The 121,896-nt window shown below is 33.0% G+C and overlaps 4 protein-coding genes across 4 annotated transcripts in view; 2 read left to right on the top strand and 2 right to left on the bottom strand.

Moving 5' to 3' along the window:
- The first annotated feature begins 23,313 nt into the window (after positions 1–23,313).
- LOC134683184 (uncharacterized) lies at positions 23,314–54,615 on the top strand. The gene is made up of 19 exons (XM_063542356.1): positions 23,314–23,384; positions 28,637–28,846; positions 30,831–31,055; positions 33,225–33,425; positions 35,191–35,364; positions 36,329–36,529; positions 39,045–39,179; positions 39,646–39,783; positions 40,864–40,975; positions 41,608–41,675; positions 43,787–44,025; positions 44,813–44,900; positions 45,929–45,996; positions 46,430–46,466; positions 46,803–46,900; positions 48,184–48,321; positions 50,278–50,423; positions 50,743–50,878; positions 54,427–54,615. The coding sequence occupies exons 1-19, from the start codon at positions 23,330–23,332 to the stop codon at positions 54,613–54,615; spliced, it is 2,658 nt and encodes an 885-aa protein (XP_063398426.1). The 5' UTR covers positions 23,314–23,329.
- Positions 54,616–55,582: 967 nt separating this feature from the next.
- Positions 55,583–63,390, top strand: LOC134680886 (receptor-type tyrosine-protein phosphatase epsilon-like). Its single transcript, XM_063540168.1, has 7 exons — positions 55,583–55,691; positions 57,046–57,119; positions 57,464–57,589; positions 58,798–58,908; positions 60,956–61,104; positions 61,712–61,847; positions 62,174–63,390. The coding sequence occupies exons 1-7, from the start codon at positions 55,604–55,606 to the stop codon at positions 62,243–62,245; spliced, it is 756 nt and encodes a 251-aa protein (XP_063396238.1). The 5' UTR covers positions 55,583–55,603; the 3' UTR covers positions 62,246–63,390.
- Positions 63,391–68,886: 5,496 nt separating this feature from the next.
- Positions 68,887–86,664, bottom strand: LOC134683109 (cell death abnormality protein 1-like). Its single transcript, XM_063542242.1, has 9 exons — positions 86,499–86,664; positions 81,137–81,367; positions 79,769–79,969; positions 76,000–76,173; positions 73,799–73,996; positions 72,346–72,480; positions 70,980–71,117; positions 70,428–70,571; positions 68,887–69,056 (listed from the first exon to the last, which is right to left on the bottom strand). The coding sequence occupies exons 1-9, from the start codon at positions 86,662–86,664 to the stop codon at positions 68,887–68,889; spliced, it is 1,557 nt and encodes a 518-aa protein (XP_063398312.1).
- A 34,517-nt stretch (positions 86,665–121,181) lies between these two features.
- LOC134683043 (uncharacterized) overlaps positions 121,182–121,896 on the bottom strand; it is a 17,211-nt gene continuing 16,496 nt past the window's right edge. The window contains exon 5 of the mRNA XM_063542108.1: positions 121,182–121,347. The gene's annotated coding sequence lies outside the window, so the exon portion shown is untranslated. The remainder of the gene's footprint in view (positions 121,348–121,896) is intronic.

Raw genomic sequence — 121,896 nt, 5'->3', positions numbered from 1 at the left:
ACTTTCAAAAACATGTTTTCTTGCTTCGTAAACCCCATCTGATAAGTTTGTTCGATCTTACTACAAAACCACGTATCGTTTTATCAATGGCATTATCAAATCCATATCTGGTGATGTTGGCTGATCAATCATCATTCTAAATCATTAAGTCAAATCCTCAAACGCCATCCATGTCAACAACGAAGTTCCCTTTCAAGTAAACGTGCACTTGAAAGGTCACGGATAGATTATATCTAAGGCTTTTTCCACTTCCAAATACAAGCCAAAGTTCATCTGCCCCCATGTCACGGAATAATGACACAGCAATGACAGCAGCATCAGTATCGACTGTTCAAGTCATGAGTCAGTTAAGTCTGTGAATCACTGCATCAGACACATGTTTTTTTTGTATATTGATTCTATAGTATAAGCCTATTCATTTTAACATGGGGCTAAACTTGAAACACCATCATGTGGTGAATAACACAAAACATCCTGAGCATTTGTTGCTACAACTAACTCTTCCTCAAAATCTATTGAGCAAGCGCCTGTGAATAAAAACTAAAAAGTTCTTTCTTAATGTCGTCATCTCTCAGAAAACTTTACCAATTTTGAGATTTGTTTCGACTCTGGATTCGTCTTTGTATTCTCTTACCCCTAAGTGTATTACTTTTTTCTTGTGGCAGCATTCAAACTACCGGTATTGTCTATATATGCATTCATCTACTGTTACAGTTTCAAGTTGTTTCATAACGAGTATGCTGATAGGGTATTATGCCCTTATCTTAAAAAGCATGAAACTATTATGATAAAGTCTTGGATGCATATGACAGTTGTAGCAACACATGTTCAGGATATTCTATCTTTACCGCCGTGATGCGTTTCAAGTTAAACACCATATTAATACATATGTATCAAAAGACTGACAATAGAATCTTGGTGCATGTGTCTGATGCAGTGAAACACGAAATTAAACAAGACTTAGTCATTATTCGAACAGTCGTTACTGATGATGCTGTCATTACTGTTTCGCTATTCCGTGACATAGGGGTAGACAAACTATGGATTGTGTTTAAGAGGAGGAAAAGCTTTGGATAAATATATATAAATGACCTTCCAAATGCACTCGCGATTAGGGATCACACACAAATATTGTGATCCATTTTCCGGTTGTGATACGGTTCTCTGCTTTCTTGAAAAGGGGGAAAAAGACTGTTTAGGAGACATTGATAGCATTTGAAGATGTGACTTTAACTTAAAGAATGATAATTGATCCGCCTAAATCACCGGTGTTTACTGTAAGATAGCAAAAAATAATCATATGGGGTTAGCATGGTTAACAAAGCAAGAAATATCTATTTACGCAAAAGGGTAGGCTAATTGAGGTTATCAACTTAGTCTAGTCTTTTCCAGCATGCAAAATGTACAATATACTAAGACACGTGTTTAGGGGACGAGCCTGAAATTGGCTCGTATGCTACCAAGTCCAGGCGCTAATGGATGACGACGGGACAAAGAGGATCACTTTTAAAAAACTCTTTCTGAGGGCTCATCGTGTTGTCAGAAGCTTGCACATTGTTGATGTAAGAAAGGTTGTCGCGGTTGTTTTTATGAGGAAATTCAAGTCTCCCGTGCCCTGCGTCGTGTGCATGTGGTGGTAACTGGGAATTTACAAGTTTTTTTTGCCAAATAGTGGTAATTTTTAAAAGGTTTAGTACTTAAGTGATTTTATTTTGATTAAATCAATCTATCCAAAGCTCTACATCGAACATATGGAGTGAGGACTCATCTTTGACATTTACGCCACATTGTTTTTTTTTTTACCGGAAGTGTTAACTTTGTATTTAAATATTAACTCCAGAATATGATAAGTGGTTTAGAGGATAAATTAAAGCCTAAAGTTGATGACCACCACAAAAAAAAAACCCCACTTTCCTCACATTTTGAAAAAAAGATAAATATCAAAATAAAAAAAATTACATATTTATGTCCTCCATTTTGAATATTACCGGAAGAAAGGATTTTTAAGATATATATCTTATACATCGTATCCCTTGGAAGCATCAAAGAAATGTTCCTGTACAATTTAATGATAGTAACAATACGTTAAAACATATTTCAATCCCCCTCCCTAAAAAATAAGCTTATTTTAGTCAATGTCCGCTATTATTGGATTCTACCGAAAGTAGGGTTTTTAGAGACATTTTATCTATATAATATATTCAAAAGTATTACATAACACAGGTTTGTACCAAATATTATTATAGCAGCATGCTGATAGATCCTTTTCACATACTGTGGATTCATTATTATTCGTGGGATACCAATTTTTCGTGGATTTCGTTGGTACAGGCAAACCACGAAATTTGATGTTCAACGAATGACAAATTTTACAAAGGCTTGTACTAGTATGCAGACTTCGGTAAAACCACGAAATTAAATATCCACGAATATGTAAGTTTCCCTGAATCCACGAAAATTGGTACCCACGAAAATAAATGAATCCACAGTACTAGCCTTCTATATTGGGCCGATTAAAGTATGATGTCCGCCATTTTTTATTTAACCGGCAGTGAGACATTTATTTCAAATGCCTTCTTATCTGAAATAAAAGAGTAATATTTCAGGAAGGTCTATGCCAATGTTCATGCTTATATCAGGATGTGCACAACTCGTCTGAAATATACTTGTGGCCGCCGGACTAAATGTGATATTCCAATACTAGACATTGTAACAAAAAGTGAGATTTAGAAAATTCTTCGAAAAAAATACGATCCACTTAGAATACTTAGCCCGGTCACAATACGAACAAAGAAGCTCATACAGGATCTATGGAAAAGTGGATTGAATTGGGATAAACACGTTTCGGAAAACTCTAAGGATTACTGTAGCAAGCGACTTTGAGAAAGCGACACACAACGTATTTCCGAGATATTATTTCTCCGGTAATTCTATTTCGGAATAGTCTGGTAACAGCGCTTCTGTCTTCTCTTCTCCTATCTGACTGATTTCATTTTTTCGAGATCCGGGTCACGGTATCATAAATAAAGATGATAGTTAAGGCAATATGTACTACAACAACTGTTCAGCCAGTACATTAAATATACATATTCGTATTCCAAGGCGAAGTCACTGACAGTACGACGTCGACAATGGACAAGTACAATAAATCGGACGTTATGCTCCCGCGATAGGTTAACCAATAATGGCTAACGTGGAGAATCTCTTAGTATGGCCAGTCAACAATAGTTAATTTCCATTTTTAACCCTCTTCTGAAAAATCTTACGGGTCTAAGGCATCAGTGCTTTTATCCATTTTAAAGGTAATAACTACCTTTGTCCCTGTTATCGTGGCCCTAGTGGAGAATCTTTTAGTTTTGTTAGTCGGCAACAGTTCAATAAACCCCTTTCCCTTTGCTGACTGACTCGTACGGGTCTAGGGCATAAGTGTTATGGGTCATTTTAGAGTCAATATCAACTTCTACCTCTGGTATAATTGTCGATGTGGAGAATCTCTTAGCTTGGCCAGCCGGCAATAGTTCAGTTCGAATTTGTTGTAAACCGGTATCCCATATCCCAACTTTTAACCCTCTACTTACTTACTCATAAGGGTCTAAGGTATAAGTGCTATGGGTCATTTTAAAGTCAATAAGAACTCTTCCTCTGGTATCATTGCCTACGGGGACAATCTCTTCGTTTGGCCAGCCGGCAATAATTCATTTCGAAATTGTGATATACTTGGGTACCCCCTTCTTATCCTTTCCTGACTAACTCGTACGGGTCTCGTACCAACCTCTACCTCTGGTATAATGGTCGATGTGGAGAATCTTTTAGTTTGGCCAGCCGGCAATAGTTCAGTTCGAATTCGTTGTTAACCGGAATACCATATCCCCCCTTTTAACCTTCTACTGACAAACTCGTACAGGTCTAGGGTACAAGTGCTATGGGCCATTTTAAAGGCAATAAGTACCTCTTCCTCTGGTATCATTGCCAACGTGGAGAATCTCTTCGTTTGGCCAGCCGGCAATAGTTCATTTTCGAATTTGTGATATACCAGGTTACCCCCCTTATCCTTTCCTGACTAACTCGTACGCGTCTAGGGCATAAGTGCTATGAGCCATGTTATAGGCAATACCAACCTCTACCTCTGGTATGATGGTCGATGTGGAGAATCTCTTAGTTTGGGCAGCCGGCAATAGTTCAGTTCGAATTCGTTGTAAACCGGAATACCATATCCCCCATTTTAACCCTCTACTGACAAACTCGTACGGGTCTAGGGTACAAGTGCTATGGGCCATTTTAAAGGCAATAAGTACCTCTTCCTCTGGTATCATTGCCCTCGTGGAGAATCTCTTCGTTTGGCCAGCCGGCAATAGTTCAGTTCGAATTTGTTGTAAACCGGTATCCGATATCCCCACTTTTAACCCTGTACTTACTTACTCGTACAGGTCTAGGGTTCAAGTGCTATGGGTCATTTTAAAGTCAATAAGTACCTCTTCCTCTGGTATCATTGCCTACGGGGATAATCTCTTTGTTTGGCCAGCGGGCAATTCATTTCGAATTTGTGATATACCAGGGTACCCCCTCCTTATCCTTTCCTGACTAACTCATACGGGTCTAGGGCATAAGTGCTATCGGCCATTTTCGAGGCAGTACCAATCTCTACCTCTGGTATAATGGTCGATGTGGAGAACCTTTTAGTTTGGCCAGCCGGCAATAGTTCAGTTCGAATTCGTTGTTAACCGGAATACCATATCCCCCCTTTTAACCTTCTTCTGACAAACTCGTACGGGTCTAAGGTACAAGTGCTATGGGCCATTTTAAAGGCAATAAGTACCTCTATCTCTGGTATCATTGCCCACGTGGAGAATCTCTTCGTTTGGCCAGCCGGCAATACTTCATTTTAGAATTTGTGATATACCAGGGTACCCCCCTTTATCCTTTCCTGACAAACTCGTACGGGTCTAGGGCATAAGTGCTCTGGACCATTTTATAGGCAATACTAACCTCTACCTCTAGTATGATGGTTGATGTGGAGAATCTCTTAGTTTGGCCAGCCGACAATAGTTCAGTTCGAATTCGTTGTAAACCGGAATACCATATCCCCTCTTTTAACCCTCTACTGACAAACTCGTACGGGTCTAGGGTACAAGTGCTATGGGCCATTTTAAAGGCAATAAGTACCTCTTCCTCTGGTATCATAGCCAACGTGGAGAATCTCTTCGTTTGGCCAGCCGGCAATACTTCATTTTAGAATTTGTGATATACCAGGGTACCCCCTTATCCCTCCAGACTTACTCGTACGGGTCTAGGGCATAAGTGCTCTGAGCCATTTTATAGGCAATACCAACCTCTACTTCTGGTATGATGGTCGATGTGGAGAATATCTTAGTTTGGTCAGCTGGCAATAGTTCATTTTAGAATTTGTGATATACCAGGGTACCCCCCTTATCCTTTCCAGACTAACTAGTACGGGTTTAGGGCATAAGTGCTCTGGGCCATTTTTAAGGCAATAAGTACCTCTTCCTCTGGTATCATTGCCCACGTGGAGAATCTCTTAGTTTGGCCAGCCGGCAATAGTTCAGTTCGAATTCGTTGTAAACCAGAATACCATATCCCCCCTTTTAACCTTCTACTGACAAACTCGTACAGGTCTAGGGTACAAGTGATCTGGGCCATTTTAAAGGCAATAAGTACTTCTTCCTCTGGTATCATTGCCCACGTGGAGAATCTCTTCGTTTGGCCAGCCGGCAATAGTTCATTTTCGAAATTGTGTATACCAGGGTACCCCCCTTATCCTTTCCTGACTAACTCGTACGGGTCTAGGGCATAAGTGCTATGAGTCATTTTATAGGCAATACCAACCTCTACCTCTGGTATGATGGTTGATGTGGAGAATCTCTTAGTTTGGCCAGCCGGCAATAGTTCAGTTCCAATTCGTTGTAAACCGGAATACCATATCCCCCCTTTTAACCCTCTACTGACAAACTCGTACGTGTCTAGGGTACAAGTGCTATGGACCATTTTAAAGGCAATAAGTACCTCTTCCTCTGGTATTATTGCCCACGTGGAGAATCTCTTCGTTTGGCCAGCCGGCAATAGTTCATTTTAGAATTGGTGATATACCAGGGTACCCCCCTTATCCTTTCCAGACTAACTCGTACGGGTCTAGGGCATAAGTGCTATGGGCCATTTTATAGGCCATAAAAACCTCTACCTCTGGTATGATGGTCGATGTGGAGAATCTCTTAGTTTGGCCAGCCGGCAATAATTCAGTTCGAATTCGTTGTAATCCGGAATACCATATCTCCCCTTTTAACCTTCTACTGACAAACTCGTACGGGTCTAGGGTACAAGTGCTATGAGCCATTTTGAAGGCAATAAGTACCTCTTCCTCTGGTATAATTGCCCACGTGGAAAATCTCTTCGTTTGGCCGGCCGGCAATAGTTCATTTTTGAATTTGTGATATACCAGGGTACCCCCTTATCCTTTCCTGACTAACTCGTACGGGTCTAGGGCATAAGTGCTATGAGCCATTTTATAGGCAATACCAACCTCTACCTTTGGTATGATGGTTGATGTGGAGAATCTCTTAGTTTGGCCAGCCGGCAATAGTTCAGTTCGAATTCGTTGTAAACCGGAATACCATATCCCCCTTCTAACCCTCTACTGACAAACTCGTACGGGTCTAGGGTACAAGTGTTATGGGCCATTTTCAAGGCAATAAGTACCTCTTCCTCTGGTATCATTGCCCACGTGGAGAATCTCTTCGTTTGGCCAGCCGGCAATAGTTCATTTTAGTATTTGTGATATACCAGGGTACCCCCCTTATCCTTTCCTGACTAACTCGTACGGGTCTAGGGCATAAGTGCTATGAGCCATTTTATAGACAATACCAGCCTCTACCTCTGGTATGATGGTCGATGTGGAGAATCTCTTAGTTTGGACAGCCGGCAATAGTTCAGTTCGAATTCTTTGTAAACCGGAATACCATATCCCCCCTTTTAACCCTCTACTGACAAACTCGTACGTGTCTAGGGTACAAGTGCTATGGACCATTTTAAAGGCAATAAGTACCTCTTCCTCTGGTATTATTGCCCACGTGGAGAATCTCTTCGTTTGGCCAGCCGGCAATAGTTCATTTTAGAATTGGTGATATACCAGGGTACCCCCCTTATCCTTTCCAGACTAACTCGTACGGGTCTAGGGCATAAGTGCTATGGGCCATTTTATAGGCCATACCAACCTCTACCTCTGGAATGATGGTCGATGTGGAGAATCTCTTAGTTTGGCCAGCCGGCAATAATTCAGTTCGAATTCGTTGTAATCCGGAATACCATATCTCCCCTTTTAACCTTCTACTGACAAACTCGTACGGGTCTAGGGTACAAGTGCTATGAGCCATTTTGAAGGCAATAAGTACCTCTTCCTCTGGTATAATTGCCCACGTGGAAAATCTCTTCGTTTGGCCGGCCGGCAATAGTTCATTTTTGAATTTGTGATATACCAGGGTACCCCCCTTATCCTTTCCTGACTAACTCGTACGGGTCTAGGGCATAAGTGCTATGAGTCATTTTATAGGCAATACCAACCTCTACCTCTGGTATGATGGTTGATGTGGAGAATCTCTTAGTTTGGCCAGCCGGCAATAGTTCAGTTCGAATTCGTTGTAAACCGGAATACCATATCCCCCCTTTTAACCCTCTACTGACAAACTCGTACGGGTCTAGGGTACAAGTGCTATGGATCATTTTAAAGGCAATAAGTACCTCTTCCTCTGGTATTATTGCCCACGTGGAGAATCTCTTCGTTTGGCCAGCCGGCAATAGTTCATTTTAGAATTGGTGATATACCAGGGTACCCCCCTTATCCTTTCCAGACTAACTCATACTGGTCTAGGGCATAAGTGCTCTGGGCCATTTTATAGGCAATACCAACCTCTAACCCTGGTATGATGGTCGTTGTGGAGAATCTCTTAGTTTGGCCAGCCGGCAATAGTTCAGTTCGAATTCGTTGTAAACCGGAATACCATATCCCCCCTTTTAACCCTCTACTGACAAACTCGTACGAGTCTAGGGTACAAGTGCTAGACCCATTTTAAAGGAAATAAGTACCTCTTCCTGTGGTATCATTGCCCACGTGGAGAATCTCTTCGTTTGGCCAGCCGGCAATAGTTCATTTTCGAATTTGTGTATACCAGGGTACCCCCCTTATCCTTTCCTGACTAACTCGTACGGGTCTAGGGCATAAGTGCTATGAGTCATTTTATAGGCAATACCAACCTCTACCTCTGGTATGATGGTTGATGTTGAGAATCTCTTAGTTTGGCCAGCCGGCAATAGTTCAGTTCGAATTTGTTGTAAACCGGAATACCATATCCCCCCTTTTAACCCTCTACTGACAAACTCGTACGGGTCTAGGGTACAAGTGCTCAGAGCCATTTTAAAGGCAATAAGTACCTCTTCCTGTGGTATCATTGCCCACGTGGAGAATCTCTTCGTTTGGTCAGCCGGCAATAGTTCATTTTCGAATTTGTGATATACCAGGGTACCCCCCTTATCCTTTCAAGACTATATCGTACGGGTCTAGGGCATAAGTGCTATGGGCCATTTTGTAGGCCATACCAACCTCTACCTCTGGTATGATGGTCGATGTGGAGAATCTCTTAGTTTGGCCAGCCGGCAATAGTTCAGTTCGAATTCGTTGTAAACCGGAATACCATATCTCCCCTTTTAACCTTCTACTGACAAACTCGTACGGGTCTAGGGTACAAGTGCTATGAGCCATTTTAAAGGCAATAAGTACCTCTTCCTCTGGTATAATTGCCCACGTGGAAAATCTTTTTGTTTGGCCGGCCGGCAATAGTTCATTTTTGAATTTGTAATATACCAGGGTACCCCCCTTATCCTTTCCTGACTAACTCGTACGGGTCTAGGGCATAAGTGCTATGAGCCATTTTATAGGCAATACCAACCTCTACCTCTGGTATGATGGTTGATGTGGAGAATCTCTTAGTTTGGCCAGCCGGCAATAGTTCAGTTCGAATTCGTTGTAAACCGGAATACCATATCCCCCTTCTAACCCTCTACTGACAAACTTGTACGGGTCTAGGGTACAAGTGTTATGGGCCATTTTAAAGGCAATAAGTACCTTTTCCTCTGGTATCATTGCCCACGTGGAGAATCTCTTCGTTTGGCCAGCCGGCAATAGTTCATTTTAGAATTTGTGATATACCAGGGTACCCCCCTTATCCTTTCCTGACTAACTCGTACGGGTCTAGGGCATAAGTGCTATGAGCTATTTTATAAGCAATACCAGCCTCTACCTCTTGTATGATGGTCGATGTGGAGAATCTCTTAGTTTGGCCAGCCGGCAATAGTTCAGTTCGAATTCGTTGTAAACCGGAATACCATATCCCCCCTTTTAACCCTCTACTGACAAACTCGTACGGGTCTAGGGTACAAGTTCTAAGAGCCATTTTTAAGGCAATAAGTACCTCTTCCTCTGGTATCATTGCCCACGTGGAGAATTTCTTCATTTGGCCAGCCGGCAATAGTTCATTTTCGAATTTGTGATATACCAGGGTACCCCCCTTATCCTTTCAAGACTAACTCGTACGGGTCTAGGGCATAAGTGCTCTGGGCCATTTTATAAGCCATACAAGCCTCTACCTCTGGTATGATGGTCGATGTGGTGAATCTCTTATTTTGGCCAGCCGACAATAGTTCAGTTCGAATTCGTTATAAACCGGATTACCATATCCCCCCTTTTAACCCTCTACTGACAAACTCGTACGGGTCTAGGGTACCAGTGCTATGAGCCATCTTAAAGGCAATAAGTACGTCTTCCTCTGGTATCATTGCCCACGTGGAGAATCTCTTCGTTTGGCCAGCCGGCAATAGGTCATTTTAGAATTTGTGATATACCAGGGTACCCCCCTTATCCTTTCCTGACTAACTCGTACGGGTCTAGGGCATAAGTGCTATGAGCTATTTTATAAGCAATACCAGCCTCTACCTCTTGTATGATGGTCGATGTGGAGAATCTCTTAGTTTGGCCAGCCGGCAATAGTTCAGTTCGAATTCGTTGTAAACCGGAATACCATATCCCCCCTTTTAACCCTCTACTGACAAACCCGTACGGGTCTAGGGTACAAGTTCTAAGAGCCATTTTTAAGGCAATAAGTACCTCTTCCTTTGGTATCATTGCCCACGTGGAGAATTTCTTCATTTGGCCAGCCGGCAATAGTTCATTTTCGAATTTGTGATATACCAGGGTACCCCCCTTATCCTTTCAAGACTAACTCTTACGGGTCTAGGGCATAAGTGCTCTGGGCCATTTTATAGGCCATACCACCCTCTACCTCTGGTATGATGGTCGATGTGGTGAATCTCTCATTTTGGCCAGCCGACAATAGTTCAGTTCGAATTCGTTATAAACCGGATTACCATATCCCCCCTTTTAACCCTCTACTGACAAACTCGTACGGGTCTAGGGTACCAGTGCTATGAGCCATCTTAAAGGCAATAAGTACCTCTTCCTCTGGTATCATTGCCCACGTGGAGAATCTCTTCGTTTGGCCAGCCGGCAATAGTTCATTTCGAATTTGTGATAAACCAGGGTACCCCCTTATCCTTTCCTGACTAACTCGTACGGGTCTAGGGCATAAGTGCTATGAACTATTTAATATGCATCACCAACCTCTACCTCTTGTATGATGCTTGATGTGGAGAATCTCTTAGTTTGGCCAGCCGGCAATAGTTCAGTTCGAATTCGTTGTAAACCGGAATACCATATCCCCCCTTTTAACCCTCTACTGACAAACTCGTACGGGTCTAGGGTACAAGTGCTATGGGCCATTTTAAAGGCAATAAGTACATCTTCCTCTGGTATAATTGCCCACGTGGAGAATCTCTTCGTTTGGCCAGCTGGCAATAGTTCATTTTAGAATTTGTGATATACCAGGGTACCCCCGTTATTCTTTCCTGACTAACTCGTACGGGTCTAGGACATAAGTGCTATAAGCCATTTTATAGGCAATACCAACCTCTACCTCTGGTATGATGGTCGATGTGGAGAATCTCTTAGTTTGGCCAGCCGGCAATAGTTCAGTTCGAATTCGTTGTAAACCGGAATACCATATCCCCCCTTTTAACCTTCTACTGACAAACTCGTATGGGTCTAGGGCACAAGTGCCATGGGCCATTTTAAAGACAATAAGTACCTCTTCCTCTGGTATCATTGCCCACGTGGAGAATCTCTTCGTTTGGCCAGCCGGCAATAGTTCATTTCGAATTTGTGATAAACCAGGGTACCCCCTTATCCTTTCCTGACTAACTCGTACGGGTCTAGGGCATAAGTGCTATGAGCTATTTAATATGCATCACCAACCTCTACCTCTGGTATGATGGTTGATGTGGAGAATCTCTTAGTTTGGCCAGCCGGCAATAGTTCAGTTCGAATTCGTTGTAAACCGGAATACCATATCCCCCCTTTTAACCCTCTACTGACAAACTCGTACGGGTCTAGGGTACAAGTGCTATGGGCCATTTTAAAGGCAATAAGTACATCTTACTCTGGTATCATTGCCCACGTGGAGAATCTCTTCGTTTGGCCAGCCGGCAATAGTTCATTTTAGAATTGGTGATATACCAGGGTACCCCCCTTATTCTTTCCAGACTAACTCGTACGGGTCTAGGGCATAAGTGTTCTGGGCCATTTTATAGGCAATACCAATCTCTACCTCTGGCATGATGGTCGATGTGGAGAATCTCTTAGTTTGGCCAGCCGGCAATAGTTCAGTTCGAATTCGTTGTAAACCGGAATACCATATCCCCCCTTTTAACCTTCTACTGACAAACTAGTACGGGTCTAGGGTACAAGTGCTATGGGCCATTTTAAAGGCGATAAGTACATCTTCCTCTGGTATCATTGCCCACGTGGAGAATCTCTTCGTTTGGCCAGCTGGCAATAGTTCATTTTAGAATTTGTGATATACCAGGGTACCCCCGTTATTCTTTCCTGACTAACTCGTACGGGTCTAGGGCATAAGTGTTCTGGGCCATTTTATAGGCAATACCAACCTCTACCTCTGGTATGATGGTCGATGTGGAGAATCTCTTAGTTTGGCCAGCCGGCAATAGTTCAGTTCGAATTCGTTGTAAACCGGAATACCATATCCCCCCTTTTAACCTTCTACTGACAAACTCGTACGGGTCTAGGGTACAAGTGCTATGGGCCATTTTAAAGACAAGTAGTACATCTTCTTCTGGTATCATTGCCCACGTGGAGAATCTCTTCGTTTGGCCAGCCGGCAATAGTTCATTTTAGAATTTGTGATATACCAGGGTACCCCCTTATCCTTTCCCGACTAACTTGTACGGGTCTAGGGCATAAGTGATATGAGCCATTTTATAGGCAATACCAACCTCTACCTCTGGTATGATGGTTGATGTGGAGAATCTCTTAGTTTGACCAGCAGAACTATTGCCGGGTGGCCAAACGAAGACATTCTCCACGTGGGCAATGATTCCAGAGTAAGATGTACTTATTGCCTTTAAAATGGCCCATAGCACTTGTACCCTAGACCCGTACGAGTTTGTCAGTAGAGGGTTAAAAGGGGGGATATGGTATTCCGGTTTACAACGAATTCGAACTGAACTATTGCCGGCTGGTCAAACTAAGAGATTCTAGGGTACAAGTGCTATGGGCCATTTTAAAGGCAATAAGTACATCTTCCTCTGGTATAATTGCCCACGTGGAGAATCTCTTCGTTTGGCCAGCCGGCAATAGTTCCTTTCCTGACTAACTCGTACGGGTCTAGGGCATAAGTGCTATAAGCCATTTTATAGGCAATACCAACCTCTACCTCTGGTATGATGGTTGATGTGGAGAATCTCTTAGTTTGACCAGCCGGCAATAGTTCAGTTCGAATTCGTTGTAAAACGGAATACCATATCCCCCCTTTTAACCCTCTACTGACAAACTCGTACGGGTCTAGGGTACAAGTGCTATGGGCCATTTTAAAGGCAATAAGTACATCTTACTCTGGAATCATTGCCCACGTGGAGAAAGTCTTCGTTTGGCCACCCGGCAATAGTTCATTTTAGAATTTGTGATATACCAGGGTACCCCCTTATTCTTTCCAGACTAACTCGTACGGGTCTAGGGCATACGTGTTCTGGGCCATTTTATAGGCAATACCAACCTCTACCTCTGGTATGATGGTCGATGTGGAGAATCTCTTAGTTTGGCCAGTCGGCAATAGTTCAGTTCGAATTTGTTGTAAACCGGAATACCATATCCCCCCTTTTAACCTTCTACTGACAAACTCGTACGGGTATAGGGTACAAGTGCTATGGGTCATTTTAAAGGCAATAAGTACATCTTCCTCTGGTATCATTGCCCACGTGGAGAATCTCTTCGTTTGGCCAGCCGGCAATAGTTCATTTTAGAATTTGTGATATACCAGGGTACCCCCTTATCCTTTCCTGACTAACTCGTACGGGTCTAGGGCATAAGTGCTATGAGCCATTTTATAGGCAAAACCTCTACCTCTGGTATGATGGTTGATGTGGAGAATCTCTTAGTTTGACCAGCCGGCAATAGTTCAGTTCGAATTCGTTTTAAACCGGAATACCATATCCCCCCTTTTAACCCTCTACTGACAAACTCGTACGGGTCTAGGGTACAAGTGCTATGGGCCATTTTAAAGGCAATAAGTACCTCTTCCTCTGGTATCATTGCCCATGTGGAGAATCTCTTTATTTGGCCAGCCGGCAATAGTTCATTTTAGAATTTGTGATATACCAGGGTACCCCCCTTATCCTTTCCAGACTAACTCGTACGGGTCTAGGGCATAAGTGCTCTAGGCCATTTTATAGGCAATACCAACCTCTACCTCTGGTATGATGGTCGATATGGAGAATCTCTTAGTTTGGCCATCCGGCAATAGTTCAGTTCGAATTCGTTGTAAACCGGAATACCATATCCCCCCTTTTAACCCTCTACTGACAAACTCGTACGGGTCTAGGGTACAAGTGCTAAGAGCCATCTTAAAGGAAATAAGTACCTCTTCCACAGGTAGTATTGCCCACGTGGAGAATCTCTTCGTTTGGCCAGCCGGCAATAGTTCATTTTAGAATTTGTGATATACCAGGGTACCCCCCCCCTCTCCTTATCCTTTCCTGACTAACTCGTACGGGTTTAGGGCATAAGTGCTATGGGACATTTTAAAGGCAATGATATAAATTGTTAATGTTAAGATTAATGACTGAGATTGGTCTCCGTAATTTTGAAGAATTATATGTCATTGAAATAGTACTTGACAGTTTTTATTTTTCTGTTGTTTTTATTTCTGCAATTAACTATGTTTCTATTTTTTCTGATCTGTTTAAATAGAAAATACTGTCTGTATTGTATGTTTTAGTTTCATGATTGGACTATATTTGTAGACAACGAACAACGAACAAATTATGGAATGCCCATATGACCATCAATTCTCTGTAATTCCTAAATTTCTATACTAGTATTCAATCAATTTTTTTATTTATTGTAGCTTACATTAATTCAATAATCACAAAATTTTAATAAGAACTGTTCTTTACTTTAATTGTTTGTTGTAATGTCCCATTAAATTTCTATATTTAATTATTTTTATTTCAACTTGTTATTGCTTCAGTTTACATTATTTCTCTTATCACAGAATGTTAAAAGACCATTACTTTGTTTTATATTTATGGAAGCATTTGCATTGTTTTTATTACATTTACAATGTTATTTAAAGACGCAGACCTAGAAGTCCTTGAAGAAGACCAAAAGTTAATTAAGTAAACGCGGACCTCGAAGAAGATATCCATTGACATGCCTGTGTGAAGTAATATCACATATAAATAGGAACGTTATTTAATCATAGTTATCGTTCATATTTTCTAACAACACTTCTTCGAACGCAAGTCATCTCATGAATATTATTGCCGGCTCATGAATATTATTGAAGGCTGGCCTCATGAATATTAACGCCGGCTGCTATCGACGGCTAGATCCACACTAGTCTATTATAACGTAGATGGAATGCACGCTACGAAGGAAAACAGTTTCTTGAACGTATTAAAGACGCGTCGTGGTCGTATCTTGGATGTTCTATAATGGGGTGGTTGTTGCAAACACAACCTTATGCGTTTAAGCTAAACTCGAGCGATCTTGAAGCGCATTCAACGTGCCATAAACGTGTCTCTAACTTATCTGCGCTTGTAGCATATGCATGACGCGCTTGTAGCATACTAGTATGCATGACGTGAGTGTGACGTACATGTATACGCTAGACACACGCTTGAGCTGGATGAAAGTTTTATGCTGCATAAAAATTTCCTCGAGTTGTAGCGTTCACTAAGCGTATACTTTTGTATTTCGACGTACTTAAAACTTAAGCAACGCGCGTTTAACGATTGCTAAAGCGATTCTCCGGCTTGCAACTAACGTATATTATATCGACTTTGTCAATTTTTTCGGTACGTTTGGTGCACGCCGGTATAATAATAAACCTCCGACACACGCCGAAAGCACGGATTTTCGTCCCAGATACGAACGTGGCGCGTCTTCGATACGTTCAAGAGACTTTTTTTCCTTCGTAGCGTGCATTCAATATACGTTAGACAAACACCTGACATACGCCAACATACGTTACTTAAACGCCTGATAAACGCTTAGGTATGCTTCTCGTATGCCCAATTCACACTTAAAGCTCGTTGTGTACACGATACAGACAGGTTAAATGCATCCCAAACTACTAGCGTATTGAAAGCGTTCATGCTTTTTTACCACACCCGGCGTCATTCGGAGCTGTACGTTGATGTGTGACTCCGGTATAACACACTATACACATACTCGTAATCATATTAGAAAGGATACCCTCCTATGTTCAGAAAGTATACTTTTATGGTATTTGATTTAAGATTAGATGAAAGTAACTTGCAAGACTACATCACGTAGAACATCATTCCACATGATAGCAACAGAAAAAGTTATATATCAACTTGATTGTGTCTCAAAATGTAAGTGATAAACATGTTCGAGTTTTCCTTCAATTCTTATCAACAATGTTTAGTTGTTTTTCGATCGTGTCAATACATTATATATATATTTATGTATAAATTTGATACACTTGATTAAGTCCTCCTTGGTATTCTTAAATATACTTCCTTGTGCGACTTTTATGATTTGTGATGTTACATTATCTATTGAGTATTTTTCATCCAACGTAAGTCAATCCTTATTCTTATCAAGCATCTTTAATTCATTTAAAACTATACTTAGCAATTTTACCTAAATTAAATTAACTATTCCAAATTGTAGATATTTTACTTACTAGGTAGTCAGATTGCTTCCTTATAACACTTTAAGTGAACTTTGTAGTCAACTAACTTTGAATCGAATATATATGTAGCTATTTTCGTGATATGTATAAGACCATATACAATTGCATATAAGTTAAATTACAATAATAAGAATAAGAAGATATCGTACATGAATAACTGAAATCAGAAAAATGAGAGATCAAATGATAATAGAAGTTAAGGTAACTCATAAGTATATATACATGTATATAAAAAAGAAGCTATGGTATGATTCCCAATGAGACAACTCTCCACATGAGACCAAAATGAAATTTTTAACACTTGGCAAAAATAAACAAACAAAAATGGTATTTGTTTAAATATTTTGATAAAACAATAAATCACATATTTATCTTATATAGATAAACAGTCTAACCATGTCTCAAAATTTGCAAATTTGGGCAAATAACTAGACCGATTTTGTACATGTGATTGTACAATCCAAGATGGCGGTATACCATGAATCTACCTTTTTGCAAACTGTTGTTAGTCTTTAAACCGTTCTATGTTTTTTTCATGGCGTTGTGAGTTAATCTTCGCCTAATGAGTTTGAACATACCGTTGGTATCTTTCGCCTTCATTTTGAATTCTGTTTTACTACTGTAAAATTGTTTCAAAAGTATTAACTGTTATCTATTTTTGAAACAATGAGACAACTCTCCACATGAGACCAAAATGAAACTTTTAACACTTGGCAAAAATGATTAAATAAACAAACAAAAATGATATTTGTTTAAATATTTTGATAAAAACAATAAATCACCTATTTATCTTATATAGATAAACAGTCTAACCATGTCTTCAAATTTGCAAATTTGGGCAAATAACTAGACCGATTTTGTACATGTGATTGTACAATCCAAGATGGCGGTATACCATGAATCTACCTTTTTGCAAACTGTTGTTAGTCTTTAAACCGTTCTATGTTTTTTTCATGGCGTTGTCTTCTATATTACATATTACTTTACATTGACAATTTTCCAAAATTTCAGTTTAATTACTAACATTCATAAATTATTTACAATTTTTTCAAAACTTAAAATTTTTCCAGTATCGAAAAATAAAATCTATTCAACGAGGGAAATAATGCGTGTTTTCTTAATTTCTTAATCAGGACAAACATGAAAAGGAAAATAAACACTTTTTTTTAAAGAATTTAAAAACAGGGAAATGTTTTTTTAAAAGACGTCAACATTGAATTTCTCGTGGGAATATCAATGTCTCTGTGCAGATTATTTGAATTGACGGGTATAAAGTCTATCATAAATGATCATGATGTGTTTTTTTTATAAATCATAAATCAATACAAAAGGATAGCAACAATTTTAGTAGATTTTACAAAGACAAGTAATTGTTTACATATAAAACACTTCAAATAGTCCTAATAATGGTTATCATTGTGTAATCATACGTTTTTTGATTGAGTTAAGTCTGCCAATTGATATTTTATCGTATGTTTTTCTATGTTGTGATGTTATGCTATTGTTTCAGAAAAAGGGAGAAGGTTTGGATCCATTTAAACGTTTAATCCCGCTGCAAATGTTTGCACCTGTCCTAAGTCAGGAATCTGATGTACAGTAGTTGTCGTTTGTTTATGTAATATATACGTGTTTCTCGTTTCTCGTTTTGTTTATATAGATTAGACCGTTGGTTTTCCCGTTTGAATGGTTTTACACTAGTAATTTTGGGGCCCTTTATAGCTTGTTGTTCGGTGTGAGCCAATGCTCCGTGTTGAAGGCCGTACTTTAACCTATAATGGTTTACTTTTTAAATTTTTATTTGGATGGAGAGTTGTCTCATTGACACTCACACCACATCTTCCTATATCTATGTCACAATATTCACTTTAATCAGTTGTATCACGAATACAGGTTGAGGAGCATCGTGCCAAAAATGTCACATTGTGGCCAAAGAGATACTCTATAAGGTTTCAATTTACTAATCGCTTATGTAGCAACTAAAGAATTGAGCTAAAATGTTGTCGTATGCATAGAGTAAGACACTATAAATATAATAATCTTTGAAGATGAGAGGTACTAACCTACCGTTTGTTTTTAATTTAAATTTTTTTCCGTATCTGTTTTTTTTTAATCGTTTGCTGATCTTTTTGCTATTTGGAGATAACCTCTATCTGTTATTGTTTTCAAGATAATAGGGAAAATGAATCAAATGAGTAAAATTCCTTACATAAGGGCAATAACTACTACTCATAATAGAGGTCGTCTGAAGGTTTTGAAAGAATAAAAATGTTTTTTTTCAACAATCTCAACAATGTCTTCTGTAGGTTTTCCATATTTATATGAAATATCATTGTTAGAGATTATTTACAAAACTGGTCTTTTACTATCGTGTTATATTTTAGTCATATTTTCCATGTTAGTAAGCAAGTTTTTTTCATCTGAAACATTTAAACATAATTGTTTAGGGAACAGCTGAAGGATTCATCCGGGAGCGGGAGTTTCACGCTGCATTGGAGACCAATTGGCGGCTTTCGGTTGCATTCACCATTTCCATTTTCAATTTTGTTAAAACTAGATACCCCAGTAGTTTGGATTTTGGCTTAGAAGTTTCAGAGAATTACATACTTGTTAAAATAAACGGTTTTGGCCAGACGAAAAGGTCAGGAAGGCCCAGGTGAGCTGAAGCAAATTTTCTCTTTAAAACGTAAACGCGTGATAGTCTTTTGTAAATTGCAACTTATACAGTGATTTCATTTTGCCAACGGGCAAGCGAACAAGTTGCTCCTTGTTTCATTGTATGTACTAGCACACACATAATTATATTGGCGGACCGCCACTCAGTGACAGTATGTCTATCTATGCGTTTCAGTAAAAGGTAGTGTACCCGACCTTTTTTGTGTGATTTATGTAAAACTTATCTGATTAGCAAATCTAAGTAACTTCTTTCACAAGATACCGACAGGCCTAGGGGAATTTAGAAAGCGCATCATGTGTTTATGATATTTTAAGTGGGTCTCGTAATAAATCGATAAGAAACGTTGACTCCGTCTTCAAGTCTTATCAAACTCTGAAGTTGTTTGTCGGTAAAAAAGATGGATAAAGTAAACGTAAAAATTTATACAAATGATAAAGTACTATTTTTATTATGACAATACTTCCTTTTATTAGTTAAGGTACATTATTTATTGCAGAATAACCATTTTGCAGCAAGATACATTTGTAATTGTTGATATTTAGATACTCCATCATTTTCAAATATCTAAATTTATAATATTTGGAAATATAGGGTTTATTTTACAATTTCAGATATCAATCACATAAATATGACAGACTATTTCTTTAGAATGAATCGTCAATAGGTATAGTTCTATAAAATTAACGGTACCAATTTTCTAGCACCAGATGCGCATTTTGACAATACATGTCTCTTCAGTGATGCTCGCTGCCAAAATATTTGAAATCCAAAGCTTATATAAAAGATGAAGAGCTATAATCCAAAAGGTCCAAAAAGTATAACCAAATCCATAAAAGGAATCAGAGCTTTGCACGAGGGAGATACATTCCTTAATTTGTAATAATTTCTAGTATTTTATAACAGCAAATTTAATAACACAAAAAATCCGTATGTTCATGCCAGTACCGAAGTACTGGCTACTGGGCTGGTGATACCCTCGGGGACTAAGAGTCCACCAGCGGAGGCATCGACCCAGTGGTAGTAATAAAATTAACGGTACCAATTTTCTATACTTGATATTGATGATTGTTTATTGTTTTATTGTCACATTTATACAAAGTTCAGTGGCGGATCAAGAACATGTCATAAGGGAAGTCCGCTGACTTCCTGAGAGGGGATCCACTTAGCCATGCTTCAGTGATTCCCTAAATATTCCCCACAAAATAGGGAACTGGCCCCTGAAAAGCCCTCCAAATCCGTCTCTATAATATTTATGATACAAGAAAATAAATAAAATAGAGACCAGTTGTGATATCAACATTTGCTTATGATTTATTATACATAGAGATCAATTATTATTATCATTTAAAATTATCATTTAAAACCATGTATGAATGTTTCGAGTTGATTTTATAATTTCTTAAATGAGTACATGACGATCAACAGTTTTTTATGGTATTTTGTTTGTGTATATACGATTACATCAATATTGTACTAAGCACAATTTGTTTTACATCCTGTTCATGTAAATCGATTCATCAATTTAAAAAAAAAAACAACAACGCATAATTACATTAATTTTTATCATTTGTTTTGCAGATAACTAAGTTCTGTTGGACATGCTTTATTAGATTTGATATTGCGTTGTACTATGTTATGAACAATACGTATATACGTTACTACTGTGTTGACTTTTCCAGCACAAAGTAAGTTGTGTTTTTGTATATTACTTGTCAAACTAAAACAGTAAATCCATTTTTCATCATTATTCACTCAACTGTAAAGTATCAATTATGAACAAAAAAGCATTTGAGAAGATATGCTCGTTAAAAGACATGAAGAAATTTAACATACATGTACCTTATATCGTTTTTTTCCATATTCCTTTTCATGTAAAATAGGATCGGCTCTTAAACAGTATCAATTAGTATATGTCTTGAAACTATTTTTTTTTAAATCCATCATAGTGTTTACACAACTTAATTGACTGTAAGTTATGCATCGTTAATTTTTTTTATATAGTATATACAGTATGCATTATCAGCTGCAAAAACTGTTTTATCTTTGACAATCAACTGTCATTTTCAATAAAGATTTTGTAAGCATCTTTGTTAGATGTATTTATGTGCTTGTTAGAATTTTCTAGTCAGTTGTGTCGTATGTCTGTGATTCTATTATGACGTGCTTCTTTTGTTTTATAAACCCATGCTCTAAACTGAATTATTTTTATATGCACATGCGTATATTGACTACTGCAGAATAATGAATTTTATCAAATTGGCATGCATTTAAGATATTACATTGACCTAAAATATTTCCAAACTCTTAAATGATGCACATGTTTTTACTAATACATTTTTGTATGACTGTAATGTGTTGCATTCCGAAATTGACATACCTGACCTAGATACATGTACGACAACCGTTCATGCTGGCTGTTTAAAAACTCCTCTATCTGAAAAATCACAGTGCCAGCCGTTTGCTTCTTTACAAACAAAAAAGGGAGGTTCATGGAGGAGCCCACACAATCGGTTTAACTGTCCTAATCAGAATCGAAATAATTGATGCAAGCTATACTTTATTGTAGTTTAACATGGGTTCACTACCGCTCGGGCAAAAAAATAATCAGGAATACAATGATTACCCATGTTAAAACTACAATAAAGTATAGCTTAATTAATATTTACACAGTTTAAGCTGCCGGATCAAAATTGTAATATGTCTGTCTAGGTTGCTCACCTTTTTCATTACAACGGAACTATAAACAACTGTCATACATTGTATACGTGGGTGATTTTACTTAAAACTGTCTCCCTTTACTAGTTAAAAATCTATTTTATCAATATTTCCATAAATGGCTTAAAAAAATTCAAAAAAGCAAACCATTGCATCTAATATATCTATATTGTGAATACATTTCTAATATCTGACCCGATCTTCGACTTGTTAACATTTCAAACTGCAAACCATCAAAGGAAACGAAAACTCAAACCATCATCTGGAAAATCCCCCCATTTTTCCACATTTTGCTTAAAAGTTTAAGAGAATTAGATTTTTGTAAAAGTAACTGCTTTGGACCAGACGAAAAGACCAAGAAAGACCAGATGAGCTAAGACACATGTTCTCTATAAAATGTAGACGGATGATAGTCCTTCGTGAATTGCAAATACTACAGTGATTTGATTGGTCAATGAACAAGCAAACAAATTGTTCCTTGTTATGTACTAGAACACAAACACACTTGTATTGGCATGCTAATCTATCCGTTTCTGTAAAAGGTAGTGTAAGAGACCTTTTTAGTATGATTAATGTAAACTACATCATATTATCTAATCAACGCAAGGTACATCTTTCACTTGATACCGACAGAAGAATTAAGAAAGCGCATCATGTGTTTATGATATTTTAAGTGGGTCTCGAAATAAATTGATGAAAACATTGACTTCGTTTTCGATTTTTTTTTAAATTGTGAAGTTGTTTGTTAGTGAAAAAGATGGATAAAGAAAACCTAAAAAGAGAGATACAAATGAGTATTATCAGTACTATTTTTATTATCATAACAATACATCCTGTTATTACTTTAGGTACATTATTTATTGTGAAATAACCTTTTTTTTAGCAAGACACATTTGTAATTGTTGATTTTTAGTTTAAATGTAAATAGATACTCAATCATTTTCAAAATGTCTAGATTTTAATATTTGGAAAATATAGGGTTTATTTTACAATTTCAGATTTCAATCACATAACTCTATAAAAGAGCACATTCCTGTACCATGAATCGTCAATAGCTATAGTTCTATGCCTGATACAGTATTTGCTTTGGGTTTCATTGTCACAGTTATACAAAATTCAGGTGGATCCAGCTATTTCATAAGGAAAGCCCACTGACTTCTTAATAGGGTACAACTAAGTCATGATTCATTGATGCCCTTTTAAATGTTCCCCACAAAACAGGGGACCGGGGCCCCTGGAAAACCCTCTAAAATCCGTCTCTGTAATTTTGAGAATGCATTTAATTTAATAAATTTATATACATACAGACCAAATATAGCATTTTAACCATGCATGAATGTTTCAAATATATTTATCGATTTTATATTTTTTATTTAAATAATTACACGAAGATTGATATAATGTTTTGTTTGTGTATATACGATAACATCAATATTGTAAGCACATTTTGTTTTACATCCTGTTCATTTTTAATTATAAATTTAAAGAAAGAAAACAACGCATACACATTTTTTATCATTTTTATTTGCAGATAACTTAGTTCTAGTTGGACGTGCTGCATAAAATTTGATACAAGTTTTGAACTATGTTATTTACAATACTTTTCCACCTAACTGCTGTGTTGACTGTTACAGCACAAAGTAAGTTGTGTTTTTTGTATATTAGTTGTAAACTAACACTGTAAATTCACTTTTTTTTTAATCATTATTCACTCAACTGTAATTTAAAAGTATCAATGGATAAAAAAGCCTTTGAGAGCATACGCTTGATGTTATGTACATAATATCGTTTTTTTCCTTTTCCTTTTTATGTAAAATAGGATTGGCTCTTAAACAGTATGTCTTGAAACTTTATTGTTTTAACTTCGTAGTGTATACTTAAATTCTTTATATGCTACTTTATTGATTGTAAGTTTTACATCGTTAAACATTTTTTATATACTATATATATATACAGTATACATTATCAGCTAAACAAACATTTTTATCTGCGTCTTTGGCAATCATCTTTCAATGTTAACAAAGATTTTGTAAGCATCTTTGTTGGAAATATTTATATGCTTGTTTGAAATTTCTAGTCAGTTGTATTGTATGACTGTAATACAAATTTTACACAGTTTGAGCTGCCAGATCAAAACTGTTGTCACATTAAACTACATGAAGTATGCCTGTTAATTTGCTTACCTATTTTTTCAATATATCGGAACTATAAACAACTGTCATACACGGAGGTGTTTTTAGCCGGCGTTTTACGTTTCCGGAAATTGGCATCGCTTTTTTTTGGGAAAAAGAGGATGTTTCCGCGAAAAAGTCTACGTTTCAATACTATACTTTCCGGGTAAATAATTACGATTCCGGTTAATAAATTATCATTTTTTTGGGAAATAATTAAGGAATTATACCTGTTGAACGAGGGGCATAATAAAAATGAATTAAATAAAGACTCGGCACCTTTCGTTAATTGAACATTATCTTTTCCTCGGGGTCAGGAGGTGATGCCCAAATGGTTGGTGGAAATCTCGAATTACAATCTATATAATTTTCCACTATATAATCTGCAAACTTCATGCATTTATCGCCAGATGGAGCATCTACTATTATTCTCCAAAGTGTTCTTCAATCTTATTGTTTGGCAAGTAAGCAAGTAATTTGAGAAATTGCTTACGCCTTTCTCTGTATAAGGACATAAAAACATATATCTTTATTGTTGATATAAGATATGAACCTTTTTTGTATAAGAATATAAAATAAATTATTTATCTAAGGGAGCTACCATTTGATTTTTCTGTGTGATTGATGATTAAATTTTAAATAAATAAGCAGAACAGGAGTTTTGAGTTTAAAGAAAAGTCAGGATGAGATACATTGCAAACTTACATACAGACAAGCAAAAACGGGATAGCTTTTATAAATTTTATAAATAAGCATGGGCGTGCTAAAATAGTAATATGGTTTTGAACAGCGTGGTATTAGCGTGGTATAAACGTGGTATAGTCGTAGTGGAAGCGTGTTTGGATCGCGGTAAGAACGTGTAGGTCGTAGAGGGGTCGTTGTTAAATTGCTGTGAGATCGTATTGCAGTCTCCGCAACTAGTTTCGCACTTTCGCTACGTTGTCGCTAAAATGGTACAGCGACCTTTGCGATCTTACCACGATGTTTGATGTTTGAAGGAATTCTGTATATATATATACATATATATATATTTATTATTACAGTCTTTGTTAACGAACCATTTTTATTCTGCTGCATCCAAACAAACACAAAATAATAGATGCATATATATAAATAAAATTGCTCCCCTCCCCGGATTTTACATCATTGGGAAAGGAACAAGTTACAAAAATATAGGAAAATAATCACAGTTTGACACATTCTCTACGTTTTCTGTGTTATCCAAACACAAAACCTATCATACTGTAAACTTGTATCAATTAATGCAAAATTTATTAGACGCAATTTGCTCGCACAATCATTTTCGAAATTCAGTGAACCGTAAAACTTGTGTCAAAATACTCATTTTGGAAGTTATAATGAGCACGTGCCACTAAGTTTCAAGTTGATCTGACTACAACTACAACTTCATCTTTTAATTCACTAAATTCAATGACGGAAGGATACAGGAACAGACGAACGAACGAACGATCGACGAACGTGTTTTTCATAATAAGTACTTTCAAATGAAAATATGCGTGGACTATTGTGTACGGCATGCACCCTTTCTTAAAAGAAATCACGTAATGCATCGACAAGAAAAAAAGATTTCTTATTCAAAGACAATACACTTTGAACACCAACTTTGATCCCAAACAATTCCCGAAACGGCCTTACTCTCTACAAAAAGAGTGTGGCTTTTCCTAAGTTATTAACCTTCATTTGAACTATGTCCGGTAAAGAGATGGCGAGTCTTACCGAAAGAATGTAGGATGGACAGGTATTTATTATTTCAAATTGCAACTTTGAACCCGTACAATTCCCGAACGGGCCTAACTCCTCAAAAAAAGAATTCAGTTGGGCCTTCCCTAGGTTATTACTCTCCATTTCACCTATCATGTCTGGTAAAGAACTCTGTCGTCCGGAGATTGCAAGGCTTACCGAAAACGTGTCAGGTGTTCATGTTATTTTCTAACAGCCACTTTGAACCCAAATTCCGAATGGGCCTAACTCCCTTAAAAAGATTTCGAAAAGGCCTTACTCAAGTTATTACCTTTTATTTGAGCTATTGTCGGTAAAGAACTTTGCCGTATGGAGTCGGTACCTTAAGGAATCTTGAACTTTCCGGCTCACTACTAAAGTCGTCAACAACCCTTGGCAACATATTCATATTCATAATTATGCACCGACTAATCTTCTTTTTCTGAGAGTGTGCGTTTTTAATTAATACTTTTATTGATGGAGGAGCGGTGGAGGTTCATTTTCACATACAGGAAAGCGATGTTTTTGAATGTTTTTCAATATGAAGAAGGGAGTTATTAGGTTGTCTTCTACGTCAAGGAAACACAAGCAAACGACAAAAAAGGGGCAACATGCATTCATTCTTCAACGAAAGAATATCACAAGAAGATACGATTTGTAAGAAAGAGAACAAATTAGTGATAAGATGTTTAGGACTTGAATATCCAACACAAACTGATCATATGCGTTCTCTACATGACTGAATGAATGAAACGATGACCCATATTAACAAAATCATTATTTTTTTATTCTCTTTTCTTAAACAAATTCGTCTTGTATGTATTGAATAAATTTTAGACCATGCACGTTGGAAGTAGGTGTGTTCTCTTGATTAATAATATATTTAGTGAATTAATCCTATAAATTTTACAGTTTTTTTTACAGTTTATAAAGGTATTTTGAGATAATTAAATGATATAAGCTCTGAACATTATTAAAAAAAAATGAAAATGTTGTGTGTGCTGATATAAAAAATAGTTTAAACATTTCATTTGAAGTTATATGAAAAGAAAATTTCATTTTCTGTATCGAAATGTGTAACTAGAGATTATTTTTAAATTCCCACCAGAAGGCCTCTAACTTAGTGAGCATACAATAATTGTAATCGAAAGCCGATGACAAACAATTAATTTACAGGTGAAGCACCATTCACACTGTCACGTTACAAGAGCTACGTTTTACTACGTTTTAAAAGCGTAGCGAAACGGGAATACACGTATTGACCCTATCTACAAAACTGGACCTGCCCTGTATGTTTGAAAAAAAACTCAAATGTTACAACAAACGTAGCGAAAATCGAAACAAAGTAGAAACCTAGTCTAGCGGAACGTAACAAAACGTGCTTACTACGTATCGAAACGTATCAATGCATGGTGGAAACGTGGGCTACACGTACTAATAAGTAGCAAAACGTGATAAGAACATAGTACAAACCTAGTAAACCTTAGCTTTCAAAATAACGGGGGAAAAAAACGTAGTTGAAACGTAGCATTTGAAAATGGAATAAAACGTGACAGTATGACGTGGGCTTTAGTAATCAAGTATCATTACAAAAAAGTATTATCGGAACGGTTGCCAACACTGATATATTTGGGAGCATAATTCTTATATGATCTGCATATGAGAAAATACGTTTATGTGATAGGTCGAGAGGACTACTGGCAGTCTATCTTGACGTTGGTTATTTTCCGATAGACGACGTTGACCGAACGTCTTTTTGTAACCAATGTAAACAAGATGGCGGCGATAATAACACCGACGTTAACAAAATTTATTTTCTCTTTCAACGATTTATACACAAAATCATTCGTTTGAATGATAAAAAGAATTTTTGCAGTTTACTTTTCATCAGATAACAAGTTTCATTGAGGTCATATTTTTGCATTAACCAAATGCAACAAATATATTTATGCACCAGGCCTATTTAAAGTCACTCAGAAACATATTATAAAAGTCCCTAAAAGTTTGGACTTTTATTGGTTTGTGAGTGAATGGGTCGAGTTTATACAACAATACATTCATTTTAAATGGCGTTTAACCCTTATAACATCATCTGTAATACTAAAATAACGAGGTCCAATTTGTCAGCCGTCATCGAAAAACAACGAATCAAAGAATATATAACTTATATAGTACAAAGGTGTAGATTAAAAATCTCACAATTCCGGATCTTTTGTTTTCCACGTAACTAATATTGCCAATAATTAAGAGGTTCCGAGTCCGATACCGATACCAATATATGCTATATACACGGGTCATTATTACAGGGTTGACACTACTGAATTGTCAAATTGTTACCTTTTGTAGTATTTTAACCAGTAAGACTTTCTAAGATAGCAATACGAATACTAAAAATCTGGACTAAAAATAAGGCGTATAGGTACAGTTTTTCAATTTTTAGCGGGCATGACATTAAACAGCGAATCAAAGAATTCAACTTTATTTATAACTTATATTGGACAATGCTGTTGATTGAAAAATACTCCATTCCAGGACCTTTTGTTTTCAAATAATTAAGTTCCAGTTCGTTGGGTTCAAACAGAAAGATTTGAAAGCAGAGACAACTGTGTATCTTATAATCGGCATGACTTTATCAACTTTATTTTTAACTAATATAGGACAATGCTGTTGATAAATTACTCCATTCCAGGACCTTTTGTTTTCAAATAATTAATAATACCAATAATTGATACGTTCCAGTTCGTTGGGTTCAAACAGAAAGATTTGAAAGCAGAGAAAACTGTGTATCTTATAATCGGCATGACTTTATCAGATGACGATACTAATATTAAAATAAGGCTCGCACATAGTTATATACTTTAATTCAGTCACTTACCAGCGATGTCACGGGTGTGTTCTAGTATATTTTAAATATTATGAGAAAAAAACTTGTATAACTAGTCCATGAGATATTTGTAAATCTACCGTCCAATTGATTTCAGAGAACCTTACACCATTTGGTGAGGCTACACTAAGCTCTTCAGCGCATAATACTAAACCAGAAAATGCAATTAACCCACCGATATCAAATACTTGGAGTGAAACGTATTGTACACACACTGATTATGGTCAAATCACAGCATGGTGGATGTTTAATTTTTCTTTTGGATCTGCGTTCATAACAGACGTAAAAATATATTACAGAGGCAGCTGTAAGTATACATCGATGATTGATTTATTCTAATTCATATGTATTAATTATATAAGTAAATGATACTTTATGTTTTTAGTTAACAAGTTAAGTAACGTTCAGTTACTTAAAATTGTATGGTGGAGTTCCAGTTATATCAGTATTAAGAAGGGATAAGAAGTCCTTTTTCTTTTATTTCTTTTAATTTGAATAGGGGCTTAACATTTGCTCTGACTTTTACACATTTTAAAAGCTCAAAAGTATATTATGTCCGCTCCTGGTGGTGGTTAATCCAAGGTCTCGCTTTAGATGGAATAAATGCAAATTTTTAATATCTCACTGTGTTTCATTTTCGCTTTAACTTTTAAGAATTAACTTAATTGTTATAAAATATATATTTCTGTATGAGCGTTGCTAGCATTAGGTACCAACGTTATAACGTCGATAAGTCTAACAGCATTCTACCAAACATCCACAGAGAACTATAGTAGACTAAACAGCATGAACATTACAAAAACCCTGATTTTCAACTGGTTTTTTTTCTCAGAAAGGTGATCATATTTTGTAGTAATCGTTGTGTTGCTAACGGAAAATATAATTTGATGTATAATCCAGGATAAGAGGATGACAAAATTACATTACAATCTTTTTAAACATAGATGTGGTCTTATGCAACACTTAATATATTCCAAAACCGGCAACCAACATATACAATCGTTCCCGATGATAATGATTACGCACTAGGAACTCAATGGTCAAAAGCTTGCTCGTTCAGTAGCAACAATCCATATCACAGAACTGATTATTTCTAACGCAAGCCCTGGATGTCTTTACAAATGGGAATTTTATATTTCATAGACAGTCGTTCCTGGAATGTTGCTTCAATGAAAATATACTATAGGAATATCAAACACTAAGTCGAATAATAAACGAAAACGCCATTACAATAAACAATTAATACAAAAAAACGAAACACAAACCGCTACACAAAAAACTTAAGACAGAACAAAACATACCCCCCCCCCCCCCTTTTTACAAAAAAAAAAGAAACCCGGCATGAACTCTTAAATTCACAATTGAAAAGCTAAAATCATTTTCTTTGTTGTTAAACTCTGTTTCAAAACAGACCATTATGGCTAATATCTAGCTGTAAGTCATTACACAGGGCAGAATTAACTGCATCTTTGATATCCTTTATTTTAAGTTTGACATAAAAGAAACGTTCAATTAAGTCAAAACACATTTTTAGTCAGTGAGAGGACAATCTCCTTTTATTTCATTATCCATAGAGATCTTGTATACATTAAAGTGTATTCATATAATAAAAAATATAAAAGTCTTTAAGGTGTGAAGCACCATTTGTGCCAATAGTAATTCTGATTTTGATAAAGAAAAGATCCTCACACGTAACCAACACGATGTAAATAAGAAATTGAGGAACAATTTCATGTTACAAGTTTCCAAGAATATTTTGAATAAGAGGATTATTTTACGATGTATGATTATTCGATCCCGAAACACTGTATATTGCATGGCAGATGCATACTTTATTTTCTATCTTAAGCGTCTTAAAACATTTGTAGTGACGTCATTCGATTGATGTAACCGGTATACTACTGCCTCTATTTACGAATGATCCAGACATACCGGATACATTATTTTGACTCAGAGCCGATTAGTTTTTAAAAAAATGCATTGATCCTAACTTATCGGAAATCCTGCAAATTGAATTTAAAGTCTTGACTTTTACATTGCCGTACATAGTTTACAACTAATTTCTAAACAGAGACATGATATACGTTAACACGTACCGTTTTAGGGTTATAATCAAGCTGTAGTAAGTGTCTGTCAGTCGTAGGTTATGCAACTAAGAATGTTTGATACGACATCTGTATTAATATTATGATATTTGTTTTCCAATTTCAAATTATATTTTTCTTATATATAATATACTAGTATTCATTTAAGCAATTATTACATGTGTATTTCGATGAATAATGTTGCAGCTCGACATCGGATGGATGGATTTAAATTGTATATATCTAATGCTTCAACTATTCCGCCTTCGGAATATGATCTCTGCTATAAAGATCCTCAAGGCACTCCTTATCCAGAGATCACTCAGACTATTCCCTGCTATCAACTTGGACAATATGTTATTTATTATGATGATGTGGTCGGATACGGTGATCGTGCAAGCTTCATTGAATTATGTTATGTCGCAATAAATGGTACGTTTAATGTTTCTATACAGTTTTAATGCGCCAAACGCGTATTTTGAAAAAATAATGTCTTTTCAATGATGATCAAGCCAAAATTGGAGAAATTTTCTCTTAACACTATTATAGGAGTCAGTTATATGTCAAACATAGAAACTGATTCAAATCGAGGCAAACATAGAACACTGAGCTGATGATACCGCGGAGATTGATAGTCTTACAGCAGAGCTATTGACCCAGTGCTGTAAAAATGAAAACAACAAGTTATAAATTGCATGTATCTGAATCAATTCATCAGGAACGCTCAATAACGAATATTTGAAAGCCAATAATGTATAATCACATAATCAGTTGAAGAGCTATATGACTTAGGCCGTGTTCACACAAATCGCTGTGTACAGTAAACATGTTTACATTTGGTTTAATGTAATGCACACTAGTTTCACATTAGATTTGTTCACATCTACACACCTTGTTTAGCTACCTGTACATACGTTTAGTTCACACTTGTAAACTATATGTCATTTAAATGTTCATTACGTAGAACAGAATTCAAATTTTCGAACAACTTTTCTAGCAGTTAGGGAACGACCATTTGACTTTAAAAAAGGGAGGAAGTGATTTTACCACAATTTGATTTAAAAAAATCGGTTCATACAGATGATTAGAATGAACAAATATTCTGAATCCAAAGTTTGCCCATACATTATAGTGTCAAATATTGAATTGGTACCATTGAAAAAATAAATAATAAACTTTCGCACGAGACAAAATTCTGACTCAGATGTCTGGATTACGCATTAAAAACGTAGGCTGCATCATCTTGCTTACAGACCAGACGAAGAAATAGAATTGCGATGTCAAGGATCACTACATTTCTATCTTTTCTGTTTGTTTCAAATGATATTTTTTCTCCAAGGTGTATTTAGCAAAAGGATGGGGTTATGGTTTTTTCTAACTGTGTTTTAACAGACAAAAGGCCTACATCGACTATCGACTGCATGTAGACAAAACATGATTTACACTACATGTAAACATTGAGTTTTATCAATGAGAACGTAATGTTGTTTAGTTTATGTGTGAGTTACAATAACACAACACCGAGTTTAGGTCAATGTGAACACGGCCTTATTCTAAACTCATTATAAACTTTTTATTGAATTATTGTATCCGAAGATTTATGTAAATAACTATAGCCAGACTATTTGCTGGGTATTAAAATGAAGATTCAAGTCGGTATAAAGTTTAACAATTTAATAAACGATCCAACAAGAATATACACGATGTTACAATATTGAGTCCGGTGTTTACGGTTTAAGAACCTATCCAAAACTGAATATCAATCATTTTTAAGAAGGATATAAAACAGAATAAGTTAGAAATACATGTAACAACGGATTAGGCAATTATTATCCATTGTTCAGATAATCTGCTAAAAAGTGTCTTTGACACTAAATACGAAGTCCATTATCGGATTAGTAGAAACATACATTTTAAACCAAAGATAATTGTGTGGGAATATTTGAGCTAAAAATGACAATTGAAAGATATAGTAATTAAAGTCAGAAAGATGATAGTCCAAATAATTAGCATGCTTTTCGTCCGGTTTTAATATCGGATAAGTAGAAACATACATTTCAAACCAAAGATAATTGTGTGGGAATATTGGAACTAAAAATGACAATTGAAAGATATAGTAATTAAAGACAGAAAGATGATAGTCCAAATAATTAGCATGCTTTTCGTCCGGTCATACAATCATAAAATTGTCAAAAAGGGACGAAAGATACCAGAGGGACAGACAGACACATAAATCGAAATTCGAAAACAAACTGACAACGCCATGGCTAAAAAATAAAACAAACAAACAATGGTACACATGACAAAACAAATAAAACAAAAGAATAAGCATAACGAACCACACCAAAAACATGAGGTGATCTCAGGGGCTCCGAAAGGGTAAGCAGATCCTGCTCATGTGGCACACGTCGTGCTGGGCATGTTATAACAAATCCCGTAAAATATTCTAATTCGGTAGGTCACATTCATGAAAGGGACGGGGATTGTAGTTACGACGTGAGGAACATATCCGATATCAGGTACGATATCATCTGTCAAATGTACTTATATCAGACACGTAACTTTCCATCTTCTCTTAATCTTTTCATTCAAACATTTAAGGATGTGAAAAAACATTTTGGGGAAGCAACTGTACTAAGTCCTGTACAGAACGATGTATAGACCGACATTGCTATCCTGGAAATGGTTCATGTGTTTTGGGGTGTAACACTAAACATTGTTTAAATGATCGTTGTGATAGCAGCACTGCTGTGTGCACCAACGGTTGTCAGAGAAGAAGAACTGGAACTTATTGCAACAAGTGTAAGTAATTTGACATTTTGCTATCGATTAAGAATTCGACATTACAAGACCAACTTGCATTGCAGGTACCGTATAAAACAAATATACGTTTCGAAGATACATTTAATTGAGCTGTATCATAGAACAGATGAGTAGTCCCTTACTACTCCCGATCAGTTGTGCTTTTTTTTAGCGAATATATCTATTCAAACAGATGCCCTATGATTGCAAATGAGACAACTCCCCACAAGAGATCAATGACACAGATATTAGCAACTTAATGTTCCTGTACGGTCATCAACAATGAGCAGAGTCCATATCGCAGAGTCAGCTATAAAAGGCCCGAAATAATAAATGTAAAACAATTTGTATAGGGCCGAACAGTCATCTGTCAAGGTCGTTAAAAACATCTTCCATCATCATTATGTAAAACAATCTGAAACTAGAACAGCCTAATTTAGGAACAAAATAATGAACGAAAAACAAATATGTCACAAATAAACAAACGATAACCACGAACTACAGGCACATAACTTGGGACAGGCACACACATAGGAATGTGGCGACTGTTGTTGTTCGAGTATATTCATTTGGTTTTATCGAGTGTGACCGAATATTTTGACGTCTGAATATAACACATCTATAAGGTTCCATGTTAACAGACATACATGTACTTCCTTTCAATTATTACACAAAACCGAAGCTTTATGTAAAAATATAAGGTACGTATTAAAAGAATTAAAATAAAAACTTTTTATTGATCATTATTTGTTTTAATTATAAAAGATGAACTAACCTTAATAAGTTTTCATTCTAAATTATAGATTAACGCTCTTTTGAAACACATGCAAATGGAAAATTCAATGAAAATGCATTAATCATATAATCTATATATGAAGCTTTTGTTTGTGGGTTTACAAATTAAAGTACTTGTTATTTGGTTATTTTTTAAATTGATTATGTCTTGTTTAGATAGATATATAGACGGAATTGATACTTTCGTGTGACAGTTCGTTATTCTGCCGCTCATTTTTACTATCATAAATTATTCATTTTAGTAATTCGTTGTTAATCTGGGGTTAACATGTCGAAGCGTACTTTTATATTATCTATTTGATATGTATTTTTCTGTCCTGAGTGTTGTCTTGTATTTATTTGTACTGTATTTCCGTCATTTAATGTTGTCATTTTAGCGGTATATTTGTTATTTCCATTAACCGCTAGATTCGTGTGTTTTATTTTGGACTTGGACAGTTTTTCTGTTGTTTTGTTGTTTTCCTCTAATAGCTGATGTGTTTCCTTTGGTTACAGTGTGTAACCTTAATCTGTTTTCTCTCGATTGATTAGTTGCTTTTCAACAGCAGTATACTACTGTTGCCTTTATTTATCGACTAAAATTATGTGTAGATGTATCCTATATCCTTTATTATACCGAGGCACTTTGTTATTTTATCAAGGCGTATGGAAAGTTTGAAACTGCCAGATATACCAATCTCGTGGTGATAAGAAACGGGTGTGATAGCGACATGTCGTCATAGAATCGTTTTTAGTATATGTCGTGGTGAGAAAAATCAGTACCACCTTAGTTTAACATTTTCTTGAGGGTTGCCTCCATATCTTTGGGTTTGATGAATTAATGTGTGAACAGAAAAAGTAAACAAAATTAACTAGAATTAATAGCGGTTTTTCATAGCAAACAGTAAAGAAAAACGGATCTGGTACACCTATCGCTTGGTAATTTCTTCAAGTCAGATTAATACTATTTATTATGATTTCTCTTTGATAGACAACATTGCAACTGACACTTTAGTCTCACAGGTTCATTTTGATACCAAAACGGCTAATCTAGCAAATGATGGAGATAAAACAACGTGTTTCAAGAGTAAAGGAACTAACGTACGGATTCAGGTTGACATGACGGAAATACGAATAGTGACAGAAATTTATCTTACCGGCAAAGGTATGTCAATTTACTGGCTTTCAAATTGATGTACAAATCGATAAGCAATCAACTTCCACTTAAAAATTATGAATTGCTACAATAATTAATCTATAAGTTGCCTATATATATTTTTACGAAAAACAAATAATGAAAAGTGAAAGAACTTAATATATATCGATATATTACAGTGCTTATGAATACATGAAACTTGGTTTTTAAGTTTGACTGGTGTTTATGAGCAAAGGTAAAAATGTTTGATCTAACTTTGAATTAGTCAAACAATATTAACAAATTGTGTCTTTTTGGGTTACATACGAAATTGAGTCACTATAACACAACTTTTAAAGCAACTATGGAATTTTCAACTTACTATAATACCCGCAAATTTTTGAAACTTTGCCGTTCCATTTCAATAAATTGACAGTTGTTTTCAATCTGTTCCGTTTGTTGATAAAAGTTGATTTGGTCAGTTGTATGGACTTCCAATTTTAAAAAGTTTTCATGAATTTTGTCATAAGATGCAATTTTATATACACTGTCTTTATCTATGCATTGTTTTTTACGTTGTTATGCACAATCTTATTGAATATAAAACGTTTGTTTTTCATGATTTATGTGTTGGCAAGTTGTAAAGCCTTTATTTTTGCTGTTACTCTATAAATTTTTTATATTGTTAAATGAAGTATGATTTTATTTTAACAAGTTTGACTATGCATTTATATCCAAAGAAATGTATGGTAGAATATATGCTAATCAGGTTATCTTATAAACATTTTAAAATGTAAAAATTGTTTGCTTTTATTCCTGTGAGTGAGCTGTCTGTAAAACAAATGGATTTTAAATCGCTTATTCTGAAAACACGTGACATTTAATAAAAAAAATAGACAGATAGCTAAAAAGAAATGTTATGTTGTTAAGTCATTTAATATCAACATTGATCGTTTTTGTAATTGTTTTTTTTTATAATTTTGTCATGTTTTAGTGAACACAACAACACAGGGCCGTGTACATACAATTTACGCTTCAAATTCCAGTGGTGATCCGAAAGAGGGAACTGTTTTATATCATGGGGAATGGTTACCACAAAGTATCAGCACCAATGCTACTGTCAGATACTTGACATTTGTACCAGATAATAAGAGTTCAGTGATAGAACTTGATATTTGTGAAATTGGGATCGTTGGTGAGTATTTGAATCGAAACTTGAAATATAAATCTAATCTGTTAATGGACATCCAATTTTAAGCTAGGATTACTATGTATTGACGTTACTGTGGATAAGTACTTAAAAACTATTTTGTAGTATGCTGTAATGAAATAAAATAAATGACAAGTAATTTTGAATCAAAATACAAGATGTTGTTTTTTGGCCATTTTTAAATAAATTTAATTTACAACAAGAATTTTTTTTGAAAAATCTTTCAATTTTTTACTCAAATATAAATAAAGTACCGTATAATATTGTTTTAAAGTAAGTGTGCATGTATTATCGAATATTTGATCAAATTAATGATTGTTGAATACTTTTAAAAATAGTGACAGATTTTAGCAAATGTTTACTAGATTCAAAATTTAAAACAAAACAATTATTTTAGAAGTGCACGTCTTGTATTTTTATTTTGTCTATCAGATAGAAAATAATTCGTTTACTTCAATTCTGTCTTTCCATGCCACATTTTGGAGAAAAAAAATCCTAAACATCGCCCCTTCTTTGTTCGACCTCTTTCATTTTACAATAATTATTTATGTATTCCTTGGTCTGTGAAATGCCAAAATCTGAAAATTCATGACGGCGCTCATTTTTTTCTGAACATTTTGTAACTGAGAAATGGCGTATACAAAGTTAGCGTATACGAATTAGACTGTTTGCCGGATTTGTAATCACATAAGCAACACGACGGGTGCCGCATGTGGAACAGGATCTGCTTACCCTTCCGGAGCACCTGAGATCACCCCTAGTTTTTGGTGGGGTTCGTGTTGTTTATTCTTTAGTTTTCTATGTTGTGTCATGTGTACTATTGTTTTTCTGTTTGTCTTTTTCATTTTTAGCCATGGCGTTGTCAGTTTGTTTTAGATTTACGAGTTTGACTGTCCCTTTGGTATCTTTCGTCCCTCTTTAAGCGTAAATATGTTTTCGATGAAATTTTAAATCATGCAACGAATAGAAAAAAAACCATGAATCCTAGGATGATCTATTCCATCACAATGGACATAGATGGATGATTTCAAATATAAGCTATAACAACATGAACAACATGATAATTTCAAATTTTCAATTGTCAATATCCCATTTCTAAGCAGTAACATACCCTCTGCTCCATCGTATGACGTTTACGTATCTATAACTATATACATTAAATTACTTTTGTTCATATCCACACGGAATTCTATAACATTGGTTTCCTACTTCCACCTGAACTGATTTTACAGAGTTATAAGAAATGACAAGTGAAATCGACACTAAAAAAGTTGAATGATCACCAGCACCAAATCGCCGAATTATACGATGTGTCGGTGTCTTAACTCACTAACTTCATGCGATCTTAATGTATTAGTAACAGTATCTAATATGTAATTCGCCAATTGAATCCTTTTTCCGATTGAAACATTTTGACTGAATTCGTATGGCAGGTGCTAAATTCATAGCAGGAAATAAACCCTGTCGAAGCTTTTTGAGCTACTCATTTTGTAACTCGTGCGATTCCCCTGTTTTGCTTGTTATTTCCCATTTTATTTGAATAACGATATATGATCATCAGTAAATTCAAAATCAAAGTTGGTTGAAATAGTCACACGATTGATTTTTTTCAATTTGAATGGGATTACACTTTTTAACTAACCTTTGAGTTCGGTGGTTTTGAAAATGCATTTGTATTGGATATGGACTGAAACATGCCACCTAATTTTTAATAGCTAAATTTCAATAACGCTGTAAAACATTCATAAAACAAAAGTGAAAAAGGAATTACGGCACTGAAAAAAAAAATTGGAATGAAAAAATAATAGATTTTGGTTTGTCATATTTTCTATGTTTATACTTACATGTATGTGCAAACTTATTTCATCGTAGCTATGGTGATTACGTTTCTTTTCATCTAGTTGTATAGGATAATGTAATGGGTACAGTTTTTTAATAGTAAAATCTCACTCTAGGAAAATTTAAGGTTTTCATTATATTTTTACTAAAATTTCTTTTGAAATTTAAATACACTGTATCTTTTTGAATTGTATACATTCCTTTTGATACAGCTAGCTCTAGATTGTTACTAGTACTATAACTTCAATATTGCATGAGCTTCTGAGGAAAGATACCCACCAACATTCATGCAATAAATGCGCATAACTCTATATCAAAGCCAAGAAAAACTGTTGAAAAGAACTTTTTGTCAATTAATAAAGTTATCCATTTAATGCACTATTCATATATCAATCCAGGGTTGCATTCAGTACACATAATGTTGCTGGGTACAATTTAAGCAGTCTTCTAGTACTTTCCCAATTCATATTTATTTTATAGTAAGTGATTATTCCTTTCTGGTATTTGTCATTTTTCAAAAGAAACCAAGCCATGTCACTCGTGCAAAATAATTTAAAAGCTGCTTATATATCATGGATCAAGCTTCGACAACTTCTTGTCAAAATTATCAATGAAATTATGTAATATAAATTCATGTTTTATATATGTTTTGTGTTTCAAGGATGTCCTTCTACACAGTATGGTCCACTTTGTACAATAAAATGTCCATTAAACTGTCATGGACCGTGTGATCTTGACACAGGAAACTGCATATCAGGTTGTTCAAATGGTTGGATTGGTGAAAAATGTGGCCAGGGTAAAGAAATTTAACATCTTTCAATCTATTCTGACTTATTTTACATACTGAGTTTACATCGAAGAGATAATATGAGTACTTAAAGTTATACCAACGAATAAAACAGGAAGGAAGACAATCTATCGTATTACAGTTTCATTTTTTAGCACAACAGTTCGAAAAACAACAAATATATGCATCAGTTCCTTAACCGTCGTTTCATAGCTATACAAAAGTTTGTAACAAATTAATACGTTTTTTTTAGAAGTACCTTACACTTCAAGGATTTCACATTTAATCAGTAATAATTATAATCAACTGAAATTTTATTCATTAATTCACGTAATTAAAGATTGCAGGATTGGTAACCATTAATATTTATATACATCAGAAAAGTAAAAATAATATGTTTACTAGTATATTGTTTTGACTGAGAGGCACTAGTTTTCATGCCAATTTTTAAAAAGATAATACGTTGATTTTACAGCATGTAGTTCTGGTTTTTATGGACAAGAATGTCTTCTTAATTGTTCAATAAATTGCTTAACACCACCATGTGATCATACAACGGGAGGCTGCAATGGTGGATGTTCTAGTAGATGGGAGGGATTCAATTGTACACAAGGTTAGAGTTTATATGTATACTTTGGATAAGTATAAGAACGACAAATGAAGACATTTAGATCAATATGTAACACAACAAGAAACAAATATATATGTTAATGCAGTTATGTTCAATGCCGTAATTTCTTCTGTATTAACCACGCTCATTTTGAAAGTAAGCAGATATAGTTTGATAGTAAAAAAGACAATTCTTCATTAGAGAACAAATGACGCAGATTTAAGCAATAATAGATCCACATACGGCCTTCAACAAAAAGCAAAACCTTTGCCGCATAACCAGCTATAGAAAGCCCTGACACGTATAATATAATCTAAACGGGAAATCTAACGACCGTAATTATGCACAAAACAACAAACAAAAGCAAAAATGATATGCAGCTACAAACGACATCAATAGAATTTTGAAAAGTTTTTTTTTTTAGTAGTATGTTCATTTCAATGTCTTTAAAGGGAAGGTACTTTGATAAACCTTTTTTAGATACACTGAGTTTTATTTCAAGTGTTCAATTTTAATAATGAATGTGTTTACTATCGTTAAAGAATCAACATGATTTGATATTTTGAAAAATGTCTTATTATCATGTTTAGAACATGCACCTTCTACATAAGCAACACGATGGGTACCACATGCGGAATAGGATCTGCTTACCTTTTCCGAGCACCTGAGATCACCCCTAGTTTTTGATGGGGTTCAAGTTACTTAGTCTGTAGTTTTCTATGTTGTTTCTGTTGTACTATTATTTGTCTGTTTGTCTTTTCTTTACTTAGTCATGGCGTTGTCAGTTTGTTTTCAATCTTACAGTTTGATTGTCCCTCTGGTATCTTTCACCCCTTTTTTTTTTACCTTTGTGGTTTTTGTTTGTAATGCCTTATGAGCAGATATATGAAATCAACCTAATTTACAATGTGCGTGTCGCTTATGCAGCAATATATAATGATCTTATGATACATGCTATGCGTTCTTTTCCGTTCTTACGGCCTATATTTGTAGTATCAGGTGATTTGTGTTAAAGATAAGAATATCCAAATGATCATTGATGATGATTATCGCAAATTATACTTGTGTCAATATGAAATTTAGTTTCAGCGAGATCAGAACTCCAGGAAGAGCTTAACGGGGCAGCGATAGGTGGAGGTATTGGTGCCGTTATTGCAGTCATTTTAATTATGATAGCAGGATGTTTTATATACAAGTAAGTTCGTGATTCAAGGAAAGTACTTTTTTATCTTGAAAAATGTTGCTACTTTGTATTCTTAATTTTGTTAAGATAAAGGAAAATTATAATTGTAAAATGGGGTTTTGAATATTGTTTGCTCTATGATATCAATGCTTTATTACAAAAATATCAATAAGATTCATTAGTCTTTCTTGTACTGGTTTGTTGTTTACAATTGTATGAATGGTTATATCTTTCATACTCTTTTTTTTATATCAATCATGTGAAACACGTCGTTTTTTACATGTCTATTTATAAGAAAGAAAATTACCACATCAGAATATTCACAAGTGCTAAGGAGGGCATACATGCACTTGTTGTTTTGAGCCAGCCAATATATGATTTGCTAATGACAGCCCTAAAGAGAACATGCATTCCGCTTATTATAATTGCTTAATATTAACCGGAGTTATACTGACATGAACAACAATTATATTAAAATTTGAAATATTTGTAAATAATTGTCATTAGTTATTTTAGTTTATAGTACATTGATTGAACCAAGTTGAATGCCTGGGAATATTTTGAAGAACCAACATACCAGACCTTGTATGAAAGAACGAGTGTAATTGTTTAAAATATTGAAATGTGCAAGTTTTTATTTGCAGACGAAACTTAAAGTCACCAACTGATAAATATTCAGGCAATACAAAATCAATTCAAAAGACTGCCTCTCGTAAGTTTATATAACGAATTCAAATATTTATTACTTGTCAATTTTCGTTTTACCAAATTACGAGAGAAGTTAATGATATCAAATGCGTATTCAGCCTCGGTAGTCGAAAACAAACTGACAACGTCATGGGAAAAGGCAGTCGTTAAAAAGAGATAAAAGATGCTTATGGGAAATTAGAATCACAAAATAACAAATCGTGTACAAAAATGACTAAAAGACATACCACATTTCAAAAACACAACATTAAGAATATAAACTGAGCCACTAGGTATCCACCGTTCCACCAATAGATGCGAAGTTCACATCAGCTGTACTGTAGCTGTTTGACGATACCTTAAATTCTATAATTTCAACCAATTTTGAAAGTTAACCAATGTTGAATAACTAGTGTCATACACTTAATGTAACTTTTTTGTGCAAATACATACATTAAATGCCTGTAATAGTGTGGTTGCTAAGCAAAATTAACTATATTCTGTAGTTGCTATGCATAATACATTTATTTTCTTTGTTGAAGGAATCAAAAAACCCAAAACAGATTATCATTATAATATAGTTTAACATAATAAACCATTAAAAATCTTTAAAAAAGAGATTTTTTTACGAAAAACAGACAATGCAAGTTTGATTTTAAAAATTGGTTGCTAGGCAACCAATAGTCACGGGAACAAATAAAAGTTGGTATTTTTTTAAGTACCTACCCAAGGGCTATTGATGGTATAAATATTAACAGGTTCTGAGAGGGGGCCAAAATGACTCTTATCATACATCGTCCTTTATTTTTAATTTTGAACTAAAACTTGCCAATAAAAGTGATTAATTTGTGTTACAAAATCTCGACTATTATTTCTGAAATATAACTGAAATATTTAAAATAGCTCTACATTGAGCCATTAATGATATGGTAAACTAACAATGATCTTCTTTAATTCTCTTATTTTTGTATAAACTTTTTTTTCATAAAAATATTATTCCAATTCGGTTAAGTCGCGGAAATGAGATATTATGTGGACTATTTTAGGCGTCGGCCTTGTTGTCAATATTTTGCGAGAAACGACGTAGAAATTAAAATCTTAGATCACCTGGTCCCTAAGGGACCCATTTGAGCGTATGCCATCACTTCAAGTCCGTCGTCGTCGTAAACTGCTTCAAGAAACTTCTCCTTTTAAACTGCTAAATTAAATACCTTCAAACTTTAACTGCAAGCTTCTCAGGGTGACTAGTTTTGATTCGTCAACAAAAATGGCCGTCATGGCTGGAAATAGAACATGGGGTCAAATCCAGGCCTTATATATCAAAAACTAAAGCATATAAATAATCTGACGGAGTTGGTTGATGCCACTTAATATTCTCATTAGTTCAAGGTCTACCTGCTCTGACATTGTCAGCCAAATCAGGTATCTGAATTTTATGTAATTTCCTCTGAATTGATGATTTTAAGAAAATTTTGAATTCTCTGTAATTATCTTGAATACTATAAATTGATAAGATAAACTATAAACAGTGAAAATATTCAGCAAATTAAGATCTACAAATACATTTTCATATGACTTAAATTGTCAATTGACACCTAAGGAACTATAAAAAAAATCTCACTTATATCTATTTGGTCAGTCTTATGTAGACGAAACGCGCGTCTGGCGTACTAAATTATAATCCCGTAACCTTTGATAACTATTGATACTGCTTAAACAATTGCAGCCAAACTTGAGATGAATGAGTTGAAGAGTATCAAGTATACATTTTGTTTTTTTATTTCCTTTCAAGAATCATAGACACTATGTCGTAAATAGAATTTGGGGATACAATGGATATATTTGCTTTTGAAGAAAGCATGACAGATACTAAAAACATTTAAACTGATTTTAAGCCACTAATTAATTAATTTATAATTGAAAAAAAAAAGCATCATTGATGAAAGAGTTAAGTAGAAAATTACAAGTGATATACTCAGTCTCCTGAGAGCTTCGTGTTGCTTTTAATGAACGAAAATTAAAACAAAAAAATAATTGTTAAATGATGAAAAAGTGTACTGTTCACTTGCATGGGGATTCAACAACTCATGCATTGGCTTAGGTGAAGTACAGTCATGCAAGCTCGTTTTTTTATAGAATGGAACAGAGGAACCAATAATGGAAACAAATATGAAAATTCAGCAATAACATTAGATCCAGATGAATTGATCGTTTACCTTAAAGACACAAAAGAAACTGAGGTACCATTTGAAAGCGATGAAACTGTGTACAATAATGTACCAAGTGAACAGTTTGCCTACAAGATAAAAATTGAAAATTTAAAGGACGCTATTAATGAAAAACTGAAAGATGAAGGTTTCAAGAAAGAATACGAGGTTAGCCATTTTGTTTAAGTTTTAGATATAATAACTTCACAAAAATGAGCGTCACTCACAACCCATATGAAGTTTACCGACCCAATTAATATCGTTTTAGGTCACTAGCTAACTTTTAACCCGTATGTAGTTTTCTGATTGACTATCTATATAATAGTATCTGTTAGTTTTAGTGACAACAATTGAACTTTATAGGTGATCTTTTATGCGAATAAGCATCATATATGTCGTAGATCCTTTACATTTCAGTAAATTAACGCATTTACTTAATTATTAATCTAAAATAATAAAGTTGAGGTATACGTATCACTCATGTGATGTATGTATTGAATTCGTGACTTTCGTTAACTTAGTTTAGAGAACTATAATTGAGAAGATGGCAATGACAGACCGTAATAACTCATATCTTGACTTCGTATTGTGAACCTCCATGTATCAGAGATATTTGGAGGACCATGTTAATAATTTTGGAAAATTTGAGGTAGCACATATTGAATAGAAAAGGCTGATATATGAGTACAGTTGTACATGTTGTAATGAAAACGATATTTTAAATAAAAAATGTATCTGTTACATTAAATTCAATGCACACCGGACTCAAATTTTAAAATGTGTAGGGCTAAACCACACAACCAATTAATGCCTTTTTGGTCCTAAAATACTCTTAAAACGTTATAGTGGAGTGAATTATACTTTATCGTTAAGAGGCTTTATTTCATGTGTACGGGGGTGGTTTCTATTCAGTTTCAAGTTTTTATGTTTCTAACGTGTATTTTTTATTTTTTAGATATTACCAAAAGGTCTTGTCCGAGGACATTTTGAGGGTTCAAAAGAAGAAAACAAAGTTAAAAATCGTTTCCTCACAACATGGCCTTGTATGTTAAAATAATTTAAAATAATGGTGCTGAAAAACGTAACTGCGATAATTTGACAATATTAAACTCATATTTTGAATCGTAAAACATTTGTCTCGCCAAAATAAAAAATCATTAAAGTCGGTTAAATATTACTTTTCATACTGTACTCTGTCTATTTTAGCAGTCAAAATGCGTTGTCTGTATATTTCTATGTTTCATACAGTCACTGACCTGGTATCACGTTTCCTCATCATGCTCATGAATTTTTAAATATAAGTTGCCGGAACTATCTTTAATAATTCATGACAACCTCTTCAACTTGTCTTTGTTTTCAATGTAAACAACGAGGCGTGTAACGATTCAAGGTTATTTCTTTTACAATTGTCTGGAAATATGTTGCACTTGGTTGTTTGAAACATATTTTATGTTTATTGCTACACTTTTGTAAATACTCAAACGAATCTGTTCAACATCGTTTGGTTTCAACAGATCACATTTTACTTACTTATGATATTACTCCGCCATATATGAGGCATTTTTAAATGTTGATTTTCCCAATATTTAGATAAAATAAATTACAATAACACAAGAAACAACAGTTGATAAAGTCGTTTTTACAGATTGCAGTATTAGGTTCACAGTTTACTAGTCTATTGAATTGACATATCAACCAAAACAAGGATGTGGCCCTTAACAGAGGAAAAGCTAGACAAATCCTCACATTTCCCCTTTTTAACGCCTCATGCTCTTATCGGTGACATGTCAAGTCAATACACTATTATTGTCTATAAAAGTGTTTAATCTTAAAGTTGTGTTGACAGGTTCCGCCTCTCTAATCTGGCAAGTCCTACAAAATTAAATAATGTATATTACTTTACTAATATAAGAAAAACAAACTAGTGTATCGCAATTAATATTTAATTGACTGTTAACATTTACAAACATATCGTATTGCATTACCTTCTTATTTCATCTACATTTTGTAAGTATGTCTTATATTTATTTGATATAATGCAACATCTGTTTTTCATATACTTTTTTTGAAGATGATCATTCACGTATTGTGCTGAAAGGAAACACAAAGACTGATTATATTAATGCTAGCTACATTGACGTAAGAGTTGAAAATGAAATAATTATATTGTACATTAATTTATTGTATATTGCTACATATCTTACACTGACACACACAGATATATCATAAAAGACAGGTTTAGTATCTTTTACAATTATACCTTCTCAAGTTTTTCTGCCTTATGTAACTTTGGAACTATGTCATACCAGTAATTTTATCTTGGCAATATGGTCATCTATTATTTTTTTTATTTTATCAGTCTTTTTACAATAAAACATGTTTAAACTCATATATAATTCGTTTAATAATCACGGAATTAACTGTTATGTTTTTCATTTAAACATTTAAAAAGTAAATGTATTTCAAATAGAACCAATTATGGTCATTAATTAAACATATTGCCATTAGTTTTTTTAACTTTGAAAGAAACTTGCAGAAACTTAAATTTTACTCACAAGCATGTGTATTTCAGAATTATGACAAAGAAAAGGCCTATATAGCGAGCCAAGGTTTGTGAAGAATTACTTGCAATTTGATAAAAAAAAATTGGTTTAGGATGTTTTTCTCTGACATTTAAGTCTCGTTCAGTCTCATTTAAATCTCGTTCTGGAATTATATCCAAAACATGTGTTAAGTGAAAAATATCAATGAATTTGATTTTAATCATAATAAAACTTAACTCTGTGAAATAATTGTGTATTTCCAATTAGAAATTTTTGAAAATTGAATTGTTCAAGTTTTATTACTTATCAAGTCAGTCGATTTTTTACTGGAATTTTGAGAAAAACGGGTGGGGGTACATGGTGAATACGTTTTTATTGGTACACATCGTCATTTACTTAAAGGTCCAAAGAGTAATACCGTAAGAGATTTCTGGCATATGATATGGCAGGAGACCGTTGGGAAAATTGTCATGGTTACACAGCTGAAAGAAGGAAGAAGGGTATCAAATTACATTATCACATTCATCATATTAAATCAATTAAATAAGGTTGAACGCATTATATCTTAATAAGCACTATCATGACAATCCGATAAACAATTTGTTTTTGAGGTGAAAAAAGATACCAGAGGAACATTTAAACTTATAAATTGAAAAAAAAATGATTATGCCAAGGCGTAAACGCAAACAAAAACCCAAAAAATTTTACCGAAAAATCAACATGGAATATAGATACTAAGCAACACAAAACCTTAAAAACAACTGGGGATGCTCCGGAAGGGTATCTGAAGTCAGTATAGATACCGGAAAAGGTAAGCAGATCCTGCTCCACATTGGACACCCATGTTTGTACAAACCTGGTGATAAGTCTAATTCGGTAGGTCACATTTGTTAAATGGGAATGGGATTGTAGTTACGATGTCATCTGTAAAGTTGATAGTCGTATAAGATCAACCAACTGGTGATGGCATCCGTAATATTGACGAAGGATGATTTAAACTTTACCATTTTGAACTCTTAGTTAATAGCTTCATTGTGACAAAAACTTTCTATCAAGGATATCATGATAGTAAAAACAAGCCCGATAATATCGTATCAATTTGGATAGTTATTTTTGGTCAGGTCAAACTAACTAATAAAATATTGGTATTTACTACTTTTCTCCCATACTCGACATTAAAGTGTTAAACGAAAACTTATCGGTCGGAAAAATGTGTCGGGAATAGATGAGAAAAAGTCCACTAAACTGCTAACGTGTGGGCTTGGCATGATTCCTATATACACGGTATCGCTTTTTGATCCAAAGAGTCTCTCATATAATTTTGACAACACAATATGTTGTTGTTGCCTCTGTTGTTAAGTCGTTTTGCATGAAAAGTGTTACAAAATCCCAAATAGACCGCGTTTAACAACAGACTCAGTTCATGCCATTAAAGTACAAACAGAGTTCGTTTTATATCACTTAAACCGGTTTTCGTCATGATATACGATATCAATCTTAAGACCTTATATGCCACGGTTTATTTAGAACGTACGATTTACTATCATTTGAAAGTATGTGCATATTTACAATGTTGTTGATAATGTGATTATTTGCTACAAAAAAAATTAAAAAGAATATTACTAGATTATAGGAGAAAACTATCATCATGAGTATTATTTTGTTGTATTTGTCTATTACTTTGTCTGTAACACATTTAAACTGGAAATGAAAATTTTTAAGGAGGTTCGAAATAATAATGTTCAGGATAGTGCAATCTAACTGTTGATGATTTTATTTTCAGGAAAAATGTATACAATATTGGCCTGATACAGTTAATGACCCAATGATAGTTGATAATTATCGTCTTACCATGACAAACGAACAGGAACATACGATTTATGTATACAGACGGATAACTATATCCAATCATACAAATAAGGTAATGATTACAATTGATAAAATGGAAGAGAAATTGAGAATAAAAAAGAATTAGAAGTAATGTTCAATACAACTGCGTTATTTCAACGAGATTTAAAGAATTCAAATGAAAATAAACGAAATGTAGTTGTAAATTTATTTCCTGAGAATATATTTTTTCTCTCGATTAAAATGACAAGTTAACTGAATTCTGTCATACACGAGTCATTCTGAAGCAACTATTCATTCAGGTTAAATGAATATTTTAGTAACTAGATTCTTCTCTAATTTATATTCAAATAAAACAAGATTCTTCTCTAGTTTATATTCAAATAAAACATTCTCAGTATAAACATGAGGTTATGGGGCATGATTTAGATTGATTAGACTATTAATCTCAGATCAAATGACTTATATGTATGAAGCAAATACATGTCTTAATAATGGATGCATGGTCTCATGTATATGTAAAAATGCATGTTGTGCACTAGCGGCGCATAAGAATCTGTACTTTGAAACTAATTTGTACTTTGAAAGTGAATAAACTGGTCAACCATTTTTTTTATACGTTGAACGACAAACGTCAAAATCATTCAATCGCGTGGTGGAATTAACTATTTATGGATTCTCATAAATTCTACCTATAACTTTTGTACTAGTTTAAATCTCGGCCTATTTCTGTAATTTGTTCTTACATACTTTTGATTTTTTAACTCTGTATGCTTACATTGCCTATGTAAATTTTAAAACTGTTTGTATGCACATTGAACGACAAATTTATGTGACGTATACAAATTTTATGACGTCAGACACTCAAGTCAATCCATGTGTTCGTAGATAGATGTTTTTGTGTTCTGTTAAATTGTCCCTTTTAAAATTGTTATGCGATGATGACTGATGTACCCATATTTTTAATTGTGACTGTTTATTTAACGCATTATGTAAATATAACGGAATTTGATGAGACTGTTATTAAAGAGAGAGAATTAGCGCTATAGAACCAGGTTTAATCCACCATTTTCTACATTTGAAAATGCCTTTACATAGTCAGGAATATGACAGTTCTTGTCTATTCGTTTTTGATGCGTTTTGTTATTTGATTTTGCCATGTGATAATGGACTTTCCGTATTGATTTTCCTCTGAGATCAGTATTTTTGTGATTTTACTTTTTATCACTGTGATCTTATCAGCTCTAAAAACACTAAATAAGTTAGATGTATCATCACAATCTTGCAGACTTATCCACTGCGATGAAATGAGTAGTAGTCGGATAATTCGCTTGCAGAAAATCAGGATTTGGTCAGTTTATGTTCAGACGTTTCAGGATTTGGTATTGATTACCTGCGCACATCAACAATATACTGAATTATCTGAATTACTTCTGTCAGTACAAATTGAAGTCATGAGATTTATATAAAAAGGGCTGAATCTACCGCATTGATAAATTTGACTTTAAAGCTATTGATGGAATTACAAATATTTGTACAGAATTTTCAGATGATGATAAGATCAAACTGACCGTTTCAGATTTGAATTAAATTAACTATTGTTTTTATCTGTATTTTTCGCAACTGGATACAAACATATTTTTCGGGACGTGGTTTTTGATTCATTTTTGAACGATGATAAACGTGTGTTATAAGTTTATCGTAAATTAAAAAAAAAGTATTCCTTTGCTTCGTTTGATGTGTTTTATCATTTGATTTTGCCATTTGAGTAGGGATTTTCCGTTTGAATTTTCCTAGGAGTTCATTATTTTTGTGATTTTACTTTTTGCTGCAGTCTCACTCACTCAATTCGAATGTCCCCTAGCTTTAACTTCCATCTCCTATGGTTCATGTTGGTATATCGTTAGTTTTCGGTTCAACATTTTACCTTTTTTTTATTACCCTGATGTTATCCTTGCTGTCTAAGACTTCTGGTGTGTACATCTTCTATAGTGTATTCATTTTGTCTAAATAGCAGACTACATTTTAGGACGCGAGAGAAAGAAGCATTCACCAGTACCATTTCACCCAATGGCCAGACCACGGTGTCCCTGACAGCATCAAATTGGTCCAGTTTTACAGGAAAGTCAAACGTGATCACTGTGATCTTAATGGACCCTTGGTTGTACATTGCAGGTATGAACATGGCTTTAAGTGGTCATGATTTAATATTTGTGATTCAGAATATATTTTGTTTTTATTGTATTCCAGCAGTACGTATTAATCAATTTAACTTTATTTAAAAAATATATTTCAAGATTCAAAACTAGTACTCAGTATAATTCTTTGAATAATTTATCGATCCCAGCGTTTCTATGACAACCCTTTTCGTAATTGAGTTAGCTATATTTAGCTGAAACATTAAACTGCGAAGTTAATGATAATATATTGCAAGTTGCGATTTTACTAGCACTGCATTCGTGTTGATTAATTTATTCGATATATTTTTTGTTAGCGCTGGTCTTGGAAGAACGGGAACATTTATTGCTATAGACGCAATATATGAGCACGGCAAGAAAGTTGGACACGTTGATATAATGGAGTATGTTCAGATGATGAGGAAAGACAGAATGAATATGATACAAACACATGTATGTTATACTTTTGTAATGAAACCGATTTTGAGTGTCTATGCATAATTCGATCAATTGGTTGCATATAAAAAAAAGTAAAACAGTATTATAATTGTTATGCCTTCGATGCACTTTGCTAGATTTCATCGGATACGCTCAATTTCGAAGATGTGTAGGCCAATGCTATGTAAGAACTGAAACAGTTGAGGAGCTGTATGAACAAACAGTTACATAAAAATATCACAAAATTCATCTCAGTTCAACTTGCATAACCGTGATTTCTCAGTTAAATAAACTCATTTATCATATACTTTAAAAATATAACTAAAATTTTACAGTCCAATCACATTTGAAAATATCAAAAGGCTATGAAAGGATTACTAGGTTTATTGACCAGATTCCTAAGAATTTCCTTTGCGGGCTGATAAAGGTACCTTTATTGATTGCTTCCGGAATGTTATCACATGCCTTTCCGTTAATTTCCGTGATGTTTATCACATGCAACTTCGTGCATTTCCGGAAATTTGTTGGAAAACGACAACAGTTCGCGGAAAACTGCAAGTGATAAGACTTTTCATAAAATGGAGGAGCAAAAATGAATTAAGTTGATATGAAAGACATACATGAGGTGACAATATTATTGAAGAACATGATAATTGTTGTGACAAGATAAATAAAATGCTTTAAATATCAATAAAAACAATTTAAGTTAAGAATTATTTTTGGTTGTTGTAAATATTATGACAAACAAAATTAAATTTTAATAGTTCTTGTCTTCTGTTGAAGTAAATGATAAACTAGAGGCTCTAAAGAGCCTGTGTCGCTCACCTTGGTCTATGTGAATATTAAACAAAGTAAGCAGATTGAAAATTGACTACAAAGGTCAATAACTCCTACAGGGGTCAATTGACCATTTCGTTCATGTTGACTTATTTGTAGATCTTACTTTGCTGAAAATTATTGCTGTTTATAGTTTACCTATATCTATAATAATATTCAATATAATAACCAAAAACAGCAAAATGTCCTTAAAATTACCAATTCAGGGGCCGCAACCCAAAAACAGGTTGTCCAATTCATCTGAAAATTTCAGGGCAGATAGATCTTGACCTGATTAACAATTTTACTTCATGTCAGATTTTCTCTAAATTATTTAGTTTTTGAGTTATAAGCCAAAAACTGCATTTTACCCCTATGTTCTATTTTTAGCCGTGGTGGCCATCTTGGTTTGATGGCCAGGTCACCGGACACATTTTTTAAACAAGAAACCCCAAAGATGATTGTGGCCAAGTTTGGATCAATTTGGCACAGCAGTTTCAGAGAAGAAGATTTTAGTACAAGATATAAAAAATTTACGAAAAATGGTTAAAAATTGACTTTAAAGGGCAATAACTCCTAAAGAGGTCAACTGAACATTTTGGTCATGTTGACTTATTTGTAAATCTGACCTTGCTGAACATTATTGCTGTTTACAGTTTACCTATATCTATAATAATATTCAATATAATAACCAAAAACAGCAAAATTTCCTTAAAATTACCAATTCAGGTGCCGCAACCCAAAAACAGGTTGTCCAATTCATCTGAAAATTTCAGGGCAGATAGATCTTCACCTGATTAACAATTTTACCCATGTCAGATTTGCTCTAAATGCTTTGGTTTTTGAGTTATAAGCCAAAAATTGTATTTTACCCCTATGTTCTATTTATAGCCATGGCGGTCATCTTGGTTAGTTGGCGGGGTCACCGGACACAATTTTTAAACTAGATACTCCAATGATGATTGTGGCCAAGTTTCAAATAATTTGGCCCAGTAGTTTCAGAGGAGAAGATTTTTCTAAAAGATTACTAAGATTTACGAAAAATGGTTAAAAATTGACTATAAAGGGCAATAACTCCTAAAGTAGTCAACTGATCAATTTGGTCATGTTGACTTATTTGTAGATCTTACTTTGCTGAATATTATTGCTTTTTACAGTTTATCTCTATCTAAAATAATATTAAAGATATTAACCAAAAACAACAAAATTTCCTTGAAATTACCAATTCAGGGGCAGCAACCTAACAACGGAATGTCAGATTCATCTGAAAATTTCCGAGCAGATAGATCTTAACCTGATTAACAATATTACCCCCATGTCAGATTTGCCCTAAATGCTTTGGTTTTTGAGTTATAAGCCAAAAACTGCATTTTACCCCTATGTTCTATTTATAGCCATGGCGGCCATCTTGGTTAGTTGGCGGGGTCACCGGACACAATTTTTAAACTAGATACCCCAATGATGATTGTGGCCAAGTTTGGTTAAATTTGGCCTAGTAGTTTCAGAGGAGAAGATTTTTGTAAAAGTTAACGCAGGACGACGACGACGGACGACGACGACGACGGACGACGACGGACGCCGGACGCCAAGTGATGAGAAAAGATAATTACATGTCATTTTTCATATCAAACCTTTTATCGGCCCTCGTTCATGATATTAGCCCTCGAGCCTGCGGCTCTTAGGCTGATATCATGACCTTGGGCCAATAAAGGGTCTGATATGAAAAATGCCATGTCATAATCTATACTTATATCACTTCTCTGATGCATCACACCGATAGATGTTGCAAAGGCATTGTTGACGACGTCGTATAAAAAAAAAAATGAAAATGTGTAGAAAATAACATATTTCCTTACATTCGCCATCGAAAAATAGTAAAACTCTTGACGGAACTGAACTAAACAGTGGCTCCTGCGCTACACACATTTATGAATCAAGGTATTGTTTGCTCATCCGTTGACTATTTTATATATTTGAATTATTCATTTACTTTTTCTATTTGTGTTAAATTTCTTTATTATAATTACCATAGAAAATAGAAGTGAACACGATACTTCTTGTTTTTCTACGTCTTGTTCTTGTCCTTGTTTTTGTCCTTGTTCTTCTATTGTACTTGTTCTTCTGTTTCGTCTTCTTCTTCTATGAATTGTGATACAACATGCGCAATACATATATAAGGGTCTGGTGTACAGTAAAATATATTCAAACCCACCTATCAGCATGTCTTATCACTTATTGATTTTCCATTTGTAGGGTATCACCAGCCCAGTAGTTAACACTTCTGTGTTGACATGAATATCAATAATGTGGTCATTTTTATAAATTTCCTGTTTACAAAACTGTCAATTTTCGAAAAACTAAGGATTTTCTTATCCCAGGCATAGATTACCTTAGCCGTATTTGGCATAACCTTTTGGAATTTTGGATCCTCAACTTTGTAATTGTTTAGCTTTATAAATATTTTGAGTTGAGCGTCACTGATGAGTCTTATGTAGACGAAATGCCGTCTAGCGTAATAAATTATAATCCTGATACCTTTGATACTTATTTAAAGCTGCATCCTTTGTATTTCCTTTAACGTCAGAAGGAAGGTTTGTTTTAAAACATGTCACATGTATACGGATTTCCGGAATGCCTTTCAATCCAACGTACATAAATCTAAGTCACATAAACAGCATCAAAATTGACTGTTGTCAATGCTTACGGGAGACTGTAGAATTTGACGTATTGTAATTGAAATTATCTAGGAACAGTATGAGACAGTATTTGAAGCACTGCTAGAATTATTTACAGTACCAGAAACAGCTATTCCAAAGAAAGATTTCTGTAAATATATTGAAGATCAGGAATGTAAGACATTACCGAAAAACCAAAAAGTGTACAAACGGGAGTTTCAGGTTAGACAATTAACACCAATTATAGCACTATGTAAATGATTTTCGCTTGGTTTTGAATACATTCAGAATAAAAAAATTAATAAAAAATAGTTTTTAACATTAAATAAAAAAAAAATGGTATGTGACTGTAAAAAAAAAATGAATATAAAAAAAAAAATCAGCCAGTCACCGTAAGACTTTCACCACAGGATAAATGACAGATTCGAAAGATAAGCCAATTAAATTAAAGGTAACATATATGTTTAAAACGAAACGCAATAAAATATCCCAAATATACTGCAATATATCAACGACAGCCAAAATGCAAAGACATTGATAACATGGAGGATAACACAGTTTTAGAATAGGATTATCAACATGTATGAATATGTTTATAAAATGGAATTTTAAATAAAAGTTTCCAATAATTAAAGAACGACGACCAATGTCTACAATCCGTTACTGTATGTTAGTAAAAAGTGAAGGCAACAGTAGTATAGCGCTGTAAGAAAGTATAAAAAAAATCGATTGAGAGAAAACAAATCCAGATTACAATTTAATACTAAATTGTAAAAACACCAACTATAAGAGGAAAAAACAATGATACATCAGAAATAATGAAGTGCAACAAAAAACAAAAAACAAAAATACAATGCAACACACACAGAAACAAAATATAATTTAACAACTGTCATATTCCTGACTTAGTACAGGACATTTTAAGAAAAAAATGGTGATTTGAACCTGGTTTTGCGGCTGAAAAAACTGCACTTTTATGCCAATGTTAAAAACATGTTATAGTTAACAATCAATGTTTTGACAAATAAGCAATGTGATTATATTCAATTCCAATAAAAAGTTCTTTGATCAATCAACTTCGATTAAGAACTCTTAAATTGTTTACACATGCTTTTTTTAAGTAGCTCGTAATATAGCAAACGATCAATCGATTATAAATCTCTTTAGGTGACAATAATTCTAATTATTAATTTCGTATTTAATTGTACAATTTAATATAATTTCTATTTTGAATTAGGCACTAGAAGCAATGAGGTCATCATATCCTGCATCAACATTTACTGCTGCAAACTTAAAAGAAAATATACCCAAAAATTCGGTAAAGAATATCCTTCCACGTAAGTTGAATGTCCTGTAATATGTGTAAGGAATACATCTTAATAATATATGCCTCATATTGACAGTTATCATTCATTCTTTTGATGTGTTTCAGCTTTTGATTTTGACATTTGATGAGGGATTTTCTGTTTTGAATTTTCCTTGGAGTTCAGTATTTTTGTAATTTTACTATTTTTGGCATAATAATATTCAATTTAAGGAAATATTTATACAAGAACAAAGTTACAATGTATATGTATACTCATCATGCAATTACATGTGTATACACCTTTGTATGTGACGTTTCTAAGACATAATATGACAAACTAACAATGAAACAACTTCTGTTTTTCAAAAAAAGAATGTTTGAAATTGCAGAGTTTAAAAGTATAAAGTGGCACATGGGACTATACGGTATAGTCTTTGCTCATTGCTTAAGCCGTACGATGACCTATTATTGATAATGTCTATGTCTATTGGTTTCTTGTGGAGAGTTGTAGTTAGTAATCAAAAGTACCAGGATTATAATTTTATACGCCAGACGAGCGTTTCGTCTACATAAGACTCATCAGTGACGCTCAGATCAAAATAGTAAAAAAGCCAAACAAATACAAAGTTGAAGAGCATTGAGGATCCAAAATTCCAAAAAATTGTGCCAAAAACGGCTAAGGTAATCTACTCCTGGGGTAAGAAAATCCTTAGTTTTTCGAAAAATTCAAAGTTTTGTAAACAGAAAATTTATACAAATGACCATATAATTGATATTCATGTCAACACCGAAGTGCTGACTACTGGGCTGGTGATACCCTCGGGGACGAAACGTACACCAGCAGTGACATCGACCCAGTGGTGTAAATAGTAATCAAAAGTACCAGGATTATAATTTGATACGCCAGACGCGCGTTTCGTCTACATAAGTAGGATTGGCAATCATACAACATCTTTTTTATAAGCCTTCAAATCCTTTCTATATAATTGAGTATAACATAATAAAGAAGATGTAGGATAAAAACAACAAAAAACAATTAGAAAATTTGAAGAACAGATGCATTTTTTTAATCATTCTAATCAAGGAAACAAAAATTATAAGAAGTCATAGACTATGTTCATAATCCCCTTTAGTGTAGGAAAAAAAACCAACTTGCAATATATAAGGTCGAAGGCTTGATCCAATTAAGTAGTTTGTATACTAGTTACTTCAAACAGTTTCATTCTCGAATGCCTGTACCAATTCAGGATTATGCCAGATGCTTTCCATCGGTATGCTGTGATGTGATGGATTTAAACTTTGTTATTTTTGCCATTTGATAAGGTTCTTAAGGTTTAGTGTATTTTATTTAATTTTTTTTTCTTATAACACATTTCGTTTTTTAGATGACGATTTTCGACCATACCTTATGTCATACGGAAAAACAAGAAATGATTACATCAACGCAGTGATTATACCTGTAAGTAATATAGAGATATGGGTAACGAAAACATATTGACAAATTCGACGCAAAAATAGTTTTTCTTAATGGAAAAAAAATGTTTTGTCCATTTGGATATTTTCAACAAAATATATGATGTGATTTTTTAATAGTAATGTATAATGATTATGTTCTGTGTGGGTTAAAACATTAGGCTTCTTAAACTAAACGCACGGTAGCTATATCGCAATATTGTGTTTGGTTGTTTGTTTAGCCGTTTTCTCTATGATTGAGCACCCCTTTTCTTGTAATTTAAACAGATAGATTAGATAGTATTTCTTCAATTACTCTTTTGATATCTTATGATTTTTATACGTTTTCAGGGATACAGAGATGAAAGCCGATTCTTCGTAACACAATGTCCACTGAAAGAAACTGTTGAGGATTTCTGGACAATGATATATGACCATAATTCAAGAATCATTGTGATTTTGGATCAAGTCTACAAAGTAAATATGTTTTACATCTCTTCTTGTTGAACGTTTTTTTCAGACGTCGTTTGCAAAAGTTCTGTACATTTTGTAACAACGGTGATTATAAATGTTTAATCGCCGCAATATAGCTTTTTGGGGCTAATGCGGCGTAAAGAGTAAAGCATTCACAAATCAATCAATTGATATAAAAAGTAAAATCACAAAAATACTGAACTCAGAGGAAAATCAATACGGAAAGTCCATAACCACATGGCAAAATCAAATAACAAAACGCATCAAAAACGAATAGACAAGAACTGTCATATTCCTGACGTGGTACAGGCATTTTCAAATGAAGAAAATGGTGGATTAAACCTGGTTCTAAAGCGCTAACCCCTCTCTCTTTAATAACAGTCTCATCAAATTCCGTTATATTTACATGATGCGTTAAATAAACAGTTAAAGTCACAATTAATAAAATAGTCAAAATATGGGTACCGCTGCAAATGTTTGCACCTGTCCTAAGTCAGGAATCTGATGTACAGTAGTTGTCGTTTGTTTATGTAATATATACGTGTTTCTCGTTTCTCGTTTTGTTTATATAGATTAGACCGTTGGTTTTCCCGTTTGAATGGTTTTACACTAGTAATTTTGGGGCCCTTTATAGCTTGTTGTTCGGTGTGAGCCAAGGCTCCGTGTTGAAGGCCGTACTTTAACCTATAATGGTTTAATTTTTAAATTGTTATTTGGATGGAGAGTTATCTCACTGGCACTCACACCACATCTTCCTATATCAACATCAGTCATCATCGCATAACAATTTTACAAGGGACAATTTAACAGAACACAAACACATCTATCTTAATGTTTAAAAAAAATGAATGATCTTGCAAAAGCAAACATTATATGATATCCTATTTTTCTAAATCTAGACTGATCATTTGCTTATTTCAACACAGGACACGACACCTATTTGACGAATCGGTTCAGGGATTTTATGTTTTATTGTCTCATATAAAAAGCACTGAGATTTCCTTGACCACAAAAGATGCATTAGTTCTTATATGAAGTAAGATAACAGATCCATAAGACATGTTTAACCTAGCAAATATATTTGCTTTTATGAAAGACAAAGTATACGTATAATGAAACGTAATCTCAAGTTTTGAACACAGGATAAATCGTTCATGTTCTATAATGATTGGCCTTTTTTGGATTTAAACGTGTGCTTTTATCTATATTAGAATGCAAAGCTTTGGTTAGGAAAATCGGAAACACTTACGATTGGTGACTTTGCAATACTTTTAGAAGAGGAGCATACTGTAGATGAGTTGAAAATTGCTTTGAAATATAAGGTAACCTATATTTATTTTGTAACTCGACATTTTAAATGATAATATATGAGTTAAGCGAAAAGTTTAACTTGAAATATAAACAAATCAGGAATGAAGAAGTTAGCTTTATTTGGTCAATTTCGTAAAATATGTGTTGTCTCTTTGACACATTCCCCATTTTCATTCACAATTTTATCATTTAATGTTCAAACAAATGAGATGTGGTACGATGACCTGTGAGATAAGTATTCACAAAAGATCAAAGACGTGGCTTTAAGGTACTCATTTTAAAGGAGTAGATCCGGTATGACCCGAATTTGGCCTCACTTTTTAAACACTGAAGTGTTAATTTTTTTTAATCAATTAGTTTATGTGGAAGATTTTACCTGATTTAGTCATACCAAACGCCCCGATTCAAGCTGAAATATGAAAAATCTACCAAATATGTCGAAAAATGTCACTTTTTAGCTGTTTTTTTTTGTCTGAAATGAAAGTGGCCGTATCCGTGTTCACCCTCACTCTTTATATGTGTTATGTATTATCGTAAAATACAACTTACATTTCAATATTGAGGATGAACACGAAAGCGGCCACTTTCGTTTTACACGAAAACCGTCTAAAATTCAACTAAATGCTAGAATTGTGAAGTTTTCAGTAATTTAGCATAACTTAATGGTGCTAGTACCCGATATTTGTGTATGGTATTGTCAAAAACAGCCCAAATTTATGTAGCAGAAGCAGAATAAAACTGCTATATTTTGAGGCCAAAAGGGGGTCTTACTGGACCTTCTCCTTTATTAGAGCTGATAAAACACCACACAAAAAAGTGATTGCTACAATGCAAAATGACATACGATGTCTGAGAAGGGAGATCATTCCGCATGTTATTTTGTAATAATTGTCTGAACTATATAAAGCTCAATTCTTTTTTCATCTGGAATGCTTTATAATGCCTTAAATGACCATTATTAAATGGAAATCAAACCATGTCAATTTCAAAAATTTATGATGTACAGGTTAGAAAGTATGTCTCAATGATAAGATTCAAGCTTAATTGTTTTTTTCAATGTATTATGTGAAAAAATAGACTAAAACAAAAGGCATACTAAACAATCAGCTATATTTTAAAAATATTTATTGTACGGTCGAAAAGCCTGCAATTTGTTTAATAAGGGACATTAGTTGGACATTGTTGAATGAATAATTGCAATAATTGATAATAGAATAATTAGATGTGTATACTTTTGTCCACGAATAAGTTAAAACACGGTTAGAGCATACAATGTACACTCGAAAAAAAGAAAGAAACGACTGAGGTGAGTGATCTATACAGGCAATAGTAGTATAATCATGTTAAAACCAGATGAAACCTGAAGAGTAGTCATGGAATATACTGTACACGCATCAAACGTCTTGTGAATATAGAAACGAAAAGTAAATGACACTGTAAAGAGAACATGACTTTCATTTTGAAGACCTTTTGGTACTGTGGATTCATTATTATTCGTTGGATATCAATTTTCGTGGGTTTCGTGGGTACAGGTGAACCACGAAATCAAATGTTCAACGAAATTCATATTTTTAATAGGCTTTGTATACAGAGAAGTTCAAAACCACGAAATCAAATATCCACGAATATGCAAGTTTTCAACCATCCACGAAAATTGATACCCACGAAAATAAATGAATCCACAGTATCTTATCATATACTACTACGAAAACATATTGATCGTGATTTCAGACAGAGACTCATCATATTGATCAACAAACTTGCAATCTTTATATAGAAAGAACATGGTTTGTGTCGATTTAAGTCGTTCTTCTTCGTTAACTAACTAAACAAGATTTGAGTTAGGAGTGCACCCTTGTATATAAAACTCGTATAGGTCATAACACACATATAATGTATTCACACTCATTACTTACTTTTCAATGTGATAATAGGTTCGTTAAGTATTAGGTCGAATTTTTACAAATGCTTACTTACAGATGCAAAATTAGACAACTACAGCTACATCATAGTGAAAAAAAACCATATAAATCAAAATCGGTTAATTTCTCCTTCCAGAAACAACCAGAAAAAAGAACAATAAGTGTGTTTACGATAAGTGACTGGCAAGGTGCTACACTACCTGCAACAAAGATGATGGTGGAGCTTCTGAAGAGTGTCGTTGATAGCTGGAAATCACAAAAATGTCCAATTACGGTCGTTTGCAGGTACACACATTAAATACATCAAAATATACTCAATTTCGCAATAATACTGTTTTGTATTGAATTAAAGAATAACGGGTAAACACAATATGTTTTTAAATTTAAATCCTATTAGTCAGAACAATCGTACAAGAAACCCCCCATAAAACTAACATAAAGACCATGACTGTAGGAGCTGGAAACATCTGCGAAACATGCATCACATAATAACGATGACAATTTTAGCCGTTCCGCTTCATACCAACAGTGTATGTATCGTGAGTAATAGTGTATTTCTGTTCTAATATCAATGGAATACATTTGAGTATATAACATTATCCTCCTAATTTCTATATATGTTTGGTATATTTGCGATACCGTTGCCTTCTGTAACTTATTTATTTAACAATCAATTATATTTCATTCAATACGTACATTAGTATTGTACGTCCATGTTACGACAAATGATTAAAACAAGGTGATAAACATAGCATAACAGTTATCCAACTTGTAGAAAACAGCGAAAACAAGTGAAGGACTATACTCAATTTTGTACTCTTAATGCATCGAGCTTATTTTTTTTAATAATCGAAATAATTTATACATTTTGTACCTTTTTGCAACTTTTTAGAGATGGATGCACCAAAAGTGGGTTGTTTATTGCACTTTGTTTAACTTTTGACAAAATGAAAATAGACGAAGAGGTCGATGTCTTTCAAGTGGTAAGGAATATTCAAACAAGGCGTCCAGAATTCTTTAAGAATTGTGTAAGTATATCTTCAATTTGACAAAGGCAACTTCTGCAAAATTGTGGATGTTTTAAAAACCTGATCGCACGACAATACATTTAGAATACATTTTCCGTTTTCACTTTTTATTTTAAGCTCACAGTTATTCAGTTAATATTGTCATTGCGTTTCGTCCTTGCTCGTTCTTCGATACAAGTTGTAATGGGTGTATAACAAAACAAAAGATTTATCAATAACAACTTGAGTATAAATTTTAAAACTCTATATATTTCTTCATAAAGATATTCATTGTTATTATCTTTACTGTCAGTCCAACGTTGTAATTTTTGTTCTTTTGTTAACAGGAGCAGTATGAATATTGCTACAGATGTATCAAAGAACTACTGGAAGCAGAATCAATGTATGCAAATACTTAATGAGGCAAAAATTGCGTACATATATAAACAGTTTAAGCTATATACCATTTCAATTAATGTTAAACAATTTGAAAAAAAGTTTTTGTTGTACATATAATATGAATTTAAGACGGTAGCCATGAATACATGAATATCGTTTAATTGGACAATATTTAAATGTTTACTGAAGTAAAATTACTGTTTAATAGAAAATATAGGCAATTCATAATTAAAAAAGTAACACAAAAAAGAAATTGTGTGCAATTGTCGTAAAAATATAAGCTAAGAAACTTGAATAGTCTTTAAACGTGGCATAAAAGACTTAGGCAACCTGTGGGACGGCTTTTGAAAAAATAATCAAAACAATTAGTTTCCACAATTAACCCAGGTTAAACAACAAATTAAGAAAAAAGAAGATATTCCTATAGATATTTTTTGAATGGCCTCAATATGACTTGACCGCATTTGGATGCCGCCAAGGTGCTGTTGTCATCTTTGATACTTGTTTGTATGATATGGCGTGTAATTCATATTTTTTGTAGACATGTGTGTATATTTTATGCAAATACTTATGCTAATATTTCGTCGATAATCTGCTGCTTGAATCATAATTTGTATGCCCCACCTACTATAGTAGAGGGACAATATGTTTTCTGGTCTGTCCGTTCGTTCGTTCGTTCGTCCGTTCGTTCGTTCGTTCGTCCGTTTGTCTGTTCGTTCATCCGTGCGTCCGGCCATGCATCCATTCGTTTGTCTGTCTCGATTCAGGTTATTTTTTTTGTCAAGGTAGTTTTCGATGTAGCTGAAGTCCAATCAACTTGAAACTTACTTCACTTGTTGCTTATGATGTGATCTTTCGAATTGTAAAGCCAAATTAGCCTTTTGAACCCCCAATTTTACGTTCCACCGAATATAGAAAATGATAAATGGAGTTTCATGTTAAAGTTTTCGGTCAAGGTAGTTTTTGATGAAGTTGAAGTCCAATCAACTTGAAACTTAGTCCACATATTCCTAATGGTATGATTTTTCACATTTTTTTATGCCAAATACGTTTTTAAACCCATTTTTACAGTCCATTGAACATGGAAAATCATAGTGCGAGTGGAGCATCCGTGTACACATTCTTGTTTAATATGATTTTACAATGTTTCATTCTCAGTAGTTCGTGTCTTCTTCAATATAAAGGAAGTCTCATACAGATTTATATCAGTCATGTACACTACACTAAGTCATTTATTAATATGACGATACAATAACCAAAAAACTATTTGTTTTTTATAGTAAAAAATAGATCGAACACATTATTTTTATGCTGATTTTTGTTTGGGTAGTATACCTTTTCAACAATTTACTTTACCTACAGTTTAGCAAGACTACGACAGGTAAGATGTGAGGGCTCATCTCAAAAATGAAAATTGAAAACAATAGTTCAATCACTACTTGATCAGCAATGATACAACTTTCCAACAGAGTTCAAATGACATGGATGTTTTTAATTTATAATGAAGAAAAGGATTCATTTTATGGTAAACAAAAACATTTAAATTAAAGAAAAAAAAATAACCAGCGGTTTCTGATCGACTTAAGAAATCAAATACAATTGATAAATTTTAATATCAAAATATCACATAATTTACTAAAACTGCTACCGTGTCAATGACGTACAATTTACCAACATTTTAAGGACTCGGTTCAGGCGCACAAAACATGCGACGAGGTTTAACTAATCTAATTAAATAAAAAAACCTGTCTATGTATGTTCATAGATGAACAAAAAGAATCATTAGTACGAAAACGTAGAAAAGATTACAAAACAAAAGCTATGTCGAACAAATGTGAAATAGAGAAATAATTTATGACCTGTTGACAACAAAATAAAATATAGCAACGACAGTGTAACATATATAACAAACGATATTTGATCAACACGGACCCGCTTAAACTTCACTGCCAAGAAAGTCCCGCTTCTTGTAAGAAACCCAGAGGTAATTTCCGAGAACTGGGAATGACTCTACGATAAAGTTTCAACGTAAGTTGTTTTTCGGGACACGTACAATTATATCGGTCAATAAGTTCGCGAGGACGACCATATAACTGAACGAGAGATAGTCTATGTCATTTGAGTTCAAATAGCACTGTTCAAAAATAATTTGCAATGACAACAAACTCTTCAGTAAATAACATGTTAAAATATAAATTGCATACGCAGGTATGTTAAATGCTTAAATGATTTTACATCAGAAAGAGAAGTCAATAACATTCCCTTTCCCACCGAATTGATCAAGAAAATATAACAATGAAGCGGCATAGTCTCTCGTTGATAAACATTACTATGTGATATTTTCCTTTGAACTTTCATAATATTTTTTTTTATGAATTTATATACGTAAAGTGATTAGCAGACCGTTTCTGTATTTGAGACTACCTCTCCATTTTACCTGTAAACTGTAGGTGTCATTGGTCGGTATCGCATAGCCAGAAATTAGTAGTGGTTTTGCTAATTAATATTCATAATTTGTAAATGAGACTTGTACCACGTGATAGTAGTTTGAACTGGACTGGCTTGATAGGCTTGATATCATTAAAATCTTTAAAACACGGATTTTATAAGTTGCCCGTCACAGAGTCCGCATTTACAATCACTTTGATATTTCCGTAAAGTTGTCAGGCGGTCAAAATCAAAACAATAAACGCGAATTTAGTGAATTTTTCGTGCTTTCGTGAGTTTATTCTTCTTGAAATAGTGACATTTTAATTTTACGTGGGAACCTAGAGTTCAACGACTACACATACAAGGTTTGAACTTGCTTGTTCTTTGGAAATTCAAGTTTCAAGTTTCACCCCGGCAACCTGTTTTTGTAATGACCATGTAAGCCAATTTTCAACACGAAGTTTGCAAATTTGACGTTTCAGTCATTTTAGCCTGTATTTTAAACTGCAATGTTAAAAGCCTCTCGCTTCGATTTTTAAAATAGCTCAGGAACCTGTATTTTTGCAACAACAGTCATTATGTTTCGTTTAAACGGTGTATATTGTTGTGTATATTCATTTTCTGCCCCGGCAACCTGTCTATCACTTAAATTAAAATTTAAACAGACAATTTTTTCAAAATTATCTATCATTTTGATGTAATATCCGTAACCCGTATCCAATTTCTTTAGTATAATATTCAAATAAGCAAAGTCGAGTTGATTTCTGGATATGGAGAGTTGTTAAAAAGGTCTTTTTGTATATAACACACACAAAGACAAAACATTTTACACAAAATTCAATGTTTGAATTGGTATTATATTATCATTTTTATTATTAGACTCTTTTTATACATATAAATTGAAAAAAGAAATTTGAGATGTGCCAAATAGACACAACTCGACCAAAGAGTAAAAGAAAACTAGCCCACCAATAGGTCTTCAAAACAGTGAGAAAATCTCGCACCGGACGTCCGCTGACCTCTACAAAATTGTTTACTAGCTCAGACGTCATACTAAACTCTAAAACATCTAAACTGTAATTAAATTAATACAACACGAACAAAAGGCAGAACTAGGCTCATGACTTCGGACAAGTGCAACGATGCGGCGAGTTTAAACATGTTTTGTGAGATCTCAACCCGTCCCGTACCTCTAGAAAATGTAGATTTAACAAACACACAGCAATACGCAAAGTAACAACTTAGTTTCAAAGATGTCCGAGTCAGAAAAGGTAACAAAAGAAAGCAAAATGACAGTTAAGCATAAATGATCAAAGGATTACTAGCAATTCATGACAGGCCATCTCAAGACCACAATGTATGTATGATAGGATAACCTATTGCACATTTGCAGAATACATGCTTTTATTGTACATGTACGTCTGTTGTTCGTTTTAAATCAAAATCGAATACATGAAACATTTATCTTTTTTTGTAAATATTTCGCAAGAATTAGATAAAATTGTCCACTGAAATATGACATACACTTAAACGGTCTGGATTAGTCAGTTAACAATAATCTTTACAATGTTTTCTTTAAGTTGTACCAGAAAACAAAATCATTTTGAATATGGTAGTTTACTAGTGTTTTTCAATTAAAAATGATTTTGACAAAACGAAACTATGAACAAATTTTTTAAATACGCTGAAATGGGATTGCTGATTGCTATTAACTATGACAACATTTTGTAATAAAGCGGCAATAAAGTTCCCATAGAGATTCACGGTTAATATATAACGAACAAAATCTACTCATAACCAAATAATCTGGACTTCAGCATACTCATAATCACACCCGAACACGGAAGAGTAGTATTCATCGGTATATCAATGCATTGATAAATCATGAAATATGTTCAGAATTCTTTCAATGTCTTTGTTACAAAAAGTAGCGCATATTATGCATGTGTCTGCATTCACTATCCTATATTCGTCCGGATAATTTTAGTCTTTTTTTCTTTTAAATGGTGTTTTCGTCCTGTCTTAACACACATTAATCGCTTATTGATTGACGTATGTTGTATTTATCTGGTCATACACATTTGATGTTTGTGGTGTCATGAGATCCTGAGTGGTGGATACATCTTCCATTTGAACACGTTGAACATCGTCATAATGTTGATGCTCATGACTACAAAATATAGGTTATTATAAACATTGTCTACATATTTTTGACGTTATCGAAATACATGTTATAAAACACGTTCATTCAATTGTACATTTGCGTTAAATTGTGAGTAGTATATACATCTTTATTACAGTACTACAATTTTTTCATTTCTATTTTCTAATAAATATACAAATGGTGGTACCTTAGCAAACTTGGAACAAAATTAAACTTTAAAAGAGATAAGACAAACGTCAAAGGTAAGTAGAATTTATTATGACAAACGGATTATATGCCAGAAGACCGATAGTTATCAAAGTAAAAGGTTTATAATGTAACACGCCAGACAAAATATAAACTAGTTTTAATGTAACTGTCCCGAATGCAAAACCATATGAGTGAATCAATATTGATAAAAGATTTTTCATCTTTATTAATTTGAAAACAGTTCTTTTTTAAATTGTGTTTTTGTCTTGTCTTGTATTAACACACATTAATCGCTTATTGATTGATGTATGTTGTATTTATCTGGTCATACATATTTGATGTTTGTGGTGTCATGAGATCCTGAGTGGTGGATACATTTTTCATTTGAACATGTTGAACATCGTCATAATGTTGATGCTATATCTTGTTCATGAGCTTAATAAAGACATTTTGTTTTGTATGCAAACTTTTCCTAACAGATAATATAAGGTTATTGCATGAATATTAGGGATAACTGTCCCGAGTAGAATTTTATATTGCACGAGCTTACGAGGGACAATATTCCCCAATATTCATGCAATAACCCTTTGATTGTATAGCAATATAATATTTGAAAGTAAAAATTGGTTTAAACTAAGATTTTGTCGTTGATGACGTCATGACTTTTGAAGATTTATTGCACTAGTGCAATATTAGAATTCATTGCATGCTAACTTTTGGTTACTTTTTGTGGGAAATATTATATTGCTATGCAATAATATGGGTTACTTTACCGAAGTAACATTTGGCGAAAAAGAAGATTCACATTTTTTCATTTATATAAAGTTCATACCTCTGTGTATTTCCTGGGTTATTTTCTTTTCCTGCAAAAACGATTTAAAAAAGATAAATATGAACATATATAGGCTGTTCATCATAACTTTATGGTCAAGACCGAATATACGAACGTAGACTGTTTTTAGAATAAAACATTTTGAAATTATAATTATAAATTCTAAGTTGATTTAAAACAAATTTTCACACCATGAACTATCGAAAGTAAGGGTTATCGATAAATGTGACACCAAATATCAAATCTAAATAAGGTAGGGTATTTTTACCTGATTGAAAATGTATCTTTGATGTCAACTTACCAGGACTTATTTTTTTAACTGTTAGCTGACCAGTGTGTGGTCAGACTTTTAAATGTTATATGGATAGCAGGGACATTGCAACATGAGATTAACATGACATGATTTTGGTTTGACCCGTCTGTGATTATTTTAAAAACCGTATTACGTTACGTTATAAACATTACTTTTCAATATATGTCTTTACGATTGCCATCTTTTTGATGTATACATTTAACGAGGTAACTCTATTGCGTACCTTGTGTTTTCTGTAGTTGTCGTTTTCTCTGAATTAAAAAAGACACTGCTACTGTCACCAACACTCCAAACATAACGCCTCCAATAAAAAGACCAACCTGTGTCGGTAAAACACTATCAGATTCCATTGTCTTTGCTGAGACTGAAAAAAAAAACTAGTCTGATTTTTATCAGGAAAAGTTTGTACATTTCTTATACTGAATTCAAATGAATATTCTAGTTATATTATTTAGATAGACTATGAAAAATGTTTATGGTGGATTGAAAGTTTTTATGTTCATTTAAGTGGCTTCTGTCTCGTAGGTTGAAAAACTTATCATGCTTACGGCATCAAATAAATTCGTAAAAAACAACATCATAAAACGAGGTATATGTCATTTGAACAACTTTTACATATATGAAAAAAGAAGAACAAAAAGCGACATATATCGTGAAAGATATATGTCACAGGGTTTTGGAACTTGAAGACAGACTCATGCATTAATTTAATTTGCTGCATAAATAGCACATTTTATTTTTTTACATTTTCAAAAATAAGCTTCTTACTCTGGTTACATGATTCACCATGCCATCCTTCTTTACATCCTCCTAACGGACATATTCCATCTGCTTTGTTACATGGTTCAGCTAGACAGTTACATTCTGTAGAACAATTGGCACCAAAGTACCAATTATTACATGCTAATGGACGTAAAAAATACATGTCAATTATATAGCAAAAGATATGTACATGTACCAAGTTTCTGTTTTGGAACAGACAAACCCAATCCGCAGTAAGTATTACAAAATTTTTGAACGCAAGTAATAATTAATTATTGATGATATGAACAATAACGGTTATCGAAAGGAATAAATGCAAAATCTTTTTTTTTGAATTGCGTTTGAATTGGATTACAAAATCTGACGATGAATCTTAACAAAATAACACATTGTCTAATGCGATGTTTACAGATAATAAAAGAACTAAACAGTTCAAATACTACGCTTCTATGCTTCAAAATTAATTCTGAATGTTCGCCAATTGAATATATATACTATTGATTTATAACTCGCAAACACATATTTTTGAGATATAAGAAGTTTTACGATGCATGGACTCGATAATAAATATCTGCCATTTCGTTTGTATTTCACATGTTTTAATCTAGACGATACGTAATAACCATCTAGTTGATATCAACAGACTACCGACTAGGTCTGTTTGATTTCATATTGTAGATAACAAAACTATATTTTTCATAGTTTCTCTCTGTATAAACTGAAATTTTGTTGATCGATTCAGTCTATCAAATCATTTACCCTTGTTTAACTTTCAATTTCATTGTTTTTCTTTGGAAAGCTGAACACCCCATGTCATGATTCACCCATTTTTGATCTCTTAATTTGAATTGAAGTTCACGTGAATGAGGATTTAATGAAGTTGAATTAATCACTTACAACTGAATGATTCATCAGCGATGTTATATAATTTTTTTTAACCAAACTGGCTGCTGAACGCGAATTATTATTTCACTATTTCACTTAAATTAATCATTGAACTAAAACAATCGTTTGATTTTTTATATGTCATAGCAAATGCTCTACATTATATTGTGTTTCCTTATTTTGTGAAACAAATATCAAGAAGTACAGACACTTTTACTATAAACATTTTAAAGCTTCCTTTTAGTATAGTCAATTTGCGTAATATGTTGTAAGAGTCTATATTTTGTATATTTGTTGTCAATATTCTAATTTAGTTTTGGACTTTCCAATATTATTTTCTCCCGTATCACAAAAGAAAATTCATTGTCGAAATGCCCATCTTATTTCAACCATTAAATATAACTATTCAAAAGCTACCTGAATTAAATTCCAGCTTAAGCTGTTTTGATTGACAAAAACATAAGCTGACTATTGATCACATATGACGACTTAAAATAGTATCTAATGATGTATCATGGGAAGTCACTTAACACATATTTATATACGCTAGTAGTATCCTCTTCTGAAATTTTAGTTACGTAAATTGCTCTAGTACATTGAAAAAAATTAACTTGACACTTTAAGTACCTGTATCGCAATAATCCCCGTGTACGTAACCAGGGTGACATATAGTTGTGTTATCACATAAACCGTCAACAGGATCACACGTATGATGTAAACATCCTTCACAAAACTCTAAACAATTGGTACCAAATTTACCATTCGAACATTCTGAAAAGATGTTAGATTTGTAAAATCAGAACAAATAGAGTTACAAAAAAGAAATAATTTGTTCAAGACCTAACATGGAATCTTAAAATGTCAAATACTTGTATTTTGAGTTTTTGCATTTCATATTTGTTTTCTAATTTTAGAATTTGGAAGAAATTATCAATTTCATTCAAAAATAGATTATGCTCAATAGAATTGATTATCTTATACGAACGATTAAAACAAATATTTACAGAATGATAAATGAAAATTGGACACGCCATGTTTACCATTTCTTAAAGTTTTAATAAAGTTGATTTTATATAACGCTCTGATCCCACTATTATACATTTTTCTTTTGAGTTTTAAAAAGAAACTTGATGAGTAATAAAACAATGTACATGTAATCTTTGAAAAAAGGAAACAAACTTTGGGTACAATTAAATCCATGCCATCCATCTTTACATCCAACGATGCATTCTCCAGTCACATGATCACATTGTGCATTTAAACAATTAGCTGAACATCCCTCTAAACAGTTTTTACCGTATTGACCAATAGTACATGCTGTAAAATAAAGTATTTGTGATCACGTAGACATGTGCATTACATACTGTAAGAAAAAACATGTTCCCTTTTAATGTATATACATGTAGATGAGCATAACATCAATACAAATGCACTGAAAAAAAATAAAATCGCAAAAATATTGAATGAAATGATGGTCATATAAATCAATACAACACAAGAAGTCATGTTTACAACATTTTTCTTACCGTTTTCACCTACATAGTCGATAAGGATGGCTGTCTGTAAAACATTAAAGAAGTTTAGGCAAGCATTTTTGACCAATTAAAGAAAGTGATACTATATTAATTATAAGACCAATGTTTTTTTTTATCTATGTCGAAACGATAATTTATCCCTCATTTTCAAGTAAGGTCGAATTGAGACGGATATGTTTAATTTATGTTTTTGTGAAAACGAGTATTGTGCAAAGAACATGAAGAACGTTTTTTTTTCAACATCCCGAATTTTCATATCTACTTTGTCTAATTGATTATGTCTTAACGATTATAGTTATTACATATAAACATCGATCGAACTGAAAGCATCTACGAAACGACGCAAATAGTTTCTTTTCTCTACTAAAAGCAAACAAAGTACCTTATGCATTTTGTTTTATATCTGCATCAAGTAACGTTTTTGCTACTTCTGTTTCTGACAGGTAATTTTACTATTTTAGCCAATTGTCAGATAAATGTGAGTGCACTGCTATAGGTCGTTTCAATTCTTTTTTCAATTATGAAATATTAAAAATTAACATCCATTTGGTATAAGTTTGATGTCGGTAACATTCATCATATTCAAGTTTGGTTTGGTTACTTAGTATACGAGTTTACAAGTGATCCAAATTCTAAAAACTAGTTGTCGATATATGTTATATAGGTTCGTGTCTTTACTATTAATCAAACAAAATAAGACAACCAATCGAAAGTTCAGTACATGAAACTAGTCTTAAATTAGCCTGAGGTTATGCGAGATCAAGCCGGTTCATGGTTGGATTCGTGCTACTTATCCTAATTACGTTATCAAATCCTTTGTGTGTCTTTCCAAATATAATAATGAAAATGCTAGAATACAGCTGAATTGGTATAATTAATTATTAACTTTAAATGTATTTAAGTTTTTTTTCTAAAATTACAAACCGACGGAATTGATGTTGATGCTACCTAATATGTTCCATTTACACTAAAACAAGTATTTCACATTTGTGTGAAACTATATCTTATACCTTGTTCACATTTATCACCAGTCCAGCCGTTTACGCATCCAAATATACAATTCCCTGAATCTAGATCACATGGTCCATGACATTTTGGTGGACAGAGATTAGTACAAACAGAACCATAGTGTGAAGGCGGACAACCTGAAACGGTTAATCGATTAAGCCCATGTCACTGATTGCGATATCATAAACTGACTACCCAGTTGAACCTCATAATAGGAATTATAATGAATTACGTTTTACCTTTGGTTTTCCATTAAGATTATGTCGTAATGTAAATTATACACAGCACCTCTTCTTTTCAATACGCAGTCAATTCTTTTTCTCAGTAGCAACATAGCAGTAGTTAATAAATCAATTGTTGTTTAAACAAGTTGCTATTTTATCATTTGGAATCAAAGGAAACAATAAGATCATAATGATATATAATATGTGATACACCATGCTATTCAACTTCGTAATTGATTTGGGCTTTTACCTTTTTTTCTCTGACATTACTAATGAATCTTCTTGAAAACGAATAGAATTATACATGGTAAACGTCTGTAGTCTCTGATAAGTTTTCATACAATGTTTAATGATATTTTGCACGAAGTTAAAAACAATACCATCTGAATGTATTTTATCTATGTACGCTAATGATATCAAGTTGGTACCTAACACTTTAACTAAAATTAATTTGGCTCGTTTAATTTTCTTAAAATTTTAACAAAGTATTTTCTTTGACCCTTTGACAAAAATATTAAAATTTCACAAAATTTGAACCAACCGTTGAATCAGAAAAAAATACACTGGTTATATAGCTGTTTGACAAACACTTATTTGATCATCGACAAGCTTATTATCCCCGTAGGAACACAACGTTATTAAAACGTTCTGCTGATTTTACACAGTTATCTCCCTGTAGTGTTACGTACCACCTTAAACGTATTGTCTACATGTGTTCAAAAGCAACATACATGATTAACACTAATTGCTAAACATCTGTCCCATGCCTTTTAAATAAAGGTATAAAATTTAATAGCTGCAATTAAATCATCACATGCACTTATTTTGAATCAGAGTGCTTCTTTATTGTAAAAAGTGTCACCTCTAAACAACAGCCAATGTTGGAGTCTTGATGATGTCGTTTATATCTTGTAGTTGTACGTATGTGGACCGAGATAATCTTTTAAACAAATGGTAATACACATTGTTAATGACAATCTTTTCACAAAACAGTTGAAAACGATACATTGAAATACTTTGTTTTTAACATTATTTGGACATATCAAACAGCATTGCATGTAGAAATCATTTTCTTCAATACACTGCAAACGTGGATATTGTAGTAGAATTTTTTGTCCATTCAATTAAAAGTTCTTGTTACAACTAACTAATGACTTTCTCAATAAATCAGCACGTTTATGAATGTATTCAAATATTACTGTTTTTTTTCAAGTCATGATTAGGCACTCACCAATAACCCCAATTTCACATAATTCAAGAGAAACATTTGGTTGTTGCAGTAGAAGTTCAAATGTCAAGTATCTGAAAACGGCAAAAAAGTTGACTTCAGTGGGTAAAGCTCTTCTGTTATATAAAACCGTCCCATTTTTCCAGCTAGAGCTTGTATTCGATGCGTAAACGGAATAATTGCTCCCTTTGGAAGTATGTTCTAAAATGACACAATTAACAGTCTTATTATCGATAAACAAATACACACGAACTAATTCTTAATTTAATTTGAATTGGCAAAATGTAAAATGATTAGAATGTAATGATAGTACACATTTAAGAATTGAATGCTTCTTTTTGTCACTTCATCTGGGTGAAAAAGCGTTGACCGAAGTACATTTTGTATGCAGCGTGGAAGCATTTGTAGCTAGGATCATGAGAACACGATTTTTATCAAATTTTTATTAAAAACCTGTGCACTTTCTTGTGGGACCTCGTGTCATCATGAAAGATAAATTTCATTGTGTAATGAAATTGAGTAAGGAATAACGCGAGATTGTAGTTAGCTAATCAGAATAACGTATTAGAATGAAACATACATCTAATGTAATTATGCAGCAATAGAATATGCTGTGAATACATAAATCGAGAAGTTATGTACTGGATATATATCTATCACATGCATGAAAAAAAAATCAAAAAAATCTATCTGTTTTTTTTAAGATGTTATAAAAAATGTTAGAGACAATGTTTCTAATATCTAAAAAAAATTCAAAACAACACGTTTAATAATTAATTGCTGCCGAAGCGATTCTTTGGATTTACCTTCATCAGGAACGTTCAAAGCCAAACATTTTAAAGTTAGAAATATCACAAATGATAAGAGAAAAATAATATAGTCTTACTGTTGTAGAAAGAATAACCATGAATATCGATTGATTACATGTTATTCTGATTCATAAATGTATCGAAAGTCTTGTGAAATTTCACAGTTAACCTAACATTTTTCTTTTTTTATTAATTTAAGATGAATGAAACTAAATAAAAAATTCAAGACTAACTTGGCTAAAACATTCAATAGGTTTTAAATAGTAAAATAAATCCAAGAAATTATCAAACTGAATGTATGTCACTCATACTGATTCTATTCAAAAACTGTTAACACTTATAATCACAAGCTTGTTGTCATATTACTCTATAATGGTGTGATCTAAATGATATTAATATATTTCAGTTTGAGAGACATCTGATGTAAAGTAAGGGGTAGCTTGGTTTTGGATAACAAATAACCATTAAAATTAGAGGTTCGGCAATATCTTTATGTAAAAAGATATGAAAACAGGTTATCATATTGCACTGTGCGTATTTTGCCGAATGTAATATGCTCTTTAGTTCAGCGTTGAGTGGCATGGCTTGTATATTATTGGTTAAATAATAATAGCCAACATTTTTCGGTATTTAAGCTTTTAGTATTATTAGGTTTGTTCGTAACTATTTGACGTTCCTTATACCTATCACACCAAATCAAACGACATGACTAAATGAAAAGCATGTAGCATCTACGTCACGAGTGGTAATTTATCTGTGTGATGTAGTTGTTTGGCTTTATAAATATTTTGATATGAGCGTCACAGATGAGTCTTATGTAGAAGAAACACGTGTCTGGCGTACTAAATTGTAATCCTGGTACCTTTGGTAGCAATTTTCACCACTGGGTCGAGGCCCCGAGGGTATCAACAGCCCAGTAGTCAACATTTCTGCTGTTGATATGAATATCAATAATGTGTTTTTTTTTTTTTTTTTTATAAAATTGCTGTTTAACAAACTTTAATTTTTCGAAAAACTAAGGATTTTCTTATCCCAGGCATAGATTACCATACCTGTATTTGGTACAACGTTTCGGAATTTTAAATCCTCAATGCCCTTCAATGTTGTACTGGTTTGGTTTTATAAATATTTTGATATGAGCGTCACTGATGAGTCTTATGTAGATGAAACGCGCGTCTTGCGTACTAAGTTGTAATCCTGGTACCTTTGATGATTATTTGACTCGAAAAGAAGGGCTTTTATCCCTAATTTAGTTCCGAAAATGTAAGGGATGGTTTGATTTGTTAAACACATTGTCTCAGATTATTTACTGAAATTTCAAGTGTAAAAATATAAGTTGATATCAAAAGAATTATTCATAGAATCTATTTAAAAAAATAGGGTTAATTAACATACCTCCAAATGTTAATGATATTCCTGTAACAATGCTTTCATCGATAAGATCAATCTGAAATGCTACAGTAGGTCCTTGGGTTCTTGAACACGACGTTTTATTTCCGTCAATAGCTAAACTAGCAACTAAACTGCCACTTGGACTCTGTGTAACCAAACTGTCCGATGCCAAGTTATCTGTGATAAACAGATGTTTTTGTATTTTAAATTATAGGATATATACATGAAGCATACACGGCAAACATATGTTTATTAAAGTGGTAACTGTTTAATGATGCATTTTGTTTTTGCAACACATAGTCCTTTGTAAATTTGCAATAACAAACATGATTCAAAACCGACATTGTGCAAAACAAGTTTCAGTATTATGATATGATTCCAAGAATTCTTTATTAATATAATAACCATCTACGCTGGTGACTTACAGTTTGAAAAACCTATTTATGACTTTCCAAATTTGAAATTATGGTAATAAGCGTACTTGTAGTTAATTTCAAAATGACATATTTCTACTTTATATCCTGCTATAAAAATGTGTGACCCTTATGATACAAAGGTCAGACCATTATAACCAAAACCGTCCTAGTTGTAGTTCGTCTGAGTGACTTTTGACTGTACCTGTTAGGTGTACCTGTTAGGTGTTCACGTAATACCAACAGATCAGCACGTCAAATCCGGTTGCATGCTAAAAAGGTCGAAAAAAAATTCCCTTCAATTTGACAGTTATAGGAAATTAATCGTACATTTCATAGCAGTGAAATGTTTCTTAATTATAACCATATATCTAAGATGTTTGAAAGCACCATTCTGATCGATTTGGTGTTTCTGTAGAATATTTTAACTTGAAGTAAAATAGTTACTTAAGATTTTCAGGAAAAAGAGATGAACATTTGATTGATTACTTTCCAGTCATGATTAAAGTAGTTTCGCATATGCAATGGAATGTTATGTGCATTTTTTTTTATAGTACTGGACAGGAGAAAACGTTACTCGTGTCAAGTATTTCCTCATTTAAAACAAAGATAAGTTCTGCACAATACTCTTAAAATCGTATAAATATCAAAATAGATCAGCATGGCAAATGAATTATTCAAACCATGTCAATATTGAAGTACTAGACGCTGGGTATTTATTTAGTTTGTAGTGGGCTTATAATGAGACAATATCGTGTTTTTTTAACCTAAAATCCGTATTTATTAGTCTATATAGCAAGCAGGCGATAAAGCGTGTCTTAAACTAGAGGCTCTAAAGAGCCTGTGTCGCTCACCTTGGTTTTTGTGAATATTAAACAAAGGACGTAGATGGATTCATGACAAAATTGTGTTTTGGTGATGGTGATGTGTTTGTTCATCTTACTTTACTGAACATTCTAGCTGCTTACAATTATCTCTATCTATAATTAACTTGTTCCAGTAGTTTAAGAGAAGATTTTTGTCAAAGATTACTAAGATTTACGAAAAAATGGTTAAAACTTGACTATAAAAGGAAATAACTCTTAAAAGGGTCAACTGACAATTTCGGTCATGTTGACTTATTTATAGATCTTACTTTGCCAACATTTATTGTATTTTAAAGTTTATCTCTATCTATATTTCGGATTACAAATGTGTCGAGCTTTGTGATTGGATAACAACACAGAGATGTCAGTATATATTCAGAAAACTGCCGGGGTATATACGACGTTTTTATCCCTAATTGGAACCTCAAAAACGTCATCATAACACCGGTTACTATGTGACGTAGTCAAAAGCTATCAGACTGTCAGAGGCTCACAGAGTGAAAATAATGACGTGCTTCAGTCAATAATACATTTTTGATACAAAATCACGTAATTAACACTTTTAATACTGAAATTTAATGTTAAAAGAGTTATTATGAATTATTACATACACGATAGAATTATGTTCACAGCAAATTAGAAAATCCTTCACGTATGCCGAACATATCAGGTTGGGTTTTTCAACTTATATGTGTTGTCCACAAATATCTGCACTGGAAAATAACATTAAGTCAGGGGTAATCCGTAATATATGTGTTATTCAGGTCTCAGAAAGGGTATATACTGTGACATTCCCGGCTTAGGGCTTATATCCCCTTCGCCTTCGGCTCGGGGGATATAAACTCTAAGCCGGGAATGTCACAGTATATACCCTGTCTGAGACCTAAATAACATATAATATTAATATTCAAGATAATAACCGAAAACAGCAAAATTTTTTAAAATTACAAGTTCAGGGACAGCAACCCAACAACAGGTTGTCTGATTCATCTGAAAATTTCAGGGCAGATATATTTTTACTTGATAAACAATTTTACTTCATGTCAGATTTGCTTTAAAAGCTTTGGTTTTTGAGTTATAAGCCAAAAACTGAATTTTACCCCTATGTTCCATTTTTAACCGTGGCGGCCATCTTGGTTGGTTGACCGGGTCACGCCACACATTTTTAAAACTAGATACCCAATGATGATTGTGGCCAAGTTTGGTTTAATTTGGCCACGTAGTATCAGAGGAGAAGATTTTTGAAAAAGATAACAAAGATTTACAAAAAATTGTTTAAAAATGACTATAAAGGGCAATAACTCCTGAAGGGGTCAACTGACCATTTCGGTCATCTAAACTTATTTGTAGATCTTACTTTGCTGAACATTATTGCTGTTTACAGTTTATCTCTATCTATAATAATATTCAAGATAATAACCAAAAACAGCAAAATTTCCTTGAAATTGCCAACTCAGGGGGAGCAACCCAACAACGGATTGTCCGATTCATTTGAAAAATATAGGGCAGATAGTCTTGACCGGATGAATAATTTTACTCCGTCAGATTTGCTCTAAATGCTTTGGTTTTTGAGTTATATGCCAAAAACAGCATTTTACCCCTATGTTCTATTTTTAGCTGTGGCGGCCATCTTGGTTGGTTGGCCGGGTCATGCCACACATTTTTTACACAAGACACCCCAATGATAGTTGTGGCCAAGTTTGGTTTAATTTGGCAAAGTTGTTTCAGAGGAGAAGATGTTGTAAAAGATAACTAAGATCTACGAAAAATGGTTAAAAATTTACTATAAAGGGCAAAAACTCCTAAAGGGGATCAACTGACCATTTTGGTCATTTAGCTTATTTGTAGATCTTACTTTGCTGAACATTATTGCTGTTACAGTTTATCTCTATGTATAATAATATTCAAGATAATAACCAAAAACAGCAAAATTTCCTTGAAATTACCAATTATGGGGCAGCAACCCAACAACGGGTTGTCTGATTCATCTGAAAGTTTCAGGGCATATAGATTTTGACCTGATGAATAATTTTACCACTGTCAGATTTGCTCTAAATGCTTTGGTTTTTGAGTTATATGCCAAAAACAGCATTTTACCCCTATGTTCTATTTTTAGCTGTGGCGGCCATTTTGGTTGGTTGGCGGGGTCACGCCACACAATTTCTAAACTAGATACCCCAATGATGATTATGGCCAAGTTTGGTTAAATTTGGCCCAGCAGTTTCAGAGGAGAAGATTTTTGATAAAGTTAACGACGACGGACGACGGACGACGGACGACGACGGACGACGGACGCAAAGTAATGAGAAAAGCTCACTTGCCCCTTCGGGCCAGGTGAGTTAAAAAGGAAAAAAATAATGAGTCAATGGATGGAGGACATGATCACATTCGTATCAATCCATGAAAATCTGGAAATTTAACGTAAATTTTGATAAAACGTAATATCTATGTAAATGTACATGTATAACATTTATATTACACACAATGACTTACACTTGTTACAATGAAATCCTGTCTTTCTTTTATTACATCCGTCGGTACAAACTGCAGTATCTTTATTGCATACACCATTTAAACAGTCTACTGGGTTGCATCCCCAAATGCAAGAACCATTACCGGGAAAGCAATTATCTTCAATGCAATTGTCTGCACATGATGAATCACAATTAAGTCCCCAAAAACTCTTTTGACATCCTGGAAGGAACAATAGTTAAAACGATTATAATACTACTCAGTGAAAAATAATCAAACTGAAATAAAAAACACTGTTGATATATATGTCGTTTACATAAGAAAATGCCTGTACCAAGTTACTATTATGGCAGTTGTCGTTCCTTCGTTGATGCGTTTGAGCTTTCGATTTTGCAGTTTCATCAGTGACTTTTCCTCTGAGTTCGATATTTTTGTGATTTTACTTTTCACTTTTTATTTAAACAAATCTCGCATGCGAAGTTAGATTTCTAAGGTATATACTTTGATGATATTGTCTTTTCAAGTTGAAATATATCAGACTGATTTTTCGTATATAACGAATTAAATATATTTTTTTTCAGGATTCTTTGATCATGGAAATGCTCTAAATACACTAAGGACAAACATTTTTAAGGCAAGATGTTTACATAAATATTATTTCGAGATATCAATGTATAAAAATTATAAGAAAAAGAGAACCAATCAGAATAATGGTCAAACTATTGATATGAAGAATAATATACAATTATGGCCAGTAGAAAATGTAATATCCAAAATTCTCAACACAAGAAGGTTATTTCAATGAGCCCGAAGTGAAACATCGTTTAAGGGTTGACAATTTTGGATATTCATCAGTTCTAAGGGGCCTCAATTGTTTTATAATACCGAACTAACTATCGAACTAACAGTGGCAGGGAATTTGAACAATATATATATTTTATTCATAACAAACGTTTGAAAATAATTTTTTTTTTTAGAATTTCTGGAATGTACAACAAAGGTAGATTTTTTTTGTAAAATATTGATGGCCCTGAAAAGGACCGTTTATAAGAGATATAATCAGCTGCTGGCACTCTATACATTTCCAAAACCTTATTTCTTCGTCCCTTGTTGAACTGACAGTGTAACATTGACGCTGCCATTTTCTTTATCAACGTCTGTGACGTCATTTTCATGGGAGATAAAAGGTTATTCGCTGGTAAATAATAAGGCTATTCACAGCTGCTGTCAATCTAAAGGGTTATTCGTCTTTCCCCTTGCAATTGAATGGAAATTAGCTGCTGAATTATTCCTTGTCACACGATAAGGTATAACCGAATTTGATTGTTTGTAATATATGTAAGGTATAACAATATGTATTCAAGTCGTACATAATAATGCCGAACATACCATTAATGGCAATGTAACATAACTCAATAACCGGTCCATCATAGCGACCTCTTAATTCTGTCGATCCCTTGTCATCATAATAAATTACATATTTTCCAAGTTGATTGAAAGATATTGTCTGAGTGATGTTTGGGAGACCTGGTCCAGGATCTTCATAACAGGCATCATTGTTAGGTGGAATAGTTGATGTATTGCTGACACAAAGTTTAAATCCAGCCATACGACGGGCAACTGTAATGAAACAAACACCAGGGTTAGTTATTAACATTTGAGGATTATGGAAGATATTTGGTTGTTTTGATTTATCTATATCCTTAGCTTGAACCTGAAACGATATTCATCTTGATATATTGAGAAATTACAGGTTAAACCTGACGCCTACTTAGTCACTTTTGACATAAAAGAAATGTACAACAATATGTCCCATGTAGAAATGATTGACGCAGTCAAGCATGCTTGGCCTACGATAATTAAATGTAAACATACGATACTATTGCCTCCGTTGCGATATATATTGGAACTTCTTAAGATAGTTCTTGAAAATAATGAATTTATGTTCAATGGTAAATTTTATAAAACTTAAGTTCCAATGGGAAATAGTTTATCACCTGAAATTACGGATCTGAGAGTTTATGAAGTCTTAAATAGTATTTTTAGGACTTTCCAACATAAACAGAAAGTATCAAGTCTCTACAGGGTTAGGGACGATGGCTTTTTTTTTTATTTACAATGAAGGTACAGATGATGAAATATCACAATTCTTTGAACGTGCTAACAGACAACATGCACTTCTAAAATTTACACACGAGAAATCACAAACTAAAATGCCGTTTTTAGATGTGTTGGTATTCAAAGGTTCAAGATTTAGAGAAACAGGAATCTTAGACCTCACGACATTCCGAAAAAAGACTGAAAATTATCAGTACTTAGAGAGATCCTCATGCCACCCATCCTCTACTTTCAGAGGCATTTTTAAAGAAGAAATGCTTCGCTTTAAGAGATGTACGAACGATCTTGTAGCTTTGCAAACACAATATGCGTTTTTTTTTCTGAGCGCCTTATTTAAAGGGGATATCCAAAAAATGAAATTGAAACTGTTATGCTGGAAGTGACTGCAAAACAAAGAATAGACACATTAATGGTAAAGCCCAAATCTGTATTACAGTCGCCTCCCTTGGTATTCTCCACAGTGTTATCAAGACAGAAATCACACATAAAAAACAATATCTTAAAACACTGGGATAAATTAAAGGATGACAAAGAGGCAACACTGTTATTTGATAAAAGACCTCTGTTTACTTTCCGTAGGCATACAAACTTGAAAGACACAGTAACATCAGCAACTCGGAATAATTAATATGTTGCAGACTATGAAAATAGATTCTATACTTTGTTCGTTAATTTGATAAACAAGGTTAAGTAGATAAAGAGTATAGAAAAATATTAGTCAGACAGACCATGAGGTGTCGAGCCCCTAATAAAAATTACAGTATTTTTATGATAAGTGTCACTATGCAATGGCTTGGGCTCCTGGCGATGGACATGGCCATGGCAAATTAGTTAATTCTAATTGGTCTAAATAGATGTTCGAAACACCTTATGATCTATGGAGTTTGGGTGCTGGGATAGGCTTTGACAAGGATTTATTGAAATATTTAATTTATAAGTTCGTCTGAACCAGTGACAACTCTACACCCATCTTATCACCGGGGTTGGTGAAAGAAGATTGAAAACAAATCATGTAAATATAAATTTCGTTTGAATTTTGGTAAACATTGACCCGTTCTGTAAGTTTGTAAATAGTAATGTGAATATCATCAGATTATTACATGGCATTTTTCATATCGCATGTATTCTTAGCCCTATGTTCAATAGTTATCAAAAGTACCAGGATTAAAATTTTAAACGCCAGACGCGCGTTTCGTCTACATAAGACTCATCAGTGACGCTCAGATCAAAATAGTTAAAAAGCCAAACAAATACAAAGTTGAAGAGCATTGAGGACCCAAAATTCCAAAAAGTTGTGCCAAATACGGCTAAGGTAATCTACTCCTGGGGTAAGAAAATCCTTAGTTTTTCGAATAATTCAAAGTTTTGTAAACAGAAAATTTATAAAAATGACCATATAATTGATATTCATGTCAACACCGAAGTGCTGACTACTGGGCTGGTGATACCCTCGGGGACGAAACGTCCACCAGCAGTGGCATCGACCCAGTGGTGTAAATAGTTATCAAAAGTACCAGGATTAAAATTTTAAACGCCAGACGCGCGTTTCGTCTACATAAGACTCATCAGTGACGCTCAGATCAAAATAGTTAAAAAGCCAAACAAATACAAAGTTGAAGAGCATTGAGGACCCAAAATTCCAAAAAGTTGTGCCAAATACGGCTAAGGTAATCTACTCCTGGGGTAAGAAAATCCTTAGTTTTTCGAATAATTCAAAGTTTTGTAAACAGAAAATTTATAAAAATGACCATATAATTGATATTCATGTCAACACCGAAGTGCTGACTACTGGGCTGGTGATACCCTCGGGGACGAAACGTCCACCAGCAGTGGCATCGACCCAGTGGTGTAAATAGTTATCAAAAGTACCAGGATTAAAATTTTAAACGCCAGACGCGCGTTTCGTCTACATAAGACTCATCAGTGACGCTCAGATCAAAATAGTTAAAAAGCCAAACAAATACAAAGTTGAAGAGCATTGAGGACCCAAAATTCCAAAAAGTTGTGCCAAATACGGCTAAGGTAATCTACTCCTGGGGTAAGAAAATCCTTAGTTTTTCGAATAATTCAAAGTTTTGTAAACAGAAAATTTATAAAAATGACCATATAATTGATATTCATGTCAACACCGAAGTGCTGACTACTGGGCTGGTGATACCCTCGGGGACGAAACGTCCACCAGCAGTGGCATCGACCCAGTGGTGTAAATAGTTATCAAAAGTACCAGGATTAAAATTTTAAACGCCAGACGCGCGTTTCGTCTACATAAGACTCATCAGTGACGCTCAGATCAAAATAGTTAAAAAGCCAAACAAATACAAAGTTGAAGAGCATTGAGGACCCAAAATTCCAAAAAGTTGTGCCAAATACGGCTAAGGTAATCTACTCCTGGGGTAAGAAAATCCTTAGTTTTTCGAATAATTCAAAGTTTTGTAAACAGAAAATTTATAAAAATGACCATATAATTGATATTCATGTCAACACCGAAGTGCTGACTACTGGGCTGGTGATACCCTCGGGGACGAAACGTCCACCAGCAGTGGCATCGACCCAGTGGTGTAAATAGTTATCAAAAGTACCAGGATTAAAATTTTAAACGCCAGACGCGCGTTTCGTCTACATAAGACTCATCAGTGACGCTCAGATCAAAATAGTTAAAAAGCCAAACAAATACAAAGTTGAAGAGCATTGAGGACCCAAAATTCCAAAAAGTTGTGCCAAATACGGCTAAGGTAATCTACTCCTGGGGTAAGAAAATCCTTAGTTTTTCGAATAATTCAAAGTTTTGTAAACAGAAAATTTATAAAAATGACCATATAATTGATATTCATGTCAACACCGAAGTGCTGACTACTGGGCTGGTGATACCCTCGGGGACGAAACGTCCACCAGCAGTGGCATCGACCCAGTGGTGTAAATAGTTATCAAAAGTACCAGGATTAAAATTTTAAACGCCAGACGCGCGTTTCGTCTACATAAGACTCATCAGTGACGCTCAGATCAAAATAGTTAAAAAGCCAAACAAATACAAAGTTGAAGAGCATTGAGGACCCAAAATTCCAAAAAGTTGTGCCAAATACGGCTAAGGTAATCTACTCCTGGGGTAAGAAAATCCTTAGTTTTTCGAATAATTCAAAGTTTTGTAAACAGAAAATTTATAAAAATGACCATATAATTGATATTCATGTCAACACCGAAGTGCTGACTACTGGGCTGGTGATATCAGCCCAAAAGCCGCATGTTAATATCAATTTTACATTAAGGTTCTGCACAAGGAAATCATGAAATCAAAATATTCCAATTGACTCAATTTTTAGAAAATGGCATATGTACCAAATCTACAATTTTAGCCGATACTACTGCTGGTGGACTTTTCGTCCCCCAGGGTATCATCAGCCCAGTAGTCAACACTTCAGTTTTGACATGAATATCAATTATATGGTAAATTTGTATAAATTTTCTGATACAAACCTTTAAACATTTCGACAAGCTAAGAATGTTTTTACCTCAGGATTAGATAAACATAGCCGTATTTGGCACAATATTACGTAATTTTGAACCCTCAATTCTCTTTAACTCGGTACGTTTTAGGCTTTACAACGTTTTCATCTGAGAATCACTGATTATTCTTGTTTAGAGGAAATGCGCGTCTAGCTTAGTAAAATTAAAAATCTTGGTACGTTTATAACTACTTACACTGGGTCGATGCCTCAGCTGGTGGACGTTTTGTGTCCAAGGGTATCATCAGCCCAGTAGTCGGTGTTGACATGAATTTCAATTAATATATGGTCATTTGTTATAAATATCCTGTTACAAAACTTTAAATATTCGAAAAACTAAGGATTTTCTAATCCTAGGAATAGATTACCACAGCCGTATTTGGTACAACATTATGGCATTTTGGGTCCTCAATGCGCTTCAACTTTGTATTTGGTTGGCTTTATAACTATTTTGACCCGAGCGTGATTGATGTGTCTTATGTAGACAAAATCACCTGTCTGGCATATCAAATTTTAAACCTGGTACCTTTTATAACGATTAGCTACCTCTTTTCTTATAGAATCAAATATAATGGCAGTTCAAAATTTTTATTGGCCGCCGAAACTGCACAAATACCTTACAAATATAAATTTGGTTTATCTTTATATGATGATATATGATATATTCTTGGTATTAACTCTATCAAATAAACCTTTTGACATGTTTTAGTATATCGTCGTTTTCAGTTATTATTATATATTAACAACTATCTATCTGCGAACAAGTGTCATAAAACCCACACCGCTTAGTAGACTACAATAGCCCTGAAATAAAAATGTAAAACAATTCGAACGTTAAGTGAAGCGGCCTTAATTATGTTAAAAAAACAAAAACATGAACAAACCATAGTCACTAAATTATAGGCTCCCGACCTGTACAGACACACACACAATTCAGGGGATGACAATAGAGGGTAGTGGTTATATTATGTTTTCAGGCGTTGACCCCCTTTCCCAAATAAAATGGGAGTTCAGTGGTGTTATATTACGAAATTTTTACGATCAATTACAAAGGGCTAATTCATCAATTCAATACCAATAGTATTAACTCATTAAAAAAACACAAAAGAAACAAGGTAAGTATAAGCAGTTACTGGAAGCTTGTTCAAAGCCATTTGATACAACTAATAATTGATTTTTCACAGGTTCTGTTGTTATCTCTTTTCTAATGAAAGAACTCTCATCTACTTTTTTATCCGACAGATATTGTGAGAAAAAGTAAAACTTGTATGATTTCTTTTCTAAATTGTATTTTTTCATAATGGATTAAAAAATATGTTTCGTAACATATTAACATGTTTTGTTAATAAATGAAATAATTGTATTTCGTGTCTCGTAATCATATATTTTAAAATTACATTGTGACATGAGTGATTGGAATATAAGCACAAATTCAAAGTACAAATAGCAATGTTTGTTATTAGAAATATACCCAAAATAAACCTTTTTCGTTTCTTTCAAGAACATAAAATGTTTTATATATTCTCCTAAACATCCCAATATTCCTCAAATCCAAATAAGGAAACATTTCTGTAAACTTTATCGTAATGTCCATTGTAACATACGATAGATCAGACTATATGAATAAGACTGTTGCTCAGCTTCCGACATATCTAGTATATCTGGATTTGTCGTGTAAGTCTTAAGGAAAAAACAATATGATTCGATATCGTGTCAACATTGTCGATATCGACATTTGGGTATGTCTTGGTGTTTCATGGATATCTTAACTAAACATTCGGAGTTTAGTATGACATCCATTATCACTGTACTAGTATACATATTTGTTAGGGGGCTTGCTGAAGGACACCTACGGGTGCGGGAGTTTCTCGCTACACTAAAGATCCATTGGTGGCCTTCGTCTGTTGTCTGTTTTATGGTTGGGTTTTTGTCGCTTAAACATATTCCTCATTTCCTGTATCAATTTTATTGATATCGTGTCCACATTGCCGATACCGACGATATCGACATTTGGATAGATCTTTGACATATTTCGTAGAGTTAAGGTCTTACACAAAATGTTTAGTGCCGACGAATGTATGGGGCTACCGTTAGTCAGGAACCTCTGCCGTTTGTTAGTTTTTCATATTTTTTCATAATTTTGTTCATTGTCCATTTTCTCCGTGTGTTGTCGACACTTTGGTAGACTGGGACTTTATTCCGCACTTTGGTCGGAATGTTTCACTTTGACACGTTTCCCAAATTCCGTTCTTAATTCTATCATTAAAATAAAATTGAGAATGGAAATGCGTCAAAGAGACATCAACCCGACCACAGAACAGACAAGGTCACCAACATATCATAAATGCAGTGCGAAATTTCCGCACCCGTAGGCGTCCTTCATCTGGCCCCTAAACAAATACACATATACTAGTTCAGTGATAATGAACGCCATACTAAACTCCAAAATGTACACAAGAAACTAACATTAAAAATATAACTAGACTAACAAAGACCAAAGGCCCCTGAATTGAGACAGGCGCAAAAATGCAGAGGGGTTAATCATGTTTATGAGATCTCAAACCTCTCCCTATACCTGTAGCCTATGTAGAAAAGGAAAATCATACCAATAAGCACATTAAAATTAACAAAATGACAATAATACATAAATAACAGCAGACTACTAGCAGTTGATAGACATACTAGTTCCAGACTTCAATTCATTTGATGGAAAGATTATGTCTTCATCATATAAATATCAGGCATAATCATTCCCGTTAGGAGTTTAGTAACATACCATCATAACATATATGAGAAGAATATAACCCGTGTCATGCCAATAACTGGTTTTAAAAAAAATGTGTTTAGTTCCGATGCAAAGACTCTATAAAAATTTGAAAAACACTGTGTTATTATCTAAATCACTTAAAAAAAATATATGCTGTGGATTCATTTATTTTCGTTGGTATCAATTTTCGTTGATTGCTGAAAACTTGCATATTCGTGGATATTTTTTTTCGTGGTGTTGCAAATCTCTGTATTCAATGTCTATTGAAAATATGATAAATCATTGAACATGTGAATTCGTGGTTCACCTGTACCCACGAAACCCACGACAATTGGTATCCAACGAAAAACAAGGAATCCACAGTATATAATATATTGTAAAGTAAATGAGATCTCCTATAATTTTTCTTAAATTTTGTGGCGTTTGTATCTTGGGAATCATATATATTTGTTATAGAATATCTTGACATTACAAAAAAAATAAAAAAATATCAATTTGATTTATGAATAAAGAAAACCAAAAAATATTCTAGAAGACAAGACCTAACCGACTATCTATCATTTTAAGACACATTAGTTTTGAATGTCACAGAAATCAGGCAGTGAGAACAATATATATCAACGGAGCCATGCTATTGATATAACTTCTGGAACAATCATTGTACTGCTACCAATTCTGCAGTTGAATGATCTTATCTCATTTTCACTTAAACTGCCTAAAAAACATCATTTCAATCATTTCATTTAAATTTCACAACAAATATTTGTCCATGTGATTATTTGTCGTAATAGTATACTTAAAACAGTACTTGCAGCTCAACTGTGAACCAGGATGGACTTAAAGTAATCGAAAATAGTCAATTTGATATATATATATATATGTATATATATATACATTTAAGAGTTTATCTTAAAAAGGAGGGTAGTTTTGAGATGGCCTTCTAAATACTGTTTCGATCCCTAACATCACTGAAGAGAAATTTATTGTCGAATCTGGATCTGGTGTACTAAAAATATATTGACACCTTATGTTTGTGGCATAACATCGTGACTACAAGCAAAATTTTTTATGTTTAGTATTAAATTTATATTAAGATCCATTTCGTTACATCTTGTGATCAATTTTATTTGGCAATCACCAATGGCAGTCAGCACGGTTAAAGAACATCAGTTGTTCAACCTGTTAGTCAAATGCGTTTTGTTTAAATACACATTTTCACTTTTGTGGTCTTTTGGAAAATGTTGTTTGTGCTGTTTTTATACCCTTCTTCAACGAAATTTGTTTACATGCACACGTATACAAATTTAGGTTTTTATCCAACGCACTCACAGGTTTGAAGGTAGTTTTCAATTAAGACTTGTTTATATTTTTTCGTTGGGCTTGTATCATATTTTCCATCCGGTTTATATGATCCGTTCATCCTATATTGACTCTTTAAATTTAAGAGTTTTTCTAAAAATGAGGGTACTTTTGATATGGCCTTCCAAATACTGTTTCGATCCCTAACATCACTGAAGAGAAATTTATTGTCGAAATCCGGATCTGGTGTACTAAAAATATATTGACACCTTATGATTGTGGCATTACATCGTGGCCACAAGTAAAAAAAAATCTGTTTAGTAATAAATTTATATTAAGATCCATTTTGTTACATCGTGTGATCAATTTTTTTTGGCAATCGCCAAAAGCAGTCGGCAGGGTTAAAGAACATCAGTTGTTCGACCTGTTAGTCAAATGCGTTTTGTTTAAATATACTTTTTCACTGTTTTGGTCTTTTGGAAAATGTTGTTTGTGCTATTTTTAGACCCTTCTACAAAAAAAATTGTTTAACATGCACACGTATAAAAATTGCGTTTTTTATCCAACGCAATCATAGGTTTGAACGTAGTTTTCAATTAAGACTCGTATATATGTATAACTCGTCTAAACATCAACCCAAAATGTTAGATCTGTTAATTTTTTTCACAAATTATTTGTTCTTTCCTCGTCAGAATTCGAACCCATGCTACTGTGATATCGTGACACCAAATCCCCTGCACTGCAGCCGTCCCGCTAGACTATACGACCACCTGGGCTCTACAGTATATGTCTATATATATACAACTCGTCTAAACATCAACCCAACAATGTTAATTTAGATCTGTAAATTTGCTTTTGCAAATGTTTGGTTCTTCCCTCGCCGGGATTTGAACCTATGCTACTGTGATATCGTGACACCAAATCGCCTGCACTGCAGTTGTCCCGCTAGACCTCACGACCACCTGGCCTCTAAGAATAAAGCTTTCAGTGGTCGTGTGTTACCTTTCCTCGTCAGTTTTAATCTAGCGGCATACTACAGACATGATATATAAGGCATGAAGATGTTATTGTTACAGATCAGCTAATTTATCTCTAGTAAGGATCCTACAAATTAATGTAAGATACAGTCACAGAAAATAATTATATTCATAAGTACGTCTGAGTCAGTGACAACTCTTCAACAGATGTATCCATCGGATCGCCATCAAAGATGGTGATACATGGCTATGTACATAATGTATATACAACTCGTCTAAACATCAACCCAACAATGTTAGATCTGTAAATTTGCTTGCGCAATTTTTTTTCCCTCCCTCGCGGGGATTCGAACCCCTGATACTTAGATATCGTGACACCAAATCGCCTGCTCTGCAGCCGTCCCGCTAGACCACAGGACCACCTTAGCTTCACAAAAAATAAAGCTTTCAGTGGCCGTGCGTTACCTTTCCTCGTCAGTTTTAATCTAGCTTATTCTCTTTTTTTAAAGATGTTTTTGCTGAACACTTTATTATCAGGCGGATCATAAAATCTGATTTGATATGTGAAGGAAAATGTTTTCTAAAATTTGGATATTGTCAATGTGGTAAAAACAGATCTGAAGCATATTTCAATATATTGTGTTTAACATTTTGATATATTGTGCTTAACATTCTGAAAAAGAACAAATTTATCATTATGATATTTTGTTCTTAGCATTCTACAATTTATGTTTATATAGTGTAATGCTCCTTCAATATGATTTCATAGCATAAATAATTTTAACTTTTATTCACTTTCTTTATTGATAAAATTGTTTCTTTTTTTCAGTTATTATGTATAATCCCTGTGGTTATTTCTAGTGATTATACATAATCCCTGAATATTTTAGTGATTATATATAATTCCTAAATTGGCCAGTGAGTTAACATAATACCTGAAAATTTCAGGAATTCTACATAATCACTGATTATACAAATTCACTATAACATATATATATATTTGCAGTTATAACATTTAAACTGTCACAACCTTCGGAAATTTAGAGTTGCGCCAGTTCACATCGCAAGTAACTACTTTCATTTGGCATATCTTTGTTATCTTTTCGCCGTGTTCGGAAATTTTAAAATTATACTAGTGTCTGTGGTGTTCGCTTAAATTGTATAAATTACAAGATTTGGAAAAAACTTTTTCAGTTTGGATATATTGACATGATGCATTTTCTGTTATCCGAAATATCTAATATTTGTTAATTTTTTAGTAATTTTATGGTGATGTTGTACCCTTTTTGACTAAATTTTGTGGCAACCTCAGAAACATACGAAAGTATATTGGGAAAGGATTTCTGAATCTGACTATTTTTTTTAAAGTTATTCACATTATAACACATTGTTGACCACCACTGTAATCCAATTTTTGACATTTTCACCTATGACTTGTACGTTAATGATATAAAATGAAAATTTGATTGGTATCCATAATTTACATGATGTTTGTATAGTTATGTATTGCATTGGTATACTTACATCCTTCTCTGTAGTATATTGTTATATCTGTGATGTATGCAGATTCGAAAGAAAATTGAAACATCCACCATTCTGCTGTAGAACGGTTTAGAACTGTATGGGTACACAAAGTCGATGAATATTGATATCGGTTTGATATCGGTGGGTATATAGCATTTTCCGGTTTACCAAATGGATTACTGTAGGAAGAACTTTGCGTAGCTGTGCCAAATGGTGTAAGGTTATCTGTAAGGCAAACATGGTAAACAGAATGGAAACATGATAATAATATTAATTCATTACATCTGTTACTTTATTTTCAATAGATTTATAGAAATAAAGATACGGAGTATGAATTCTAATTTCAACTAAAGTTCAAATGCAGTATTTGTACGCACTTATAGGCAACCGTACGGCCTAACAATGAAAAAGCCAATACAGTATGATCATCTATAAAGAATTTCTCAAAGATTTGTAGTAATTTGTGGTTCAGAAATCCCTGATTTAATATTTTTGTAGTCATAAATAGATTACGCTCATTACAATAAAAAAAACTTCAATTCAGACACGACCATACCAAATGCGTTGGCATATATAAACACCGAAAAACGGTGCAAAATTACCACCGTTGTCCAAAAAGGACAAAGAGTTGTGTAGAGTTTCTTGTGTAATACTGAAATATCTAAATCTTGGTTAATCTTAAGTGAGACCTTTGGGTAATTCTATTTAGTACAGTTTTATAGCTTTGATAATGTAACGATAAATATCATCAAGATAATTGTAAGTGTTGTTGAACTTACTAATTAAATCGAATTAGACGGATCTTCACTAATAATGTCTATATACTGTGATTATAACAGTAATGGAACAAGTCTGTCACTAAAAGGGCACGATAACTGCCCATAGGAATACCTACAATATGTGGATAAATTTTCTAGTCGACAGGTATATGCATGTTGTCAAGGAGAATTTTGTGGTTTAAAATTGCACAAATCCGGTAAGAATATTTCGCATATCTATTTTTCTCATTAGAGAAAAAGGCATTATATTAATTTGCCACAAGATTTTCACACGGCAATTTAATTAGAAAGGGGAACTTTTGTTTAATATGATTGTTTGGAAGTGTTGTTTAAAGAACTAACTAGTCAAAACTGCCAACCGAATTAAAAAGAATATCAAAAGCACGCTGATTATCTAAGATATCCAATGAAGTGTGTTACAGTCCAAATAAAAATCAGCTGTTTTCTAATGTTTTACTGCAGATTCTTTAGTCTTTGATAAGTACTTTGAGAGTAGATGAGTTAATAGTACTGAAAGATTAGTACAAGAAAAGTCATTAGAGCTGAAATGAAACGATTTGTTTTCCATCAAACAGATTTATGTTGAAAGACTGACACATTATTAAACTGTTTACCACTAGAATATATAAACAAAATTTGAGACCGTCTGACTCAAATCGATTCTAGATTCTCGATAAATAAAACAATTGTTTAATTACCTTCTACATGTTCTGACAACAACAATATTAAGCAGATGATGGTAATGTATGTTTATCTTCAGCAAATTAGAGTTTTAAATGTTAAGGTCGAAAATCGTCTTTAACGTACGGAAATTCTAACCTATTCAATTACACTGATTGAAAGATTATGTCTTCATCATATGAATATCAGGCACAATCCTTCCCGTTAGGGGTTTAGTAACATACCATCATAACATATTTGAGAAGAACATAACCCATGTCATGCCAACAACTGGTTTTTAAATAGATGTGCAAAGACCCTATAAAAAATTTGATCACAGTGTTGGTAAACACTGTGTCATTATCTAAATATCGTAAAAAAATATATAGTATATTGTATAGTAAATGAGATCTCCTGTAATTGTTCTGAACTTATGTGGCGATTTGTATCATGAGAATCATATATTTGTTAAAGAATGTTCTTACATTACACAAAAACCAAGATATCAATTTGGTTTATGAATAAAGAAAACAAAAATCATTCTAGAAGACAAGATCAAACCGACTATGTCTTATTTTAAGATTTTTTTTTGAATGGCACAGAAATATGGCAGCTACAACAATATATATCAACCAAGCCATATTATTGATATAACTTCTGGAACAATCACTTTACTGCTATCAATTATGCTATTGAATGGTCTTATCTAATTTTCACTTTAACCGCATTAAAAAGACTTCATTTCAATCAATTCATTTAATTAAAATTATTTTTGTTCAATTTGCAGACATACCAATAATACTGTAGATCTTTCAATGTGCATTGTAGCTATGCATATCGTCGTCAAAACAAATCTAACATGACTCTAATTACTGTTTCTTGCACAAACATGCGAAAACTTTCAATTAATACTGTTTTAAAGGGAGACAACGGCATAAACATATAAATTAGATAGGCCATTCAGAATGATCTTTACAAACTATTGAAGGATGAGAAAAAACTAGTATTAAAAGTTGACAAACCTCAAATAATTTTTTTTTTGTCATTTTTTAAAGCTTAAGTATATTTATCAATATCTTATGTTAAAATTACGATAATTATTTCATAGTTACATCTACAAAATCAAGATTAGTACTCACAATATTTTTCGTATTACTAATTTTATTATTTAACAATTTTAAAAATATTAAACTGATATAAAACATGGGCAGTCTGTATTGGATGGGTACTTTAATGGCTTACAAGTTATATTGCATACTATTATTAATTCGTATATTTTAACAAATTTTATTCGTTTAGGGATAGTCACATGTTAAACTATATTTTCGAAGGTAGAGAGAAAACGGCGGATAGCAAAAAGCATATTGACCGGCAAAAAGCATATCGCACGGTTATTTTTAGAATATCTAAAAACCCGATATACTTTGTGACGTCATGTAATGAATTTCAGAATACTGTTTAACGTTTTAAAACACATGATATCTGTGATCGATTTTTTGACGAAAAAAATCTTCAAATACATAAGGATGTCCAAAAAAAAAGTAAATGAAATAACAACGTATATGTTGTTATTGTCAAGGAGACAATGTAATATCTATAAAATTCCAACAAACCTATAAATGACGATTTTGATACAAATATGGTCGGAAATTAATAATATAACAAAATTAGCCTTTGTATGAGGTCAATACAGGATATATCGACCCAAAGAAGTATATCGACCTCGGACTTCGTCCTCAGTCAATATACTTCTTTCAGGTCAATATATCCTTGTATCGACCTCATACAAAGGCTATATTTGTATAATATCCACTTACGTTGTGCTATAACGACCAACAGAACTGTCGTATGGATGAGAAATGCTAATAAAAAATCAGCTGTTTTCAGTTCCAGCAAATACATTTTGAATAGATATTACACTGAAATAATTAGAAAAAATAGTGATTGCATCATCTATTATATCAAGTTTCTAGCATTTAATATTATACATAATGTTATCTGTAATAACCGTAATTCATGTTGATCGCTGTTTTATACATGATTTGTGTTCAAATTTCTCAAATTACAAACTTTGATAAAAAAAAAAAGCGTCTGTTAGTCTTGAATAATTTATAACTGTAGTTGAAATATATGTTTTGGAGTTTAGTATGACCTCCATTTGCATTGAACTAGTACCTATTTTCTTTTTATTAAAGCCCTCGTGCAGATGGTCTCGCTTTGTTGAAGACTAAATGTTGGCTTTCGGCTGTTTTGCTGTTTTGTTGGTTTGTTGTCTTCAGATTTAGACTTTTCAATTATATTTTTAGAAGAGGAATCACAAGAAATGTGATAATGGAATTACTATTAACGCATGGATAAGAATTTGGAAGTAATAATAATTTCATTAGATATTCACAGGAATTTCCATGTATATTGTATGTCAAATCATCACCTCTTGTTTGCTGCTTTGATCAGCTGGTACGAATAAAGACCATGACAAGTTACTGGGGCGAGACATTTTGGCATAATGCTAAAATATGCTGGGAAGTCATTTTCAAAAAGGTCTGTGTAATTGTATAAGTTAAAGTGTTAGGAAAATACATATAAAATATACTATATACATGTACATGTACTTAGATATATATATTTAAGTCTTATGAATGAGTATTTGCAATTTTAGATTGTTATTTCTATATCAGGTACAAGTATAGAAGTTAAGGAATTCACAAACGTCGGACGTTTTCATTCTTAACACGACTTATATTCAATATGTTCTTAAGATTTAATTATACTGCTTAGAGCAAGATCTCTAAACTGTTATAATCCTTCGCCACTGTAGTTTCGTTCTAATAATTGTATCATAAGGCCCTATCAATAGAAACAAAAGAAACAAATATCGATAAGTTTAATTTATGATTTCAAGTTTTTTCGTTCCCCTGATGTAATGCTATATAGAAGCTTCAACACATCTTATTCAAAGCTGCTAATATGCGAGTTCATACAAATTATTACAAGTATAAAAGTCACTGTTCCCAGGGACATATTTTACACGTTTTTCAAGGAACTACGTGGTTCTCCTAAATAAACTAGTAATCATAGATATCAGGGCTAAATTTTGTATATACGATAGACGCGCGTTTCGTGTACCAAAGTATCATCAGTTACGCTCGAATCCAAAATAGTGAAAAAAAGGCCAAATAAAGTACGAAATTGAAGAGCATTAAGGACCAAAATTCCTAAATGTTTTGCCAAATACAGCTATGGTAATCTATTCTTGAGGTGGAAAAGCCTTAGTATTTCAAAAGTTCTACTAAATTTTGTAAACAGTTAATTTATAAATATAACCATATATCAATGAAAATTCATGTAAGCATAAAAACAACTACTGGGCTTGTTATACCCTCGGGGAAATGAATCCCCATCAGTAGTGGAATCGACCCAGTGGTTGTAAAATCAACTCATCATAGATATCAGGACTTAATTTTGTATATACGCCAGTCGCGCGTTTCGTCTACAAAAGACACATCAGTGACGCTCGAATAAAAAAAAAAGTGAAAAAAGCCAACTAAAGTACGAATAATGTAATTGATCTCTCACTTATGCATGTATACTTTATTAATCATTTTAAAATGAATTTTGAAGGCACATTTGCAAACAGCAGTGCGACATTTAGGTAAATATATGGAAACGTGTATACAGTTGAAATATCAATATATGAATTGTTTACTCTATCGGGGTCTTAAAAAACACCAAAGATTGATTAATATATTAATTCAAGTCAAAATAAAGAAAAAAAGTAAGCAAAGATTCTTTAAGATTTAGCGTTTGCACCTTATTTCAATATCAGTTATCCTAGCACAATAACTAATATGTCTGTATACAAATGAACTATAATTATTAAGAAATATCTTGTCACATTGTCCTCCTTACCGGCACTTGCAAGGAATTTTTTTAAAGTAGTGAAAATGTAAAAGTTCAATACCAATTTTGAACCTGAATATTACGTTGATCCTTTACACTTGCTGTGTTGCACACCTGGACAGAAAATACAAAGAAACAAATTTACTTTCCAAACAAACCTTATTGCATTGTCGATTACAAACGCTATACATATAAGAAGGTATTGTACTTCAAAATGACGGGGGTGTTTCGTTATCGCAAATCAACACTTTTGTTTGATCTTTCTACGCATACTTAAATCTAAAGTGTATTTTATTAAGAATTGCGTAGCGACTTTTTAAAGAAACAAATGGTGTATTAAGTAAAAAAAGTCGTACCTTTACTTAGTGAATTCCACCAGACCATACACATTAAAAAATCAAAAGCTAATAATCAATATCAGACATTGTTTCCGGTTTCTTTCTACTTATCTTTTTTTCGACTTGAAAATACGTTTACAGCTTATGCTACACACTTCATCATTTTACTTAATACTTTTAATATTTGTGAACTTAATACTAACCAACATTTATATTTTTTAGAAATTTGAGATTCTCAATGTCCTACCTTCATTTTTAACACTGTTAAATGCACACACATCTGTAACGGTTGATTACGTTACGGGTAAAACATGCTTTCATTATCATTGGATAAAAAGACTTAGTTCTCATGGACTATTTGATTGTTCGTATAAATATATATATCCATGATTATTATATTTTTATGAAAACCTCTGTAAAAATCGATAAATTGTATTATGCAGCGATTCGTCAATAGACAAGTAAAAAAACGTGTCAGAGATAGGTTTGTTTATTTCTCTAATCGATTTTGTTTTTCTTTTAACTATTTTTAGACATTTTAGCATAAATGAATGTTTGCAAAGGGTGTAAACACATGTAGCTTTTTGGAGAGCCATTATTAGCTTGTTGTTAAATGTGAGCGTATGATCCCCGTGTTATAGACCGTACATTGACCTATAATGGTTTACTTTAACAAATTATGACTTGGATAGAGAGTTGTTTAAGACCTCATACTACAATCTTCTTTTTGACATTTAGCCGTAGCTGACAGGTTATCAGGTAGCTTCGCAGTTTCATTAGAAAAATTAACATAGAAAGTAATCATTTAGAGTTTATGGGTTTTTATGTATGATAATGGTTTCAATATAAAACAAAATAACATATGAGAATGAATGTCAAAGTGAAAGATACTATGTCTGTATCAAAGAACAACGAACCATAATGTGCATATCACACAGTAGTTCCTTCGAAATAAGAGAAAATACTTTCAATATTTATACATTATCGTTGATCATCTCAACGAGAATGATTTTCTTGCTTGAGTTGGAACAGCGAAAGTGAGAAAATCAATCGAGTTGAGATGACCAATGATAATCTGTTTATCGCTATTTCACCTATGACGACGTTGTCAATTTCAATGTCAATTTCATTAGCAACGCCACGTGGTCTCCTTAGTTTCTAGCGAGAATTTTTCCATCTCAAGCGAGAAGCATGATATGAAAATTATCACAAAAAAGATCAAAGGAAAAATGCACAAAATAGCGATAATAAAGGATATTTTGAAAATCAATTATGATGTGTATCTCTCAAATAACGCAACACCAAATTTATCCTAAACATATTAAACGCTAAGAAGGCAAAGATCCACTTCTTTCATACGAGCATCAAACCCTGGATTTATTCTATCTGGATTTGGATATGTTAATAAAAATATATATTGTAGGTTGGTAAAAGTTCTGACTGCAAAACCGTCTACAATGATACCCTTTTAACCGTACAACAATCGAAACAATAGAACCAACTTTAAACATGACGATAAATCAGTTAGGCCCAACAGATCGCATTAATTGGGTACTAGGGAAAAAACCGAGAAAGAACAATAATCTATTGGTAAAATGACAATAGACATTTTGTACGAAATAACTGAAAGCTAGTTCAAACTTTAACTGACAATTGGCCAATGTTTCATTGAAATCATGTGTACTCATCTGTGCTACTGATCTAAATCTCAATCAAAGTCACAATGTATAAAACTAGAGGCTCGAAAGAGCCTGTGTCGCTCACCTTGGTCTATGTGCATATTAAAGAAAGGATGCAGATGGATTCATGACAAAATTGTGTTTGTACATCTTACTTTACTGATCATTCTTGCTGCTTACAATTATATCTATCTAAAATGAACTTGGTCCAGTAGTTTAAGTAGGAAAATATTGGTAAAAATCTACAAATTTAATGAAAATTAAAAAAAGAATTGATCTGTTATGACCGTAGTTTTTTTTTATAGCTGCACTATACATGATGTGTGTAACAATTTTTTAAATACAAACTTTGATAAAAAGAATAAAAATAAATAGACTATGAGAACAATAAAAAGTAAGTTTTCACTCATGTCATTTCTTGCTACTTTGAAATTTTAAGAGCTGCATATATTTCAAATTACAATTAGGTTTAATATAATATTTTTCTATCAAAACATCCAGAAAATTCTTAACACAAAAACATACCAAATCTACTATTTTCATAAGATGTCGTAGTCCTCTGATTTATTCATAAATACCAATTTACATTATCCTCTTCACCTTCCCTTTCAAGGGCTAATTTCAAGTAGTTAAAATGTAAAAGTTAAACACCAAATTTACACCTCAATATTATGTTGAGCCTTTAGTCTTCCTTCTTTTTCACCAACCGAACAGAATATACATACACAACAATCTCCATCGTACACATACATTATTGCTTTGTCGTAAAAAAAAACACTTAATTTAAGATGTTATATTCTACTTAAATTGTACAGAGTGTTTGTTTAACTCTAATGTAGAGACTTTTCAAATACCAAATTGAGTGTTAAGTGAAGATGACCTACCTTGTTTTACGACATTATATATATAAAAAGCGAATAGAGACGACTTCCGTTCTCTATCTTTCAATCTTGTTAACTACTTGACATTAATAAGAGACACCCTTGTAGATGTCGAAAAAGACCAGACTAATACCGCTACAAGGCAGCAATCGCACCCGCAAAATTGAAAGGGATTTATGTAAGTTACAAAACGTGTTTACCGATTCACTATAAACAAATATGTTTAAACTAGTAAAGAGTCACGAATATTGCGTCTTAAAAACGAAAGTTCTAACACTTGTAAATTAGAGGCAACACTAGTTTGATAAGGTTCAATTTTCTTAAATGCAATAAAAAGAAATAAGAAAAAACAACAATCAAGAAACGAAAAACAAAACCTGACGGAATCGTATTAAATTGAAAGCATGCAATGCGGAATGCATCGACATGAAAAGTGTTTTCTGCTAATGATTCCTTCAAAACCATTGTTCAGCATCGTTTCAGTTGTACCTTCTTGAATACACACCTGGGTCGTTTAATGCACAAGGAGCATCGCTATTTATGCAGTATGTACGATGTCAACATAAAATCGTGTAACACATCATTTGATGAATTGAATAAAGAATGTGTTAAATATTATTTGTTAGATTGTTAAATTGTTATATATTTTCACATTTTTTTTTCCACTATTGAATTAATTTAATTTTTTTTTAGTTAAAATAAAATTCACCTTATAATGTCTAATCGAATATCTGATATGTACACTTCTACGGTTTGTTACAAGATGATTAAAGTTTTATTTACAAAATGTCGTTTACAAGTGAAGGAAAATTCATTAAAATAAACGTTTGAAATCTTACGAAGTGATTTTTTTTTAATTTGTAAAAGTGTAAGTCATGAAGCGTAATATGACAATTATCACGAACAATGCATTATAATACAGTTAATACACTTTGGATTTAATAAAACAGAACTTACGTTGAGCTACGACTATCAGCAATGTAGTTGCGTGAAAAAGTAACACAAACATATTTGATGTTTCAACGTCTAAAATATTCAGTTGGACATAATGGTATGCTGAAATAACAGATGTTAATAACATAAATTATAATAAAACTGCAGTTTCAACCAGTAGAGCATTTATGTACCTCTTTGAATACAATGTGAAATAATGTAAATAAAAATAGTCATCGTTGTGCGCACCATGACAATCTTCAAAATTTATTTTCGGGTTAGGCTGAAGATTATCAACTAAATTCAAAGCGACTACGAATCATTGTAAGTGAAAGACTTCCAAAAGACAAAGATTTTATCCTTTTTTCCTACAATTATAATAGTTGGTAGTACTTATAGCACACAAGAGATTTCAAATCGATCATATGCTGATTATTCTTCCTCTAATGCAAAACCAAGCAGAAAATAAAGTACGTGACACGAAAGTATAATTTAAATAGACAGAAACAAGATTAGGATAAGTACCTTAAGGTCAAGTTACAGTAAATGGGTTATGTCACAGATTTCAGTAAAATTTGGCATACAACTCTTCCTCGATGATCTTCAACTGAAAATCGAAAAAATAATGATTTTATCTCAATTATCATTTGAAATATTACTGATTGAATTCTTACAAAATGGGTGAACATTAATTGTATAAAAAGCGCATAAAATCGGCGAAAACCCTTCTAAAATTTGTCTTAAAATCGCCAAATCTCTAATTCTACTCAATAGATTTTTCTTAAAAAACTATATGTTGTTGGTACATAAACTTCCGTTATAATGATTCAAAATAAAGATAGGGTCACCAACTTCGTTTTTACGGTATGCATCATTCAAAGTTGCGTTCTTTGTGAAAAAATCCAACAAAACGTCAAAATAATCGTAACGTTATCGCATTGCAGGCCGTAAAATGTTGATTTTTGACGTTTTTCACTACCAACAAGGTAACAAATTGATTATTAGACAAAAAACGAAGTCGGTGACCCTATGATTAATTTATATCATTGAAACAGAAATTTATGTGTCAAAAATATATAGTTTTTTAAGAAAAATCTATGGAGTAGAATTAGAGATTTGGCGATTTTAAGACAAATTTTAGAAGGTTTTTCGCCGATTTTATGTGCTTTCTATACAAATTTCACCCATATTAAAAGAAATCAATCTGCAATTTTTAAGATAATAAGAGAGATAAATGTATTATTTTTTCGAATCTCAGTTGTATTTTAACGAGCCAACGTTGTATGCAAATTTTTAGCAAAATCTGCGACATAGCCCATTTACTGTTTCTTGACCTTAACCATCATCTAAAAATACAACAACACGGATGCGCTCCAAAACTCCCTTAGTGTCATAAACATGTTGTAAAAAATATGGACAAGTATACGAGTCGACTGCAAAACAATATGTACGAAAAGAAAATATACCTTACCATGCAAAAAGTAAAATAATAAAAATACCGAACTGCAAGGCTGCAAGGCAAATTCAATACAGAAATTCTCTTATCATATAGCAAAATCAAAAGCTAAACACATCAAACGAATAAAGAAACAACTGTCATACTGATGCCTGGGTACATATGAAGATAAATAAATGTTTTCCCCAAATTTTTTAAAAATTAGGGTTAGTGTTGTTACTTTTTGAAGTTCAGTAGAACTATTGCCGGGTAAGCTGCAGAACATAAAACAATATAATTACCTAAGTTTTCTTTGCAAATAAACTGTTACTGTATATTCCAAATGAAAATCACATTGACTTTACACTTTCAAATGTATCTTATTTCGTATCTTAAATAAATGGGAACTTCCCTAGATCTTCAGCTTCAAATTGAATAATACAAATATCCTTCTACTTGATTGTACAATAAGAAAATTATACTTATATAACAATTGCTTTACTGTTCATGACTTGATAGTATTATAAACGGGAATGCAGAAGGAAAGTGACACTTAGTAGCCACGAGTGTGCGAGCTCAGGTTTATTTATATTGGAAATACTAAGGGAGTTTTTCATTTTAAAAGAACTCAAGAGTTACAATAATTATAAATTGGGAACATGAACTAAGTATATACATACATTAAAATATGTCTTTTTCGGCCATTCAATAGTAACGACATGTAATATACTGTATTTTAATTAAAATGTGTATTTAAAAAGAATTGATTTACATGTGATTATCAATTATAATTGTGAAAAAAATAATGTCTTATATCAAATGAATGCTTTAACTTGTGCATAACTTTAACACTACGATATAGAAAAGACCATTAGATAACTAAAAATCAAAACAACACCAAACTGGTATACTCACCAAATTTTATCAAATGAGTTCAATCCTGTTGATAATATAATAATATTTAGATGACACATATCTTAGCTCTATCCCATAGCACAATGCTTGCAATACTGTGCCCAAATTAAATGGAACGCATATCACATCGAAAACGGAGTTGATTCCAGAAAACTAAGCTATATAAAAACAAAAACACAAAAAAAAAAAAAAAAAAAGATCAAAAAGTCAAGTTCATTGCTAGCCTCCTACCAATTTTATTGTGGTATGCATTTCTAAATTGATTTGTTGCCGAAAATCGTTTGATTTTGATATTATTTGGAGCGTTGGTATTTGAACATATTGTTGCTCTCTGACTATACTTTCAATGATTCCATGAATTGTTTAAGAATACACAGATGCACAGATGGACTCTGTGTTTGCCTTGCTTTGGCTTAATTTTGTTTATTTACGTTAAACACATTTGGGGAAATTAAGAAATAATGATGAAAGTATAACACAATGTTATCAGTAATTATATTGTGTAAATTATGTGTAAGGTCATTCTTTAAAAAAAACCCCGGTTAACGTACAATTTACACATGAAATACTTTAAACTTGCATGCTACATATAAAAGAATAGTGTGCATATGTATATAAAAATTACATTTAGCTTGATTTTAATTTACTGATAAAAAAATCAATATTAATACCAATAAAAAAATATTCAACGATATAATAACATTTTGGAGTTGAATACCGTCTAAATATTCGATTAGTTTACCATGATCGTTTCTCAATTTCCGGAGTCGGTAAACAGCATCTCCATAAAGTTAGGACATGCTATCCCGTTTGAAGTAAGTTTTTAACAGAATAAACCAAGCTTCAAAACCAATCTTTATACCTATGGAAGAATTATGTAAAACCATCAAGGTATTTTTGTTACCGAAATTCGTAATAATTAACCAGTCATAATTAGATTACGTCCATTGGAATCGAAAACGTCCCATCATTCACGAGCATATTAAACGAGTTGTGATTTATAAACATCGTTAGGTAGTGTCAAAGAAACATCACCGTTCAAAAATAGAAAATCATCAATAGGGAACAAATAATTGTCGCTTTTGTCGTAATTATAGTGTCGGGTTTTTAGTGTAAAGTTTCCCGTCTAAAACTGAAATATCTGTGTAGGAAAGGACAGTTATAAGTGTTCATATTAGAAATATTCAAGTTAGTTCCTTTGGGTAAATGTAGACAGTATATTCGCTAAACCCTTGATAAATGAATAAAATAAATATCATTAAGATAACAGTTAGTATAATGTGTCAGCTAAATGCAATCTAAACAGGTCTTTACTGAGTTTGGTCATAAATTGTGATTCATTATGTACAAGAACAAGTCTGCTTTTAAAAGGGCGGCATTGGTGCCTATAGGAACAATTAACCAGATTAACACCTGTTGATTCTGGAATCGAAAACGTTATATACATAACACCTACAACATGTCAATAAACTGTATTGCCGAAGCGTACATACATATATATTATCAAGGAGAAATATAAAGTTGACATTTTATCCAAATATGTCTCTATGTTTTGTTCACACATTATTGTCAATATAAAGGAATATTGCCGTAAAAGTGAGAGGATTAGCTTGCTATAAAACAATGTTTATTCCACCATAGGCATATATAGCTTTACCTATCACTTGTAAAAAAACCTAAGTTAGTCTTAAAGGACTTAAAGAAGAGATGTATCATTGGCAATCATACCACATATTTTTTATAATTATCGATATAGAAAATATGAAACCAGATACCAACTCAAATTGTAAATTGAAGTAATGTTTTTTTGACAGGGTTAGTATTTTCATGAGCAATACGACATGTGCCAGCAGGATTTTATTACCTTCCGAAAACTCCGGCGATCCCCTTGGTAATTGTTGGATGTTCATGTTGCTCAGACTTAAGGTTATTATGGTGTGTTTCGTGTCGTTTTGTCTGTCTTATTGTCTTTAGCTCTTTTATTGCCTAAGCATTGTCAGTGTATTTTTGATTTATCAGTTTGCATGTCCTGTTGGTATCTTTTTTTTCATTTTTTGTCAAAATATGTCTATGGCACGATTGTTTTTGTCGGAACTGTTAATGAATTTAGAAAAAAGATTAACCAAAATATAAGCATCACGTGTACAATGTACATTAAAAGATTACAACTTGTATCGATATCTGTACCACTTTGGTAAATATAAGTATCATGATGTTAAACAAGATGGGCGATTGGATAACAATGTTGAGGCTAACCGAGAGAAGGAGAGTTGTGCTTTAACTTGTTAAAGTGCTTAATCAACATGTGGTATTACATTTTTATTTTTAGAAGCATGTACATTCGCAACGTGACAAATACTTTTTTAAATGTATATCGGACTGATATAATTTTAATACGCACTTAACAGTTAAGTGATAATGATTGATAAACGCACTTTCCCTCGTTTACATTAGATAACAAGCTTACAGCATGTACAGTTTGTTGGAGACCAGGAAGGAAAGTACAAGGAAAGTTAAATTCAAAGAACGGTTTAATTTATAACATAAATACTAAAATCTTATATGAGACATTATTTCAGTTGTCCAAATATGTGTTTTGAACATAATCATGTAATAAACAAGAATTTATCAAAATTCTTACCAAGACGGCGGCAAATATCTGGCGAAGAGAGAAAATATGTTGAAACTATGCTAAAAGTGAAGGCTAACAAGAAAATGGTCCAAAGCTATATATTGGAGAAAAAAGGGGAAAAGATAGTGTTAAAAGATCTCCACAACATAAAAATCAGAAATAAAAAAGGCGGCATCTGGGAAGACGGACTTAGAACTGTTCTGAATCAGTAGTCGAAACATTACTGAAAACAGCAAGCAATGTTTTCAAAACAGGCACATGAGGAATGCATTTAATAGTTACCCAGAATTCATACTGGTAGATGCTACGTATAAGATAAACAGTCTGAGAATGCCATTCTTCTTTAAAATAATCAATGTAGATGGGAATGGACAAAGTCATAAATTATTTATTTATGAACATCTTCAATATTTTATTTTTGATTGTACTGCATTTTAATGCTTGATATTGTGATAAAATGATTTTAAATTATTATTAAGCTTTTTTATTCTCTACTGGTCGCATCAATGAACAGTTTTATTCCGTGCCGGCTTAATAGCAAATTTGCTATTTTGCCGTTGCCGGTCAAATAGCAAATGTGTTATTTAGCCGGTGTCGGTCAAATAGCCACTGCCTTTTATTATACAAGTCAGTCAGAGGTTAGAAAACTACTGAAATTTGATTCTGATTCAATATTTTAAATAAAATAAAAAGAGGTCATGCTGGTTCCATAGTTGCTGTCAATTGTATTTTAGGTCCATTATGACATAAAAATATAACTGAATTACTACTATATAGATAACTTGATAAAGGTTAAATATGGTCAGAATAAACATACTTGAACGATGTATTTGTGAAGAAAAAGAAATTTACTATAAATAATTTCCAATTAATGATAAACTGTAATCGTCAATATGTCAATCAGAAATGACCAGTTGGTAATTCAATTTTGATGTACATGTACCTTATCATTTGATATGTTAGGTCAGTGTATCCAGGATAGGATGACAATCTGCGTTAACGAGTGTTTACTACATACGGTAAACGTGCGTTTACTTATGACGAAATAGAAGACGCGCATTTTTTCACGTTAACGCGGAGGTAAACGGGAAAGTAAACACGGCGTTTACATGAAGTGCACGCGAGTTAACGCCGCGTTAACTTTTTCGGCCCGTCTACATGTAATGCTTGTTCTGCACCCAACTGTACATGTATCATTATATTTGACGAAATGACTGAAAGAGTTTGTATACTGACATTAATATCCTGTTTAGATTATATCTTACTAAATTTTACCAATAAGGTAATATTTGAAAGTATTTTTTTAAATTGTCCATTAGGTTTATAGAAAACAACAACAACCCGCAAATGATTTGTGTTATTGGTTATTATGCATACTGTGGACAATTGACCATTTAGTCATAGAAAAAAATCCGACTTTAAAACATATGTTTGCCTGTTGATCATTGCCTTAAAGAATATATCCATTAGTGAGGTACCTTAAGTGTCTAAGTTATTTGATATTTCATGATAAAGTTTACATTTGAAGTGTTCCAATTTTAAAGATTATCGCTAATATAACTAAATGAATTTATTTTACATACAGTGTATATAAACATTGAAATTTATTGCATGTGCACGTAATAAATGTAGGTAGAAATAAGGGCGCAAATATTGGCTGCCACTTGAAATCAATGGTATGATTAAGGTAGCACAATACAAAGATTTTTTTACTTCCAATCACTAACATTTGAAATGCTGTAACTTTCTTATGAATGTATAGAAAATAATAAAAGAGGTACATATAGATAGATAAAAGATTAATCTTTTAAATGAATGTAATATTGTTATTATGCAATCATTATGTAATCAATTCTTATGTAATAAGTGGCAAAATCTGGGTAAGGTCACTTGAATGAATTTAGCTCTTTCATCTCTTTAACTATACAGAAAGAAAATTTTGACGAAATCTTAATCAACACATCATGGGCTTCAAAAGGGTGTTTCAGATTGTCTCTATGGTATTCTTTTCTCTCATAAATCTCCAATTAGTGAATCATCCTTACCACATGAATAAAGATAATGTTTAATTCGGTGTAAAATTTGTTCTATACATTCTATCTGAAATCTGAGACACCCTTTTGTAGATAATGGCCATAGGAACAACATATATTAAAATCAAGCCTCTAGAGATATCTGTGCAGAAGCTATCATTTGAAAGTGGAAATTTGGTGAAAAATATTTTAGACACTGTTAACATTATAATTGGTTAAATAATTGTTGCATAATGCTAACATTGCATTAATTTGAAAGAGTAATCTGTTAGCTATCCAAAACTATCACTTTTATAAATTTTCAAGCATTATTAAGAAAGTTACAGCATTTTAAAACTTGGTAGTTGGAGTTATAAAATCTTTGTATTGTGCTACCTTAATTAGACTATAGTCTAGCATTAACCATATAATTCGCAGGCCATGTACGAATCTCTTTAACGTGCAGAAAACGTGACATTCTCAACATAATGCATCATATTTACGGATTCCGTTTTGCCGGAATATGGATACGACTGTATATATCCTGCAGCGCTTAACAGACGCTCTTTAGCAAGGATTTTAATGGGGTTAGGATAAGAAGAAAGGGATCATATTTCTTAATATAACCTTAGTCACCAATTTGGTTCTATTTTAAGGTAAGTAAATAGTCGGTGCCGTGTATTGACTACGAAAAATGAAAAGTATGATACAGCTATAATTAACTGATAATTGTATTATGCATTCTCATTATTCAAGGCACCCATGCATTCATTTATGACGCTACCAGTTTTCATGTGAAAATTTCATTACACATTTGACCTTAATATTTGTATTTGTATAGTCAAATAAACGAAAAAAATCATGGCAATCATGATAAAATCATATATGTGTAGATGAACTTTCACAGTTATATGTTTGAATCTGTTTCCATATTTTTACAACCTCATCTTGTTAGCATTTAATACACATTAAACATATAACTATTAAAAGCAGTTTTAAAAGTGCATATGAAAACCCCTGTCCTAATGTGTTTTCCCCCAATTTTTTAAATTTAGGGCTAGTGTTGCTAATGTTTGAAGTTCAGTAGAACTATTGCCAGGTAAGCTGCAGAACATTAAACAATATAATTACCTAAGTTTTCTTTGCAAATAAACTATTACTGTATATTCCAAATGAAAATCACATTGACTTCACATTTTCAAATGTATCTTATTTCGTATCTTAAAAAAATGGGAACTTCCCTAGATCTTCAGCTTAAAATTGAATAATAGAAATATCCTTCTACTTGAGTGTACATGTACAATAAGAAAATTATACTCATATTACAATTGCTTTACTGTTAACGACTTGATAGCATTATAAGCGGCAATGCAGAAGGAAAGTGACACTTAGTAGCCACGAGTGTGCGAGATGAAGTTTATTTATGTTGGAAACACTAAGGGAGTTCTTCATTTCAAATGAACTCAAGAGTTACAACAATTATAAATTGGGAATATGAATTTTGTTTATGCATACATTAAAATATGTTTTTTTTTCAGCCATTCAATAGTCATCACATCTAATATACTGTATTTTAAGATTTTAAAATCTTAATGTATATTTAAAAAAATTTGATATACATGTGATTATTAATTATCATTGTGAAAAAATAATGTCTTATCTCAAATGAATGCTATAACTTGTGCATAACTTTAACACTACGAAATAAAAAAAGACCATTAGATAACTAAAAATCAAAACTAACCAAACTGGTCTACTCACCAAATGTTATCAAATAAGTTAAATCCTGTTGATAATATAATAATATTTAGATGACACATATCTTAGCTCTATCCCATAGCACAATGTTTGCAGAAGAAGCACTGTGCCCAAATTAAATGGAACACATATCACATCGATAACGGAGTTGATTTCAGAAAACTAAGTTTTATAAAAACAAAAAAAACAACCAAAAAAACAAAGATGTGTATGTGTAACAACAATTATTTATTAAATACACTTGTGGAATAAATTATATTATCAAATGATTATTCCACATCCAATTTTTTATAGAAATATTCTTTATAAAGCACAAAGGTGTCAGTATTCACCTCAGAAACTTACAAAACCTTGAATAAACTTATTAAGAAGGGATATAATTACAATACTGTTGTCAAGTCAATTAAAGATTGCATATCTTGGCGTTAATATTGAGTCACTGATAAGATCTTTGCGTCGGAACTAAACACATTTATTCTAAAAACAGCTGTTGGCGTGACACGGGTTATGTTCTGTTCATATATGTTATGATGGTATGATACTAAACCCCTAACAGGAAGGATTGTGCCTGATGTTCATATGATGAAATCATAATCTTTCAGTCAGTTTAATTGAAGTATGGAGCTGGCATGTCAGTTAACTGCTAGTAGTCTGTTTGTTTATTTTCTTTGGTTACATCTTCTGACATCAGACTCGGATTTCTCTTGAACTGAATTTGAATGTGCGTATTGTTATGCGTTTACTTTTCTACATTGGTTAGAGGTATGGGGGAGGGTTGATATCTCACAAACATGTTTAACCCCGCCGCATTTTTGCGCCTGTCCCAAATCAGGAGCCTTTTGTCTTTGTTAGTCTTGTATTATTCTAATTTTAGTTTCTTGTGTACAATTTGGAAATTGGTATGGCGTTCATTATCACTGAACTAGTATATATTTGTTTAGGGGCCAGCTGAAGGACGCCTCCGGGTGCGGGCATTTCTCGCTAGATTGAAGACCTGTTGGTGACGTTCTGCTGTTGTTTTTTTAATTTCGTCGGGTTGTTGTCTCTTTGAAACATTCCCCATTTCCTTTCTCTATTTTATTAGTTCGCTTCAGATGAATTTGGCTATTTATTTTAGGTATTTATGACATATAGCTCTTCAACGGTTTCGGTACTTATACATTTTCGGATTTCAAATGTTTGGCTTTGAGCGTTCCTGATGAAGAAAAATCTAGAAAAGCGATTCAGACGTAAGAAATTATTAAACGTATTGTTTCAAATATTTTAATCATATTAGTTCATGATTTGTTTTGCAATGAAAATGTAATATAATTGCACAATCATAGTTATGATGTTACATGATTACTAAACTATTCAAACTGAATTACACATTATAACTGAAGAAAAAGCATAGATTAATAATAAGACATAGATTCAATATATTATACAACTTTCAGTTAGCGTGCAAAATACGAAAATCTTTTAAATTCGGAATTGCGACCCAGGATCAGGGGTGTTTTATAAAACACAGGCATATTTTCTACATTTCTCATGCATAATCATAATTTAATGAAATAAACTGCACTCTAAACTATTACAACTACATCGAGTAGTCTTGAATTACAACCGTGTCCGGTAATTCCGTCCATGCAGTAACTCCGCCCTTTACTTTCAGAAAATATTGTGTCTGCTATATTATTTTATTCATTTGCTTCTTGCATAAAAGGCGACAAATCCATTTAAAAAACTATGGAAAGCCAAAATAAAAAAAAATCTTAAAGATCATTAATAATTATGTATGGAAAAGGTTAACACAAGCTTTCTGTTTTTTTGGTGTTTTTTCGATTTTAAAAACTGAGAATAAAATATATTGACTTTGAAATAAAAGTTTGTGTTATATATTGATACCACTACATACTGCACAGATTTAGAACCCATTGACAAGGATGATGGTGTCTTAACAGAATTTCAGAATACTGAACGGTGTCATTTTTTAATGAAAAATCTTTAACCATACTATTGAAATTCTTACTTTTTCTATAATCATATATTTTACTTTTTTTATTCTCTTTTCTCGATGAAATTGTTGTTTATTTTTTTTTGGTTTATTTTTCTATTTCACCTTTTTCTCTATCATATTGACTTTGTTTTATTGTGTTTATCTAAAGTTCCTTTCATAGTGGTCAATTAATAAAACACCATTCCTTAAGTTATAGTTAATATATGTTAAAACCGTTCCTCCATACATGACTACGCAGCAACGGACTTACCGCATTACAATGAAAACATATGTGACCAATTAGTGCGGTTGATTTTGAAATCATTTTAGAGATATGTTTGCGGAAATGAAATATTATACGTAACATTGAGTTCAGTGAATATATTAAAATTAAATTTGATGCAATTTTTATATAGCAAAGAAGAAATATATGTGATAAAAGCTTTAGATGGGAGGAGTCACCTGACTGTCTCGTAGTTGTGCTCGTTTCAATTTATAAAAAAGAGATAATTTTAGTTTTTGCATGGTGAACGTTCCATTTCTCTGTCTCGCCATCCGAATAACACTTGTTTATTTATTGAGTATTTATATCGCAGAGAAAATATGAAAAAGAATTTGTGGTTTGATTGCCAATGAAACAACTGTCTACAAAAGACCAAAAAGACACAGACATTAACAAATACAGGTCACATACGGCCTTCAACAATGAGCAAAGCCTATACCGCATAGTCAGCTATAAAAAGCCCTGATTAAACAATATAAAACAATTCAAACGAGAAAACAAACGGCCTTATTTATATATAAGAAAAACCTAAAAACCAAATATGTTACACATAAACAAACAACAACCACTCAATTGCAGGCACCTGACTAGGGACAGGCACATACTCAAATAATGTAACTCCAAAAATCAGTTGAAAAAGACTTTACTCATCAGATAGACAAAAATACAAGTTGACGTGGCCGGGTACTTCTACAGCCCGACAACAAAAAGACACTAGGAACAGATTTGAGAGTACTTGCAGGTATCTTAAAGCTAGTTCAAAGCCACTAACAACTACTAAAAAAATTATGCATCTAAGACTAAACTATCAAGTCGTACACATCCAACATCCAATTGATTTAGTGTAAAGACGTCATAAACAGCCAGAGAAAACATGACATTGTTCAATGCCAAGTTACAGGTATCAACAGATTGTAGATCCATGCATGTGTTTATGTATAACTAAATTTCCGTGAAGACGATAATCCCCGACTTAAAGTCATAAGAAACGAGTGACCGGTGAAAAATAATGTTCTTCCAATTATTAAACCAATGCATACAAACATCATAAACTTAGTCTTCTGTGCTCGAATTTATCATTTTTTTCGTGTAAACTTCGTATAATCGTCAATTTTTTTTCAATCGGTCAGTGTTGTTGTGAAAATATGGCAGGTAATTAAAATTCGTGTTTTGAAGCCGAAGTTTAACGATTGTCACCTGTTTGTCAACAATTGACGAAAAATAAACAAAAAAGCATGGAAATTAAGCACGTGTTTAACATGTAAATTCAGATAATAGTTTATTTTAAGGACATCCATGCGTATTGTGGTCACCGGATTTTTACGAGATGGGTCACACTGAGGTCACCTTGCATACGGAAAATATATCGGGGGAATTGCTTGCTGGAAGGAAGCAATTCAAATAAAGTAAACTTCTTCTAAATATGAATAAATTAAAGAATTTTCTTCAGAAAAAATATATTTACATAAGTTTTACAATGAAAACTATCGATTGAGTTATGAAAAACATACGCATTATTTTTTTTTGATTTCAGGTTTCTTATGACTTTAAGTTTCAAAATGTTCATGATTTGAATTACTTGATAAACAAAGATGTATGTTTGAATAACATCTACTGAACTAAAAGCAGTTTATCACCTTCAAAAGTGTTGTTTAGGAACGGCGACGGTTACGAAAGGGACATCAAAACTCATTAGTAAAAAATAAACTGAGTTTTATTAGATACGTAGATCTTTATTTTCATAAACCAAATACCTAGTTACAGAGAAGATATTACAATATTATATATTATATATATAAGATATAGCATGTGCGAAATACATAATGATATGATAAAAAATATTTACACAAAAGATAAATAAACATATATAGCTGTTTTTACCAGGAGGATAGAGTTTCACAGAAATAGATTTAATAAATTTACAAAGTTTCTCAAGCTCAACAATATTTTGGGTGAACATACTTGTTTGAATTTAATAACATTTTTATTTGTTTACAATATTGTGGTAAGTATTAACATCTTACATCCTTGAAATAATTACATGACATGATGCAATTGTTTTCATCACCAATGTCAGCTGAGACTTATAGATGACACAACCTTTCAGATATCAATATCACAGATAATCACGGATGAGTTCCACTTCATGTAGGACAGTGACGTCATTTTTTCAGTGCGATACATGGAACAATGAGTGCAACTAATCGCATAGTTTCTGATACCACAAACGAGACAAAAATGTCCTAGTGGAATAGGAAATGCCTACCTTTCCGAGTTCATCACAAGTGTTTGCTATGAATATAAAAAAGAAGGTGTGTTATGATTGCCAATGAGACAACTATTCACAAAAGACCAAAATGTCACAGACATTAACAACTATATGTCACCGCAAGGCCTTCAACAAAAGGCCCCGATACGAAAATGTAAACAATTCAAACGAGAAAAACTAACGGCCTTATTTATGAAAATATGAACGGAAAACAAGTATGTAAAACATACACAAATGACAACCACTAAATTACAGGCTCCTACGTCATTTGGTCCCTGGTTGAGAGTTGTCACGTTGGCAATCATACAACATCTTCTTTGTTATACAAACATTAGACAATTCAATAATTATATAAACCACTAAAATCAAATGCAAAGTCAACATAAAACTAAATATTACTAGTATGTTATATACATGTTCCGGACCATATGAGTATTTGGACCATACGCGTATGGTCATGACCATATGGGTATATACTCATATGGTCGCTGTAATTAACACTCTGTTACAGTTTACTTTAATACGTCTCAAATCTTCATATGGTATGACTGTTCATTATCAAGACGCTATCATATAGGTAATTTTATATTAATTTATATAATCATAACAAAAAGATTACCTAAAAAAAATTAGAAGTTTCAAATAGTTAATTTTATTTACTTGTCAAAACTATAATAAACACATTTTATTCCAATGGTCATTGCCGATGGTCATTACCGACGGTCATTACCAATGGTTTTTATCGATTTGTTATATTACGAGTGAATTTCAAAAAAATCTAAATTAACTGTTGCACAAGAAGTCAATTGAAAGTAACACATTTTATTAAAGTTGTCTTGTGAATATGGTGTATTGCAGTCGTGTTACGATATTTAAGATCTAGAGTTTCTTAAAAAACATCGTAGATATATCGGAATGGCCAAAGACCTCGAAATCACTGTACGCAGCTGCAAAAAGGCTAACTTTTCATTCGCAAACAAAAGATGTAAATGAAAATGATCGTGCACAACAAGGACTAGTAAATGCTAAAAAAAAAGCTATGTTACCGTGTGGACGTAACTGTCACATCAAGCCTACATGCAAGAGTGTAATTAGCGATGAAAACTAACTAGGGCATCAATATTTAGTTTTTACGTAGTCTTTGAATTATAAATTAATACATTGTCATGTAACCATCATTGTTTTTTTTAGATAGTTTTTGTATTGATACGTTTATAATGTAATTTGAAAAAAATACCTATATGGTCCAAATACTCAAATGGTCCGGCCCGTTAATAACCAAACGAGTATTATTCTCATATGGTCCGACCATACGCGTACGGTCGGACCATACGCGTATGGTCGTCCCATCTGAGTATACGCGTATGGTCCAAATACTCATATGGTCCGGAAAATACATAAACATATTCATAGATCTACAATCTGTCGATACCTGTAACTTGGCATAGCACAAGGTCATGTTTTTCTCTGGCTGTTTATGACGTCTTTACACTAAATCCATTGGATGTTTGATGTGTACGAATTGATAGTTTAGTCTTAGATGCATGAAGGTTTGCATACATTTTGCCACAAACATTGTATTCAATTCAGTATTCTGTATTCGGCTAGTTAAAGGGTGTGCCTTAACCGATTGTTAGTGAAATCATAGATACAACATTAACGAATAAATTGTATGGGATGCTTTGTGAGCGTATCAGTTATCTTATCACAAGTAACACGAAAGGAGTAACTTGTGCATATCGTTTTGTGGGCTAAATGTTGTGTTACGAAAAATGTATATATGTATCCATTAAGTAAAACAAAGTTGTGTTTTATACTAAAAATTGTGGGCAATGAATTAAGAGATAACTGTATTGTATTTGAAGCTTTAAGGACGTCCATCGGTAGTTTTACTGTCGCAAATTTAGTTTACCTGGAGACGCGGAGCGGAGACAGGTACACGGGTATTTGCGACAGTAAAACTTCCGATGGACGTCCGAAAAGCTTCAAATACAATACGGTTATCTCTATTCTAATGCAAAACAAGTTTATAAATAAATTGCAATCATTATTTCAGTGTAAAATCTTTATAAAAGAAAATTCCGCGAAAAAATATTATCTTCTTTGGTGCCTACACTAGGTGACGTCATAGGTATGCTTCCGGCGTCAAACATAAACACTGGGCGTTCTCCGGCTTCTGTGCCGCTTCAGAATGTAATAAAATTTGATAAAAAGAAGATTTTTAGGCGCAACATGTGAGTTTTTTGTTTATTATTGTAGAAATAACATGTCAATATATTCCGAAATTCAAAATGTTGGCTTCCTTAGTTACAGACAAGGAGATTGAGAATTTTACGCTTGCTGTCATCCAATCAGAACATTTGTTACAAAATAATTGCATTAGAATAACAAATGAATCATTGCAGAAGTGAAGAATATTACAGTATTAATGAATTACAGACGGATCTCCTTAAGGAAAGACTGTAATATTTGTCTATGAAGAATTATCATAAAAAATTTGGTGCACACTGAATAATGGTATTTCGAGTAGACAGAACAAATTTTACAGTCATTTCTTATAATTAAATCTTAAATTTCATTTTAAACGGAAGAAAACTATGAAAAAACGTTGATGACGTCACGGTCACATGACTAAATTATGTTAATGGGCTGATAACAAAATAACGTTAGTCAATCAGAAGACGTGTTACATCCAAAATTAAATTATAATTGAAATACAAGTCATAATGAATAGTTTATAGATTCTATATATCTCGTTTAGTCGAATATTTAAGATATTGCGCTAATACATGTATGATTACTTAACTTACTAACACATTACAAAATGTTACATATGTAATTAATATAATCAAAATGCTCTCAAAACGAAATAATAATTCACTACTCATAAATACAAACACATATTGATTTTTCCTGGTATTGAACAATCGCAGGTAGGTTAATGCTGTTCGAGAGTAAATCGGCTATTTATTCATATAAAAATCAATGAAATTTGAAATTATTTAGATTTTTTGTCTAGAAACTTCCATACCCAGAACTTATTTATATCATCCCTAATATCATCCAAAGTTTCAATTTATGGTGTCTCAGAACCCCCCACCTGGTTGCCATGGAAACGGGCACCGTTCAAAGATGGCGTGCGAACGTCCAACTTCAAGAGCCTGGCGCACCCCATAGAACTAGACAAATGATTAAAAATAAAGTTGTATTTGTTTGACAAATATGTTATCTTTAACGTAACAGCTGTTTCATTCTTTAAATGTGCCCTTTTATAATAGAAAATAACAGAAGTGACATACAATTCAACCGTGGCCACACCAAAAGTCAACTATTTTGCCAATTTTAGAAATGTTGTAATCATTTTAAAAACAAGAAACAGCAATCTCCGTATTCGTGAGCTTTCCAAGAATAAATATGCCAAGTTTTAAAGAGATTAATAAATGTTAACGGGGTGTGCCAATGCGATCTTTATAGATGAATGATATTCAAGTCCTTACTCGGCGACATTTAAACACTGTACTGATTCAGATCATGACAGATGGATTATTCCCCTTTTCGGTGTGAAAATGCCGGGAAAGAAATAATCGACATTTCGATAGTTTCTGACTAGAGATTAACACATTAAAGATGTAAAATAATGTTGTTGTTTTCACATTTTCATACTTGAGTTGTTCATGAATCTTTAAAGAATCACCATGCATACGAAGAGAAAAAAAGGGGAATACTCTGACGTTATACTTTGTAAGGGTTTTCGTAACCATATGTTCATTTCTAACTACACATACATATACGTGTGCCGATTGCAATTTGCAAAATAATTATCTTGCTTACTTCCTGAAATTTTAATATCATAGGGTCTTTACGGCTTTTTAGATTACCAAGGTTTAGCATAGTGAAATAACGTGATGACGAACGACAAAACAGTATTTCTAAAACAAAATGATTCTCAAGATAGTGAAAACACTTTAACAAGCACAACTGCATGGTAGTATGAAGCCCCTTGAAGGCTTCTATCAAACTCATGTTTTACGAGAAATATTTATCTGCTCAGCCCTGTTAAAGTTTTTTCAATGTTTTTTGTTTTTTATTTAAAAACATTTTTAATTAATTCACTGAATTATAAGGATCAGTTAATTTCACATCACATGTGTGAATGGGTCTTATTTAAAACTATATCAGCTATAAGAAATAATTTCTAGAGCTATGTTCATTTTTAGAACATGCATCACTCATTCATTGCAGTTTTTCCAGTACAAAACAGTAAATTAAAAAAAAACACTAAAAAAAGAAATTTCCTTGAGATGAAACTATTTGTTTATTCAATAAAGTTTTATGCATGTATGAGTATTATCTGCCTATTACATACAAGTATGACTATTGACATTTCAAAGGTTTCAAAGTCAAAGAAACTTATAATTTTTCATTCATTTCAAAAAGTTTTCTCAAAATTAAAACAAAAAGCATTGCATGTCACATTGAATTAAAACTGATAATTCTGATATAACAATGCACACAATATATACTTCCTTGTAGGTTTCCATGATCCATAATAAATGTAGACATATATCATTCTGCTGGTTTTCATATGATAATGCAGTACTAGATAATTCCTTATTCCTTTACTTGTGTTTTTTTTTTATTTCACATGCATCATGCAAAGAATATTCCTATATATTCATGTAAAATGTTGTGAATTACAATATATATATATATATATACCAGTAAGCACATGCAGGTACCACATATGATGTTTGAATTATAATTATCACTTAGTTCACAGTTTTATGTATATATCCAAAATTATCTTAACTACTGCACATGATGCATAATGATATGAATATTTCCTTTTGTGTGTTGATCCTTCAAGAAAGAAGTGCACAGTCATTTCCTCTGATGTAAAACCTTTATTTCTCTGTTTTCAATGTTCAAGTGTCAGTTTTAAAAGTAATAAAATCCTTCCTTTTAGTGTCATACTGAAAACTGCTGCATTCCAAAGTTACATGTGACATGGCATGGGGTTTTTATAATCAGCACTGTTATATTTTTGTTATATGTCATCAAGATTTTATCTTAAAAACATTGATTTCACTTTCTTTTCATGTATATATATCTAAAGCTATCCTCATACATGGTTACAAAATGTCTAGCAATTTCCTTGTATATCTTCATATTAAAGACAGAAGTGGTCACTCTTTTTCTTTGATTACTTTTTTCAAATTTCAGTTAGGCTATCATAGTTTTAAAAAACTAACTTGTATGACACCATTCCCTCCAAGTAATCTTCATGCATGTACTGAAAAAAATATGTAAACCATTAATGGCATTTAAAAGTTATTGGTATTCATGTTATGATACAAATAGAAAACTTCAGTCAAAATTGTCACATTTGTATATTCCTTAATTATTTTTGAATTAAAAGTAAACTGTAAACTTGACACAAAGTTTAATTGATGAATTGTCTGTAAAAGTACAATAAAGTTTATAAATACAACTTTCTATAACTGATATATAATTTACCCATCACATTGCTTTGCCAATTTGTTATTAATAATCAATATGACTTTAATAATCAATATGGGGTGGGTGTGACATAATACGCCAGATAACTTAATTATATTCACCTAAACTGAGGGTCTGGGTGGTGTTTACAGAATAGATACACCAATCATGTAATAATCCCTTAAGCAAAAAGGCTGAGAAATTAAAGATTAAGAAAAGACTGATAATAAAAGAAAATTATGGTGTGTTAAAATACAAAGAATAGAGAATACTGGGCAAAATAGATAAAGATTAATATAGAAAATGGTATGATATAAAATATAGAACTGAAGGACCCTAGGAATCATACATTATAATATAATTGATACTTACATTTAATTGTGTATAGACCTCATAATTGATGTTATAGAAACTACACTCTTTATGCATTAACTGTCAACTTATGTGTGCCAGTTGTAAATCAATCTGCAAAAGAAGTTACAATAATTACTGAAAGGTTTCAATTAATACTCAATTGTAAACACATCAGGTTGTAAAATAAAATACACAAAATTAAGATTGATCTGTTGATGTAAATTGTTTTATAAGTGTGTTAAATTTGACAAGATCTACACAAACACACAAATACTATGTAAAGGCATAGGTGAAAGGTGGCGGGCCTCAGCCGGCATGTTGATCGGGCATTTTAACAAATTCTACTCCTTCGATACGTTGCATGGTTGAACATGGGTCCCAAATTTAAACATTTGACCCTCATTAATTGTCCCTGGTCAGTCTGCAAAATGTGGACGTGAATATTATATTTGTATAGTCAATAGTCAATAAAGACAGATTGGATTGTTTATAAGCAAGTAATTAAGATAGTGTAAACGTGAAAAATTATTTTAAGGAAGTTTCAACAGACTGACCACATCATGTTGACAGCGAAACGTGTAAATAACCACATTTTTTAAGTAAACATGCAGCTTTCTCTTCAGACTACATTCATAATCGTGAATGAAATGGATATCCAAGATCCTCGACAGATAGCTTAAATAATTTAAAACTAACGTACCTCAAAATATAAGCAACCCACATCTATATTAACGTGTTGTTGTCGAACTGAAGACACTGACTTCTATCATAACAAGGTGCCCGATCAGCTGTTGGTGACAAGCTAAAATCTGACGTCGACGAAACGTTCTAGCCAATCACGTGTCGTATAGTTGGGAAAATGACGTCAGATTTAGATTGCGATGCAAACACCGAAAATTATTGCTATTTTTTTTATAAACTGCATTAACCTGCCTGCGATGCAGTCTTTCATTTTGTTACAGTGTACAATATATCAACCATTATTTTTCCACATATATTCTTACAATAAAAAACAGAATTGAATACTTAAAAACTGTCATCGACATTGTACCTACCAATGAGTATTCACGTTATCATTATTGTGTTGTCTTTATTCGTTATTTCTACATTCTGGAATATAGTGGCTCAGATTATATGAAATATGTATTTGTTTTTCATGGAGGCTCATATATTATAATACATGTAAAGTCATATTATATCGAAGAGAAGACGTCATAAATATAATTTACTATGACTATGTCACTGATGAGTCTTATGTAGATGGAACGCGCGTCTTGTGTATTAATTGTCAATGATTGTGCCTATGATAACTATTTACTAGTGTCTCGTCCATTTTTCTTTAATTAAGCAAATTAAATATGATTAAACTTTGTCAGGTCACATTAACACAAAGAAATAGCTGTTATTTCAGCTGAATTCATCAGTTCCGCTGTATATATAAAAAAAATATTCCTAAACTATACATTTTGACAGACTTCCATCTAGAACAACGCATTCAAGCGATTAATATGATTACGTACATGTATCTATACCCATTACAACAGTTGTATAACTTTAACTGATGAAAATGGGTTAAGGATGTTTGCTACTCTGTTTTAAAATAACAAGATTTTTTAAAGATTGTTCAATTGAAAGTATTGAACAATATTGAAACTACAT

The sequence above is a fragment of the Mytilus trossulus genome, chromosome 1 (genome assembly GCF_036588685.1).
Source record: "Mytilus trossulus isolate FHL-02 chromosome 1, PNRI_Mtr1.1.1.hap1, whole genome shotgun sequence".
NCBI classification, from domain to species: domain Eukaryota; kingdom Metazoa; phylum Mollusca; class Bivalvia; order Mytilida; family Mytilidae; genus Mytilus; species Mytilus trossulus.
Note: the sequence above shows the minus strand (reverse complement) of the source record. Positions and strands in the feature narration are given on the sequence as shown.

Bases quoted from the DNA above. Each gene is read 5' to 3' on its own strand.
- LOC134683184 (XM_063542356.1), top strand. From the start codon at position 23,330: ATGTTATTTACAATACTTTTCCACCTAACTGCTGTGTTGACTGTTACA. The intron at 33,426-35,190 runs GTAAGTAATTTG...TCTCTTTGATAG, and splicing joins TGGAACTTATTGCAACAAGT to ACAACATTGCAACTGACACT. The intron at 41,676-43,786 runs GTAAGTTTATAT...GTTTTTTTATAG, and splicing joins AATTCAAAAGACTGCCTCTC to AATGGAACAGAGGAACCAAT.
- LOC134680886 (XM_063540168.1), top strand. From the start codon at position 55,604: ATGAGGTCATCATATCCTGCATCAACATTTACTGCTGCAAACTTAAAA. The intron at 57,590-58,797 runs GTAAATATGTTT...TATCTATATTAG, and splicing joins TTTTGGATCAAGTCTACAAA to AATGCAAAGCTTTGGTTAGG. The intron at 61,848-62,173 runs GTAAGTATATCT...TTTTGTTAACAG, and splicing joins CAGAATTCTTTAAGAATTGT to GAGCAGTATGAATATTGCTA.
- LOC134683109 (XM_063542242.1), bottom strand. From the start codon at position 86,664: ATGAAAAAATACAATTTAGAAAAGAAATCATACAAGTTTTACTTTTTC. The intron at 70,572-70,979 runs GTTTGTTTCCTT...ACATCTTTTCAG, and splicing joins TGGATTTAATTGTACCCAAA to AATGTTCGAATGGTAAATTT. The intron at 69,057-70,427 runs GTACTTAAAGTG...TACGTCCATTAG, and splicing joins CGGGGATTATTGCGATACAG to CATGTAATAATTGGTACTTT.